The sequence below is a fragment of the Lepidochelys kempii genome, chromosome 5, assembly GCF_965140265.1.
Source record: "Lepidochelys kempii isolate rLepKem1 chromosome 5, rLepKem1.hap2, whole genome shotgun sequence".
Classification (NCBI taxonomy): Eukaryota; Metazoa; Chordata; order Testudines; family Cheloniidae; genus Lepidochelys; species Lepidochelys kempii.
This window is the reverse complement of record NC_133260.1, coordinates 98,825,358-98,969,536: the sequence shown is the minus strand read 5'-3', so window position 1 is coordinate 98,969,536 and position 144,179 is coordinate 98,825,358. Positions and strand designations below refer to the sequence as shown.

Below are 144,179 nucleotides of genomic sequence, written 5' to 3'. Positions count from 1 at the left end.
CCAGGGTCCCCCCTCGCTCTCCCCAGCTGCTCACGACACCCGGCTCCGGACTGCTCCAGCCCAGCCCCAGCTCCAGCTCCACTCTGCCTCAGCACGGCTGCTGCTCTGCCTCCAGCTCCCTGGGCTGCTTCTCTGGCCCCCCGGCTCTGGTTGCTGCAGCTCTACTCCCAGGACAGGTCTGCTCTGCAGGCTGCTTCTGTGACTCTGCTCCCAGCACTGACCTGCTTCCTGGGCTGCTTCTCTGGCCCCCTGAGGCTGGTTGCCACAGCTTGGCTCCCAGGACAGGTCCACTCTGCAGGCTGCCCCCGTGACTCTGCTCCCAGCACTGTCCTGCCCCGTGGGCTGCCCCTCTGGCCCTGGCCGCCACCGCTCTCCTCCCAGGGCAAGTCTGCTCTCTCTGGGCTGTGCCCCTAGCCTTGGGGCTGCCGCTCTGCTCCCAGCACAGGGTCTGCTCTCTCTGGGCTGCTTTTCTGGTCCCTCTGGATCTGGCACAGCTCTGCTCCCCAGCTTAGCTCGGGCCCCTGCTTTCTCCTTAGCTCGGCCCCACTGTGTCTGACCCAAGCAAATCCAGCTCACCCAGAGGATGGGACCCCCTGGTTTGCCTGCCTGCCCTGTCATTCAGGCTGACTTGGAGCATTGGCTTCTCCCCATTGTTCCTGGGGCTATCAGTCTCAGGGTCCTGATTCCCCATCGACCCTTCCCCTTTTAGTACTGGAGCTAGCCAACCAAAACACCCCCACTGAATGTTAGTAAGGGAGTAACAGTCCCCTTACAACTGGAACAATTTATCAAGGGCCATGATGGGTCATTGATAATTTTAAATCAAAATTGGTTGTTTTTCTAAAAGATCTGTCCTAGGAATTATTTTTGGAAAGTTCTATGGCCCTTGTTATTCAGGAAGCCAGACTAGATGATCCCTTCTGGCATCTATGAATAAAGTTGTCTAAGTAAGCATTCAACACTAGCAAAACTTGAGAACAGAAGCAAAGAGGATCAGTTGTAATTATTTTATGTGCTTACAAGATTTTTCCTCTTATTACTATGCAGAACACTTACCTGAAATACCAGTTAAAAAGGTAGTCAATTATATATGTATTTTAAAAACTTCTCTTTTGTTGCACAGGTCTTTTAAGTATTTTGCGAGTATTTGAACTTAAAGCAAAGAGAATCTGTGGTACAATAGGAGGTGTCAAATTCACTATGTATTTGTGCTAATTAAGTGGTCTAAATATCAAGATTATTGTCACTTATTTAACAGCTCATTTTTTGTGGGCTGTATTAATTTCACCTATTACGTTACTGTCTCACTACTTATGCCTCCTAGTAATGAAAATAAGAGAACAAACTGGCATGATGAAAGGGCAACTATGCCATAAAGATATTATCAGGATAGAGATCACCTGTGCCTCTTTTGAATGTGGGTTCCGATAATATGATTAAAGAACAGAGATGACTCACTGTGGCCCGGAGATGGATCATGCACTGACATACTCTACCAGTGAGCTACAGGTTGGCATTGGCATTGTAGCTAATGAAACAGTGGAAGTGCAGGGGTAGGAGAGAGAGAAGAAATAGATACCGGAAGGAAGATGTTGAATGCACAAATGTTCTGAATTACAAACCATGTGTGTAAGGGTCAGAAAAGGACAGAGGAGAGGGGAGGCGGAAGTTCCACTGAATATTTTAGTGAGGTTGGTGTAATTTAGAAACCTATTAATACTTACAGAAATGTGACACCCTTCTCTCCTTCCCTTATGCCTTCTATTTTCAATTTTTCCCTCAATTTTCCTGTTGTAAGGATCCCAGCAGCTTATTATTGGGTTAATTCTATTGCTGCCTCTGGAAGGACCAAGATGGCTAGCGTGGGGCCAAAGGTGTATAGGTAAGCAATCTGTCTAACACTGTCCCACTGAGGAAGGGCTGTTGTAACCAGCAGATCTGGTGCTGGGGAAAGGCCATCCAGTGGCTTGAACAGGGGCACAAGAGACACAAGGGGTTGCAGAAACCTTGCAGCTCAAACTAGGTGAGGCCTCTTTAGCTCTCAAAACAAGGAGAGGTTTATTGGAGGAGGAGGTTTTTTCTTTCTTAGCTTGCATGTCTTTAAAGGGACCCAGAACTTGTTGGGGACAGCAGGCAGCTGTGCTTGGCTTCCTTGGAGACATGAGATAATCAAAATTGAACATTCAAGTGAATAGGAAGGTTTGGGTTCACTTTTAACATCTACAAATGACATTGTTGAGTTCAGATTGCACACTGGCTCCCTGCTGGTGAATTCGAGCAACCTGAATTCAGCATAGTGAGAAATAGATTGAGAGAATTCCAGTGTACCCAGGTATTAGATTCCAGGAAAGCAAATTTTGGGGATGACAAAATCTAGTGAGTCAGATTTGAAGCAAGGGAGGATTAAAACCAACCTAAAGATAGGCTCCTAAATCCATACTTAGCCTTATACATAAGGAAACTGCAGCATCACTTCCTAAAATCAGGCCATTTTTATTCAGGAACATAACTTTAGGTACTCAGGTATGAATTTTTTGGGGGGTGTCTCCAGTGCCAGATTAGCCACTGGGCCCGTACCCAGGGGCCCCAGCGAACTTCAGGGCCCAAAGTCCTGTGCGGGAGGGGAAAGGCCCCACTCCCGGGCAGCAGTGCTGGGCGGGAGGGGCGGCACAGTGGTGGGGGAAGCTCCTGTGACCCCAGACCCCGCTTCCAGGCGGCAGTGCTGGGTGGGGTGGCAGCAGGGGAGGCACCCTGCACCCCCAATGGCCTTGTTGGCCATGGGGGCAAGGGTAAAGACCCCACTCCTCATGGCATTGCTGGGCAGGATGGGCACGGAAGCTGGGGAAGCCCCCAGTTACCCCCCCCCCATCCCAGCAGAAGCCGGGGGGCCACAGGGGAAGCCCCCAGCAGCCACCCCAACCCCATCCCCAGCAGAAGCGGCAGGCAACAGGGGAAACCCCCAAGGCCCCCCGACTCTGTCCCTGGCAGAAACTGGGGGCAGCATCGGAAGCCCCAGCATCAGGACCCCCACTGTGGCACCAGGACTGGAGAAGCTCTCGCTACCTGCTGCACAGCTCTCACTCTCCGCTGCGGCCACAGTCTGCAGCAGGGGGACAGAGCTTCTCCTGTCTTGGGCCACAGTGGGGTGGGGCATAATAAGGGGTACCCTGGGTAGAACAGGGGCAGGGCCCCAGGGAAGGGGCAGAAGGGGGTGGGGCTGTGGGTGGGGTTACATATGGAGAAGGCAGAAGGGGGCAGGGCCACAGGTGGAAGAGGTGGGGAGGGGGCACCCCACTTGCTCTGGCCCAGGGGCCAAGTAACCCTTAATTCGCCTCTGTATGTTTCTATGCAGTGTTAAGCAGGTTGTCTAATCAGGGGGTTGAAATATGGAGCCTCTTACTAGGTCAGCCACTAGAGGGCAATAGAATAATACTTGAGCAGATCTGATTCCATCCAGTAGGAGATATGTTACTCATGCACACCAGCCAGTGACCACAAGGGCAAAGTGAATATTAGTTTCTCTGGATGACTCCTATTATTAAACCAGTGGTTCACATATACACAAATTAGGGCTTGTCTACACAGGAAAGTTTTACCAGATATACCAGTATAATCGTTAAACCAATATAGTTATAGGAGTTTATATAAAACTCTCCTTATTCTGAAATAAGAGTGGTTTTTTTTCAGTTTAACAAACGCCTTCCCAAGCAACACAAAATAAACTGATAAAAAAAATGGAATAAAAGTGTCCACAAGAAAAATCCTATTGATATCACTAAGATTGGTTTAAGTTCACGCCTTAGCTCATACTAACATAACTTTCCATTTAGGCAAACTCTTAGTCCAAATATAATCAGTCAACAACACCTACTACAAAACTTCACCTATATTGCTCAGCAGAGTGCTTTGAACGTTCACACAGAGGGAAGCAACTCTTGCCATCTATAAACTGCAAAATATGTTTAATATTATATTAATTTTCTTAATTACATTACTATACTTGGGTCTCCTGTTGACACTGCTTATATTGATTAAAAGATTTCATCTTTGTTTAACAGTTCAGGCCAACTGCAGACCTGCTGTTAAGCACATGCAAATCCACTGATTCACAGGGGTCTGAATTTGGCCCTTAAAAAGTAACACAACATTCTTTAGTAGGAGCGGGCCCAAGACACAAAATTTGGATTTCAAACCCCACAGAATACAAGCATGTTCAGATCTGGAGTTATAGTTAAAGTCCATTGATAACTTGAGCACAAGGAGCCAAATTTTCAAAAGGTTTCCATAGCTACAGCTGCAATATTTATGGGTCATCTGTGCATGAGAAAAAACACAAATTCAGTATTCAGCCTTACATGTACCTAATTTACAAGTGTGACTATCCTTTCACACATAAAAGCAGGTTGTTATACTCCCAGCAAGAGAAATTAAGATGAGTCTTCCAAAATTTGCACCTGAATTTTCCTCATTTCTATTATTAAACGGTTAAGTTTTTCTCCAATACAGATACCATCTGCATATATTTTACTTGCTGAGAAAGATTCTGACAAACATCTATGTAACATTGGGATCAGTCACTACAAGATATCTAAATTGCTATGGTGTAAGCTGAATGTCCAAAGGCTAGTGTGAATATTATATGAAAAATTGAAATATTACATTGGCAAAGCATAGAAAATATGCTTTTTATATTAGTATCTATTACTTTAGGTAGCACCAAAATTGTGCTAGGTGCCAGATCATAAATTACATGTCCAATTTCATTTTGACAGGTTAATTTATGTATTGCCCTCATCAAGCAGAGCATTTCAGTTTTCGTAAGTGATCAAAAGTCAGTACAAACTGAAAGGTTTCATATTAAAGAGCCATATTTCCATCAATATTTTCACATTTTGGCATCAAACATTTTTCTTGAAGGAGTCTGGCATTTACCATAAGAGAACAACTTGCATTTCATTAGTTTGTTTTTGATAAGGCTGGTTTACAAATGTGTGAAATGCTAACTTCTTAAAAGAAAAATAATGATACATTATGCCAAAAGAGGACTCAAATTCAAGGAAGCTGGTATGAACACAGTTTTCTTTCTTAAAATACCTTAATTAGTGTAATATATAAGGAGAAGACAGAGCAGGGCATGCTGAGGACAGGGAATATTGACACCTTTTAGGAAAATACCTTTGTTTTTCAAGACATCATACCCCTGAGAGTTGAAAAAGCATCAGATACCTCAAATTTAGTCAAGACTAAGGCAATCAGCTGTCTGAGCTGGAGCATTTGGTTTGCTTTCTCTGGTACGGACTGGTAGCCACAGAACTGAACTAAGCCCACTGTTGTATTTATTTAGACAGAATATATGGGCCAAAGGTGTGAACATAATCCAGTCACTGTTCAACATTAAACAGTCATAAACAAGGTTTGGGGTTTGGTATATTTCAGCCTGGATAGTATCCTGGCAAACATAGCATTAAAAATCCTTTTAACATTTTATTAAAGATAAAGAAAAGAAGGAAAACAGTTAAAGCATTTGAAATGTAAAGTATTAAGTAAGGCTTTAACTTGAACAACATCCCTTGTTCTTTGGTTGGAGGGAGTTTTTAGAAGGGAAAAGAACCCTTGTTTGACAGTCTCTTAGATAGTATCTAGGATGGTAACTGTCCTCTTGGGAAAAAGAGAAAAAATTAAAGTGATGGGCTGGAGCTGTTGTTGCTGCGGTTGTTAAAGTCTGATCATGTTTCATCCCAGGTGGTGTTTGGGATTCAGCTGGAGCCAGTAGAGGTAGAGACGTCATTTGGGTCCCTCTCAATGTCCCAGTCTAGTCAGGACATCTTTCAGGATTTTGATGAAGCTCCAGGGTCCCAGGAGATGATGGGAGTGGGAATCATGATGATGAAGCTCCCTCCACTTTTTCTCCTCAAAGTTTCTTTCTTTAAAGCACCCACAAAGGCCTGGTGGGCAGAATAGCCCATTCCGTTGTTATTTTGTCCACCAGTTAGGCCTAGTTTCTGACACACCAGTTTTGTTTCACTGATTTCTAGTTTCACACTGATTCCATAGAGAAGGACTGGCCAAACTTTTTAGATTTGTCTTTCTTGTTCCGTCCATAGCCTGGCTCCCCAGTATCGGAGCTGGGGAATATTGGAGCCTGTGACCCAAGTTCCAGTTCAGGAGGAAATAGGTCAGCCACCCAGACTTGGCCATAATTACAGTCTATGCACAAGCAGTCCCAGCAAAAATGTCCAGGGTGCCCGGATGCAAAGCTTCCCTCACTGGGCAGATCCCCTTTTGGTCTTCTGCACCTCCTGCCGGATTCAGGGAGAGGCTCTTCATAGGGCCAGCTTCACTTTCTAGGTTTGGGTCCTGGCAGGGGCGAGCTCCCACTTATCTCCCTAGAACTGCAGCCCTGGACTTGTCCCTCTTATGTCCCTCTTCCTCACTCTCCCTTCTGTGGTCTGTGTCAGCTGGGGTGGGGTCAGGTCTCCGCTATTGGCCCAGTGGTGAGTAGATAATTCTTGGATAACATTACAACCATGGAGAGGGCTTCGGGATGGTGTTGCATCACCCACTCCTATCTTCCAGCCCTGAGGATTTGGATGAACTGCTTCAAGATTACTCATTCAGCTACCTGGGTTCCCATTTTCTCATCAGGCTGGAGCTACTGCCAACAAAGTCCTCTTAGACACATGTGCCCATGTTCTCCACCCCTTTGTAGCAGATTTCACTCAGAGGCCAGCAGGCCTAATAGGCAGGTGATGGCTTGACAGTCTTCCATGCCCAAAGACCTGGGATGGGCTTACCCAATGGTCAGTGAACCCAGCAGTCAAACTGCAATCCATTGTTCTCCAGACGGGTAGGGTGCGGGGGAGGAAGGTAGAAGGACCCAGACCCAAGGGAGAGAAGTGTGGAGTGACTGGATAACTGTTTTGTTCAAGTAGGCGGTTCAAGACCCAGAGCATGCAAAATCAAATTCAGAGGGCCAAATTATGGCCTCTCTTCCATGTCTTTCTAGCCCAGAGGCTCTAGAGGTAAGATCAGTTATGCAAATATTTCTTTTCTTGACCACCGTGAGTAGGACAGTTTATTTTCAGCTTATGTTCAAACTGTTCAAATATTTAATTTTCTCAGACAAGAACTACTGTAGGCCCCGCACCAATTTATGCTGGCATAAGTGGTGTTTTATCCCCTACCAGCCAGGGACTACCTACCTTTTCAGCCTCCAAGAGAGGAGAAGAGAACCACCACCTGGAAGCTTTCTTCCCTGGGCCTTGGGCAGTCAAAAGTGAAGATTTTCCTATCCGCACTAACACGGTTCCCCTGGTGCTCCCATGCTCACGTGTGCATGTTTGTGAAGTATGACTTGTAACTTTTGATAAAGTGCATATTTGGCTATTAATGTGTTTAGGTGGTATTTGTTTGGTTTTGGTTCCTCCGATGGGGTGACCATACTACGCTTCGGCATGACCACTAGTGGGCAACCCTACTTTTGTTTTACAGTAAGACACAACGATTGCTTAGCTAATCAATAACGCATTTTTGCATACCTAGGAAAGCAGATCCCACAGATTACTTTTGGGGTCTGACAATGTGATTAATGCAAAGACATGGGTCTTGCGCAGGTGACCAATTTGTACTTTGATAAGTTTAGATGGCATGGCCATATCTTGGTAGTTTACAAATGTTGATAACATTTTTGTTTTTTTAGATGCCAAAACAGAGGATCTAGGATCCTTCACATGAATGATACTGATTGCTACTTTGGTATTTACAACAAAATTTAGGTGGCGGCTCCCTACCACTAAAGATACCGTGGGTTTTTCACTTGCGTTTCTTCCTAAAGGGGTTGTGACGCTTTTTGGGGCCGACTGGCGTCATGCGTAGTAATTTATGGGATAGATAGGCGGGTAGTCTTTAGGTTTTTTTACGTTTAACATTTTAGGGGTAGCCGACCCTGCTTGAGAATAAGCCACCCAATTAGGAGGAACGCTTGAGTTTACAGAGGCCACTGGTTGGTTGAAAAGATTTGGATGTTGATTTTTCAACACCAACTTGTTTAGACATGTTTGGAGTTTTTGGATATTCTGGCATTGGGTCTCCAGGGTTTGCTGCACCGCCTTGACCATTGACATCCCTGAGAGGTTTTCCTTTTGACAAGGGGGTGGTGACCTAGAGCCTTGAGGATAAGAAGAGTTTTGCGCGGCACCAGCAAAAAAAAAGCAAAACAAACACGATTTTGAGGCCCCCTTTGGGGTTCAAATGCATACCCTTGTTGATTGTTTTGTGAATTGAAATTATTGGCCCAGCGCTGAGATTGAGGGGACCTGGGATTTGTTCAGTTTTGCCTTTGAGGTGCCCCAGTAGGACCCTTAATTTTTACTATAGGAGCACCCTGTGGCCTTTGTAAAGTTGCAACTGGGGCTTTACGTTGACCTGCTTTAGGGTTTTTCTGAATATGGCCCTTTGCCAGCAAATCCAGGGCCTCCTCCAGAGAGTTTTATTATGGATAAGCATGTTAACCATTTTTTTTAAATAGGGAAGAGAATTATTAAGCAACAAGCTAACATACTGTGTACCCTTTGTATTCTTTTTCATGTGACTGCGCCAGGCTGCACTTAACCGTAGATAAAATTGGTGGGGAGACTTTTATTTGGCTTTTGCTTTAAATTAGACAGGATAGCCATTTCAGCTTGTTCAGGATGCTGATTATGTTTAATCACTGTTTCTGAAAAAGACTTTTTGCCCTTTTTAAACTTTGGGGGCAAAGTGCTTTATAAGTCTTGATTTACTGTATGCTGTAAGATTTTAACCCAATTATTACTTGGCAAACCAAATATTTGTGCTGTTTTCTGAATCCGCTGTGCCTGTACTGCAACAGAATTTTTTAAAATTATTTTTTACTTGTTTAGCTACCAAATTTAGAGTTTTAATATTTGTAACCACTGCTATGGGACAGTTAGGAGTTACTGGAGAGTTTGGTTGACTTTTACTGGAATTAGTATTTGAAGTGTTTTTGGTTTTTTTTTTTAAACCTGGAGGCCTTTTTTTACCCGAGTTAGTACCTTTTTTATTAGAACTATTAGATATTTTTCTTGAGTGGAAGCTGGGAAATATATAGTTAGTGTAGCGTTTTGGATAACTTTTATGGAAGGTACTTTTATACCAGACTGACACTTTTACTGGTACATGTGGTGACGTTAACACATACCATGGAGTTGGAGTTTTCAGGTATTCCATGAACCTGGGTGGTGCCGGTGAGTGGCTTGGTTGCCAGGGCAAAAGACCGCCCCTTTAAGGGAATCCTAGAAAACCTTTTAAACTGGATGGTGCCACCACATTAGGTAGGGAATGACATTTTTAGGCTGCCTTTTTTTTTTTTTTATTTTGGTGATGATTGTATTACACACATTAGATACCTGAACTACTTTTGATACAGCACTCTTTATTTTTTGAGCAATTTGAACCTTTAAAGGTGCTTTTTGTGCTCTGCTAAGAGCTGAGACAGGTTTTTTTTAGAATTGCCTTTTTTGTGTGTGTGGGGGGGTAACATTTACTTGCTTTTTTAAACACTTTTTAAAGTGTTTGGTTTCTTAAATTTTTGGGGGGACGGGGGGTACTATGACTGGAGGACTTTTTTTTTTTTGCTGGCACACTGGCTTTTGTTACTTTATTGTTAACTTTTTTTTTTAAACTTACCAGGTTTTTTTTTTTTTTTGAGGTAGCAGCTTTAGAAGCCATTTTTGCACTAGCTAGTTTTTTTGCCTTTTTTTTGTTTTTGTTTTGTTACTGACCCCACGGGCCGATTGATTTTTCTTGGTTTCACTAACCCAATAGGGATAGGAACCACTGCTGACTTATTTGGGGGTGGGGTTTTTTTTGGCTTTTTGGCCATAATTTGTGGGGGCATTTTTTATTTACAATTTTTGTTTGGACCCCAGTGCTTATGGTTACCTGTGCTTTTGTGGTCTCTTCCATACACTTTACCTTATTCTTTTTGAGTGAATTCAACTGCCTTTTAACTTTTTGATTTAATAACTGACCACGCTTTAGCTTATAACATTTTAGTGACTTTAAACTGGCAGCTACTTGTTTTTGCCATTTATACACTTTTTTATGCAGCTTATGATTATGATGCTGACTTTGTTTTAACTTTTTTTTAAACTCTTTTCCTTTACAGAAAAGAGAAAATCACTTTTTAGAGGCAATATATAACTGCTCCTTTAACTTTTATTTTTACAACTTTTTGTGCCTTATTGAGCAGCTTTACTTTTGCATTTAACTTTTGTTCTAGAAGCCCACACGCTGTTAACAAACACTTCATTGCAATCCCTTTTATTTTCCTCTTTTTTTAATTTTAAATACCCGACTTACTAGACCCCACAGGTTACTATGCTCGGAGAGAACTTTTTTATCTTTTAATTGCTTCAGTCCTTCTCCATGTTTCCTAATGTATTTTTTGATAAACGTTTCTAAGGCTATATTGCAGGCAGCCTCTACAGGCTCTGCCGCCCTTCTTTTACTTATTTTTGCTTTTACACTGAATATACTTAACCACAAGGAGAGAAACTTAACACTATAACTTAACTCTAAATCTTAAGTTAATAAATTTAAAGGCGCCTTACAAAACTAATAATAGTAATAAAAAATATACTCCAGACCTGTTCAACAATACTTTAAACAAGTCCCAAAAGAAAGGAGGGGGTAGGATCCTTCTCTTCCCTCGATGGCCAATGTGTATTAGCAGAGCAAGAGGAAAAACCCTTGGCGGGACCTACTGAACGGGGGGGGGGGGAGCAAATACTGCTCAGAGACAGCTTAAGGGGGGCAATCCGGGGGAGCTGAGGGGACTACCAAGGGGGTAACTGGAACCGTACAAGTTTTGAGCTAACCACGTTAATTAACTTCACTGCCATCACAAGTGTGGGTTATTGGGCCCAATGCAATTGCCTAATTAATACTCAATACTAAAAAAACCAAACACCCCTTATTGCGCGTACACTACCATTACTCTTAATATTTGGCCACATAAAACAAAAAGACATAAAACAGTTAAACCATTTAACCCGCAAGCTGCAAGGAGGAAAAAAAAGGAAGTATTATAAGTTCTCTGGGATCGATACCCAGAATTTGTCTGTTACAAAGGAAACTGTTACCAGACAAGTTTAATTGCATTTCTTACTTTTATATTAATTTCAATAAAGATTGTATCAATTTGGTATTGTCCTCAGTGTAAGTGTTCTTGCCAAGCACCCCAAAAATCCTCTCCCGATATAGAGCTCTTTGAGTTCTTCAACTCTGTAGTCTAAATTGAATAAAACCCTATAAATCTTCTGGTCGAATGCAATCAGTGGCAAGCCATAACAACTAACCCATCAAATTCAGGTCAACAATTTTTTAATACCATGTTTTCATAATATAACTACCAGTCCCCTGCAGGGAAAAAGCAACCTGCCTATTGCAGACCAGCAGAACTGTTGCTGTAACAAACGTAAATCAGTAATTCAAAAGCAGGAAAATCCTTACTTTACAAACAGCTGTGTTACAAAATGCCTATGTCTTCCCCCAATCTGACATTAGGATTATTACACATTGCCATAATTTTCCAAATCCTGATTTTATTTAAATTGTAGGTATCCTCTGAGATCTTCACGCCATCAGGGCTTGCCTATATACTTTTAATTTATCAGAGATCAGTCTTAATGAAAAATATTCTTCAGCTGCTCTTGGCTTTAGACTGCATTTGAGTGAGTGTACAGTACAGTGTTGCCTATTATGGTAAACACATGCTCAGACTGCATACTAGTGGGTGTATAGAAGAAACATTTGTAACCAGCCACCTATGCTAGTGATGGCCATATACACTACTCTATTTGCCAGGCCAGTATGCCAGGGAGTTGATACTGGAGTTTGGGATCATTCTCATTAGAAAAGCTGGGAAAGCTTTGGTCTAAACATGGGTGTTAAAGGTCTGGTTTGTGGAACACTTGGTCCACCTTCTATAGGGGAAGGAGAGTGTATGGGTTGGATGGCCTCCACAGTAGAAGAAGGACCAATCACCTTGGAGACAGGCTGCCTAGAGTAGTCAAGAGAGGGTCAAACTAAAAGCAAAATGGAAGGGTAAAAAGAGGGAAGATATGAGCACTCTGCATAAAATCAAGATGTTGAGAACAAAATTAATCAAGGAACCAAAGGATTTGAAAAGAAGAAATTCTAGAATTGCCTCTATACCGATGTTAAGATCCTGGGTAACAAACGAGAGGAATTGGAATTGCTTATTTATTAGCGTAAACTCTATCTAATTGGTGTTACTGAAATTAGGTGGGATGATTTGCATGACTGGAATGTTAAAATCAATGGTTATATCCTACTTAGAAAAAAGAGGAGGGGAGTGACACTATGTTAAAAATGGCAATACCTTATTTCTGAGTCACTGATAATTGAGAAGAAAATGATCTTAAATGCTTATGGATCAATAACCTAACAGATAAAACACAAGATGGGGTATTAGTTGGTATATGCTCCAGACCACCAAATCACACTAGGGAACAGAATGACCAACTCCTTATGCACCTATATATAATAGGAAAAAGCTGCATAATCATGGGGTACTTCAATTTGAATAATATACGCTGAAGCCAATACTAAAGCATCCTTGTCATTTCTAAGCCTTCTAGATGACAATTTCCTAACTCCAAAAGTGTTGCAGTTAACACGGGGGATTTTTTTATTAGGCCTTGTACTAACAGATAGAGAGGAATCGATCACAGCACTAAAAATCAATGGTAGTTTAGGTACAAGTGGTTGTGACTTGATCATATGTATAATGTGCAAGCAGGATAAAGTCCAGACCATTAATGTATGTATTGCATTCTTTATTGGGGCCAGTTTCACAAAGCTGAAAACAATTACCAGCCATATTAGCTCTGAAGAAGAATTTAATCAGACAAATGTGAATGATAATTGGGAATCATTTAATAACACCTTACTAGATGTCCAAAAAGCCACTATCCCATAACTGAGAAAGAAAGCTGTCCTGGCTAATATACTTATCTGCTTTAGAGGAGAAGGAAAGGCAGCTATAAATAAATAATATATAATGAATGGAAGAAAGGGGGAGTTGATAGTAATGAATGTAAACCAGAAGTTAGTAACTGTAGAAAATTGATAAGGGAAGCAAAGGAGAACCAGGAGAAATCTATGGCCAGCTGAGTTACGGACAATAAGGAGTTTTTAAAGTATGTTAGGAACAAAAGGAATCCTGAAAATGGAATTACTAGATGAAACTGGTAGAATTACCAGTACTAATGCAGTAAAGGCAGAAACCTCCAATAAATATTTCTGTTATGTATTGTGACAGGGTCGGGCCAGATGGCTACAGGAGAGTAATAGAAGGCAGATATATTATCCCCAGGCTAAGTCCCTGGATAAGGTAACAGGGAAGGTTCCAGAACAATCAGGAACCTTCTGGAGACAATTAAGACAGGCTGATTAGAACACCCGCAGTCAATCAAGAAGCTGCTAGAATCAATTAAGGAAGGCTAATCAGGGCACCTGGGTTTTAAAAAGGAGCTCACTTCAGTTTGTGGTATGTGTGTGAGGAGGTGGGAGCAAGAGGCATTAGGAGCTGAGAGTGAGAATGTGGACTGTTGGAGGACTGAGGTGTACAAGCATTATCAGACACCAGGAGGAAGGTCCTATGGTGAGGATAAAGAAGATGTTGGGAAGAGGCCATGGGGAAGTAGCCCAGGGAGTTGTAGCTGTCACACAGCTGTTCCAGGAGGCACTCTAGACAGTGGCATTCCACAGGACCCTGGGCTGGAACCCAGAGTAGAGGGTGGGCCCGGGTTCCCCCTAAATCCTCACTACTCCTGATCAGATACAGGAGGAGTTGACCTGGACAGTGGGTTCAGAAAAATGGCCAAGCTGAGGGCTGCCGTGAAGCTCCAAGGCGAGCAAATCCGCCAATAAGTGCAAGACCCACCAAGGTAGAGCAGGAACTTTGTCACAGTATTTGGGAGGAAAAGACAGATGATCTAGACTGATTTTACTCCATTCCACTAGTATCTCTGGTGGATGTTAAATAGAAGCTACTCAAGTTAGACATCTTTAAATAAGCAGGTCCAACTTGCATGCAAGAGTTTTAAAAGAGCTGACTGAGTAGCTCACTGAAACATTAATGATTATTTTCAATAAGTCTTGGAGCACTGGGGAAGTTCCAGAAGACTGGAAGAAAGCTAATGTGCCAATTTTTAAAAATGGTGAACAGTATGACCGGGTAATTATAAGCCTGTCATCTTGACACCAATCCCGGTCAAGAAAATGGAGCAGCTGATACAGGACTCTTTATTAAATCAAGTTAAAGGAGGGTAATGCAATTAATGCAAATAAAGTTGGGTTTATGGAAAATAGATCCTGTCAAACTAACTTGATATTTTTTTATTATGAGATTACAAGTTTAGTTGATAAAAGGTAATTAGGGTGACCAGATAGCAAGTGTGAAAAATCAGGACAGGGGATGGGGGGTAATAAGAGCCCATATTAAAAAAAAAGCTCCAAATATCAGGACTGTCCCTATAAAAAGCAGGACATCTGATCACCCTAAAGGTAATAGTGTTGACATAATATACTTAGACTTCTGTAAGGTGTTTGACATGGTAGCACATGACATTTTGATTATAGTTTTTTAATGATATAAAACTAACATGGCACACATTCAATGGATTAAAAAACTGGCTAACTGATAAGTCTCAAAATGTAAATGAAAATGGGGAATCATCACTGACCAGGTGTTTCCAGTGGTGTCCCACAGGTATTGGTTCTTGGCCCTACGCTATTTAACGTTTTTATCAGTGACCTCAAAGAAAACATTAAATCATCACTGATAAAGTTTGCAAATGACACAAAACTTGGGGGACTGGTAAATAATGAAAAGGACAGGTCACTGATTTAGAGCACTCTGGAGTGCTTGGTAAACTGGGTGCAAGTAAACAAGATATGTTTTAATATGGCTAAATGTAAACATGTACATCTGGGAACAAAGAACATAATAGGCCATACTTACAGAATGGGGAAGAGCTCCTAATGAGATTCTGTGGCCAAAAGAACTAAGCAATCCTGAGATACATAAACAGGGGAATCTCAAGTAGGAATAGAGAGGTTATTTTAGTTCCATATTTGGCACTGCTGTGACCGCTGTTGAAATACTGTGTCCAGTTCAGGTACCCACAATTCAAGAAGGATATTGATACATTTAGAGGGTTCAGAGAAGAGCTTCAAGATGATTAGAGGATTAGCAAACATGCTTTATTGTGATAGACTCAAACAGCTCAATCTATTTAGCTTAACAAACAGAAGGTTAAGGGGTGACTGATGACAGTATATAATACCTACATGGAGAACAAATATTTAGTAAAGGGCTTTGTCAGTCTAGCAGGGAAAGGTAGAACATGATCCAATGCCTGGAAGTTGAAGCTAGACACACCTTATTTCCAGTCTGAGTTTACGTTTTTGACAGTGAGGGTAATTAACTGTTGAGGTAGTTTACCAAAGGTCATGGTGCATTCATCATAGATAATTTTTAAATCAAGATTGGATATCTTTCTAAAAGATCTACTCTAAGAATTATTTTGGGGAAATTCTGTGGCCTGTACTATACATGAGGTCAATCTAGATCAGTGTCTCTCAACCTTTCCAGACTACTATACTCCTTTCATAAGTTTGATTTGTCTTGTGTACCTCCAAGTTTCACCTCACTTAAAAACTACTTGCTTACAAAATCAGACATAAAAATACAAAATTGTCACAGCACACAGTTACTAAAAAATTGCTTACGTTCTCATTTTACCATATAATTATAAAATAAATCACTGGGAATATAAATTTTGCACTTACATTTCAGTGTGTAGTATATAGAGCAGTATAAACAAGTCATTGGCTGTATGAAATTTTAGTTCATACTGCCTCCACTTGTGCTTTTCATGTAGCTTGTTGTAAAACTAGGCAAATATCTAGATGAATTGATGTACCCCCTGGAAGACTTCTATGTACCCCCAGGGGTACACATACCCCTGGTTGAGGACCACTGATCTAGATGATCATAATGGTCCCTTCTGGCCTTGAAATCTATGAATCATGGCATCCCCCTAGCTTCAGGAAAGATTGCTACCAAATCATGATCCATCACTAATATATGGAGAGTTATTTTCTCCTCACATTCCTACAGATATTGACTTCAATCAATTCACAACACCCTGTATCTGCAAATGTTTGATAATGCCTTGGCATTATGAAAATAGGGATAGATCTTTCAACCAACACCATTTTCGTTAGATAAAGAAATGTGTGTATTGTCATCTAGTGAGTTCCTAATCACCAGTCTCAGTGTGTACACATAGCAACAGATGCTAAAAAAATCTGTTATGAAAAATACCACCGCTGAGCGGGCTAACCAGTAATCAGCAAAACTAAATCAGAGCTTCTGATAAAAGGAAGATGAAGGGAGACAAATCCATTGATTCACCATGATCAGATGTTATAGCAAGAAGTCACAACCAAGTGATTGTAAAATGTAAATCACAACTGCTTAGCTGTTTATGTTTATACCACTTTTATTATGCTTAGGCTGGCCATTCGGGTTCACAAAACTTGCAGTATTATTAAAGGCAGGAATACTGAACCCTTGAAATGTATACGGATTACCTTAAACCGTTTGCAGGTAGCTTTAATAGGATTAGTGGTTTAAAGGTATCAACATAATTGTTGGTGCTAATAGCATACATTGTATATATTTACTATTCAGCAATGGCAGTACAAGATTACAAAGGTGGACATGCGGTCTTTTAAGAAAAGGAGAATATTTACAGGCTGGAATTCAGGAGGGTTGAGGAGGGATGGCCAGAGTAAATGAGCTGCATATGGAGAAGACTGTGCAACCATGTCATCTTTGCAATTCCCTACCCACAGGTATTTCTCTCTCCTACAAACTCCCACAATACAACTCCTCGCTGAGGCCCAACCTGCCTCCAAAGAGACTCGTAGTGATGTAGCTCCTTCCCCAGCCCAAGGATGCTGAATCTGAGGGAAAATGTAAGTAGTGTTACGCTTCCAAACTCTGCCCACAAGCTGAGCACCCACCCACTCCAGACAGTACAACAAATCACAGGAGACTGTGCAGATGTTCACAATATAATCACAGAAAACCCTCTGGGTTCTATGGGCTCTTCAAGCTTAGCTGCCCTTCTTTGGGGTTCAGATAACCTAATAGGCTGTCCTGGGTTCCACTCAGCATCTGAGGGGTTTGGCTTGGTTCCCCACTCACTGGCGCTTGGATAACGACCAGGCTATAGCTGGGATCGTCTGGTTCAGCTCACTGTCAGGTGCAGAGGAGACTCAGATGCCCCACTGGGCTGTGCTCCTTCATGCTGGCTTTGTGATTAAAGCAATCAGATTGTGGGGGAAAAGAGGTAATTAGTGGCATTCTCCCAGCCTTAGCTCCCAACCCCATGTCCACACGCTCAGCTCACCCAGCCCAAGATGTTACAGCAGATTGTGCAGAACTTCAGAATACTAGCAGCCCTCTTTCCCTTCTCAAGTGCATTGATCAGCCATCAAATAGTTAACATTGGAGCTTAATGATGGTGATGTAAATGTTAGCATTGTTAACAAGTCAGTGAAACAAAGGGGGATAGTTTACCCTTCTCAAAATTATTCCTTCGGGCTGTGTCAAGGTTCCTCCCCCACTCTGAACTCTAGGGTACAGATGTGGGGACCTGCATGAAAAACCTCCTAAGCTTATCTTTACCAGCTTAGGTCAAAACTTCCCCAAGGTACAAAATATTCCACCCGTTGTCCTTGGACTGGCCGCTACCACCAAACTAATACTGGTTACTGGGGAAGAGCTGTTTGGACACGTCCTTTCCCCCAAAATACTTCCCAAAACCTTGCACCCCACTTCCTGGACAAGGTTTGGTAAAAAGCCTCACCAATTTGCCTAGGTGACTACAGACCCAGACCCTTGGATCTTAAGAACAAAGAACAATCCTCCCAACACTTGCACCCCCCCTTTCCTGGGAAATGTTGGATAAAAAGCCTCACCAATTTGCATAGGTGACCACAGACCCAAACCCTTGGATCTGAGAACAATGAAAAAGCATTCAGTTTTTTACAAGAAGACTTTTAATAAAAAATAGAAGTAAATAGAAATAAAGAAATCCCCCCTGTAAAATCAGGATGGTAGATATCTTACAGGGTAATTAGATTCAAAAACATAGAGAACCCCTCTAGGCAAAACCTTAAGTTACAAAAAAGATACACAGACAGAAATAGTTATTCTATTCAGCACAATTCTTTTCTCAGCCATTTAAAGAAATCATAATCTAACACATACCTAGCTAGATTACTTACTAAAAGTTCTAAGACTCCATTCCTGGTCTATCCCCGGTAAAGACCAGCATATAGACAGACACAGACCCTTTGTTTCTCTCCCTCCTCCCAGCTTTTGAAAGTATCTTGTCTCCTCATTGGTCATTTTGGTCAGGTGCCAGCAAGGTTACCTTTAGCTTCTTAACCCTTTACAGGTGAGAGGAGCTTTCCCCTGGCCAGGAGGGATTTCAAAGGGGTTTACCCTTCCCTTTATATTTATGACAGGCTGTTTGCAGAGTCAGGCAGATGTCAATTTGTAGGTTTTGTTTACAGCCATAAGGCTTATATTTAAAAATGAAAGCTTAAATTCTGGATCACAAAATAGCAGCCACAATAGAAGGATCCTGGCTTGCTGAACTGCCATAAGCCAATCCCACTGATTCCCTGTTAACCCTGCTCCTAATCCCAGGGAGGATCCATCCCTCACTTTCAGAATGTCCCAGATGCATCTTTTCATCCCACTCCCTTAGAAGAGTTTCCTATCTCCCCAGCTACCACTATGTATCCTAGAAAGAGTAAGACTTCCCCAGTCTCTGCTAGCATGCCTAACTTTACATCTGAAATGTCCCTCACTCAAAGGACATCACTTATTTTAGAGCCAAAGTTTTCTACATTCCACTCAAGCTTGATGCTTTCCTTCATTTACGTATTTATAACAAGAAACACCAGAAATACAGAGTAACGGATCTAGGTTTACAGGAAATGTTGTTATTTACAGTAAAGGAATGAAGTTTTAACTCAATTACATTTCAATGTATTAGCCATAAATGTTAAAAAAAAATCACAAATCATTTACAATATTTTTAATCCACAGGTACAAAACAATAACTCTTCCCCACAAAATTCTGTGTGTTCATGTCAAGAAAATAGTCCATGCTGATCATTTCACACTAGACTATGTACTTGAAAAAAATTAATTCTTTGCACTCAGATCTTTGTGTATGTAAACAAGGAAAAAATATTGAAAAGAGAAAAATGCCTTATCTGTATTGTAAGTGTGCAGTATAAGGTATTTTCATGAAGAGGGACTAAGATTAATAGGGCTGTGTCCACTTTCTTGGAAATTAGTGCTATCTGAATCCTGGAAATGGTCCATGAGCTGGCTTTTTAGCATGATGTGGCATGTTTGTTTGAATTTTTAAAAAATGGAAATAGCAGAGGTATGTTTAGAAACAAGGGATAGTCTGTAAACAGAGCTGCTGGTAACATACATATCAATCAAGCATATTTTTCCAATTAATTCAAAGGTTATGCACATGAAATACCAGTTCTGGAATATTCCATGAATATAATTCTGGGAGAGTTTGTGTGAGGAGGCAGGGCTGTGGGTGATAGCGTAAGTCAACCATTTAATAGTCCTATTAATTAAATGGATTTCCAGACAAAGATTTGTGGACAAAGCCCAGTTACCTTATGTGATCATGTGGAAATTCAAAACCTGAATTCAATTGTCCATCTAAATGACCCATTAATGACTCAGGGGTGTATTTTTTTCACACAACCTGTGGAACTCCTTGCCAGAGGATGTTGTGAAGGACAACACTATAACAGGATTAAAAATAGAACTAGACAAGTTCATGGAGGATAGGTCTATCAATGGCTATTAGCCAGGATGGGCAGGGATGGTGTCCCTAGCTTCTGTTTGTCAGAAGCTGGGAATGGGCGACAGGAAATGGATCACTTGATGATTACCTGTTCTGTTCATTCCCTCTGGGGCACCTGGCATTGGCCACTGTCAGAAGACAGGACACTAGGCCAGATGGATCTTTGATCTGACCCAGTATGGCCATTCATGTGTGTGTGTGTGAGAGAGAGATGTTGAACAATGCACCCTAAAATACATTTCAATCATTACAGTCATGAAGAGATCTTTGATTTTAACACTCGGGTCATTTTAACTACCAGAGGGGTCATCCTGAAAACAGCACCAGGCAAATGGAGTTGGTCAGTCAGACCTGTCACTCTCCACAAAGGAGCAAGTTTGGCAACATTTAATGGAATGTGAATGAAATTAAAGAACAAAACATTTTCCCCAATTTGTCATATATTGTCGCTGTTCACTTCAGCTGTCATTTCCCCCCATATCAAAAATGCAGAAAAAGTCAAAGAAATTTGACTGATCAAACTCTTCCTCAAGCTATGGGGCAAGCAATAAGAATAGCAATTAAATGGGAATCACTCTTAGGGTGCTTTGTGGCTCCTATTTTTAGATGGGTTTGTTTTTAAATCTGCTGTGAAGAAACATGTCTCTCATTAAAGAGATCCTGCTGATAGGCACTTCCAGAGCAATCTGTCCAGTCAGCAAGGAGGCTAGTGCTGCTGTTATGAACCTTTTGCTGTATACAGTACACAGTCATCATGGTGTCAGTTGTGGAATTGGGGATAGGATTTAGGATGCTTGGCTCCAAAAATACAAGCTTCTCCCACTTCAGCTAAAGGAAAACCTTTTGGTAGCATCATTAAAGCTGATCTCCAGGATCAGCCCTCGACACTTGCAGACCTTGTTCCCACCAGGATCCCCAACCCCGATGTAAGAGATCTTTCAGTGGAAGCAGGAATTAAACTGGGTGCAACCAATACTAAGCCAAAACGTTATGCAGAACAATGAAATGGGTCGTTTTCCTAAATTAAAATAATAAACCTAGAGAAAACTGCACTGCTACCTCTGTGGTACGCAGGGTTTGCTGGTCTGAGAGCGAAAGCACAAAGAGCTATTATGATCTAGCGCTGGGTGTCCAAGATTCTGCATCAGAAGTATAGCATGATGAATCCTATCAGGGAAAAGAGAAATGTTTTTGAAGACATTAAACTGGTTTTCTGAAAAGATCGGCAAAAAGCGGCAAAGCAAATGGAGAGAACTAGTAGATGTTAGCTAAGCTTTCCTAACTGGGGAGCTCCAAGCAACCACTGTATTATCTTGCCAAATCATGTGTGGTTCATGAGGAATAAAAATATCTCCTCTGGGGGGAAAATGGCAACTGAAAATTGTTGGATACAATACATTCTGATGGTGGAGACAATTCAAAGGATGGATGGCTGCTACTATTTTGTGCTTTCTTCTCTCTCTCATATATACACAGCTACACATACAAACATATGCACATTTTAAAAAAAAGAAGAATCTGTCCTACTGGTAGTATTTACTGAGAACCATAACACTTCACAAGGTGTTAAACAAGATCTCTCTTGTTTAGGTGTTCTCCTCCACCCCCATTTTATAAGTACTAGCTGTGTAATTAGTACATTATAAGTCTACGCAATAATGAAATGTATTTAGAAGGGACATTTTATCCCCCGAACACTAAAGAAGTCATTAATCTCCCACCAGGTTACTTATGTTACAATGTAGGAACTGTGTTACTACAGTATGGCTTGGCTTTGCACTGACAGAATTATTGGTATGTTTCCAATTATAGCAATTTACACCTTGTGACAATGAGCAATCTGCCTATATTAGAGTTCTGCCTACAAAAAAGTTCATATAGAACCACATTATTGCTTAATGTGCTCTTTCCTTGTATTCATTCAGAGCCCAAAACATTTTCATATTATTATGGTCTAAGTTTAAACTGGGTCTCTCAACTTTTGAGAAAGCTCTGGGCCTCATTTTCCTCTCATTCACATCTGTCTAAATTAGCAGTAAGCCCACTGAGATTCATAGAGTTACACTAGCATAAGTGAGAACAGAATCCAGCATTCTATCTTGGACACAAAGACGGAAACAACGGACCTTCTCTCCTTGCCAGTGGTAGTAAAGTAAGGAGACAGGTAGGCTCAGCCTAAGCAAGACTGCCCTTCCTCAGGTCTCTTTTCCAATGGGATGAGGAAGAAAAGCATTTGTTTCTCCCCTTTCATAGGTGTTAGACTAGGAGAGATTATCTGCTGCTCCTGCTTCATCTGATTAGAAAGAAACAAACCTCCACTACCCACCACTACTTCAGGGGGACTAGCAGAGAAGAATCAGGTTGTGAGTAGCCTGATTCCCCTTCTCCCTAGGGAAGATTAAGCCTGGGGAAGCCCCCAACCCACCTGTCAGTTTCTCTCATTCACTGATGGAAGGATGGAGATACAGTCCCTAATGCCTTACAAGGAAGGGAAGTATGCATGGGAGAAAATGAACCACAAGGAGTAGTGTATGAGAACAGGTTGGATAGGTCAGCACAGGTATCAGAAGCCTGGTATCAACCCTGCCTGACAGATGCCATATCAGTGTAATGACCCTCACCTTGAGGCTGTAGAGCCATTTCTGGTTCGTCCTAGTGTTAGCAGGTCAAATGGCCTCAAAGGCTCAGAATGATCATGCTGCACCATCTTCACACTGGTTTGCAATAGTGGTATCATTGCGTGACTATGTCCTGTCTCGATGACCCACAGTCACCCTCCAAACATACCATTTGGGTGTCTGGATTCTTGCACTGCTGTGGCTTGACATCTCTGCAAGACTCTGGCTGTCTAGTAGAGACCCTGTATTCAAAATGCAGACCTAAAGGCTGATATTGTAATGCCCGTATCCAAACGCTGACAGGTGAGGGGCATGGAAGAAAAGTCAGTTTCCCATCTAGGATTATAGAAAAGTAAGAGGAAAGGTAAGAGCCAAATGCTTTAGATAGTGTGAGTAAAGTAGTCAATTTGATTACAAAAGACAATGTTCTCTGCTCATGTTACACCTATGCAATTCCATTGATTTTACTGGAGATGCTTGTGTGTAATTTAAGATAGGGGTTAGCCACATTGTTTGTGAATGATCCCAAGAAGTTATTGAATAGCATGTTGTACTTTCATATACCAGTGTAAGTCCCTGAGGGGAGTGGGAGTTTGAGGGAGAGATGCGGGGGTTCTCCCTTTCTTTTATTAATTTAAGCAGTCACTATAAAGTATTTGCTATAAATGCTTCCATTGGACACTATGCAGTGGGAAAGTTAAGTTATCTCGGGGGAAAAAGTCCAAGCCTTTATTTAGCCAGCTTTCCTATATTAAAACATAAAGGCTTTTAAAATACAGATTAATTCTACAGAAGTGTCTTTTTCTCCTTCACATCACTTACCAGAGATCATGAGAATGATTTAACTGTATAGCAAGCACATAGAACTCTATGACTTAAGAACTAAAATGTTATGGACTTTCCCCTGGTCCCAAGTGGCCCAATTAAAACACTGAGGTGTAAGTAAAAAGAAAAGGAGTACTTGTGGCACCTTAGAGACTAACCAATTTATTAGAGCATAAGCTTTCGTGAGCTACAGCTCACTTCATCAAATGCATATCGTGGAAACTGCAGCAGACTTTATATATACACAGAGAATATGAAACAATACCTCCTCCCACCCCACTGTCCTGCTGTTGTAAGTAAGATCACAGTGCCCTCTGCTGAAATATGAAGCTGTGAACAAAAACACACATAACATTTCAAAATCACATCAGGCATGACATTACCATGGTTTTTGTTCAATGTGCAAACAATAAAAGTGGTCTTAAAAGGCTTTACAGTACCTGTGGCTTTCTCTTTACAGTAATGTTTTTGGGTACAACAATTTCATTTCTCATTCTACATGGAGGCTATATCCACATAGCATGATTTACAATGACAGTCTCAGAGAGCTAGTCTGACATTACTGATGCAGTAGCGAATGTGGGTGGCAATGCTTTGGCCAGTAAAAGATATAATCTCACCTACCTTGTCTGTCTTTTACGAAGGTGGAGGAAAGTAACTGCAAAGTAATAGTTGATTCTGATTAGCAAGTATTATATTAGATTATTAAAACCCTGATTATATTATTCTGCTGCAGGTGTGTGTGGAGGAGGTGAAATTAGCATTTCATCCTAACACTTAGAAAGAGGAAGGATTAATAATAAGTAGGCTTTTACTGATTGTTGGGTTGAATTTTTTTTAATGGGCTTGGGAAAAACCATGGACAACTAAAGATGGAAGTGGGGGAGTTGAGTCTGAAATAATGCACATCTAATTAGCTGTTGAAGGAAGAGCTATTGTTGACTAATGAGCTTTGGATATTTGACTAATCTGAAAGCACCTGTTCCCACATCTGAAAGCAATATGTGGGGGAAGTGGGAGAAAGGACTGCTGCCACCTATCTGGAAGCTTTTTGGTCTGATTAGCTCCTTTTTTCCTTCAATACCAGGACATATATAGTGGATTCAGGTTGGTCTCTATAATGCTGAAGAGGTATTATATAAGGGTTGATTGAAGACTAAGAAGCACTAGTATTAAGTTTAAACAGAACCTGGCACCAGCTATTTGGCAGTATAGTGTGGTGGTTGCACCAGCTGACCCCAAGCACCTGAGAAAAAGATTGAGCCATTCTCCATTCTGTTCTTTTCTATCTGGTGTTTAAGAACTTCCTAAATCTGTTCTGTAAAACAAGTAATCTTTTTATTAGATGTGCTCTTTAGTACTGACAGATGATGTCTGGTGCTTTGAAATGAGCATAGCTTTTTATTAAAACACGCTGATGAACCAGCAAAGACAGAGGAGCTGAATAGGGTTGCCAATTTTGGTTGGAAATATTCCTGGGGGTTTCATCACATGACAAAATTGTAATTAAAGATTAATCTTTAATTCCTGGAGACTCCAGGGCAATCCTGGAGGGTTGGCAACCGTGGAGCTGAATGGAGCCCCATTTCATCAGAAATCAGTTTGTCCCTATACAGCATGCATTTTCTCCATATTTGATGCAGCAGACAGCAGCTTTCAAAAGTTTCTTCAGTCTTTTTAATACCCAAGTAAATCAGAAGTAGAGTTTGTGCAAGCAGAGCTCTAAGAAATAACATGGTTGTGCTGATTAAAATGTGGCACCCTGTCCTACTTAGGAAGAGATGGCGGAGTCTGATATTTTATTAAATATCCAACACACAGGTTTTGTTTGAGGATGGACATCTGTTGGAGATTTTCAGTAGTGAACATCTGGAACTTAATTCTCTAGACTGAGTGGAGCTAGAGACATGGAAAATCTCATCTTTAGTCAAAGTCATTTGTGGTGCCTATTTTAATCCATTCCTCACTCCCCCAATACCCCCACCCAAGATATCCTTTCATTCGTATCCATGGCAACAGCGCTTTGCATTTCTTTACACTGAAGCTCTGCAAATGGTGTTAACTCAGTTCGACCAAAGGTTATTCTAATTCCCTCCCCCAGTTTCAATTTAGTGGCTCACATTAACCCAATAATTAAAGTGACCCCCCTTCTATTAAAGCAGTTCCCCCTTAATTAGTTAATATGATAAGTCTTTTTTGTCTGTCTCTCCCTCTCCTTGACAGCAATTCTGTTGAGACAACAGCCTCTGTTGGGCAGGCGCCAAGTGCTAAAATAACAAAAGATCCCCATAGTAGGCACTAGCCAGAGTCCCTTCCTATGGGATTGAGATTACTGTGGCTATAAACCTCTAAGGGGATTTACAGCTCCACACAAAATGGCTGTTATCAGCAAACACTGTAGCTTCCATCCGGTAGAATATGCCAGCAGTTCCTGCCAACACAAAAGTTGGCCAGGATTGGAATACCCTGCTGTATTATATAAACATAAGCATAAGTTCATGAGTCAGAAAGAAAGCACTACTTTCTTCCTTTTTGGCTGTGGAATCATTTTACTGTTCCGATTTTGGATTGTTTTGCTATGCTCTCTCTTCCAGTCATTCTGGTGATCTGTACAAATATATCTGCTTCCGTAAAAGCTTTTTTGATGTTGGTGCTCATTTATGTTTACTGTGTGGGTAAGGCCTTGAAATGCTCTGTGAGGTCTTTTCCCTCTTACACTTGAGCAATTCCGATAAAGGAAATGTTTATTCTAAATCTCCCTTGTATCTCTTTCATTCAGCACTTCCTGCAATATATAAACACCAGCCAACTGGTTGTACAAAGAATGTAAATTCTTTTAATATAATGGCAATGTTCTGCAGTCTTTATGTTCATTTTCCCTTTTAATAATTTCCTTAGTAAGAGAACTTCCTCCTTCCAGCTAACATCTCAACTTGAATAATTCCAACACATACACTGACCACAAACTGATTCAGCTGGCTGCATTTGTTCTTCCTTAAGCAGATGCCTTTTGATCCACATTGTGATGAGAACATGTATTAAATTGTTCTGTACTTGGGAAGAATATGTTGAAAGCAGCACTAAATTGCTTCACTGCAATAAATTATGCTTTGGCATAACAGAGGAAGGAAATCAGTAGCTGCTTGTCCTTGTTGTGTTTGCTCTACTGCTGCCATGTCCGAATACACTTTGTGCTCTGCCCTGTTTTACAGAAGAAATGTTTCCTGCATGAGAACCTATTCCTGTTTATGACATTTTTTATCTGAAAAAAAAACATTTTAACTTTCACCAATGTTCATAGGCATTCTTTCTATAACCATCATCCGTCATCAGAATCAGATCTGCTTCTCTTACTGTGTTCTCAGTATTCTGCAGTGGTTGCATCTTTCTTTAGGACTTCCTCCACTTCCCCGTCCCCACCCCCACCACCACCCATGAAAGGAAACCTCTGGAAGAACTTGAGCTGTCAGCTTGAAAGTGAATTGCCAAACTTTAAGACAACTATTTTAAGATCCTTAACAGAATAAATCACTGAAGACTTAAACACACTCAGTAGTTACATTTAATAACTAGCTTGGATTTTTAAAGAGCTAAGGGAGTTAGGCACTCAAAACCTATTGAAGCTCAGGTTTAAAACCATGTCTACCTCAAAAGTTGAACTTCTTTAGCTATAGCCTATAGTTAAAGCAATACAACTCCCCAACCCCTACTCCCCAGATATGGATAAGCATGCTTGTTCTGGTATAGCTTATTCCCTGTTAGAGGAAATAGCTACACATTTATACACACTTTCATCCAGTGTAACTGCATCCACACTAAGGGGTAGTGCTGGTATGCCCTTACCCAACATACTTTTATGGGTACAGAAACTGTGTGTAGCCCAGGCCTTAGGCTTTTTTGAAAACCTCACCCACTGCCTTTATTACATATAGTGAAGATAATCTGTAAATGAAGGGGCCTTACATACACAGCGTAAGAATGCAGTTCCCTTTTGCACCATGAGGTAGGTAAATAAAGCAAAAGTAACAGATTAAATAAAGCAGAATAAAATATTCTGTCCAGTTGCACACTGGACAATCACTTCTGTAAAGCTCATAAACAATAACCCACACCAAAAACATTGCCACCCACCCACTACGCATATAGGCTCTGAGCCTGCACACAGCTGCATGTGAGTAATTGCTAAGACTACTCATGTGCATAAGTGTTTGCCAGGGCTGATTATACCATGAGGCGAACTGAGGCAGCCACCTCAGGTACCAGACTGGTGGGGGGAGGCCACCACTAGGACCCAGAGTGTAGAAAATTGTGTCTGCTGCTGGTGCATGTGTATTCTCTCTGCTCTAGATGCACAGAGATGGTGGAGTGCTGTGCTGGAGGAAGGAGGCACAAGAGACATAACAGGCAGGTAGGAGAAAAGGTGAGAGGGAACAACAGAAAGCAGCAGGAGCTACAGGGAGAGAGGGGAGGAGGAGGAGCCTCTTATGTACCTCTAGCACCCCCAGGAGCCTGGACTGATTAACACCAGCTTCCCAGGGAGCTTCCTGTTTCCTGCTGCTTCCCTGAACCCACTTGAAGGGAACAGGCAGTCAACTGAAGAAGTAGGAGCCACTTAGGCCCTTAAGACGCTAATATCTTCCCTCACTCAGGCCCTGCTACCAGCTTGCTTATTTTTCCCTTTCAACTGAGTGTTGAGAGCCACTATAGCTGGCCCAGAACAGCAGTCATGAGTGAAAGAAGAAAACGCCCCTCTGGGGCAGCATTCAGAAAAAGAAAGAAAGCAAAGGAAGCTTTTCTATCTAAGCAGGAAGGAGCTCTCCTGAGATACATAAACACAAATGTTCAAGGTGAGCCTTCTGGCCCCAGTGAGGATGTGAGTGGTGAGGAGATGCCTGATCTTCCAGTTAGTCAGAGTGCAGGTGACCTGGCAGCTACTGCAGCATCCATCTCGCCATCTCAAATGGATGTAACCATGCACATTCCTGAAGAAAAGTGTAGATCAGAGAAGAGTCTGGTGGAGGTGCAAGAAGCCGCTGCTGCTGAGTTTAGTTTCTTAAGTCTAGACGATCCAGGACTGTGGACCCACTTGAGCAGTAGCCTGAGGGACTTCCTTGTACTGCATGGGCCACGGCAAGTGAAAAACTTCATGTTCCCCAAAGACAATGAAAATAGAAGTTTCGATCCAACACATTACAGGCGTGAAATCCCCAATGGTGAAAAAGTGGAGAGGCCATGGCTTATGTACTCAAAAAGCCAGAATGCTGCATACTGTTTTTGTTGCAAACTCTTCCAGTCTAATGTTCCAGCCACATTGGGTTCTAAAGGAACAAAGGACTGGAAAAATCTGACTAGAGATCTGGCATGCCATGAGAAGGCAGCAAATCACCAGAGAGCATTCCATAGGGGGAAAGAGCTTGAGATGAGACTAAGGTTAAAGGCCACCATAGATGATCAGCATCAAGAGAAGACTGCATCAGAGTCTCTTTGGCAAAATGTTCTGAAAAGGCTCATTGCCATTGTGAGAATGCTTGCTACTCAAAACCTAGCACTGCGTGGCACTTCAGATCAGCTGTATGTGCCAAACAATGGAAACTTCCTTAAAACTGTGGAGCTGATAGCTGAGTTTGATGCTGTACTCCGGGATCATCTAAGAAGAGTCACCACCCAAGAAATGTACACACACCACTACCTTGGAAAAACAATTCAAAAGGAGATCATACAGTTACTGGCAACAAAAGTCAAAGAGAAAATTGTGGCAGATCTGAAGTCAGCAAGATATTACTCTGTTATTCTGCACTGCACACCTGACATCAGCCATACGGAACAAATGGCTTCAATGGTGCGTTTTGTAACAACAGCAGAACCTAGTGAAAATGTCCCTGCCATGGTGACTGTCAGAGAGCATTTTCTAGAATTTATTGACATTCATGATACTACAGGAACTGGTATGACAAATGTGCTTCTTAAAAAGCTGGAAGATACAGGAATTGCAATAGCTGACATGAGAGGTCAGGGCTACGATAATGGTGCCAACATGAGAGGAAAGAACAGAGGAGTGTAGACATGGATCTGAGAGTTAAACGCTCGAGTTTTTTTTTTTGTCCAATGCAGTTCTCATTCATTGAACTTGATGGTCAGTGATGCAGCATCAGCTTCTAGTGAGGCTGCTGAATTTTTTAATGTAATTCAAAGCATCTATGTATTTTTCTCTGCATCAACTCATCAATGGCAAATTTTGAAGCAACATCTGGGAACATCCTCTCTGACACTGAAACCACTGAGTGCCACATGATGAGAAAGTCAAGTGGAGGCAATAAAGCCTGTCAGACACCAAATTGGGAAGATAGATGATGCCATAGTTGCCATTATGGAGAATAAAGCTATGACAGGAACTGTTTGTGGCAGAGCAGTGGCAGAGGGAAATGGAATCACCCGAAACATACATAACTTCAAATTTCTGTGTGGCTTAGTGTTGTGGCATGATATACTGTTTGAAATAAATGTTGTAAGCAAGAGACTCCAAGGTGTTGACCTTGATATATCTGGAGCAATGGAACAACTGGACAAAACAAAGTCATACCTATAGTCTTACCAGTCAGATGAGGGATTTCTGAAGAGTGCACAGAAGTTGGCAGAGGAACTTCACACTGAAGCTAATTTTCCCACCCATTCAAGAATACAAGAGTCACCGAAGAAGACGACATTTTGATTACGAGGCACGGGATAATCCCATAAGAGACCCCAAACAACAATTCAAAATCGAATTCTTTAACCAGGTGCTAGATTGTGCAACACAGTCAGTTGAAGGACATTTCATGCAGCTTAAGGAACACAGCAGTATATTTGGGATGTTGTATGATATTCCCAAACTCCTCAGTATACCTGAAAAAGACCTACACCAGCAATGCAGGGCACTAGAGACAGTGTTGACACACGATGACATGCGTGATATTGATGCGAGTGATTTAGGTGATGAACTGAAAGCCCTTTCAAGATGCATTCCAGAACAGCCTTTGGAATTGATCCTGCTGAAATGTATGTGCACAAATAAGATGACCACCCTCTTTCCAAATGCTTTTGTTGCTCTGAGCATACTTCTAACACTTCCTGTAACAGTTGCCAGTGGAGAACGCAGCTTCTCCAAGCTGAAGTAAAAAAACCAATCTACGCTCCACAATGACACAGGAGAGGCTGGTCGGCCTTGCAACCATCTCAATAGAGCATGAGCTGGCCCAGACTGTGGACCTTCAGCAGGAAGCATTTCAAATCTTTGCAACCAAGAAGGCACTGAAAAATCAAAGTGGTGTTTTCCAACAGATAAAAATGCCAGTGTTTACTATGCAGAGAAGAAAAGTTAACTTTCAAATGCCTGAACAGCAAATGTAAGTGTTACTTAAAATTTTTGAACAAGGCATTTTAAGTTGTTAGTTCTCCTTTATTGGGGTAGGTAGCAGAGCAGTACCACAAGAGGAGTAAAACAGGAAGAAGGCAGAATTGAGAGCTTTCAAAGTTTTGGCCCAAGCAAGGGGGCATGGGGAAGTCATTTGAGCTCCCCGCCTCAGGGGCCAAAATGTTGTAGGCCGGCCCTGGTGTTTGCAGAATATATATTTTCTCTCTCTACACACACACACACAAGACAGCCCTGATTAAAAATAAATTGCGATTAATCACACCATTAAAAAAATTAATTGTGGTTAATCGCACTGTTAAACAATAACAGAATACCATTTATTTAAATATTTTTGGATGTTTTCTACATTTTCAAATATATTGATTTCAATTACAATACAGAATACAAAGTATACAGTGCTCACTTTATATTTATTTTTGATTACAAGTATTTGCAATATAAAAAACAAAAAATAGTATTTTTCAATTCACCTAATACAAGTACTATAGTGCAATCTCTCTATCATGAAAGTTGAACTTAGAAAGGTAGAATTATGTACAGAAAATAACTGCATTAATAAATAAAACAATGTAAAACTTTAGAGCCTGCAAGTCCACTCAGTCCTACTTTTGTTCAGCCAATCACTCAGACAAGCAAGTTTGTTTACATTTGCAGGAGACAATGCTGCCCGCTTCTTGTTTACAATGTCACCTGAAAATGAGAACAAGCATTTGCATGGCACTGTTGCAGCCGACATCGCAAGATATTTACGTGCCAGAAGTGCTAAATATTCATATGTACCTTCATGCTTCAACCACCATTCCCATGGACATACGTCCATGCTGATGATGGGTTCTAATCAATAACAATCCAAAGCAGTGCGGACCGACGCATGTTCATTTTCATTATCTGAGTCAGATGCCACCAACAGAAGGTTGATTTTCTTTTTTGGTGGTTCGGTTCTGTAGTTTCCTCATTGGAGTGTTGCTCTTTTAAGACTTTTGAAAGCATGCTGCACACCTTGTCCCTCAGATTTTGGAAGGCACTTCAGATTCTTAAACCTTGGGTCGAGTGCTGTAGCTATATTTTGAAATCTCACATTGGTACCTTCTTTGTGTTTTGTCAAATCTGCAGTGAAAGTGTTCTTAAAATGAACATGTGCTGGGTCATCATCTGAGACTGCTATAACATGAAATATATGGCAGAATGCGGGTAAAAAAGAGCAGGGGACATAAAGCTCTCCTGCAAGGAGTTCCATCACAAATTTAATTAACGCATTATTCTTTTAACGAGCCTCATCAGCATGGAAGCATGTTCTCTGGAATGGTGGCCGAAGCATGAAGGGGCATATGAATGTTTAGCATATCTGGCACCTAAATACCTTGGAATGCCGGCTACAAGAGTGCCTTGTGAATGCCTGTTCTCACTTTCTGTTGACACTGTAAGTAAGAAGAGGGCAGCATTATCGCCTGTAAATGTAAACAAACTTGTTTGTATTAGCGATTGGCTGAACAAGAAGTAGGACTGAGTGGACTTGCAGGCTCTAAAGTTTTACATTGTTTTGTTTTTGAGTGCAGTTATGTAACAAAAAGAGTTCTACATTTGTAAGTTGCACTTTCACGACACAGAGATTGCACTACAGTACTTGTATGAGGTGAAAAGAAAAATACTATTTCTTTTGTTTATCTTTCACAGTGCAAATATTTGTAATCAAGAATAATATACACTTTGATTTCAGTTACAACACAGAATACAATATATATATAAAAATGTAGAAAAACATCCAAAATATTTAATAAATTTCAATTGGCATTCTATTAACAGTGTGATTAATCGTGATTAATTTTTAATTGCTATTAATTTGAGTTAATTGCATGAGTTAACTGCAATTAATCGACAGCCTTAATATTTATATATATATATATATATATATATATATATATATATATATATATATATTTTATATAAAAAACAAAACAAAACAAAAACACTTGAAGGTCCCAATCCTGCAGTGAGCTGTGTGAGTGCAGGGATCTCATTGTGGGAATGAGGCCTAACAACGTTTTTCCCAGTATGTGTGTATGTGATATTTGTGTGTGATATTTGTGTTGTCTCTTTAGACTGTAAGCTGCTGCACATGGAGCGGTTTCAGAGTAACAGCCATGTTAGTTTGTATTCGCAAAAAGAAAAGGAGTACTTGTGGCACCTTAGAGACTAACCAATTTATTTGAGCATAAGCTTTCGTGAGCTACAGCTCACTTCATTGGATGCATACTGTGGAAAGTACAGAAGATCTTTTTATACACACAAACTATGAAAAAATGGGTGTTTACATAAGCTATTACCAGCAGGAGAGTGGGGTTGGGGGAGAGAAAACCTTTTGTAGTGGTAAAGTGCTCACTCTCCTTACAATGTGTGTAATAATCAAGGTGGGCCATTTCCAGCGCAAATCCAGGGTTTAACAAGAACATCGGGGGGGGGGGAGGAAAAAACAAGGGGAAATAGGTTATCTTGCATAGTGACTTAGCCACTCCCAGTCTCTATTCAAGCCTAAGTTAATTGTATCCAATTTGCAAATGAATTCCAATTCAAAACAGTCTCTCGCTGGAGTCTGGTTTTGAAGTTTTTCTGTTGTAATATCGCAACTTTCATGTCTGCAATCACGTGACCAGAGAGATTGAAGTGTTCTCCGACTGGTTTATGAATGTTATAATTCTTGACATCTGATTTGTGTCCAGTTATTCTTTTACGTAGAGACTGTCCAGTTTGACCAATGTACATGGCAGAGGGGCATTGCTGGCACATGATGGCATATATCACATTGGTGGATGTGCAGGTGAACGAGCCTCTGATAGTGTGGCTGATGTGATTAGGCCCTGTGATGGTGTCCCCTAAATAGATATGTGGGTACAGTTGGCAACGGGCTTTGTTGCAAGGATAGGTTCCTGGGTTAGTGGTTCTGTTATGTGGTGTGTGGTTGCTGGTGAGTATTTGCTTCAGGTTGGGGGGCTGTCTGTAGGCAAGGACTGGCCTGTCTCCCAAGATTTGTGAGAGTGTTGGGTCATCCTTCAGGATAGGTTGTAGATCCTTAATAATGCGTTGGAGGGGTTTTAGTTGGGGGCTGAAGGTGAAGGCTAGTGGCGTTCTGTTATTTTCTTTGGTAGGCCTGTCCTGTAGTAGGTGACTTCTGGGAAATCTTCTGGCTCTATCAATCTGTTTCTTCACTTCCGCAGGTGGGTATTGTAGTTGTAAGAATGCTTGATAGAGATCTTGTAGGTGTTTGTCTCTGTCTGAGGGGTTGGAGCAAATGCGGTTGTATCGCAGAGCTTGGCTGTAGATAATGGATCATGTGGTGTGGTCAGGGTGAAAGCTGGAGGCATGTAGGTAGGAATAGCGGTCAGTAGGTTTCCAGTATAGGGTGGTGTTTATGTGACCATCGTTTATTAGCATTGTAGTGTCCAGGAAGTGGATCTCTTGTGTGGACTGGTCCAGGCTGAGGTTGATGGTGGGATGGAAATTGTTGAAATCATGGTGGAATTCCTCAAGGGCTTCTTTTCCATGGGTCCAGATGATGATGATGTCATCAATATAGCGCAAGTAGAGTAGGAGCATTAGGGGATGAGAGCTGAGGAAGCGTTGTTCTAAGCCATAAAAATGTTGGCATACTGTGGGGCCATGCGGGTACCCATAGCAGTGCCGCTGATTTGAAGGTATACATTGTCCCCAAATGTAAAATAGTTATGGGTAAGGACAAAGTCACAAAGTTCAGCCACCAGGTTAGCCGTGACATTATCAGGGATAGTGTTCTTGACGGCTTTTAGTCCATCTTTGTGTGGAATGTTGGTGTAGAGGGCTTCTACATCCATAGTGGCAGGATGGTGTTATCAGGAAGTTCACTGATGGATTGTAGTTTCCTCAGGAAGTCAGTGGTGTCTCGAAGGTAGCTGGGAGTGCCGGTAGCGTAGGGCCTGAGGAGGGAGTCTACATAGCCAGACAATCCTACTGTCAGGATGCCAATGCCTGGACCATGACCTCTTCTGTGTTCTGTAGAACATCCAGGACATTATTAACAACATTTATGTTGTAGTAGCCGTGCTTAACCAATATGCAATAATTATAAACAGCCATTATAAACAATTTCATTTTTTATTTTTATATTGCAGTCTCTTTTACCAAACGGATCTAAAGCTTGTCATAAACTTGCTGTCATTCTTTCCATATCACTCTAACTTTTTTCACATTTGTAAACACACTTTGTTGCAGTATCATTAGGAAACAAATGATGAAAAGTAAGGATGCAGCTATGGATTTCACTTTCTTTTTTAAATTTATCTTCAGTGTTTGTGGACATCTACTATAGTGTATGAAGGATATTTGACTCAGACTAAAATCTCAACACAACACAACCCAGAAGAGACTATTTGTTTACTGTAGTGGGGCGGCTGCCCCACTCCTGGAGAAAAGGAGTTAAAAGCCAGGGCCGCCCGGGGGAGGGGGGGCAAGTGGGGCAATTTGTCCCAGGCCCTGCGGACAGGGCGGGGGTAATTTCGGCGGCAATTCGGTAGCGGGTCTTTAAGTCCCTCTCTTCCTCGTCGGCAGCAGCTCAATCGTTCCGCTTCCGTCTTCTGCGGTAAGTCCTCCTGTCCTCTTCTTTCTTCAGCAGCACGACTTGGGTTGTTTTTTTTCTTCACCACCTTGGGGGGGCAAAACTAACACTTTTTTATGGAAGGGGCCCCCAAAATTGCTTTGCCCAAGGCCCCCTGAATCCTCTGGGTGGCACCGTTAAAAGCAGCCCTGGAGAGGGCTGCAGCAGGAAAAGGATAAGAGGGCTGTGGGCCAGAAGCTGAAGGAGTCTCAATCTAGCCTTAGAGTGGGAAGGGCTGGCTGCCTGGGAGCAAGGTACCTGAGGTAGAGCAGTGCTTGGGAAGGGCAAAGGGAGCTGGAGAGCTCCAGCCTGGTAAACCCCCAGGCTACAGGCCTTGGTCGAGGCCCAGAAAGGTACTGGGGCTGCAGAGGCAGCTGGTCCTACCTTTTGCCAATGATGAGTGGCCATTACAGACTGCAGTCTGCCCCAGTGAGCAGGGGCTAGATGATGACTGGCAGTAGCCGCTGAGGCAAGGTGGGGATAGAGGGTTGGGGGTTCCCCTGGGAGGGGAGACCCAGAGTGGGGGTACTGCTGGGGCAGAACCCAGAGAAAAAAGGCACCAGGGTCTGGGAGGGACACAGGGTCAGCAGCAGGTGAGACACCGGCCTGCAGAGGGCGCTCTGAAGGCTGGAAAGAGCTAATTCCAAGACAACCAGCAGGAGGCACCGCACTGGTGAGTCGTTGCATCGCTACACTTAACTATAAAGATCTGCATTCAGGGTTTTGCCTTTTCCCGCCAATAACAGACTGCATAACTGAAACCTAAAACAGATTTCCTAAAGTTATATAATGTCAATTATTCTTGCCTGGAACTCTAATTTCAGGATTTAGCAACTAAGCAGGGGAACTGTCATATAAAGAATAGTTCTGTAATTTTTAACTCTGCTTTGGGATATTTACAAAAGCTTTGCAGTTCACTTTTAATACTCTGGTCTCTTCTAAGCTTTAATTCTTCACCTAAACAGTATCTTAGAAGCATGCTAACAGTGTTTCCTTAATTTATTGGCCTTGTTTTAGAAATCAGTTTACATGCCACTTTTAACAACGTCATGCAGTCTGCTTAGGAAAATTAAAGCAAAACAAAAAAACAACCCTCAATTAAAGACTTTGGTCTGAAAGTAATGAAACTGGAGTAGCAGGTAGTAGAAAACTTGACAGAAAGCACCAGCATCACTTTTTTTGGGGTAAGTTTCACATCACTAATTCATATCATGCTAATTATAAAACTCTTGTACAACAAACACACAAGCCATTTAAGAATGGAAACCCAACCTTTAACCACAGTTTACAATGGGTCTGATGTTAAAGAAATAGCATTGTATACTGAATAGGCAGCAGAGACTTAGGTTTTCACAGTGGTTCTGTTCCATTTAATTCCCTCAATTTCGCTGGCTGGGTGACTCCAGCCTGGGGCCAAAGTCTAGGGTATGTTCACTTTCAATAGAAAGTTCTATGTATCTGTACAATGGGGAATACATAGCTACCACTGGACTCAATCTGTTATCCAGAAAGTAGTGTAATTGGAACAGAATTTCTGGGAGAAATCTCTTCAGGGTAATGGCTCCTTTAAGACAGACTGATGGAACTTTAAAGTGGGTTCTGTAGAAAAAGGAGTGGCGGGGGAGGGGGAGGGAGAGCAGCTGAAAAGGCATCACCATTCCAGCTTCCCACAATGATTTGGAAATATCGGTGACAGAGAAGAAAGATAGGCCATTCCTCAGGAAAAGCAAGGGAAGCAGGGCATTTGGAACACAAGAGATGGAGCTTCCTAGGGGAAACAGAAATACTTTCTGGAGCAGAGTTCTGGTATCTTCTCCTGGAGATGGAAGTATTTCCCATTTCCTCTGTTTCAACTGAAAGGAGGGGGACAAAGGAGAGACTTTTAGAGTTAAAAGAAAAAAAAATCAAGCAAATTACTTTTGAATGAGGAAAATAAATAAGTTTGTGTGTCAAACTGTTGAATCTTGTTCTTGGGGCAGGTAGTATCTTATGTTTCTCCACCACTTACCACAATGAGGAGCCACATCTTGACTGGAACGGTTAGATGCTACTGTAATACAAATGACAGTCTTATAATATTTCATGCTTTTGCTCATGTGTAAGAGAACAAAGGATCTGGGAAAAATGCATTACACCAGTGATACACTAGATTTAATCCCAGGACACACACTTGTAATACTTTTTTTTAATGGATTAATAAAACTAAGTATTAAAAAATGGACACACACATTGTATGCCAGTGGGTGATGCTAGGACTACCTATAGGATCACAAGTGCTTCACACATGGATGTTACAGGAGACTATGGCTACTTGTGGCCTTATCCACTTTTACTCAGACTATGTGCCACAAACATCATTTAAGCCATAGAGCACAGATGGAAGAGAGTTATTAGATCAGCACGCATACCCTGTAAATGTAGGACACCATCCCACAATTAAAAAAAAAACCCGAAAAGAAATTAAACTGACACCACTTAATCTTGTGAGATCATTACCAGAGGCTAAAATCCCAGCCTACCTAGAGTTGCCAATCCTCTGGGATTGTCCTGGAGTCTCCAGGCATTGAAGATTAATCTTAACTTAAAGATTGTCATGCGATGAAACCTCCAGGAATACGTCCAGTCAAATCTGGCAACCCTAACACTACCCTCTCACCCAAAACCCACGCACTGAAGTGACCCAGGCTGATGAAGACTAGAATACCATGTGAATCAGAGATAAAGGTTAAACTTGAAGTTCAACTGTGCCAAGGACTCCTCTGCTGAGTACATTATTTATGCACCTATCTTCTCTACCTACGCAGACAAAACCTATTAGTTACAGTAATGCATTATCTAGATGTTCTCCTTATTTTCATATTGCATTTTGGCCTGTCACATAAATGCTAGACATCTTTTACTACATTGTATTTGCTCTGTGGTTTAAGGTCACTCATTCAGAATTCCTCTTTAAAGCGTGTTACTACAGTCGGTTCCAGGGAGATCCAGTGGTCCTCGTTAGCAGGCACAAATAGGAGACAGAGTGTTAGACTCACAGGCTGAAGCTAAGCTGTGCCCCATATTTCAAGTTTAACAGAACAGGCCAAAATGCTGTGCTGTAAACCTTTTGTTCAAGAGTTAATCCGAGACAAGCATGGAGCAGACAGGCTTCTTTGAGATTTTTTGGCACATAATTTAAAATCCCCTCTGAGCTCGTCATACAACCTTGTCACTAATATACCAACCACATTATGGTAACAAAAAACTTCTCAAGAGTGTGTGCGTGCACGGGGGGGAACATACAATATTTAAAAATTCTTTTGCACTGTATTTGTGCTGATGGGTTTTGGGAAGGAAATGGCAGGGGGGGTAGGGTGCAAAAGAACGAGTCATTAAACAGGGTTGACCTCATCTGATGGAATGCCTTACGTCTCTACATCAGTGACTCTCAACCTTTCCAGACTACTGTATCGCTTTCAGGTGTCTGATTAGTCTTGCCATAAGAGCTCTGAACTTGTGTTTTAACAAAGGACGGTGTGTTACATGGCAGAAGAAGGTGGAGGTGGGCTAGGAGGATTCTGTCTGCAAGTCTGACACCATGAGGGGGTCACAAAGAAGAGTTCTGTCAGAGGCAAAATTTTGCCAACCTGTTAGATTCTTTTACATAACTTTGAAATGCCCAAGATAGCTAATGAAACCAGAGCTATTCTTTGACCCAAGAAGCTCTTACTGCCAACCGGCGAGGGTGCAACAGAGGGGACTACAGAGATCTCCTGGGTTTGTAGCACCCTTATCATTGCAAAATGCATGTGCAGATGTTGTGGAAGAAGTTTAGATTCACTGAAAATCATGTCCTTTAAAGTATGTATTGTAATGTTCACAATAGGTCCCCTCTCACCTGTCTGAACTGAATACTAATGAATGATTGTGAAAACTTCAGAGAGAAAATTAACAGGAAGAAATCTAACTGCAGATACATATCAAAGGTTTGCTCTAGTATACTTGCGGGGGACACAGAAGACACCTACTCATCTTTCACTTAGGAAGTAAACGGGCAGCGAATTTGCTTCATAAAGGAGTGGTCTCAGTCAGGCTTGGTTGAAAACACGGGAGAACTTTGGGAGAGAAACTTCAGACAGGAGGATAACATGTTAGTTTAGGCTCTAAAAAGCATGTTATGATTTAGTTTATTAGTAAGAATATTGGAAACAAATGTTACAATCACTTGAATCCCTGTTCTTTGAAAGAAAAAGAGGAAAAAACCCAAACCCTTACTCTTGTTTTTACTATATACAAGTGCTGTGTGTTAAGAAAAGTGCTGGTCCTGAGTATACAAGCTGGCATGTATGCTGCCGCTCTGAGAACAGCAGGCCTGGAAATCCCGAGAGTGTTCCGTGGATAAGGGACTGGACACTACAGGGAAGGTTCCAACGGTTCAAGAGTTGGCATGTCCTGTACAGAGAGCGAGGTCCGTGGAGGCCCGGAAACCATGGTTGTGTTGCCTGAGGCTGGTTGTTTCAGGGAAATTGACCCATAGCCGTCACAGACGAGACTCCCTCACACTGACAGTTGTTGAGGGTGAGGTGCCTCAGAACCCGGGCTACCACTGGGGAGCATCACATTTTAAGACAAGCAGCCAGGTCGGGGGATTAGGATACATATCCCCTTATCTGGAAGGCCCGTAGCAGGATTTTAGATTATAGGATCCATAATTAAAAGCATCACTTGAAACAAATACCTTGGACAAACTCCACAGTAAATTTTAACAGTCTGATTTGTCACTACCTTGCACCTTATATAACCATGCTGAATTGGTAAAGAATACTCCCAAGTCAGAATGGTACATCTGTGCACAGATATACTTTACTCCTACACAAGGTGAAAGGCCCTGTGATTTACAGAACAGGATTGAGTCAGGAAACTTTTGTTTCCAAGTGGCTTGTGCCCTGGCACAGTCACTTAGTATCTGGTTCCTCATTTTCTGCTCTCGTTCTCTCCTCTCCCCACTCCATAAATCTGGAAGCATACAGACCATATCTACCCTCACAAGTATATTGGGGCTTGAGAAATTAATGTCTTTAAAGTTTTTGAAAACCTTAGACCAAAGTAACTAAAGAAGTGTATTTAACATAGAAAGAGTATGAAGACAGCCCATCATTTATCGCCTGGAAGTTGTCAGATATAAAATGTATTTATACTCCTTGTCAAATGTTAGTAACATGGCTCCCTGGATTAAAAGGAACACACATTAGCACAGAGAAGTTTATTAGATCTAGAATGATTTATTGATAGCAGTTTGAGGTAGTATACTTTGTAATGTAACAACCAACCATAATTCAGCTTCTCTGCATTTTTCCCTTAAAGACACAAGACAGCCTTTGCATTTGTTTCAGGAAGAAAAAAATGTACAGATTGATATCTCCACAAAGATATTCATTTTAAACGCAAAATATGAAGTATATTTAAAAGGAGACTCTCATATATAACAATTGGAATCAATGGTACATTTAGAATTGTGGGTACAATGTAGTTCTACTCCTCCCCCACCATTATGAAACTGGTCTTTGGGCTCTCTGAGATACTGATATTTATGTTCAAAGACAAAGGGCACAACCTCCTAAAATCAGTACCTGCATGAGTTGCAATCCTTCAATGTGGCTTTCCCACAATTTGCAAAAGGATTGACTAGACTGAAAATGTAAAGGACGCAAACAAACCTAGTGTATAATCCAGAGGAGGTATCCATTTGTTTATATTAAGAAAGATTCAAACCTAAAGGTCAAGAAGTACCTGATTATAGCATGAATGAAAATAGCACTAAATATAAATCAAATATACAATTAGAGCAGCGCAAACCAAAGGTTAGAGCAGTGGATCTTTCTCACCAATTTCAAAGTACAGTAATACAAATTAAAAGTTTCACTTGCATGGCACAGGTCAAAAAGCATTTGCTCTGCACAAGTTGTTCTACTGTTTGAAAATTGAATTTTAAAGAGTTATTTTGTGTTTAAGCTATAGCTGGAATAACCAGACTAGGGGCTGGAGATTTTCAAGGGGGTGAGAAAAGCAGTCTTGTTATCCTAGGCTGTAGCTGCTTTTGTAGTAGCCCCCCTGGGCCCTGCAAATCAGCTGAAGAGAGAGAGGCTAGAGCAGAGGTGCGCAAACTATGGCCCACAGGCCACATCTAGCCCATGGGACCGTCCTCCCCAGCCCCTGAGCTGCCGGCAGGGGAGGTTAGCTCCCAGCCCCTCCCCTGCGCTCTGGGCAACGGGGCTGGTTACGGCTGGGCAACAGGGCTGCAAGACATGCTGCTCTCAGCAGCATGGTAAGGGGGCCAGGACAGGGGGGTTGGATAAGGGTCAGGGGGTCCCTGGGGGTAGTCAGGGGACAGGGAGCAGGGGGCGATTGGATGGGGCAGAGGCTCTGGGGGGGGGGCAGAGGGGTTAGATAGGGGATGGGGTCCCAGGGGTGATTAGGGGCAAGGGTCCTGGGAGGGGGCAGTCAGGGGACAAAGATCGGGGGGGGGGGATGGGTTGGATGGGTGGCATGGGTGGCAAGTGGGAGGGGGTGGATAGGGGGCAGGGGCCAGGCAGTTTGCGGAGGCACAGCCTTCCCTACCCCGGCCCTCCATAGAGTTTCACACCCCGATGTGGCCCTCGGGCCAAAAAGTTTGCCCACCCCTGAGTTAGAGGATCTACATAACTGCATCAGTCGGCTTTGTCCTCACTCCAGCCCTACAGCACCCCATATATCCCCCGCACTCCGAGGCACAGGTAGCCTCTGCAGAACATCACTTCATGACATGCATAAGGTACAGGCCCCTGCACAGGGTCCTGGAATCCGGTCCTCTTCTCCCCGTGTGCAGTTGAACTACAGAAATTCTGCTACAGTTAGGGCTCTTTGTACCCATGTGGGTAAGGGAACAGGACTTGCTCTTTAATATCTGGAAAAGTGGGTATGGACCATAACTAGGCTTGGCAGGATTTGATTCAAAAGAGTCAGTAAACATCGATTTCACCTGACACAGAAATAAAGAAAAAAATATCCAGCTGGCAAGCACAACCTCCCATGCACCTTCAGGAATCCGGTATCACTGGCCCCACAGGGAGCCCTCTCCAGCCCCTCCGTCATGGCCCTGCTCACTCATTGATCAGCTGGGAGTGTGGAGACTGTCTCCAGGCAGGAGCATTCAACAGCAGGGTGTCATCCCCTGCAGCAGATGGCTCACCCTCCTCCTCGTGGGGCTGGCCAGGGGTCTCTGCTCTGCCCAAACAGGACTGGAGCCTCCCCCGCACCTTGTAACCACAAGGATCCAGTATCCCAAGCCCTGCAGCTGCAAGGGAGCCCCCTGAGAAAATGGAAATTTAAAATGCATAGAAAACAGGAGAAAAGGTTAAAAATTAAAAATAGAGGCTAACTGTTGAATTTACAACAAAACTGATTTCTGCTGAGCCTACCCATAACTCGCCTGATTGTTAAATGTGATCTCAGGAATGCGTAAAACAAACAGGAAAAAGGAAATGCAAAGACGGATTAAAATAACCAATTCAAACTGCTTAAGAGACAGATATTTTAATTAATTTATTTTTTTTAAAACCCTAAGCCATCCAATAATTGCTACCAAAACTTCTCCAGGCTGATCCTTATGAGCATCCTCAAATTCTCAGGCTACAAAAGTACAAAACAAAAAGAAACTGTTTACAGTAAATACAAACATCAGAAAACAAATCTCTGAAAAACCTGTCTATACAAATAGTAATAAATTCTTTAACATTTTGTACAACTAGAAGGTGCACAGACTGGCATTCGAACAGTCAGCGTAGGCATATGTCTTTATCAAAACAGTAAAATGGTTTACTTGGGATAAAAGTATAGTTTAAAATGCCATAAATTAAATAAGTTAGTTCACATTTTCTTCCAGCACTTAGTACTTAGTCTCTAGTGTGCTCTTGAAGCTTGCTTTAAAAGTTCCAAGTCTTTCCGTTTGCTAGAGCTCACTCTGGTGCAGCCATACTCTTCCATTTGTAAAGGTATAAACTTTTCTATCTGACCTAGGCCCTGCCCAGCAGGACTGGTAAACAGCTTAGCCCAGGAAGGTTTAAAATTTCCTCTGAAACCAAGAAAGGCTATGCTCCCTGCAATGAAACAATTCAGAGTAAAAGAATCAGAAGTTAGACAGGAAAGAGACATCTTTTACATACAATTTACATGCAAATGGACATTACAACAAGATGACACAGGAGAAAATAATTCCCCTCCCTCCACCTCATAATAGTAAATGCAGCCATCCTCACATGCAGCCAAACACTATGGTTTTAAAAGACATCACACCACCACTTTTGAAAGTTTTGAATCCTTAATTAGTAGTTTTCCACTAACTTCTTTATTATAAAATAGTTTGACATCATCTTAACTGGAAACAACTCATGCAACACCTCAAGAATCTGGACTCGTCAAAGGGAATTTTAAAATAGAAACTGTGTGAGAAAATTAAACAAACCTTTGTTTTGAAGATGAGCTGGTTTGGCTGTTCCCAGGGACATTAAGGCTTCTGAAATATTAAGGTTTCTTATATCACCTCTTGTGCTTAGCAAAACTATTGACCTGCACCAGAAAGACAGTAGTAAGATGAAGAAACTAAATATTTATCATCACGGATATTTACACACTTTACAAATTAGCTTGCTTATTAGCTCACTGTATTTGGGGCAACACTATATACTAGAGCTGACTAATAGAGAGCTGACCAAAAATGGATGGGGAAAAAAAAAAATTTTTTTTGGTTGAAGTGTCCTGTTTTAGAAAATGAAACTTTTTGAAACATTGTGACTTTTAATTAAAACTTTTATTGAAATGTTATCGCTGGTTAAAAAAGTTTGTCTAAGGAAAACTTGGTAAAAGAAAATTGATAATGCTTTCAAGAAAGAGTAAAAAATTCTGCAAAAATGTAAAATGGAGCACTTTTGAAACCTTTAAAATGAAGATTGCAATTTCTATTTTGTGAATTTAGCTTTTCATTTTTCAACCAGCTTTAGTATAGGCACCTTATTAAAGCTGTTTTAGTGACATTTTTATTACTGTCAATGTATGAACAGAAATAAATAAATCTTCAACTTATTACCATTAAAGCACTTTTGTCAAAATTCTCATGGCACAATTGTCCTCCACAAACCAAGGCTTATTCTTCCTACCACAGTAAGCTAAAAAACGTGATTATGTAATGTTTTGTTAAAATGAATCCTTTGAAAAGGAAAACATATTTTTGGGATTTAATCCAAATGTTTAAAGTTTACCTGGTCCATTTTCTCAAATGTAGCTAAACTGTCCCTTTAAAATGTTTGTGTGCTTCTACTTACTCCCTCAATTTAAAAATGTTCTCATAGCAATGTTAAAAGTGAGCTAGAATTGTCAGCCCACAAATACTGTTCTCTAGCAAGGGTTTGACTATCACGATAAAGCACTCCAGTGTATTTTGTACTCCAGTTCAAGTCTATATTTCATGATACGTATTGTAAATAAAAGGATAGGTTTACAATAGCATATACCTTTGCGGAATTCCAGTTTTTAAATATTCGTCTATGCTTTTAATGTTTGCTTGATGAAAAAGCTTTTTTTCTGTCACAGTGCCAACACAGGCATCAACTACTAGGGTAAATACACCCATATCTTTGAAGGGAGACTTATTTCCATTGACCTGAAGTGAGAAAAGACATCATAAATCATTGCCTGCTTTTGCTGGCGATTTGCAAGTACAATAATATTCTTCTGCACCTGTCAGTTGGCCACATTTATCATAATTTGATTTATACACACATTAGTGTCCTTTTTGACAACCAATAATTTATCAGAGATTCTCCATTCTTCCTCTTCCCAAAAAGACCCGGCTGATGGGACTTCTTTATTCCTCAGGGAGCCTTGAGAATCACCTAGCTTTTCCTCACTTCACTGTAATCACTCTCAAGGACATGAATCCTATCTCAGCCACCACCATTCTTGACAAGAAATGGAGGTAGCTCACTTGTCCTGAGACAGTGCCATTCAGAGACCCAACCACTCACTCTGTGCACAAAAGCAGAGCATGTAGCCTCCACAGTTGATTAATTTGTGCTATATTTAACAAAGCATCTTACTGAATATTGTTATTAAAAATAAGCCACATAAAATCCCTTACAAGCTTGCATTTATGATGTTACAAACACATGCTGTTATAGCCCGCACTTCTCTGCCTAAATAATTCAGAGTTTTACTATTTCAAACACACAATGTATGCATTACTCTATAGGACAAATATAAATTAAAATTTCACCCTGGGGGTACTGAGAATGCCTGCAAGCCCTCACCTCCAGCATCACATACAATTCTCTCTTGGTTCCCAAGTGGAAAAATGGCAACAGACCAAGTGTTAAACAACATTACATCATCACATTTATCACCACTGAGTTGGAGTGTAAACAAAAAATAATGACTCCTCTCTTCTAATCACAGTTTTGAAGGGCTTTAACAGAACAAAATGTTGAAGGACTGGTACTATTTGGTAATAGTTTGTTAGTATAAGAAAGTTATTTCACGGATTTGGATTTAACATAGTACTGAGTACCCACTAGTTCTCATTGGCTTCAGCAGAAGGATGCTCAGCTCAAAAGTGGTGCTCAGTGACACAGAACTGCACCAATGTGCAACTCCCATAATTCAAACTGCTAAGGAAAAAGCAGTTAAAAGAGGCCATAAAAATACTTACAGAGATAAAAGATGGAAGACTACTTTGTAATTCTACTTTGCTCATTGACTGAATCTGCACAAGGAGGTAGGTTTTGTGAGGATCACTGGTAAATGCCATCTAGATGTAAAAAATAAAATTTTAACATGTTTACACTTCCCCCCTTTCCCAGAAACTCTGAACAGCAAGTCTTATTTTAAACACTAGATAGCATACTGATAATCAACAATTATTCTGATAGACACTCTAGACTGCCAACTGGAAAAACCAAGATTAATAAATCAACACTGTCAAAATGCATGGATGCTTTTAGACTGAATGCTCTTCAGGGAAGGGGAACTATATATCCATAAAGTGCCTAACAGATTTTGGGTGCTATTGTAATATAAATGTATTAGTATGGATGAAAACCAGGACATTAATGTATTCAAGTCTGAGCAATGGCACTTTGTTCTTACAGCATCTTTTCATGTCTTGCCCTAGGCTTGTGCTGGGCATCAGTTTCTGAGCCACTTCTGCTTTTTTTTTGGTAACATAGAAGTATGAAGTAACGTATATGTTGGAAAAAAGGATCAAGACAGCACTGAAGATACCAAACAGGTGCCTGTAGCCCTAATCTTGTAATCTTTATGCTAGCGATATTCCCACTGATAGCAACAGAAGTTTTTCCTGAGTAAAAATTGCAGCATTTAGACTCTCATTAATAGTTAGCATTTTGGGTATGATGGTACTGTCTGGGGAAGAAATTGCACGACAACAAACTGGAAACTGAAAAAATGAAGAAGTGATGAATAAAGTAGATTCCACAAAATATCACCATAAAGCAGACTGTTAACTGTAAAAAAATCACATTCACAGAGAGAACAAAACCTGGCTCACTGCAGTGAGATGAGAAGGGTGACAAAAAGATCTAAGTGGCAGAAAAGAAATGGTAAAAAAAAAGTCATGAACTTATTTTTCATGTTCTGTTTTTGTCATGGGGGACAGAGAATGGAGTTATGGAACATGAAAGGAGTATGAACATTTTATTGAACTGGAAAGAAAATACACTTTCCCTGCCAAATAGAAGTAAAGAAAAAGATGAGGAAAATCCAGTTACTGCAAAAGGGGAAAAAGTACATTATAAGTAGAGAAACCAAGCCTTCTCTATGAAAGAATAGAAAGGAAAAATCTTGAAAACATGTTACTGGAATAATGGACAGTTAAGCAGCAACATAATGGGTTAGATCCTCAACAATGGCCAAATTGCACCTGGTGCAAATTAAAGGATGGGAGGGACAGCTACTAATGACCCCCCAAAGGGCTGAAACCACAGGCAGTGTTTCAGCCATGCCCCTTTTCCTCTTGCTACGCCCCATTTCCCCGCTACTTCACAGAGGAAGCCTTTCTGTGGTACTGAAACCAAATAGAAGATCAGCTCCTCTGAAGTAAACAAGGATTGGGAAAGCGCTAGGAGATCAGGCTGTAACTCACGCCATCTTAATTCTCTCCAGAGTCTCATCTGTTTTTATCATTAGAAAGACCTGACCCCTCAAATAGGTTTGTGTGAAACTGGAGCAAGGCCTGATGATTTAAGCCATGGTTTATGCCCCTCTCTTTCTCCATCTGAGGAAGCAGTCACGGATTCACTGTTTGTTTTGCAGAGTTCCTGGGCTAGAGAGACCAGCTTTGAATTAGGCAAGGGACATTACAACAAACAACAACGAAAACTGAGGACCCTCTAGGGGTACAGGAGGCATACAATTAGCTCTTTTTGGTACTGGTGGTGAGGACAGAGAGATGTGTTCTTGAAGCTTTAAGTTAAGCAGTAGAGGCATTGCCAAAAGCCTTGAAAGAGGCCCTTCCTCCCCCCCAAGACATAAGATGAGAAATCGACTGTTAGAGGTATGTGAAACAGCAATGTGCCACGGTCACCTGGCACCAGAGCCTCAAAGGAGGAGAATTATATGCCGGCAGAATTACAAAGGAGGCAGAATTAAGACTAGTAAGGAGTCTCCAAAAGTGATGTGGTTTTGGAGAAGGAGAACAATGCCCCATTTGGTAGATCAGAATGTTGCTGTTTTTCCTTCTTCCCTGAAACGGGGACATGAGAAGATTTGAAAGCTTGATTCCTCAAAGTTGATCTGTGCTGACTAGAGCACTGAGGGAATTTTTGGTGCTGACAGCAGCTTGAAAGCTATTTTGATGGGGGCTGCAGTGCCAGACAGCGTCAGATGAGAGGCACAGGACAGCAAACGTGTGCCTTGGGGAGGTCGTTCTTAGGCTCGACACCAGAGCTGGGGTGACAGGGCGTCTCACGTTTCTTTACAAAAGACCTCAGCAAAGAAGAGGACCTGGAAATTCCTGATGGATGATCTGGCTGAAGGCTCAAACAAGCCAGGTGCCACTGCAGTTGTAAGTGCCTGTCATTCCTCATCTGAGGAGTGAAGGCATGGTAAATTTTGTATTGGAACCCATGAGCTTCTCCCAGCAATATGAGGCATCAAGCATGTATGTCTCTCTCTGGAAAGATGGCTGAAGAGGATGCATGCCTTTTGAGTCCTCTGCAGGATCCGGGTATGACACAGCAGTGGAGATAACACAAGGCAAGTAGCCCCAACTACTCTAAGTAACTATAAGAAGATAACGCTACCTAGCTCACAGACACAAGAGGCAGTTCCATTTAGCTCTCTCTGTGGAAGTGAAGGAAATGAAAGGGGTGTGTGTGTGTGTTCTCATAAAGATAGAACTAATTAAGTCATCTTAGCATGAGAGCACTCCCACACTCCCCAGCAGGAATGGCTTTGTTATTTACAGTTCCATAGCCTCACGCTAGAGACACCAAAACCCCTAACTGAAAATGCACAGAGGCCTTGAAGTACATGCATATTCAAGTTGAAAAACATTGCAAAGGGGCTGTTTCCCTTTGATTTTAAAAAAATGTTATTGGATCATTTTTACAAACCTTAGTTTTTGTAAAAGCTTTTTTTTTTTTTTTAACAATTTAAAAATTTTGAATAAATTTGAAAGGAACTGACTTGCCCTTTATATAGTAAACAATATACACAATAGAAGAACTTTATTCCAGGTTATAATCTGCTTCTGAAGTGTTCTCACTCCTTCATGAAAACCATATTTAAGGCAATTATGTGGAAGTTAATATCTATTGGTAATTTACATACACATTTATGAATTTTTTTACCTGAGTTGTGCCACAATTTTTACACTGTACAGTAGTTCTGGCTGGCATTGGCTGTAGAACAGTTGGTGCTTGGTAATACTTTGGATAAGCTTTTGTCATGCAGTTACTGATCTGTTTTGATTGAACAGTGGCCTGAATCTTGACCCTTTCACATCCCTGAGCTGAACAATAACTGTGACCATCCCTATTATATTTGGCTTGAAGATATAAAAACAGCAATCTAAACACAAAACAAAACAAGAGATTAGAAAACTAGTTGATAAAAATACAGAAAGTTACATAATCAAAATTTTGTCAAATGTACTGATTAGTGAACACAGGAGACCTCAGACTGCAAGCTTTTCAGGGACAGGGGAATGGTCATGTGTTTTTATTTTTTAAATCTCCACAAATTTACAGTACTTTGTAAAATGTTCTGTAATAAGTACAACAATAGGGAAGTCTTAAGTGATATATATTAGAACTCTCTAACTGTTAGAGAAAAGTCATGACAGGATTTGTTTGATCAGAGAAAGAAGAAATCTAGCCAGCATAAACCACCCCCCATCTCCCACCAGTAACTGTCACACCATACATCTTAATAAATGTTCACTAAACTTGCTATTTGGCAATTAACATATCAGACATTACTCAAACAAAAACAGTGCTCTTATTGTACAAAATACAAAAATATATGAGTGTAATTAGAAAACAAAGATCTTTATTGCTCTGAGTGTGCATAAAGCCCAACAAAAACATCCTGACTGGAAGACTCTTATACTGATAAGCTCTACCAGCTTTTCTATAGTTGCTTGTCACTGTAGTTTCTAGATGAAAAAGAAAATCTAAATGATATCAAAGACTACATACATCTGTTTATCTACATGATTATCCCAAACTAGTTAATAAAAACTCTCCAAAAATCTTATACTAATATTCTGATTATAATAAAAATAGGGAACAAAAACAAATTAAAAAACCACAATATTAAAAAAATGTGTACATAGTTTTTTTCTAAGGAAGCTTTATTATGGTCTTCAGTGGTAACATTCAAAGTGCTTAAGTGAATTACGAGCCTAAGTCCCATTTTCAAAAGTGACATGCTTAAGTAACTTTTGAAAATTTTACTCCATAGTTTAAGAAAATTCCTGTTGGTCCAGGAGGAATCAGGCCTATTTTCTTACACTCTGTTTAAGAGGTGAAGGGCAAACATTTACAGTTGAGCCATACTAAATTAACAAAGCAGTTACTGGCCAAAAAGGTACCTCTCTGTGGTATTTGAGATACCACAGTTTTCCCCATACTTAGAATAGGAAATAACTGTGGTAGCTGTGGTATACATTTTCAAGAGCTGATTGGATGGCCACGACATTTATAATTACAAGTTATGTAGATTCCTCTTCCAAACATCCATGGCGACATGCTTAGTGTTTCTCCATAAGATTTCCCTTCTTAAGCAGCCATCAGAGCCAATTCTTAACACTACCGAACTTGCAATTTTACTATTAAATAACGTATCCCTTTATTATCAATCTATATAAAATTACCCAGTGCTGTTATCAAAATAAAACTTCTTCTCTGATCGATTTTTCTGCAGCTCCATCATCGAAGTTACTGATGTATAGTCCTCCACACTATAGAAAGCAGATGTCTGCCTTTGAAAGACATCAAATGTTACTTGAAAAGTTGTGCTTGATGGATAACAGAGTCCAACCCGAATCCAGTCATTCCTGGAAATATAGTGAAACAAAAGTGTTATAATTCATTCATTTGAGCAAGTTTCTTGTTTTTGTGGTAGTGGACACAAATAGAGTGGCAGAGAGAATATTTTCATTTCATTTTATTCAACAATTTCAGTTCAATCACTAATCATTCAAAGTTAAGACACCATTTGGGAGCTGAAAAATGCAGAAAAGCTGTTTTTCTCCTCCAATCTATGAATAAAAGCTGTATGTGAGAGGAGGAGGTCCACTAGTTCTAAAATCTTGAAGGACATTGGGACCAGAAACTAACTACAGATAATACCTCCTTTGTTTAATAAATCAGTTAGTTTTAAATGCAAACCGTGTTTTGATAAAAACTTTTTTTTTCTTATGTAGCCAGCACATTCTAGGTACTTTTAGTTAATAAAAAAATTAAAATGTTTTTGTGCATTTTTAACTGAATTTCAATTTCCATCCAAATGGAGCTTGACATGAATCTCAAGTGGGGGAAAAAACAAAAATCAGTCATCCAGTTGAAAGTTAAGCATGACTGCTTAAATATAGAGTATCCTCCTGCTTAGCAAAAAGCAGGATCAAATTCAGTGTAAAGGTATATTTAGTTGCAAATCATCATGTTTTAATGATTATCAACCAATGCAAATCAACTTTTTTGGAGGGGGGAGGGGGAAGTAACTAAAAAGTACAAATGCAAACCATCAATAAAATCTATTTCCTACTTGCTGATTTAAATCAGGATAAAAATTTCAATGATTTAAGTCACTGATTTAAATCAATCCACCCTGTTTGGATACAAATTTTAAATTTTCCAGTTTGACATACTGCATCTTACTCACAAGGCCAGTGATAGGTTAAACCATTTGCAGTTCTACTCTGCACAGCTTCATGCAGTAATAAAGCAATAGGGCTTTCCTTTAAATGCTTCTTTACAGCGTTTTCTGAATAGCTCTACACAGCTTTTGGTCTAGGTCTCCAGTACACATTTTGATTTTAATATTTGCTATTTCAGATAAATCAAGTTCCAGTCTTACTCATGGTTGTAATTTTGAATGTATAACTATTTTTGCAATATAGTATTCCAATGGTGTCTTTTGAATCAAAGGCAAAAATGAAAGGAAAGGGAACATACCTGTTAAAATTAATGAGATAGAGAAAAGTGGTTTGGGGAGCTTGTCCATTCCAATGGATCGTATAGCCCTTCTGAAGCATCATTACAGGCTGGTACTGTTGAAAGGCAGCTCGCTGGTTAATACCTCGGAGTGCCATGGTGCTGGATGGGTATTCATCTCGTACTATGGTCATAGTAAGGTTCTGTGGGTTCCTTGTCTGGATGTATAACTTTAATTTAAAAATTTAAAAAAAAAAAAAAGAAGGCCTTAGACAGAAGAGGAGGAGAGATTTGAAGTAATCTGACAATTTTTGATCAGTTTCACTAGAAACAATACATGAGGGAAAATACAGATAAACAGTGTAAACAGAACCACTACAACATTAGATGTCATGCCTAGAGGCCCCAGTGAGCCTGGCACTGTGCACACGGTTAAAGATAGCCGCTGTCCTGTAGAGTTTACAACCTAAATAGTCAAGGCCAACAATAATTTTCCCCACTTTACAGATCAGAAACAGAGGGATTCAGTAACTTACTTAAGGTCACACAAAGTCTGTGATCGGCTAGGAACTGATCCCAGCAGAGGGGTTTGTATTTAGAAAACTATATTTCACATTTTTAATAATATTGTGAGAAACAGAACCACAAGTGTAAGAAAGCCCCCACACTTAAATGTTTTTGCCAACAGGACTGTGTTATGCAGATGATGGCAAGTCAACTCACTGCATAAAGATTTGCTTTATTACATTTGCTATCATAATCCTCCCTTCCCCCAACAAGTTGTTCAGAACCATCTAGAAGGCAAAGTAAGTGTAAAATCAATTTTTAAAAACCTAAAGAGGAAGGGCATTTCATGGCTTTGATAAATTTTTCTTCAAGTCTTGTGAATATATATAAAATATAGAATACACAAAAACTGTAACAGTTCCAACCTGTGCATAGGTCCCACTGCAGACCACACCATTCCACTGTGTAACATTAATGCATTTTGGATGTCGGATCAGGAAATTATCCATTCTGCCAACGTAAGTGTCCTTATATTCAGTCACAGAACCATCTACATCATGGAATATTGAGTTCTTGTCACCATCCAGCTCACTGTCTTCAAACCAGGGACCAGGTTTACCAAAGAAGACTTTCAGAGAAACCTGATCATAAAAGGGAAGTGAAACATTCCAATTAAGTCTCTCTTATAAAGCCACCAATTTCAGTTGTGCTACTGCATGTATACAGTTAGTAACACACAGAAACATTTCCATGTATGTAAAGAGCATCAGGAATCTGACAAGGTTTATGAGCTGAATAATTTCTCTAACAAGGACAACATAGTCTTGCAAAACAGAATTTCGTTATTTTGTAGTAGTCACGGTTTTCAATTAACACACAAAGCCCCGTTCAGACTTCTGCTAAATATTTCAGCATTTTGTGTTAATATTTATAACTGCAAATTCATTATTTCAGCTGCCTCAGGTCTTAAAGAATCTGGTCTCATTATCATCATTACACGTCCACAATCACTTGTTTTTGAGGTCAAAGCAAGCATTAAAAACCCAAACCAAAACCCCATTTTTGGTCTATTCCCTGTCTCCACAGCTGAGCTCAGTTTGGGAGGCACTGACTGGTCTTTTAGTTTCATGCCTCACTATACAGTTCTGTCAGCAACTGCACAGCCTAATAGGGGTGATTCTTCACTTCACTATGAATTCTATATTAGAATTCCATGATTTAAGTAACTCTTGTAACCAGAGTAAGCAAGCAAAAATAAAAAAGAAAAGTTAGTTTCCAAACTAAGAGAATACATATTTGTAAATGTAATTGGCTATAGAGAACAGATTACTCTAAACTAATGATGTGCAAATTTAAAAAAAAGTCTGGAAGCTCTGTTCTGAACAGCAGTTTGGACTGGAAACTCTTTGGGCTAGAAACTGCAAACGAACAGGCACTTGTTATTTCCTGTACTTCCTGGTAAGCCAGAAATAGTACAAGAACAGCACTTCTCATGAGATTTTAGTACAATCATTTCTGGCTCAAATCAGGAAGTTCAAAGGCATGTGACAATGGAGGAAAGTACGGTTTTCAACCCTCAAAAGTCCAATTCAGTCTTATTTGTAAGCAAAGGCAGGAGGAGCTGGATGACATTTTATCCAAACCGATCCATCTCAACGCTATCATGGGACAGACACATGCATATGTCCCCTAGAAGTTGCTTAATCTCACCTCCCAGCCTCTTCACTGTTTCTGGAGCCTTCTACAGCAGCCCAAACGGTCCTTAAATGTGTCAGACTCCCCTTCTCCAAACTACAACTCCCTTGCTCAGCAGACATTACTTGGGGGAAGTCAGTTTGGGCACATCAGCCTGAAGAAAAGCAGGTACTTGCAGGGAGGCAGCAAAAAGGCAACCCAGGCCCAGAGGTGGCAGACAGCACAGAAATATGGCAGGTGTAGGCAATATCGGGAGTACACATGGGACTCCCATTTGTTTGAAGAAATAGGAGGACATCACCAAAATTCTTTCAAAATAAATCTTCTGCATGAGACACTGAATTCATCCCTTCCTACTTCATGAAGTCTCCCCTTTCCACCTCATTCACTGAAAATGAATTTTTCCATAAACTTACATTTGTATCAAATTTAATGAGAGAAATGTTGTTTTTAGGTGTCAACTGCCAAGGGTTTTTCAATAGGAATCCAATTGCACTGGTGTATCTATCAGCAGTCGGCACAAAGTTTTTGAATGTGCATTTGGTAAGATGAATGGGTCCATCATAAATCTGAAAACCTCTGATTGGAAATGTCCTGTTAAAAACAGAGTATGTTTAATACACACACACTCATACATACATGACCTGTTAGAAGTCTTGGTTCAGGGTCCCTGAGGGGCAATGCTTCCCTTCATTTAAAAGCATTAAGAATGCAGTGCTAAGACAATGGTTTGTAGAGTGGAACACTAAAGACAAATGAAGTCTTCCTTCCACTATTAACTTACAGGTAAGTTCCTACACCTCAAATTTTAGAATCAGAAAAGGGAGCCAAGCTGCCTGCAGCTCACCCAACTCCTCCCCTTTGCCTCTCCCTCCTAGGATGCTTTGGGACCCTTACAGCAGAAGTACCCAACTGGGACTCCCATGTGCTTGGGCAGGCAGGAAGCCTCAGGCTTCCAGACCATCTTAAACTTCTCTCTGTCAGATGGCCCACCAGCACAGAGCTGCCATGAGCTGAATCTGCCCCACACCTTCTCCCTTCTTATGTGAGGCATGGGGTGATAGCTGGCAGCAGGTGAATCAGTTTCCCGAAGGCAAGCCATTGGGGAGGTGGAGCTTGTCTGACACAGGGAGGGGAGCGGGACTGGCTATGCATAATAGTCCCAAACCAGCCACTCAAAATCCCCTAGCCACAGACTTTCTAGTCTCCACCAGTCCCAATTATTTCAAACCCCATTGGACTTGCTAGTATTGTAAGACCTAAAAGTTACTGCAATTCATGAAATTATGTATGGAAACATGAAGTTAAAGATGCAATTCACCATACCAATTAGTTTCTTGAAGGCACAGAAATCAACTGTTAATATGTGCGGCTTTCAACTAATTATTATGGATTTAGTATGAGAATAAATTTTATTTTCTCATCACTATTGTTTCATTACAAAGTTGCACAATTTTTTAGATTACCAACATTTTAATTTTTATTGCTTATCAATGAATGAAGATTTGACAGCAAGAACACACATGAAAGAGTGAAATAGCCCACGCCACATATACTCAATTAAAAAAAGGTGCATAACCTTCCATTTGAGATCTTTCACCTCTGACAAATTTGACATTAAAAAAGGAAAAAAAGAGAGAAAGGAAAAAATGTAACGTTCATGCCAAAATACTTTTACCCCAATCAAAAGTATTTTCCAAAATAATAGATGAGAGAAATTATCAGAATCACTATTAGTAAAGGACTTTTCTTTTTCTACCCCATTGCGGTTTGCAGGCAAATGATATTGGAATTGAAAGTTTCTGCACAGTAAATCATTTTTCTGTTTTGTACTGATGTTCAAACTATTGATGATTTATTTTGGGCTAGGTAGAAAGAAACTTGTGCAGTACGGTTTGTGACGGCTGGCAATTTCCTTTACAAACTGTACTGAAGTAAGTTTAATACCTTAAAAAACCACTAACCCAGAAGCAGAAGGTGGTACACACGGTCATCAAGTCCCCAAACCATGCAGACCCCCTTGTTGCCATGTTTTATCTTGGAGTATTTTTTAAATTCTGTGCTATGTAATACTAGTTCTAAATGTATAGTGCTACTTTCAAATCAGACAGAAAGTAACTTTTGTAAAAAGCAACTTTGTTTTACCCACTGAAACACACTTACCGATTTCTAGGCAAAGTGCGGTTTTTATTGTCTATTCCTCCGGTTCCTGAGTATTTGTTTTGGCCGCCCTGAAAGCCATAATTCCTGCTCTCACCAACAAACAAAGATTCTGATACTTCCTGGCTGGAGCCTTCATCTTTTGGGAAGCTTCCATCACTATCAAAATGAAGTCTGAGATTACGGATATGATAGTACAGCAAACAGGAAAGTTATATTGCTCTGAAATACAAAGACATACTACATTTTCTAACTATTGTTTACCTTTATCTAATCAAAGCAGGCTAAGCCTTTTGTTTAGAAGTGTATTACAATATACAATTTAATCCCTGCTTTTCAAAAACCCCAGCCTTAAAAAAAAATTACTATCAATTGACTTAATGCACATTCAGTTGATTTTAAGTATTATATTTTCTTGTTCCCCTTGTCCTCCAGTCCCCTCTTTAAAACGTGTATATTCAGCATTAGGAACATTTTAATTATACGAGGTGAAAAGCTAGGATGTTGTACGCTTTCCTAGAGTTCTGGTCATGTCATCTAATTATCTAGTATCACGACTTGATGTATCAGAGCTCCAGCAGAAGCACACTCAGGGTCAAAATTGATGAGACATTCCCGTTATATAAACCCTCTTGGCCTTCTTGTCATCATTTTCACATTTCTAATATTTTTACATTTGGGTTTCTAAATAGCCCCAGTATCACATCTACTACTAATTTTTGTCAGTATATGTCAAATAATAAAGCTAGGAAGACTGAACATAGTGATGAAATCCAGTACAAAAATACTTACCTGGCAAAAGTTAAACCTATTCCATTGTCGGCAAACCTACAAGAGAAAATTATTTTTGAACAAAGCAAATTTCAAACCACGTACAATACAATACTTTAATGTTCATTAAACGTGTATTTTTCTTTTAGCTTCTCAAAGCGTCAGAGCACAGATTCACTTCAAACTGAATCGAATCTTGATCTGTGTATGAAATGAAATTTACAAAAAAAATCACCATAGCTATTATACTTAAGAGATTTCTGGTGTTTTAAAATCAGTATAACTGTTTCTATATAGTTTTGTTAAGTGGTAATATGATAGCTTCAGAGAAACCTCAAATATACTAAAAAAGTCAAAATTTTTAAAAGTACTTTATATGGTCTCAGTTAATTTTTGGACTTAACTTTTCTCTATCATGTAATTTTAAATCTTTGTTTGCTTCCCATTTAAATGAAATTCCCATGTAATCTTGCATGGACTTAGTTTCAGCCCATTAGTGGAATGAGACAGTCAAACAGCTTCAGTGGTTTAGCTCTGACATTCTCTCTCATAACCCTACTTTAATCTAGGCTTTTCCAGACTTTACAACTCTCACTTCTACTAGCTTTTATACTGCAGTCCAGGAGAATGTCTTTTTATAGCAGGTAGAGGTTTGCTCTTGGATACCTACCCAGAGTTCTGAATGATGATGTCCCCTCCTCTGACCCAAGACCCATGATCATTGTTTTTAAAAGCGATTAGTCTGTCAATCAGAGCAGCAACTCGGGGCTTCTCAGGATCAGCATCTTGATGAGGTCGAAACCTTAGAAAGAGATGAAAAAAACAACACGCCTGAAAAGAAGGTATCTGATTTATGCTCTGTGCATATATACACTGTTGTGGTATATACCAAGATATAAACACTTGCACTCACTGGACAGGCAAAATCAGCTCCTGCAACATGCTTGAGACAAAAAGGCCCATGCTGAAAAATAACAGAGACTAGAACCCTAATTTCACGGAGCGTGTCCCCACATTTCTCCATTCCCACAGCAGTGTCTTCAGAGATCTGACCATCCTACTCTTGGGAAGAAGCAATAAAAAGAGACAAAGCATTAAGCTTCTCTTCCCTTCCCAGAAGGGCTAGGATATCTCCCACTATGGATTCCCATCCTACTCTTCCTGGGCTGCACCTTCCTGTTCCCCGATTCCTTTGTCCCACAACTTGAGTCTCACCCCCTTCTTCTCTCTTGCCTTCCCTGGTGTCTTTCTTCCCTCCCCTTCTCCTTAAAGCATTAATCTGAGGGTATGGAGAGAGAGGAGGAAGATTGACCCTGCCATTGAGAGGGCATGTGGGACTGCAGTTGCACTAGACAGAAGGCTGGAGGGATGGGTGCTGAATGCTCCTAGACCTCTCAAGTACACCTATATTTTGTGGAGTGCTCTTCATTTAGGACCCATGTTTCTCCACTCCTCAATATCTGCTGCCCAGCTGGTTCCACATAGTGGCAGCTACAGTCTATTTTTGACCCAGTTTAGCAGTGTACTACAAACACAAAAGCAACAGGGAGGATGGAAGAAATAGCCTGGGTACAGGCTGGGGTGCTGCCAGTTGGGGAGCCCATGAGAGCCTAGGGGGCTTAAGGCATATTCAGTTCCCCTGTTTTAAGCTAACTGGGAAAGTGGAAAATAATTCATACCCACTCTGTATTTTTATTGATATGAACACAAAAGTAACTAGACAGAATCAAAAGGTACAGGTACATTTATCGAAGGGGGAAACCCACAAAGTAACTGCTATGAAACTTGCCCAATCCTACACATTAGGGAGCTCTCTGCACCACATTTATGGTTTAGTAAGTTGAAAGACACTATTCCTTCCTCTCAGCCAGTCCTCTCTACTCTGCCCCCAGAAGCATCAGTAGCAGAGAAGGGGCAGAGACAAGGACTGGAGAAGGAAGCAGTTCACAGCTGGCCTACTTCTGCCCACTCAGTGATCCAGAGTGGCATGGAACCTTTTTTAAAAAAGAAATTTTTCTGACAGCAGATTGACTTCTGCTGGGACAAGAACATCTGGGCCTGAATTTAAGAACTATGGATGGCTGAACAGTCTGATACAATCATGTCACTGTACACCAGTTCAGGCAACAATGAAATGTATGAAGATTAACTAAAAGAAAGACTTTTCTGCAGTTTCATCTGGGAAAAAACTGTTGTAGTAAATTACATAAAGTAACTTTACAATAAGTTAATTTCAATCTTAGTGAGGGAGAAGTCCAACTTTAAAGTAAAAATGGACTATTTTAAATTCTTCTTCGGGTAATACTATCGAATAATCATATGTATGCAGTCTCTCAGATTCTTTTAAGGACAGATTGTGCAATCTTAACTAAAGACAGTGGTTAAGACAAGGTTACATTTCTCTGATCAGAGAGACAATGGATTTCACAAGATATAGTTACTGAAACTATTTTCAGTTAACTCAGACAAGCTCAAGGTTTCTGTCTACAGGATGGATGATGCATGATCTCACAGATATTATTTGCTCAAGGTGCCATGATCATCCTCTACCAGGAAACCGAAGTTTTATTAAATACTAATATGGACTCCCTCCCTGCACAAAGGTATGTTTTTCCTCAGTGAATTGCAGAGAGAGAGAGAGAGAGAGAGAGAGAGAGAGAGAGAGAGAGAGAGAAATGTAAAGAATCTTACTTTATTTCCTTGGATGCTCATGCTCTGTTTTAGCCCTCTAAAATGTTTTATGAAATACTTTCAGTTTTTCAATGCTCTTCTTTGTTCCCTGTGAGACTACAGTATATTTTCGTAAGATGTCATGTACTACTTTGTCTCAAATCCCAAGCTATGGTTACTTTGTTGGTAATTCACACTGGTCTTATCTGCCTTCCATCATAATTTCTGAACCGGAAGTTCATTTCCAAAGCATGAAGTACAGTATGTTCTCAGAGTCTTGCCTTTTCCTCTCTACGTCCACACCTATCATTCAACTGTCCCCTTCCTAAACAGAGGTCAGTTCAAATACACAGATATAGTCCTCTTACCCAATGACATTTTCCAGCTCAGGAAAAATTAAGACTTTGAAGGTTATTTATTTTACTAAATTCTACAGCAGGGTATGGGTAGATGTAACTATTCAGTTTCTCCTCACTAATTTTATTTGAAGTGCAAGAAAAAAATAGTCAGCCAGCCTGTAAGAAGGAACCTCTCCACTATTCTTCCACTGAGCAAGATAGATTAGGAATCCTGGAGAGAATTTGGAATGTGTCTATGTATACTGAATCAATTAATACCCTGCAATAGATTCTCTCAAGTTGCACCGTTGAGCTACATATTCAATAAGTTGCTGGAAGACTTAGTGAGAGATTTTCAAAGGTGACCAACTCCCACTGACTTGCAATTTGAGTTGTACTTTTAAAAGTCTCTCTCACTAGGTCCTTTAGACCAGTGGCTCTCAACCTTTTCAGACTACAGAACCAGGAGTCTGATTTGTCTTGAATACCCTCAAGTCACACCTCACTTAAAATCTACTTGCTTACAAAATCAGACACAAAAAAACAAATAAAAAAAAAGTGACACAGCATACTATTACTGAAAAATTGCTTCTTCTCTCATTTTTACCATATAACTAAAAATAAAAGAAATTGCAATATAAATATTGTACTTACATTTGAGTGTATAGTATATAGACCAGTATAAACAAATCATTGTCCGAATGAAATTTTAGTTTGTACGGACTTTGCTAGTGCTTTTTCTGTAGCCTGTTGTAAAACTAGGCAATATCTAGATGAGTTGATGTACTCCCTGGAAGACCTCTGCATACCCCTGACAGAGAATCACTGCTTTAGACTGAAACACAAGCTAGGGAGTCTAGCATTCAACGGCCTTTAATAGGTTTTCAACTTTGCACATCAGATAGGAAAACATTTTTCAGAGCCTGTTGAAAATAATGGCTTACTATGGTTGAGAGAGTCAGCTCAGGATGAGGGTGCATAAGGAGCAGCAAGCTCCCAGAACAAGGCATGCTCTGCTGATTCAAAAACTGGTGGGTGGGTTGGTGTGGGTGTGTGATCATATAAATAAAACAACAGAAATCTGACAACTATCATGTTTTACAGATAACGGCAAATAATTTTTTTAAAAACACTTTCTAATATTAGGTTATGAATATTTTGAAAGGAGCGGATTCAATTCTGAGAACTTAGTTATTTTAATGTTAATATTGATTCAACAGTATTGAAAGAACAGATTTTACCTCGCATTGTTGTCCAGACAAAGATATTCCCTTGGATCCTCAGCACTAGCATTGGTGGTTTTTACACCTTTATCAATAAATAAGCCAGCCTGAAACAAGCGAGGAAAGAAACAAATAATTGTACCTGACCCAGCCCCAGATAGCTTTACAAAATTATCTTTCGCAATAAATCTGAAATTGAGTTCACAAAACAGTGAGTCACTGTGTGTATAATGTTGGGTTTGTTTGTTTTTTAAATGTACTCTCTTTTAGTTCTCCATTTCCCTTAGCTAACATACTCTTCCTAAGGAAGCAGAAAAGCAGATAGCACTAAGTATTATTTGAGATATTTCCCCAGGCTATCACAGGACTGAAATGTTCATGGAAATACTATAGTTTAGAATTCATTAAAAACATTTGAAATCTGTTATTTTCAAAATGTAATTAACTTTTCTACTGCACAGTCACCTCATAAAAACTTGAAGTCTTGGCTTAGAATATTCCCTACCATCAACCACATTTTAGTTTAAATAGGAATGTGTGATTTGGTTTAAGCACCTCCATTATAATATACTTCTGATTTGAATACAAATTTGTCCAACTCTCAATAACTGCCATCAATTTTCAGACAGAGCTGTTTTTAATTTACAGCCCCCATAAAGTTGTGCATTCATGCTGTGATACTGTCACTGCTATTTGGAACAGGAAAGATTATTATAACCGAAAAAGTAGTAAAAGCCAGTTTCCAAAATCCCAAATTATATGGTATGTAAAATTTACTCTTTAGGACCTGACTTTCAGAGAACTCCTATTATGTCACCTTTAAGCTAATATAGATGGGTAAAGAAATACCTAGATGGTTTTATAAAATCAAGACGTAAATCGCCATACAAAAGCAGCTACCATGAAATTATAATGCTTTTTACTGAAGGGCTTTAAGAGCTCACTGTGAATTTATAAGGGAGAGTATCTTATTTTGTCAACTGAAGTTTACTAATTTAAATAAATTTGAATCACTTTCAATGGCTCAAAAGTCCCTTGCATGTACCCACTGGTACACTAGATCTGAACTGACGCCAAACTAACATATAAAATGGCTTATGGGCTTCTCAAGTCAAATACTGGGAGACTATAAAGAAGCACTTGAAGTTCGTGTGTTAATGATCCAACGGGAACAGGTCACTGACAGTTTATGAACTACAACTTTCAGTTTATAGCCACCCTGGTCTGTGCTATACCTTGATTGTCAACCACCATTGCACTTCAAAGCGCCAAATGATAGCCTTAAAACACTGAGCAGTCTCTCATATTTCAATGTTGAGAACTAAACATTTCTGTAAGCATGTTATACAAAAATTATGGATTTTTGTTTTCAACAAAATTCGACAACTCCCCACCTTTTAAAAAAGAGAATATTAAACACCAAAAACTACTTTGAGGATGAGCATTGCGCGGGACTGCACAAGTACCTGATTATACTATGTGCTACAATACTAGACAACAAATTTTAAGAGCAGCAAGCTTTCAGTCACCTCTCTTTGCCATTATGATTTTTTTGTTTAATCATGAAGGTCTTAATATTGAATTATTATTATATTATTAAAGCCCAGGTATCAAGCTATTACTACACTACCTTGAAATTAGAATGAACTCTGTTGTTATAGAAGATGCCTAATGGTGTAAGCTCTGCTTTGGTTTCAGGGTATAAACCGTGAGAATCTCCTGTTGAAATCTTGTGGAACAAATACCATATTCCAGCATCCTGCAAAGAAGAGAGTGAGAACATGTTTTAAAAAAGTGACAATGACCTGTGTAGCACCAGCAGGTTTAAATCATCATTACTGCTATATTGACTTCTCCAACAAATCAAATGCATTTTAAAAATAATTTACATGTCTCCAACAACCATAAAATGAAAACACAACCCATATCCTTTCACAATGAATTCCACATTAGATCTTGTCTAGAAAAAAAAAAAGACGGTTTGCAGTAGAACTAAAAATTTGAAGAGGTTGTATGCATGATTACAAGGTTACGCAGAAAAAGGAAATTTTTAGCCACAAAGATTTCCTAATTTTGAACATTTCAAGTCTGAACTCCCAGTCACTAGGAAAAATTGTAACCTTTTGCATTTCAATGACACATTACATTTTGGTGTACTCAATCATATTTTGTTCAACTAGCTAGCAAAATTATTTTATTGTAGAATATACAAAAATATTTTTCCACTTATTTGTCTTTAAGAATTGCTCATCACTATTCCCATATCAAGATTTAATGATACAGCCAAAACACTCACAAGAGCTTTCAAAAAAAATTGAGAAGTCTGGCTAGTTCAGAGCTCGGAGCCAATAATATGCAGCAATTATTTCACACACCTATGTCACTCTCCATTTTCTCTCAATTCCCCAAATAACTGCTCTTAAAAAGGTGACATTTACCAGTAACCCTCCATCCCGTACATTACCCTGCATGAGAGGTGGCAAGGACACAGCAGTTGAGTAGGAGCCTCCGCAGTCCTGGTACACCACGGGAGAGTTCCTGTGCTAATATGGTGTGGCTATAAGATCTGAGCTGTTGAGCATTCACTATGTGAGGGTTTTTCTTAAGAGAAATAGGGATGGTCTAGCCCAAAAGGCTTGAATAGTGGCTATAGAGCTGCTGTGCTGTACCCTACAGTTTGCCATTGGGGGAGAAGAGAATAGTTTTAAGTCACCAAAACCCTGCTCGCGTTCTATATCTGGTCATAGAAGGGTCTCATCATTCTAGGATGTGTGTTCTGCTTGTCATTTTAGGTATCAGTGTTGAGAAACAACAGACTAACCGCAGAGCCAAGACAATTAACACATCTTAGTCCACTGTAAGAAAAATACAATACAGCTATTTTGGATTCCACTAAATATGACCAAATTTTAAGTCCTGAACAGTAGCCATACAGTACGCTAACAATATAAACTACAGAAAATATTGAAGCCTTAATATTAGCATGGATGTATTCAGAAGATCCCTTATTCACAAATGATTCACTATACACACAGTCATAAATATAAGGATTAAGAATTCAGAAAAAGGAGAATTATCTTCTGTTCTCTTCAGAACAAAGATGTTCAGTATCTTTCAAATGCCCATTTAGAAAGACAGCTTGCATGTAAAATGCCATTGTACTTCTAAACATAAAAAGACATATCTACATGTGAAACTTTGAAATGCCTACCTTTTTAATAGTGTATGCCTTAGTTATCTGAAATATGAATATAGTGTGTGTCAAAGAATGTCTATGTGCCTCACCTGTGAGCCTGCTGCTGCATTATTGATAAGATGATTGTTGGGATGAGCAATCCAGAATGTTGAAACAGCCCTGCAATATATTATTCAGAAACGATAAATAATTCAGAAGCTATAACTGGTAAAATCCCTACAGAAAACTTTGCATTCAGATCTAGCAAATTAGCGAGTGCTAATTTGACATACAAAGCAAGTCTGTCATGAGATTCAAGTAAGAAATCATGAAGAAAGTCATATTTTCCTAAAGAAAACTGTCTGTTTCTTTCACAAGTCCTCCTGCAAGCTCTTGTGGTTAAAATACTACATGCAATGATAAACCATTTTGATAGTAAGTGGTGTAATCGTATTTGACTTTTATAGAAGAAATCTGATACCTTAATTCATAAATTAAGCATTAAAATGGGGGTTTCATAGCATCTGGTGCCTTTGCATAAAAATAAGGAAATAGCCTGAAGAGAGGTCTGCTGAATCAGGTACCATATCAAGTAGTTACTGTATTTCAACACAGTTGTTCATATTTTCTATTTGTGTTGTTCAGATTGTTAATGCTTTTTTCTAAATGCCAATGTTGTATTCCAGCTGTCCACCTTTGGTAGCCTACATAAAAAAAAAAATCTTGCCTATTTGTAGAGCAACAAGAGATTTTCAAAAATTTAATTATGGCAACTAATTCGATTTTCTTTTCTTAGCCAGATACTCACATGCAGTCTGTGGCTGGCACTGGAACATAATTTCCATACACTTTATCCTTAATGGCCATACACATGGTGCTATTCCTGTCTGTGGGAAGAAGAGTGCCTGGTCTGGTGACTAGTCCAAGGTTGTGGAACAGAATATTCCTCTGTTCAATGCCATCCTCTATGAAGAAACAGTGGCCTAGTGTGTCATAACCAATGGTGTCCTTTATCTGCAGAAATACAAGTTCATTATGTCATTAGCAATGTCAAATAAATCTCAAAAAGAAAAGGAGTACTTGTGGCACAGACTAACACGGCTGTTACTCTGAAATAAATCTCAATGAATGCTAAGTGCCATTTAGTTTTACTATCTTGGCATAACTGCAAAATGACATTTCAATATCAGCCATAATGGCCAAGTTAAATGTCAAGTTTTATTTATTTATTTGTTCAGAGACTTTTTCTGAAGATGTTGGCTAACTGCAAGGCTCTAAATATTCAATTAGAAAGATCAAGAGTGGTCACAAAAGTCATTGTTTACACATGGTAATTATGTATTAATATTTTAGTCATGTTCTGCACATTTAAACTGAAAAATGGAATAAAGTATTTTCACACCGACTGTGCTTTGTAACATTTACTTTCAAACAATTTGAAATGGCACCTACCAACAAGCCATTAGTTGCATGAATTGTCACACATCTGGAGAAACAATGATGAATGGAAAGGCCTTCCAGATAAGTCCTGAAGCTATAACCTCCTTTCTCATCCACATCCCCACAGCGGTGGAAATGAACAGGGTAACTTCCTATCAGTTGCTGTCCCATTTGCCTCAATTCCACATGGGAGAGATGAACAGATGTGAAATTCTTCAAAATCTGGAGTGTGTAACAAGAATATCTAACTGAATAATCAATTACCCTTTTAAATTGGTAAAAGTTTAAATTTAAAGCCATCGTGAACGGATTTCCTCCAGGCACGGACAAGTACAGCGGAATATTACAAGAACCAGTCTGGAGAATCTTCAGGTTTTGCTTTCTATCCAGATCTATAAATCAGTGACCTTCATAAACAAGAGACATGCACATAAGCTAAATGTGCAGGTTACCAAAACTAAAAGTTTCATCAGGAATTTTATTGCTACAGCAAGTCAGTTTTAAATGGCTCTTACTGGAATTCTCACAAATTAAACAAACATTCTATAAAGACAGCCAAATGGTATTCAAACAAGAAAGAATTTTTCTCCTTATATACACAAAAGTTATATTGATTTAACTAAATTGGTTTAGAAATTTGATTTAATTAAACATGTGCAATCGTATGGACACTCAAACTGGTTAACTAATTTAAGCATCTACACAAGGGGATTGCACAGTTTAGAAACGGAATTAATTTGGTGCAACTTTCTTGTGCACACAAGGCCTCACAGAGACAATAAAATCCAGTTACTAATCTGATCCTTAAAAATGAATCTTCTGTGATTACTATAAGCAACGGGCAAAACCTGAACTCTTACTATAAGGGACTTAGCAAAACCAAAAGACTTCTAGACCTGTATTTTATTATAACATTCCTTGAAGCAAATACTCTAGTTTAAATTTCCAGTAGGCTTTTGTTATAACTGCACTTTCGATTACTCAGATTCCCAAACAATTCTCCATTTGAATAAAACCCTCAATAATCATTCCCTTTAACACCACAAGTAAGGACTGTAAAAGGTGTGAGAATCCTTTCAGCATCAAAATGACACACTAAACTAAAACAAAATCCAGCTATACCAGCTCACGTGTGGCCAACCCTCACAAAAGGAAGTCACTATGTAAGGCTTTGTGTACAGCACCGGCACTTTTGTCAGTAAAACTTTTGTTGGTTAGGGGTGTGAAAAAATACACACCCTTGACTGCCATAAGTTTCACCGACAAAAGCATCGGCGTGGACAGTGCTATGTCAGCGGGAGATACTCTTTTGCCAACATAGCTACTGCCACTCATTGGGGGTGGGAGAGCACTCTCCTGTCAGCATAGAGCTGCTACGCAGGAGACCTTACAGCAGCTCAGCTACAGTGGTACAGCTGTGCCACGGTAAGATCTGTAGTGTAGACATAGCTTGAGCCTGCAGTTTTAGATACAAGAGGTGGGTTGCTCTTTTGCTACATGACGATGGGCAATTCCCTCAGAACTATGGATTTTCACATTAAATTGCATAATTGGCTAGTACACAGCTAAGTATTGTACATCAAAGTTGTTAAGGTTATGGAATTGCACAAAACAATGGGGCAACTGCAAATATTTCTTCTTCCTTCAGTCTTAAAAAAGCAAACTAAACGCAAAAGTTTAGTTATGTGAAGTTAAGTTTGCAAATCTGACAAATCAAGAACTAAGCTGAACTAAGTTCTCATTGTAATATTAACTTACCCACATTGCACATTTGAGGGCTTGTGAATTAGACTGTCAAATATAAATACCTTAACACACAATTACATGTTGTAGGCAAGTTAAAGAAGCAGTGTTTGACCATTTCAACTTTTTAGCTGCTGAGCTTAGATTTACCACCTCGTCTCTCTAATAGCTTTATTGAAGAAACAAGGTTTTGAGCCACAGAGAGGCATTTAGGACCAGTGTAATGCTGAGGGCTGACAGAAATTGGCCTTGCTGCATTTGCTCCCAATTAACACCAGCTGAGGATCTGGCCCTTAAATGTTTAAACACACGCAGTAATGAAACATTAAAGCTACAAATTAAGGCCTGATTCAGATGTACAGTACAACACTTATACCGCTCTTTCCATGAAAAGGGGTCTTATCAGCCTGTAGTTTCTACCAAAAAGAAAAGGAGTACTTGTGGCACCTTAGTAGCTCACGAAAGCTTATGCTCAAATAAATTGGTTAGTCTCTAAGGTGCCACAAGTACTCCTTTTCTTTTTGCGAATACAGACTAACACGGCTGTTACTCTGAAACCTGTAGTTTCTACTGGGTCCAGACATTTTAACTAATTGTAATAGCCTATTTTACCCAAATTTAGTACAAAATGGACAAAAGCTGAAAAATGCTCAGTGGTAGATGTTTATAAACAAATGCTAATGTAAATTAAGCAACATCTGCCCAACTATTCAGAACAGACTCACAAGAACAATTTAACAACTCTGTTCCATCTTCATGCATCTGAGGGGCCCACTCAGTTTGAGTTATTGCAGCAGTCAAAGACGGGCTTTGTAATGCTCACAACTTGTCAACATCTTTCTCCACTGCATTATCTTAGTCACAATAGGAAACTTAAAACCCAATTTATTCCCCTCCCACAAAACAAAGGCTGCAGTACAAGAGAGACTGTAGATTTTTCCCACCATTATTTCCAGCATTATGAAACTAAAATCTATACCCAACACTTAAAAAAGGAGACTAAGCCTGTGACAAAAAACAGTGAAAGCAAAGCAATTTGCATTTAAAAGGATGAAGCCTCAAACATTTCTAACATCCACTGGGAACCACCATAACACTTCAAATCACTCCTTGCATCTATTCCCACTGGAATAAATATGGCAAGTTTTATCTTTAACCGAGCTTCCCAAACTATGGGACTCAACCTGAAATGGGGTTGAGGTGATCCCTAGTGTGGGGAGGACACCATTCTGTTCTGCACTGTGTGACCTCACATGTATGGTGTGTGTGAGGTCACGGTGCATGGAGGACACCATTTTGCTGTGCAGAAGAGCCATTTTGCTCTCACATGCAGTGTATGCCAAGTCATGCTGTGCAGTGGAGATTATTTTGTTCTTCAAACTGGCGTCCTCCATGCTGTCTGGGGTCCTGGGAGGAAATTAATTAAAATGTGGTCATACCAGCAAAACTTTTGGGAACGGCTGCTTTAACCATTAGTTTCTGTACTACTGCTTTCCATCTCAGCCTTAATCTTCCTTTAACATATAGCCATGCAAGATATAAGAAGTGGTAACACTAATGATCCTTCTATATCCCTTTATTTTAATAAGTGAGACTCTTGGTTTTGGGTGCTCAACAGGAGATGCCATAAAAGGGCCCAAATTTTCAGATGGTATGTGCTCAGCACTTTCTGAAAATCAAGCTCCATTACAGTGACTCAGGTTGGGTACCCAAAATCAGTTGCTTTTGAAGATCTTGCCCTTTGTATACCAAATCATCAGTAAGTTGAACAATACACAATATAAACATAAGCAACAGGCTTCTAACAACATTATACACATTAACATTTCCTTGTCCTTGATTCTTCAGTCTAATTCTTGGCAAATTAATTCCAGTTTTAGGAAAGCTGAGAAGAAATATGGATAGACAGAACCGCTCAGTGAGAATTTAGTGAATATCAGGTTAGAAGATATTGAAACAAACTCGCCCCCCCAAATTTAGAATTAATACTTTTGCTCAGAAGCCATCCTCAATCTAAGGAAGCTACTTAAAAAGTTTTTCAAACCTTGATGTGTCCACCAAATGTATCATAATTGAAGTATTGACACTGATTGCCAGCATAGCAGGACTTTTCTGTCTCTCCCTTGATTAGGATATTCCTAGTGAGAACTCCAACCTCTGCCCTCATGTCCACTCCATCAATGACATCTCCCATATGAAGGAACTGGGGATTTTCTGTTCAAAAAGTCAGTTCAAGAAAAGAAAAATAGGGTAGATGACCAACTTAGCTTACATAACATTCTCACTTAAGCAACTAGAAGGTTGGGTAGGCAACATCGTATTCTAAAACCTCTTGGAATACTGGATACCTGAATCCCAATGTTCTGATTGGTTAACAAACACTTCTCATCGGAGATGAAGAGTCCACTAGAGCAGACAAAATACACATCACTGGCAGGTGATAAACATCAAGCAACAAATATTTGTTGCCATGGGGTTCTGTACAGAAGGAAACACTCTCTCCACAAGGCAGAGGGCTGCTGAATAGGAGACTGGGCACTAGGAACAGCACCAGTTTTCCTATAGCCAGGTTTTTAGATTGTAGTCAATTTAATGATTCATAAGCACCCAACAGTGCACTGAGAGGACTATTAGGGACTAGTACCCTCCCCATAAGGGAAAGGAGGGGGGTCCTGAAGAGAAAGAGTGTTGAAGCTCTCCCATGAGACTGAAAGGAGGGTGGCAGTAACCTTCCTTTAATCAGGAAATAGAAGTGGACAAATGGAAAAGATTAAGGATGTTTACATTATTAAAAACACCAAAAAACAGTAGGATTTCAAAGGAGAGGTTGCTTAAAAAAAACACAATTGGCTAATCTTTCCCACACAGAATAATCAGAAAACCTGGAAGTGTGTGATAACTGATAAGTAAATTCAAACACCTTTTCAAGATCTATGGCCTAGATCCCGCAAAGACATGTGTACATGCTTAGTCTTGCTTGCTGTGGGTAGTCCCACTGACTGCAATGGGACTCCTCACAGTGTATAAAGCAAGCCTACTTGTAGAACAGTGCAGGAGCAGTGCCTAATTCAGTAAAACTTTAAACAGTCATTAAAAAAAAAAACTACTGAATGACAATTCCCAGACTCATTGCTTCATTTTTTTTTTAAACTAATTTGGCTCCTTCCTAAATGGGAGAAACATTGCCATAACAGTTAAAAATCCTAATTAAAAAGGCCTTTAAAAAAAAAAACAACAACAACAAAAAAAACCAAGAACAAAAACTTTCATTTATTTTGGCCCTCACACACAAATTCTTCTGAAATATTAACCTTCATTCATCTATATAATGTGAAGTATTATCCCAGTAAGCCTTAAACTATAAATGGGCACTTCTTTTGTTTTTCCATTTATCTCTCTATTGATAGGCAACTTCTTCCCTTAATACAAAGCTGACATCTCTGTCACAGCTGGCTCTGACTGCTAAAGAAAGAGTCCAGCTGAAAAGTTTCAATAGGAGTACCTCTCATACTATGCCTGATGTTATGTAAAACTGACCAGAACTGGTATATTTTCCTTGAAGCTGGCAATCTTTGCTCATTCTCTTCCCCACCCCTCAAAAAAGAATGATGGAGAGGAGGAAGGAAAGAAAACCGAGGCATTCTTCAAAAAATACTTTCCCCTAACTTCTGTATCCTACAAGTGTTACATGGGCTATCAAAATTTAAGAAAGGGGAATACTAAAATCTTCCTTGTGGTGGCAAACTCAACTACCAAATTGCTTCATTTTTGCACGTTTGTACAAGATACAAATACCAGTGAGAAGAGAAATAGTGAGAAGAGGCCGATTCAAGGCATACTGTAACCATACTTCCCCTCCCCTCCTAACCCCCGCCCAACCAAACTGAGGAGAGAATTTGGCTTGACAAGTTTGCATGACAAAACAAAACAAAAACATGCCTTGGGGCATAATAAAATTTCCCTTTACTGTCTGCTTTACTTGGTTTCAAACTACTGTACTATGAGAAAAAAGCACTTAAGTTAATGCTGAAAAGTAGTAAGATCAGCAAATTCACCTCTCTTATGAAAGTGCTAACTATTTACAAAAAAATTTAAAGCTCCAAATTACTCTTCCTTTCAGAAGGTGTGCACATTGTACTTGACTTCCTAGTATAAGCCCTGTAAAAATGTTACTGACAAGCTCTAGAAGAGCAACTCTAGAGTGAATCATACATGGACTAAAAGGAACGTTTTCCAAGGTGAAGGATTTATAAATATTAAGTTTAGAAGGTGACTGAAATACAACATGATTTAATATAGTTATTTACTGACTGTATCCCAAATTTTGGAGTTACAGAATAGCTTCAAAGTGGAAAAAAGGGGAGGGGGGGGAAGATAGTCAAGGAATACATTTTGGATGACGTGAAAAACACATGGTGATTCAGTAAGGCGAGGAGATACAAAAATTCTGTCCCAGATGGCAAGACAATACACTTTTCCCACCAACACTGGGAAGACATTTTCAGAACAAGAAAGGATATTGGATCCAGAACAAATAGGAAGACAGACCTGTTTAGGAGGGGCACAATTTGGTTGTACTTCTTCCATACATGAGAGCAAGTGAGGAGCAGCATTCCACAGATGCTGGAGACTAGGACTCGGAGGCTAGAGAATTAAGTTCTTATAGTCAAGATGAGAAGATATGATTGCAACAGTACATGTTTCACCAGAGGCACTGAGGCAGTAAGAAAAAGAGTTGCGGTCAAAGGACAAAGAGGTAAGTTCAGGAAGTAAGGATGATATTACGATTACATGCAGTGGGAACAAAAAAGAGTTCTGAGTCTGAAAGAGAAAAAAACAGGGGAGATAAGAGTTGTGTGTGAAGGTGCTCATATTGTTCAAGGCGAAGTCATAAATCTGAGAGGCCAACAGGACAGACAGAGGTATCCCTAGAAGGTGTCAAATTATATGGTGAGTTGATCAATGTTAAAAGTGATTGCTAAGGGTAAAGCCATGAGATGAAGGGGATGAAAGCTCAAGATTGGAGACTTGCAGGCCCCTCTACAGAGGAAAAGTTTTGGCTTGAAGGAGGAGCAAAGAGGTATAAGAAAACCAGAGACACCCATACAGCTAAGGATGCAGTCTCAGAGAATGGAGTGGGCTGCAGAGGCAATGGGGGGAGGGCAACATTCCCCTGCCCCAATTTTTGCCAGAGTTTGCTGGCCCTGCTTGGTCACATTTTGCAGCCGGGCCCCAGCTTTGCATGGCAACAGCTATAGCTGGCAAACAGGGAGCTGTACTTTTGCTGTGGGGAGAAGCAGCAGCAAACAGCTGGGAACTGCAGGGAAGGGCTGCTGAGAGTAAGAGAGAGGGACAGGTAGGCAGGGGCGTGATACAAGCTGTTGGAACGGCCCTTTAAATTGTGCCCCCCCCCCCACTATCAGCAGGCACCAGTCATCTCTGCACTGCGGTGAAGTCAAACAGAAGAGGGTCATAGGCAGCAAAAAATGAAATGGTCAACTACATGTAGGCAAGACACTTCTGTGTTTTGCCCAGAACAAAGATAGTTTGCAACCAGTCAGAGATATGACAGTCATTTGCATAAACAAACATTTTGCTGAAAGAAAAAAGAAAAAAAAAAGATTTACAAAGAGAAAATCAGGGTCAAAGGAAGGGTTTTTGTTTGTTTTTTAAAGACAGTAAGGATATATCACGGCACATTTAAAAGAGCTAATAAAGGCATTAGAAGCAAAGGAATTGAAAAAAAATCACAATTCAGGGAGTGAAGGTGGGGAGATCGAACCAAATGAGAAAGAAGGAAGGTGAGAAGTTATTTTTAGGACCAGATTGTTTCTGAAGTGTCCACTGAGAAAAGTAAAGCGAAGGAATGAAAAAGGAAAAGAGGCAAAAGGCAGTGTTTGTGGGTGTGAAGTTAACATGGTCATAGATCAGGACAACTGTATACTAAAAGAATGAAATCCATTCCTTGCATATAGCTGGAGAAAGTCTGGGAGGGGAGGGAAAGATGGATGAGAGGGCTGAGCCTGTCACTCGCAAGAGTTTACCGTTCCCAGTATAAGAGGTCATTTCCCTAATTTGTACATATTACACAGTCACATTGTACGTACCTTACATTTTCATCAGTCTCCTACCTTTGACTTTGACCTGATATCTGCTACACTCTGGACAGGGAAGGAGAGTGAATTCCTCTGCTTGGTACATTGAATAGTCGGTGCTTGCAACTACGATCTGGTCTTCAGGCTCCCACTTACTAACATCTTCCAACAGATCTAGTATCACTCCATCTATAGCCTCTACCTGGAAACCTGAACGTGGGACACCTAAAAAGGAAAAATGATGCATCCAGCAATATATAAAGCTATAACTTCAAATGTCATCTACTTTACAAATACTTAGTTATAATAAGGAACTCTGATATTTAACTAACATTTTCCAAAATGTAAGAAACTTTCTAGTATGGTACTGCCCTGAAAAGGGAGCATGTAAAATAGCATCAAGGGCTTCATGTTTGGTGAGTCTGATTCAGATGCAATGATCTCATTTTACCAGTAGAAATGGAAAGTTTTTGTGCCTTTCAGCCTATGTATACAACCTGGGATTGGAGAACAAAGCTGTGTACTTTCCTTATGCACCACCACAAGAAAGAAAGACTTGGCAAGCCAAGTGACACTTGTGCAACTACACGCCCTTCACTGGGTTTCCACAGATGCAGCGACAAATTAATTCTGTTGATACATGTGCAGGAATAGCAGGGCCAGCTCCAGCTTTTTTGCCGCACCAAGAGATGAAGGAAAAACAAAAACAAAACCCAAGCCTGGTTGAGCTGTCGCCAAAGTGCCACCGAAGAGGAAGAGAGGGACTGCAGGGCCAGCTGCCGAATTGCAGCCAAAGACCCGGACGTGCAGCCCCGATGACGGATGGTGTGCCGCCCCTTTCTATTGGCCGCTGCAGGCACCTGCTTCCTTCGCTGGTGCCTGGAGCCAGCCCTGAGGAAAGAATACAGCTCTATCTCACTTAGCAGTACAGAGCCAGGATGGCTAACAAATAAAAAAGCCAAACATACTTGTCACTCAAGTGGGTAGATACAACTCAGTATACATATTCAACAGATGGTGCCATTTTTCCATAGTCACTTTTCAGAGAGATTTTTTTGAAAAATTAAGAACCAACATTTTGGTCATTATGAAAGCAAACTGTTAATTCCCTTCTCACACCTTGCCCATCACCCACAAGAGTCTAATCTCAAAACGAATAGAAGATACGCAGTAGTCCTCTCAGTGAGGGAAAACTTCATAAAAAAAACTAATTTTTATATGTAGATCTTCTTAGACTGAAAAAATGTGAAACTCCTTCACTTTAAAAGTGATAAGTGAATTCAGTTGTTCCCAATCATATGATGGTAGAAACTAAATTTCTAGAAGCTGCCAGGAAAGTGAACTGCCTGGCAGAGAGGTGGTGTTTAAAAGAAGTAAGCAGCACTCTGAAAGAGAGTGTGGTGAAGTGGGAGTTTAGTGACCCCCAAAATATGACATGACAAGGAGAGTCTGGAATTCTGTAACTTCTTGGGACAATTTAAGAGAAACTATTCTTAGGAAATTAACAGTTGCATATATTTACAGAACTGGAGTAGGGAGGATCCCAGAGGAATGCAAACTCAGACAATAACTGGGATTTCAAGAAGATCACAGAACATTCAAAATACAAGGGATGAACAAAGAACAAAATCTTATTGGGAGATAAACCTTTCACAGCATACATCCTGGATAATCAGCTGAAGAACAGCATCGTAACACTAACATGACCAGTTAGGGTATCTCTGACCTTGAAAAACAACTAATCCCCCAACCATATCTATGTCATAAGTCTGGTAGACCATATCTGCATGGGTATCTCTTCGGTCTGATAATTAGTCCAAGAATATTATACATAGTCTTATACATATCCTTTTTAAAGACCAAAGACCAAACTGCAAACAGAAGAATGTGATTGTACTGAGCCACTGATTAAGAGGAGAGTTTTGTTAATCTGAAATTCCATCACAGCTCCAGTATGGAGACTTAGCACTGAAAGTGGCAGTGTAGACACAGCCTAAAAACTTGTCGCTCAGGGGATGTCTTTTCATACCCCTGAACGACTAAAGGCTTAGCTCTGAAAAGCGCCACTACAGACAATGCTTTATTGCCGGGAGTCTACCACCCCCTCATTCCAGGTGGTTATTTTTTATTGCGAGAGAGCTCTCCCCCAGTGATAAAGTGTGATCACACTGTCCATTTCACAGTGCTGCTGCAGGCGCGATGTAACATGGGCAATTTCGACATATCCAGAGATATTCCTTGGCTTTTTGGTGAACACAAAGGCCTTTACTACCCATGACAAAGATGCTAAATCAAGGCAGAGCCATATATTTAATGGGGATCCTACAATGCCCTCACAAAGTACAAGGGGACTTGGGGATATTTATAGGTCACAGGCCTTGGTGCAGATTTTCCTGATCAAAACTAGGCTGCAAGCAGTCACCAGACTCAGTGGCCTGCATCTATTTTTGTTTTTTTAAAAGAAATAATGATAAGATTGAGCTTTAGCATCATAAAAGATGAAAATGAACTCCTAGTACGGATAACATTTATTGCCAAGGAATTTGACCTCAGAAGCAATTTCCTTTTTCTAATCAGGACCAAGGCCATGGAGCTAAGAATAAGAAAAGCAGTTAAGGATTCAACACCACCAGTAATATTCTTGTGTGTTCAGATACTGCTTACTACCAGACCAACAGGCTGTCAGAAGTATGCATGTCAGCATAATCCAACTAATCAGAGACGCTTTTGTGAAAAATAAAAAGTCAGCCATGCTTAAGAGTTCTCCAAACATCACAAGCAACAGCAATTAACATAATATTCTAACAGGACTAAAGATAAGAAACCCAAAAGGCAAACATGGAAAAAGATATACAAAACCCACAAGCCTGTCAGATCTCCAGCCTGCAGTAGGTGATTTTATATTTTAGTATTTCTCCAGCACACTTGTATAACTAAGTTTTTAAATTTAAGTATTAAGGCAGGGGTGGCCAACCTGCACCTGAGAAGGAGCCAGAATTTACCAATGTATATTGCCAAAGAGCCACAGTAATACATCAGCAGCCCCTCATGAGCTCCCTGCCCTCCCTCCCAGCACCTCCCACCACCGGCAGCCCCACCGATCAGCACCTCCCAATCATTTGTTTCGTGGCATGCAGGAGGCTGGGGGGGGGGGAGGATTGAGGGGATGGCCAGCTCAGGGGAGGGGGCGGGAAGGGGTGGAGTGGGGGCAGGGCCTGTGGCAGAGCCAGGGGTTGAGCAGTGAGCACCCCCCGGCACATTGGAAAGTTGGCACCTGTAGCTCCAGCCCCGGAATCAGTGTCTATACAAGGAGCCACATATTAACTTCTGGTCATATTAACACAGGGTGGCCAGCCCTGCATTAAGGATACAGTTCCCTGGTTCCCCTGGATGCTGTGTTGGATGCCCACAGCACTGCAGCAGATAAGGAGATTTACATTTTAAAGTTTTCATTTTTGATACCTTCCCCTCTATTTGGATTTCATCCAAAAGTTAGGCAACATTAAAGGTAAACAGACAAAAACCCCACTGCAGTAATTAGGAAGTTAACTTGCATTAATAAACTGTTCTAGAAAATGATCCATGCAAATTGTTTTTTGAAACATTTTGCCTATGAAGATTTTAGGGGAAAACAACACAACACAAACTTTCCTACCTTCATTCCATTCACTGAAAGTTCTCACAGCAAACTTCTGACCATCAACTGTGAAAAATTCTCTTTGAGCAAGAGCTTTTCCCCCAGTGCTATGATTTTCATAGTCTCTCACAGACTCATTATAGGAGGAATTTCCACCACCTATAACACCGACTAAAGCCCAGGCTTGCCTGCAAAAAATGAAGTAAATGTTTAAACACAAAATCCTCTTAAATTAAATCCTTTGCAAATAGACACCGTATACAACATTTATTCTTTTGCCTCTTTTCCAAAACTCCCTAAAATAGAATTCCAAAATGCAGTAGAAGAATGGGAACTCCTCATGCAAGAGATAATTGTTGAAAATATTTGGTTGTTCTCATAAGCAGGCTGGAAAATGCTCACCACTCATTTTCCACCCTCCTCCCCTTCTCTCTCTCTCTAAAAAAAAAAAAAAAAAAAAAAAAAAAAAGATTCCAGACTTCAGGAAATATTGTTAATACTTTGTCCAGTGACCAAAGTATTTTACAAACCACAAGATCATGTGACAAGTGTTATTTTGTGCATAAAACAAAGTACAGAGAGATTCAGACCTTGTTTACACTAAAGAAGACTTGCTAAAATGTTTCCAACTATGGTAGTGCTAAGGGTAGAGTAGGTACTGACAAACCTGCTCTAACCAGCCTGGAGACCTGACTATAGTGCCAAATCCACTGTTGGAACTGAACTTTCCGTAGTAACAGTGGGAAGTTTTTAGCTAAATGTATGTGTGTATATATTTTTACATACATACATACATACACACACACACACACACACACACACACACACACACACACAGAGTACATACACTTTGTACTGCTATAGACACCCCCTGAATGACTTGCCTAAGACCCCATAGTGAGTCAGACAGGAGACTTGAAACAGAAGCCCAGACTTCCATCCTCTACTTCATTCACCACTTTCACTACATATCTTCTCATATAACATGCTTTCCTTCATCGTTAACCCCTGCCTATCTTCATGTGTTCTGCCCTTTAAATCAGAGCTGGGTTTTGACTTAATTTATAAGCACAGCATCTTGAGATTCCTCTTTCTTACTACACCCCTATGTACTCCAATCACACAGCCACCTGAATCAAACTTTCCAGTAATTTTCTTAAAGAGCATTGCAAGGTATTGAAATTGGATTAGGTTGTACAAAGCAAACCTATTCAAATATATAAATAACATTTTTAGTAAACATTCACTGTTCCATACTATGTTTATTACTTGCATAGTCAGCACTCTCAATCATCGGTTTGAGACAAAAATCCTATTGTAGCTCTGAGACTCAAATCAAGCATGGTCATATCACTAAGTGTACAACCCTTATTCCTAGGACTACTGATTAGGTGATTAAATCTAAATCTGATAAAAAATAAATATCCTATTATACCGAATAGAATCTGTGCCACCCAGTCAGCTTGCTGGATGGCCAGTCATTCACCAATTAAAGGCAGAACTTAAAACCTTCAGCCAAGACACTAGTTTATTCATAAGCATATAAAACAAAGTCTAAACAGGTATTTCGACAGGTTAAATTCCATAACTGCTGTATTCTAGTCTAATCACAATGATAATCGGGGGGAGGGGGAAAAAAGGGGGAGGAATAGCTCTGCGGTTTGAGCATTGGCCTGCTAAACCCAGGGTTGTGAGTTCAATCCTTGAGGGGGCCATTTAGGGATCTGGGGCAAAAACTGGGGATTGATCCTGCTTTGAGCAGGGGGTTGGACTAGATGACCTCCTGAGGTCCCTTCCAACCCTGATATTCTATGATTCTATGCAAGAATGTTACACTGAACATGTCTTTCTATAGCCTCACTATCCATGAAGTCAAAATAAGCATTTGACAGAAAGAACATTCAAAAAAAGATACTGTCAGACTGAAGATCTCTTATTTTGGGTAGGAGGGAAGTCATCTTACCTTTGCATTTTTATTTTATTTTATTTTTTTAAACGGACATGAGACGTGAGTGACTATTACTTGTGAGTCACTGTCTCTGTCTTCTGCTGCTGGGACAATGGGAAACAGAATTCTGTTAAGAAGAAGGGAGTCTCAGCCTACCAGTGAAAGCAGCCAGGAATCAAGAAGGGGAGGAATGGGGAAAAAAAACCTCCTGCTCCCTCCCGACAGGAGGTAGGGAATTTCTCAATTTCAGATGAACAAATGCCGATACAAATGAGAAGGTACAACCCTACCAACTCCCGTACACCCACCCCAGGAGGTCACGGGGTAGTTCTGGGGACCTTGAATCCGAGGTGTCCCCCTCCAATCACTTCATGCTCACAGGAAGAGATTTAGGATCCAATGTGGCTGTCTACACAAGGGCACATCAGAACCAACCTTTGACTGAGTCTTTACTGTATCCAGGGGACCAGTGCATATTATGGTATGCTCTACTGCCCCCATATTTGCTGTTCCTATAAAAACTTCTGAGGCTAGAATCCAGACTTAGGAAAGCCTAAGTCCCAGGTGACTAGATCCTTCTCTGATGGCTCAGAGGACTCTTTCTTGCAGGAAAGCCCTTTAAAAGGCACTCAAGTCACAAGGATATTTCTAGGACAATAAACATGAAATGGTATTTTGTCAAGGCAAAAAGCTGGAACCCTGACATTTTTCCTGTACTGCTGAAGCAGAGGGAGCAGAATAGCCTAAGTCTGAATATGGGGAGGTGATGGTGTGAGGGGGCACGAAGACACAAAACCAAAGACATACTATTGACTTATTATTAGAATATTATAGTTATAATATTTATCTAACAAATCCCAATGTAAGCTGAAGATTGGGTTCCACTCAAGCTAGCGGAAAAAGAGGAACTAAGACACAGTTGGCGACTGAGATTTTATATCCTTGGCTTTCAAATGCACACTCACTTAATAGGCTACAACACACTTTCAAATGGGTTCTACCACCAGGTGGGAGGGAATGGGCTTCTGATCTGTTGCGGCCACATTATGAAGGGGAAGTTGAGATGCCTCGCAGATGCAGTGTCAGAATATTGGTTTCTTATTAATTGCCAGAGAAAAGTGCTGACAACAGAAGAATGCAGCAGCTGTCTGTATCACTTTTTACTCTCTCTTTTCTGTGGGGCTGGGAGGAAGTTAAGTTGGTTTGGTCTGGTCTGATTAGGGCCCCTTTTCTGCATGTGGTTTCTAATCGGTCACTTCTTACCCCAGAGGTGTCAGTAACATGCATCAGATGTCAACACCTGCTTTTGATTTGTATACTTAAAAGAAAGACAAGTTCTGAAAATAAACACTAGTCATACAATTATATTAGAAGTTATGAAGATTGGTGCACTAGAGTAAGTGTTAAAATCCACTATATATACACAGCTATCAGTGTTATAATAAGCACTTACAGGCCTTTACACTGTTAAATAATGTACTAATTAATCCTCTTCAATACTTCTGTAAGGGATTATCCATAAATAAGACATTTATTCGCATACCGTACCAGTGCGAAGAGCTTTGGCGGACAGACCTTGGACGAACAGTGTTAGATTGTGAAAAAAATAGCATACTTTCTTAAGGTTTCACAAATTCCTGTTCACAAGATATATTCTACATCTAGAGGCACTAAGTGGATTTGAAGTGAAAACAAAATTATTTACCTGTAACTCAATCCTTTGACAAGCTTACTTCCCAGAAGATTTTGAATAGTCAATCTGGTTTCGTCCAGGAGATTTTTAGCAGCTGAATCTCCCACGGCAATAGCAACAATGCGGCCAATATCCTGACCTTTTAAAAAATCCTGAAGTCTCCTGCTTTCATTTTGATATTCATGGGTATCAAACTTATCAACAACCAAAACTTGTGCTGTGTCCTGGTCAATCACTCTCACATTTAGCCCCCGGGAAAAATTCCTTTCAAAAGCATAAGAACCAGAGGCCAGCCCTGAGGAATACATAGACTTTGACAGCAAAGTCCATGATAACTTATGAGTCCCATGCAATTCCAGTGTTCCATCAGAGCCAACACCAATAAACTTTTTGCCAAATGTTGGCACATCATCACCTTCATCAGATTTGCCATACAAGATTATAGTTGCTTTGGATTTATAGCGACAGTTCTGTGCTCCAATATGAAGCGCTCCACCATCCTTTATCAGGATAAACCGAGTTCTCAAAGTGATATTTCTGGATCCATCTTTATCATCACCGAAGACAAGCAATCCTATAGGAAATAATTTCAATATTAAGCTATGTTTTAAAGAAACAGATTTTGCTTAAAAAAAAAGTGCAAGCCAAACATTGCAATAAAAAAACCTAAATGTTAGGGGAAGTTAAATAATTTTGGTTTCTAAATGGATTGAGGAAAGGAAAATGGGTTTTACAGGCAGTCATACGTTAAAATCCATCTGGAACAGAACTGTAACTTCTAGTATATCAACATTTTGAAAAACTGGCTTATAGTTTCATTAAATATGATAATTGCTAATCTGTTCTGCCAAGTTGTTTTCTCAACATCTGAACAAAACAATGCATCAATACTGATTCCGCCAATCAGATAGAAAGTTACTGTCCAAGTCCTGCTTTACAAGGCTCCTAGAGTCTCTTGCAGGTGTCCCACTGAAGAGCCGGGGGCATTTGTTCATCAGTTTATATATTTGAGACTTGACACAAAAGCAGGAAGCGCAGTAAAAGCTGAGGAGCTAGTGATTGATAAAGCTGCAATACCACTGGACCAATAATGACTTGAACATCAAGACAACCAGACAGATATGGGACATGGAATGATCTAACAAAATTGTTTAAATTTAGACAGACCTACCAATGCCTACAGTATGATAGGAAAGAAAGAAGAATTAACTAATTCCCAAGAATTAGAATCATCACTCCATTTTTCTTGACTTCAAAGATATATGGGAGTCCTGGGTCCCATTTTGCGATCTACTCATAAATCATTCAACCCTATACAGGCACATTGCCTGCTGTGGGCAGCTTGCATGTAGTGTATGTGTGACAATCAGGGTCCAGACATCCCAAGGGGAGAAGAGAAGATTTAAACCCCAGCAATGAGCAGTTAAACCAACTGACTGCATACTATATTATTGTACTATAAAAAACACATCAGGTAAGGTCTTTTATGAAAGCTTGTAATGTATATAGGCTATGGTTATGAATTTACATATTTGTGTATTTAGAAAACTGTGCTCAGTCTGTGGGTCACATGGGGAGGGGCATCTCCCAAGCCAGCTGTTTATACAAAACCAGCCTCAAGAAACTACCCCATTGTCCAGCCCAGGAAAAGACAATGATGGACCATTAGAGTTAACGGATAGACGCAGAGAATTTGAAACTGAAAAGAACATCCTGGCTCCCCACACTGACTAACCATGAGTCACCACCATGCGGCAGGGTGGGGTTTGAGGGAGATTAAAGAAGCCTTTTAAAAGCAGGCTTGGAACTGAGGTTTTTTTATCCATAACTTGGGGGACAGGCTCAAGGTGAGTAGCTTTTGGGGGTGGGAGAGAATTGCTTTAAGGCAACAGGTAACTCTTATTAGAAAAGGGATTTTATCTTTGATATGAACGTGCAAAAGCCTGAGGTTGTCTTTTTATGTTGATTTTCCATGTGACTTGTATATGTTTGCCTTCCCTTAATAATTCATCTTTAAATCTGTGTTTATTTAAAGACTTTTTATTTAGGTTTTATCCCAGGCAGGTTGCTGCTGTGCAAACTGTGTGGAGTGCATACACCTGGGGAAGCAGGGGACTGTTTCAAGCCTTCAAAATTTACAAGGCAGACAGTGACAGAACTTCTTACTGATCTGTCTGGTCCCCAAAACATCACAACATATTACTCTTAACAAACCAAGATGCTACAGAGCCTAAGCATGTTACCAGTAGAGATGCAAAAGTGATGAGTAAGTTGTATGTAGTTTTGTGCAAAAATATTAGTCATTTAATGCTGGACGATTTCACAACTCCGATTTTATTTTCTTCAAAGTGGTCATTTTCATATTGAAACTGAACATTTTCAATGCAAAAGTATTTGTTGGAATGATGTTCAATTCTGAACTTTCCTTAAAAAAAAGCCATCAGAGTGAAAGAGACCCATTTTTTTAAAGTACAATTGCTAATTTCCAAAGTTTTTCACTAAATATTTCAAATGAAACGCAAATTGAAGTTCTCATATTTCATTGCAGGGTTTCTGCACACATTACTAATGCAGAAGAGCAAGTGTTTTGGCAACACCTGAATGGGGAAAGGGAAGTATATGTTTGTTTGTATACGCCAACTTCCCTCCTCACCAGCCTTCCCTCTTCAACCAACACTGTCACATTCACCGACACCTGTCTAATGTGCTTTGAGCATAAATCAGAAATGTGTTAAAAAATGGGACATAACAGTTGATTGAAGCGCATGGCTTGTCTTGCCGTTACACACCTCCATCCTGTATGACTACAGAATGCACCGTAGCATCCAAATTCAGACGAAACAAATCTCCCTTTTTGATGATAACTCTCTTTCCAGTATCTTGTCCAGGATTCCAATTCTGAAGACGAGGGTTCTGATCTGGACAATTCTCTGAAATAACCAATTCAATTAAAAACACCACAAACACATAAAGACAAGACATTGCCATATAAAGTAAAAAAAACTAGAAGTCAGTGGTTCTCCTCCCTCTACAGCAACATGAAGGTTTCATTCATTAGGAACATGTTTCTTTTTCAAATTAGATGGAATGGGATCAGAAATAATGGATTATCTTGTTTCTTTCTGCTGTTTTCCTAATTGTACCATAGAAGATACTGCAGTTAGTTGCATCAGGGTTCAAACTTATGTAGCAAAAACAGTGACAGGGTATGTGAAGGCTGACTAGCTTTAGTAGAAGGAATGTATTCTTGCTCTTAAACTGAGCCACTTAGCGCAATAAGAACATTACAAGATGCTCCTGCCGAAAGGGCACCAATCATTTAGATACCAAGGAGACCCGTATGCGGTCAGCTGAAGTTACAGAAACATAGAATTCTCTTCTCTCAACAATTGGGTTAAGATTGTTAAAATAGCTGCCTACTGCAGTGGTAGAGACCTGCCTTCTCATAGTATGGAGGAGGGGAGACAGAGATTGGAGAGACTCTCTGAAGCATCTGGAAAAGGAGAAGGAGAAATTGGGGGTAGGGGAGGTGAACACAACAGATGCCAAGACTAACAGGCCAGCACCCAGTGTTAGAACAATGGTTGGATGGTTTCATGTCAATGGAATTCATCCATTTAGCCTTCTCATTTCTCCTTCAGAGACTATCTTACATCAAAAGGCAATTTAGTTTCAGAAAATAAACGGGCATGTAAGACTAGACAATTGTAAACAGCCCTATCTAAGGAAGTGGGATTGCCACCCTGTAATGAAATAGATACTATTCATCTCATCTTTAATGTAATCATTAGCATTTCTGATATATATATTTTGTAACTTATTTAACACCATACTCTCACTTCAATCTTTTTCTACGCTGTGAATTCATATCAATCTTTTTCACAGGAGCCAAGATTTGACTTAGAAAAGGAAGATTAAGACAACTAAATATGTAAATACATGGCCAGAAGAAACCTAAGGGATAATATAAAATCTACAAGAAAACAAAAAGGAAGGAAATATCAGGGCAGGAGAGAATTGTTTAGGGTGGTCCAAAGTGGTGATGATATAAAACTCAACAAATGAATTTAAGCTAAATAGCAGGAAGCATTTCCTTAATAGTAGTATCTGCTAGACTGTTGATTAATCTCCAAAGGAAATGGAAGCCCCATTATTTCAGAATTAGACTGTACAAAGCTGTAGGGAAACATATTGCCAGGGACACCAAAGGGAAATTTACTAAGATGATCTAATGAGACAGTAAATTTACTATAAGTTCTATGAAAAGATCTATAAAGTGCAGTGCTAAGGACTGTAACTTCAGTGCAGAGATAGGAAGGAGAGGGATAAGAGAGCAATTCTAAAATTGACTGTTTTAGGATCTCTGATAAATTAAATGCTGACAAAGGAGATATGAACATCACAGGCACAAATTAAGTTCCTCTAACATAAATATGTTTTTGAAACACAGATTGTGCATCTGTTCTCTGATGATTGCTATGAAGAAAATTAAGACTTTTTTCACAGTTGGAAGTGCATTGAAAATCTTCCTTGATATTTCAGGACCAGAATGAAGCAGCCAGCATTTAATACTAATACAATATATCACCCTCCAAAATGATCAGTTGTGTTTTACACAGATACACTTTTCAGTATATATTCCTGTTTTCAATTATTTGCAACTTTGGCAAAGATAACTTTGCCAAACTAATGGTTCAGGCTGAACATTTTCCAGGCTGGGTGGCTGCTTGATTTTAAGTTTCAGCAAAGCAGTGCAACTGTTTCTGAAAACAAGTTTAGGGAAAAAAAATATGCTATTTTCCAAATGTTTAAAAAAAAAAAAAACACCTTAACTCTTTAACTGAGAAGCTTTGGAGCAATAACTTGAAATTTGGCAGGGGACTGAATAGGTAGAGGTGTCACCACTGTGGTCACATAGGAACCTTTTGTTGTCCCTACAAAAAATCCTCAAATTTAGGGGTATAAACCTCTGGAAAAGTCACCACTTTCATGTGCTCGGTAGAGGCTCGCAAGAGTCTGGCAGCTAAATTCTCTGAAGATTCTGTCTACCCTCAGCATGATCTAGCCCAGGGCTGCAAGTGCCAAGCAGAATTTCTCTACATTTGCTCCTCATTGAAGCCAAGGGTCACTTGTAGCATGCGACAATGGTACCAAGAGCAGGGAGATTGTCTATCCTTGTGCTCTCAATGGTCTCCCTTGCTGGCACCCAAACAGACTGACTAGAACATAGGGTGAGAGGAGCAAGGAGGAGGGCAGAAGCAGAGAGGGACAAGCTGGGAGGACAGGACAGAAAGGGACAAGCTCATGGAGGGGCATGCTAGAGGGAAAGGGTCTAACTACTACAGCACAATGCCCTCACCCCAAAAACTTGGAATTCAGCCCAGGGTTCCCGAGTCTCACTGTTTCTCTACTATTAAATAGCTGTGAAAACTATTGGCAAAGTGGGTGCCTCATCCCACCTCTAATATTCACAGAGGGTACCAGCCTACTACTGCTACCAGTTACTCCACTGGCTCAAGTGGTAGACACAAGTCTTCACTGTGGATATAAAGATTCCAATCCTGCTGAAAAACTATGAGGGGGAAGAAGGGATGCAGAGTTCAGCATGGTTACACATGACAGAATGTTTGGATTTTTTTTAATTAAAGGGGCATAAGTGGAATTCTCCTTTACAGAGATACTTGGAAAATTCCAATCAATGTGTCATTTATTTTAAGACACACCAGAATAAATTTTAGGCAGGCGGAATGTAACTAGCTGTATTGAAAATGGCCTGAATTCCAGGATTAATACTTCTGCTCTTGTAAAGAGAGCAATGAGATCTCCAATAATGCAAGTAGATCTCATCAAAGTAGACTGGACCTCAAGGAACCCAGTGCTCACTACCATATTAATGAAGTGATTAAGGTATAACTCAGAGAATAGTGCCACCTACAGAATCATCAACACCTCTTCCTGCAACACCTTGTGTTTCCTTGGAAGTCTGCCAAGTACTGATAAGGCACAACTCTACTGCGGGTGCAAAATTCAACTAGTTCAAAAGTCTGATGAAGGAATGACTGCAGATCAAATAAATGTCATCTTGAAACAATCTGCATATGGACACAAAAGCACACTAACTCTTTCATAATTTTACAGATTAAGACAAGAAGGGATCATTATGATAATCTAATCTGAGCTCCTGCATAACCCGACCCAAAGAAATTTACCTGGTAAACTCTGCAACAAATCCATTGCTTTTTAGAGCCTCCATTTTAAAAGTCTCCCAATCTAGATTTTAAAAAAGACTTCTCAAGTCACCTCCTCCTAACCTTCTTTTGGATAAAACTAACTAGACTGAGCCTCTTAAATTATTCACTGTAAAGCAGATTGTCCTAGAATTTGAATAATTCTTGCAGCCCCTTTTGAACCCTTTACAATATCTTTTTTTGAAGGATTGACACCAGAACAGAATTACAATGGGAATACCATCTCCCAACTCTTATTGAATATTCCCCTATTGACACATCCAAGGATCCCACAGCACTGCACTGGGAGCTCATATTCAGTTGACTATCTCTAAGTTCTTCTCACTTTCCATGAGACAGTCCCACACCCTGTAAGAGGGGTTGACTTTTGTTGTTCTCACGTGTGGCCTTGCTGTGATGCGGACAGACTGGTCAACTGGCGTATGACCCATAACTTCACAGGAGGTACTGAAATGATAAACAGATTCCCTGGCCATTCCCTGCAGGTAGTTATCAAAGCCATGTTAAATAGACTAGAAACGTTAATATGTTTACTTAGTATTGTTAGAGACTTAAAAGGGTAGATGCTAATTATATTTGTCTATGTTTACCTATATCTTGTTAGAAGTTTAACAATGTGATCTAATTAGCTTGTAGATGCTAAAATTCTGTTCCTGTCTCATAATGCTTCATTACTGCATTCTATTGATTCGGAGATCAAAAGGGGATATCATCATTTAGATGGGACATATTCTGTAATATTATTGTCCTCATTTCTCTTTGAAACTTGTAAATTGCGCATAGTAAACTACTTTTGAACTGCCTGAATGGTTAATTGCCTTATGCTAATGGTTACCTGTGTATGCATAAGAAACAGAGATTAGCTTCAAAGCAACAGTATACATTACCTATTCTTCATCCAAGGAAGGCATTGTTCTGATTGATGGCTGGCTGCAACTAAGAAAGCTTTGGGCCTAAAACTTTTTAATCTCCCATCTGTTTAAACTTTGACAGGGAAAGTCTAAGCCCAGAAGACTGAGATCGCCAGGTCTACTCTGGATTAACTCTGGAATTCTCATGGAAGAATTTGAACAAACTCAAATTGTTTGAGTGCCTATTGGACTATAACCTTTTAAAATGGATTCCAGAAGGACTTTTACAAGTCAGCAGCCTCACTATCTCTGCTATGAAACTGACCTGAGAACTTTACTTATATGTGCATGTATATTGATCTTTTAACCATAGCAACTCTCCTCTTTCTTTTGATTAATAAATCTTAGGTTTAGTTAATAAGGATTGGCTGTAAGTGTGTATTTGGGTGAGATCTGAAATATTCATTGACCTAGTGGGCAACATGTCCGGTCCCTGGGGATTGGTAGAACTTTAAGTATGGTGAATAAGATTTTAGTAATCACTTGCTATATTAGACTTGGCTGTCTGGATGGGATTGCTTAAAGGAGGCTGTAGTTTGGTTTCTTGGTAACCAGTGTGGTAATACAGAAGCGGTTTAGTTACTGGCTTGGTGAAATCTAATTATAGAATAAACCACCAGTGTGGGGGATTGTCTGCCCTATTCCTTGCAGTTAACCAAGAGTGTGGCATTCTCAGTGTGGCCCCTCCAGGCACCATGGTCACACTTGCATTTGGCTGTTTTAAAGCATGTGTTGTTCAAATGAGTCCAGGTTACCACCGAGTGATCAAGGTCACACTATATAACTGACCTGACCTGTCATTTACCACCCCAATTTTTATTTTCTTCTATATCACTGGAGAAAGATATTGAATAGTACTGGGTGAAGAACTGATCTCTGTGGAACCCCATTAGAAATACGACCACTGGATGGAGGTTACAATTACTTTTTAAAATCAGTCATCAGTTTTTAATCTAATCAATATGCACTACATTGATTTTGTACAGTGCTAATTTTTTTAAATCAGAATGTCTTGCAGTAAAGTCAAATGCCTTTCAAAAGTCCAAATACATTAAATTGTGTTGGTATAGGTAACTCGTAATCAACTGTTTTGACATTTTCCAAACAAACAAACAAACAAACATTAATTATGCTACCATCATTTAATTCTTTACTAACTGCATCCCCTATTAGCCGTTCCAAGATTTTGCATGAGATTGATACCACGTTTAACTATAGGACAGTTAACCAGGCCATCCTGTTTATCCTTTTTAAAATACTGGTGTATTAGCTTTTTTCCGTTCCTCTGGAACTTTAACATATTTTGGAATACTGGTAAAAACCCAACATCAATGGTTCAAAGAGCTCATTCATCAATTCTTTTAAAACTCTTGAGTGTAGGTCATCTGGTACTGAGATTTAAAAAGGTTTAATTTTATTATGTGCTGTTTAACATCCTCCCTAGTTACGGTTGGAATAGAAAAATATCGCTGACCTATGAATTCATCATCCAGCCTCTCCCCAAATACAGAACAGAAATATTTGAACATTTCTGTCTCTTCTGCATCATTGCTGACAATTTTATCATCCCTATCTAGTAACGGATCTATAGCACCACTAAGATTTCTTTTGTTCCCAGTTATTTAAATCTCCTTCTTATTGTCCTTCGCCCTAGTGGCCATATAGTTTTCATGGATACCCTTAGCTCCTCTTATAAATTGCCTTATAAATTAGACCAGTTAACATCACCGCTATCAACTTCCCCTTTTTTACCCATGTGTTATATTATTTTTAACAAAATATATTTTTAGATAGATAAATATAAACATCAAATATATATTTATTTTTAACATTAATACTGATGATTGTTAAACTATATTCATAGCTTGTGTAAATGAATTCTTATTACAACAACTTACCATCTGGTGCATATTTTGAAGATATTCCCAAGATAATTGCCAGTGCAATAAAAAATGAAAAGCTAGAAATACCAAAGCAAATGAGAGTATTTTTGTGTCTTTTCTTTCTGCTTGCTTCTGCTTGACGGCGCTGCTCCTCTGGCGAGAGGGCAAATGTTGCATGGCCTTCTTGTCCTGCAGATGTAAATTTGGCTGAAGTCTGGCTCTTTGGACATGGGGATGGACGAAGAGGAACAATTCTCCCTGGAACATAGCCAGAAGATCGATGACTGCTCCCATTCTGAGGCTGAAGGAAAACAGGGGAATTCCCCCTGTGATCAATGGCTTGCATGTTATAAGATCACTGAAGGTGGGAAAAAAAATAAATGAATGATTATGAAAAACAATCAGTTTAGGTCACGTGTGTTACGTGACTATATGCATCTCTCTCTGCTCTCGCTATTTATACTGTACCAATATCGTAGTAGCCAGAATTTGCCATAACATAACAGTTCAAAACATTTGTGCATAAATGAAATAAAACCTTATTAACAAAAAATTTGCTATAGGGAATCTAACCACTGACAATCTCTCAGCATTTCAGCACAGTAATTGCTGATCCCCTCTAAATTTTTAATTAAGTGTTTTTGTGTATAATTTTGTGATTAAGAAGTGACTGGTTAAACTGTAAGACAGTATGTCAGCACAAACCCCACAATAGTTATGCAGAGAATGCCTACATGTATTTCCACAGTATGCAGAAACTGAATCAACTCTTCATTGTTCTCCCTTCAAAAAGTGAAGCATGAAATTCCCCTTCACTTCATATTTTAAGCACCAAAAAGGCCCCTTTTCATTTAGCATGTACAAATTTCAGGCATAGCATATTTACACCCATCCCCCCTTCCTTAGATGCAGTTATGTTAACATGTATAATCAGGACAAGCATAGATGTTCTGCATGCAGTAATTTTGACTTACAACACAACTTTGTTGTTAGGAAAGGTGTGTCTGGAATGGCTTTATAAGCAGATCACCTGCATCCTGTTCAGCAAGGTCTCATGATACTTCTCTTTGCCAAGCTGCATGGGTTGTGACACAAAGTCTGGGATCTACATGACCTCTCTAGACCCTGGCACTTATCACCCAACACAGAGAAGGATTTTTGTTCCAGTTGCTAGCAACCTCTCTCCGAGGGAGCTAGTGACAAAGACCCATTAAAAATATGGTTCCCAGACCCGCATCATTCTTGCCAGTTGTTCAGAACTGACAAATCTTAATTTATGGTTTGCTTTAAAAGATACATAATGTGCACTATATTTCAATTTTTGTCTAATATTTACTGCAAGCAGCGTTCTGAAAGTCAGCATGTATCCCATTAAAATTTCCAGTAGTGGGATATTTGAGAAAGCTGAGTAAATTGAATATATGTGAAGCTTGATCTACTAAAGACTATAGATCCTGTTAAATAACACGTGCTGATGAATGATAGAAATAAGAGCCTACCAATAACGAGACAAAAGACCCTTTATTCTCCTCTACTAACAAAGGAATCCTACAGTATATATTCTAAAATGCCAGGCACATTGATGAAGGAGAGAAATTACAATGGTAATCTTATTCTGAGAAATAGCAGGGAATTTTGTGTCTCGCATGCTGCAAAATCTGATACTCCACTGTTCCAGGGTGAGAACCAGCCTGTTCAGTAACAGCCTGGATTACCCTTTTATAGGAGACAATGCATCTCCTATACACATAATGAAAGCTAAAAGCATTGAAACACTAGCTAGAGAAGGAACAGCAGAGGACAGCGCACAAATTGGCCCAAATCCTCTAGAGACTATCCCAAAGTTCCTTGCACCTGCTCCTTGTGGCAAATGGACTTTTCAACATTCATCCCTTTATTTTTTCATAGCTGTTTCCCAAACTCATTTACTTAATCCCCACTCCCAGATTTACTGTCCAATGTTTCATGAGCATTTGAAGAATGGCTCTCTTACCATATGTGCATTTTAAACTAAACTCAACTACTAGACTTCTAAATAAAATACTGATTCAGATTTTACTTAAGAAAAATCAACATGTAGCCTTAAAGTCAAATTACTTTGAAGCCTCAGCCTTCTTTACAAAAGACAGCACCTATTGCAAACTGGACCAAACAAAGATATCCTCTAGTACAGTAAAAAGAAAAGGAGTACTTGTGGCACCTTAGAGACTAACCAATTTATTTGAGCATGAGCTTTCGTGAGCTACAGCTCAAATAAATTGGTTAGTCTCTAAGGTGCCACAAGTACTCCTTTTCTTTTTGCAAATACAGACTAACACGGCTGTTACTCTGAAACCTCTAGTACAGTGGTTTTCAATTTTTTTTTTTCTGGCAACCCAGTTGAAGAAAATTGTTGATGCTGGAAGCTGGAGTGGACACAATTTTCTCAGGTGGTGGATCCAAAACTAAACCACATCTTCAAGCAGCAGATAGAGAAAGTGATTCATGAGTTCCTGGCTACGCAAAAGAAAGAGGAAAAACTGTGCCAGCTCTTCCACCAGAGCCCGAGATCAGGATCCTCCTGCTCCACCCCAAGATGCCTTGTAAGCGTGTTCCTGGTACTAAAAACAGCTGCAGTTGCAAAATACAAGTTTGGGGCAGAGGGTTTGGGGTGCGGGGGTGAGGTTGGGAACAAGGGGTTCAGAGTGTGGGAGGGGACTCTGGGTTGGGGTGTGGGATAGAGTCAGGGCTCTGGGCTGGGGTTCAGGACTGGAGATTGGGGCGTGGGTTTACCTTGGGCGGCTTCCTGTCAGCAGCGCAGCAGGCATGCTAAGGCAGGCTTCGTGGCACTGCGGACCGCGCCAGCAGCAGGTCTGGCTCCTAGGCCGAGGGCGGGGAGAGAAATGTGGGGGAGAGAGAGGGCTGGGCCCACGGGGCATCGCGCACTGCCCCCACCCCGAGCACCCAGTCTGCACTCCCCATAGTGCGGAGCAGGTGCTCAGGGAAAAGGCAGCGCATGGAGCCGCGCCCCCCCAACCTAGGAGCCGGACCTGCTACTGGCAGCTTCCGGGGTGCAGCGCAGTGTCAGAACAGGTAGGGGCTAGCCTGTCTTAGCCGGGCAGCACTGCCAACGGGACTTTTAACAGCCGGTTGGCAGTACTGACCAGAGCTGCCATGACCCAGTACCTTACATTCCACAACCCAGTACTGGGTTTTGACCCGCAGTCTGAAAAACAAACAGTGTTCTAGTACAATAATTCTGACCAACCAGATGTGTGACATTTTAGAGCAGACTCATAACCCAAAGACATGAACCTGATCTGAGAATTTTCAGATATAAGAGTAACACTTAACTCTAAGATAAAATGCCTGAATTTAACACTCAAATCACAAGTTTCAGATAGTGCAGGCAAAACCAAACATCCACCAGTTAATACTTTTTATTGTTTAACAGTATAAACCAAACCCAGAGGAGGTATTCAAAGTTTATTTTATCTTTATGAAAGAATCCTACTTCAGTTTGATCTGATAAATGTTCTCTAAATAGTGCCATTTCACAAAGGAGACCATTTAATAAGTTTAATAAAAGTTTTTCCTCTATTTTGAACAAGAAATGTAAGGCTCTCTGGCACACAGTCTCAAGACAACCTACAGTAATTGTTTGAAAATAATTCATTTCAAACGTTTAGGAAATGTTGCAGGAAGTCAATGCTGCAATTCAAGCATATTCCATCATATCATAAAACTGATTTTAATACTTGCTTGGGACTGTCATTTTGCTATTTGTAGAAGTTTCCATTTAAGGGCAAGTGTTGTTCTTCCAGGGACACGTGGGAAAGAGATGCCACAGAACCACCAAACCCCTCTCAACTCTCCCTCCAGAAAAATCAAAATTAAATTCAAAAGACTACCATGAATGAGAGGTCCTGTACAATCAACAAGTTTACAGTGCAGCTCTGCTCATTCCTCTCTGCCATATAACAATTATTTAAATTTCCTTCTTCCTTTTGTCATTTTAAATTCTATGGCAGAAAGAATTGTTTTTATTTTTCAATTTTAATCCTTTACACTAACGATTTTATGTTAGTGACTTTTTGTTTTAAAGTGAAACATCACATTTGAAATTGTTGGTTTTATTGTTCATTTGTACTTTATGGATGATTTTAGACAGTAACATACCCACCCATCTACACTGCAATTAGACACCTGCAGCTGGCCTGGGCCAGCTGACTCAAGGTCACAGGGCTCAGGCTACGGGGCTGGTTCACTGTGGTGTAGACATACCAAATCGGGCTGCAGCCAGAGCTCTAGGACTCTCCCACCTAACAGGGTCATTGATCCCAGGCTCCAGCATAAGCCTGGACATCTACACCGCAATTAAACAGCCCTGCAGCCCGAGCCCCTGCGTGCCTGGGCCAGCTGCAGGTGTCTAATTGCAGAGTAGACATGCCAATAAATACTAAGGCCCTGTGCACAATATAGTTGTGCAAATGACTGCATTTACATGTTTTGGCTGAGGTACAGCCTAAGTCTTTCTGAACTGTATGAAGTGGACATTTTCCTGCCAGCTCCTGTTCAACTCAGCTTGTCCCCTTACCATTTTTGATTCACTCTCCACATCAAGCATGTTTCACCCACAGTAGGAATTCACTGTTTCCCCTTCTACAGACTGTCTCACCACAATTACAATGGAAGAAAGCAGAAGAAGAGGGAGATCCTTTGCAATTCAAGGCAGCAATGACAGTGGCCAGAGCAGCAAGAGCTATAAACACTGGTTTCATGGGGAGCTAGGGGCGGTTTGAAAGAAACACTGGCTGGCATCTCGGCCTCCTGAACTACACAGAAGGAGGAGCTTTTTATGGGGAGTTTCATGCTTTAGCCATCTATCCTTGATGGTGTACCTCCTAAAACAAAGAGTCTTTGCTACAATTCCAATTAATCAGATTCACTGGTTATCTATTTTTACTTTGCGGTTATTTTTGGAATGATTCCAGTACAAGTGAAAGTTATCTAATGATTTTGTGGTGAATTAACATAGCTGTCACGAAGTTGTTCAGAATTCACTGCAAATCTGCCATGTAATTTAGGTGTCCTATGTTACACAGTACAGAGGACCTTTCATGTAAGAATGCTCAAAATTATATTCCTCTCCCCCACAACAGAAAGCTTTGCATTTTTTTATCCATTATATATTAAATGGCTTTATTCAGAGCAACATTTAAGCACATGCTTAAATACCACTCAAGGGGTGAAGCAGTATGTGCTTAACAGGTCATTAACTTTAAACACATGCTTAAGAGCTGTTCAAAATAGGAATGTTTTCCTAAATTGAAACCTAAAGCACCAGAAATTGGTGTTACTACTCTGACAACCAGAAAAAGGAATTACCTCTACTTCACAGGGGAAAGATTAACATATTTTAAAGGTTTCAGAGTAGAAGCCATGTTAGTCTGTATTCGCAAAAAGAAAAGGAGTACTTGTGGCACCTTAGAGACTAACCAATTTATTTGAGCATAAGCTATCGTGCATAAGCTATCGTGAGCTGTAGCTCACGAAAGCTTATGCTCAAATAAATTGGTTAGTCTCTAAGGTGCCACAAGTACTCCTTTTCTTTTTGCATATTTGAAAGGTGTTTTGTTTTTTAAAGTCGCTACTGCAATAACCAGAACTACAAACAGGATCTCTGGGAAATCAAAGTTTTACCTTCAAACATGGGTGTGCCTAAAAAGAAAAGGCCTATTTTCAGGAGTGCTGAAGACACACAACTGCGGTTGGCGTCCGTAGAAGTTGTAGATGCTCAACACATTAGAAGCTCATGCCACACTTATTTAGATGATCAAGTATGGATTTAGAGACTAATTTTAGGCACCTAACATTTTATTAGCACCCTTTTAAAAAAGAATTTAAAGAATCCATTCTGGGAACATGGTCTGATGCTAGCCAAGATGAGGAGCCAAGTCCTCTTCTGGCCTTGAATGATTATCCTGGGTAAATACTTACAAACCTTCAGAGTCACTATTCTAGAGCCCTCCGAGCATCCAATCCTGAGAGACTATTTAAAAAAAGCAAAACAAGTTTACTTCCGAACTCCATCATAACGTAATGCTTCTTTAACACACAATATTTTAAGGATTTCTTGTTTGCGCAGGTCATTTAAAAAAAAAAAAAAGATGCTAACACTGTGGCTCTTGGCTATAAAACTACAGTTCCTGTTCATGAACTTCTCTCACACAGTGTAATCTCAAACTGAACAGAACTCAGAAAGAACAGAGACCTCAAAGAGGGCATCTCTTTCATGTGACATAATATTTGCATTGGTCACTACAAAAACTTTCTTAGCACATAGCCAGACTATTGTTTGGTATGGAGCAATGAGATTAAAAGGTAGAGATGGAAATCCAGACTGTAAGAGAGGTGGAGGGGGATGAACAAAAGGATGCAAAATGGCTCACAATTAGCACAAAGTCTGATATGTTAAACAGAAAGCATGGGTGATTTTCTGAAATTCTGACATGTACAAATTTACCTGCCTGGAACCTAGTTATCAGCTATCACAGGAATTTTATCCCACAAAAGACAAAAACAAAACATTAGTCTTCAACAACGTCTCAAAATGTATCAAGGCTCCAATTCAGCAAATCACTTAAGAATATGCTTAACTTTAAGCATGTGAGGAATCCCAATGAAGTCAAGTTAAGCACATCTAAGTGCAAGGACATTTCCTTCTCAGGCATACATTTTCCTCCACCAATTTTTAATTTTTAAAATGTTTATATACTGTAATGATAGACTGTTTACTAAGAACCTATCCTTACTTATCCACATGTATAAAAGCAAGGAAAATAAATCAAATGCTGCAGGTGCATAAAGAAACACACAAATAGTATGGAATGCAGAATAAAAAATATTTTTAATAAATGAGAGAAACCCCGATGGGCTACATAATGCGTAAAGTTACTGTGAATATTTGATGTCACACGTTTACTGAACACAATTTAAGGTGGTTTATTTTCCCCCAGATGGTGGTATTAGAAAGTCAGATGAAATGGAAAGCAGAGTGTAATCAGTAAGCTGTAGAGAGTCTCAGACAAGGCAGAACAGAATGTTTAATATGTGAGCCAGGAGAAAAATAAAAGCTGGGTTTCTGCATCTTGTAAACCCAGACTTTTTGAAGGCTCAAAAATCTCAGACTTTTTGAAATGTCTCCGTGAAGGGATGAGACAATGGCATTCAGAGGAAGGATCACGTTTATTAGCTCTGGTCTACATTACACACAGCTCAACTTAAGTTTTTAGTGTAGACATGACCTTAGGAAACTTTTGGGAAAGGAAGAGCCTATACAGGAGGGATGGGCTCCACCAAAACAGAACCAGATTGCTGGCATGCAAAATTTAAAAACGTCCTAGAAGAGTTTATAAATCAAGGGCTGGGGGAAAGCTGACAGGTGTGGTGACACATCATGTAGGGGATGATTTATTAAAGGGGATACGCTAGATCCTAGCAAAGAGGAGAGGATAGAAGATAACATACAGGTAGGAACAGAAAAGAAACAGCCATTGAAAGAGTCCCATTCAATTACACCACATGAAGGCAGAAAAATAAATATTGACAAATTTTATAAGTGCTTGTATACAAACACTAGACAGCTAAATACTAAGATGGGTGAACATGAGTGTCTCGTATTAAAAAAGGATATGGATATAACAGGTGTCACTTGATGGAATGATAATCCATGGGACACAGGGATACTAGTATTCTTACTTAAATTTAGGTATAGTAGTACATACCTAAATGTAAGCAAGTAAATAGTCCCATTGAAGTCAACAGGATAATTTATGTGCTTAAAGTTAAGTATGTGTGCAGGAGTTTAGCTGGATCACAGCATTAGAAACCCTCTGGTGGAAGATACTACAGAAGAGCAAAGTAGTATAGAATACTGAACTTCTCTTAACAGCTAATCAAAAATGAGGATCATGAGAAATTGTATTTATAACTGGCTGAAGTCTTCAAAAGAACAAAACTCCAGGAGTGCAGGTATCCAAGGTAGCCAGACAACCCAGAACATATTAACGGTTTCAAAAATATGTTTCAAAAGTAGTGACAACACTCTTTAAGAAGAGAAGACATGATTCTGGCACTTTTTGGGTGACTATAATATATTCAAAGTGAGAGGGAGATCAGACCACCTATCCTGTGTATATGGCTTACATAAAAGTTTGAGTTATAAGGCTTCTCTCATATGTACAATATGCAAGAGAGAACAGTAAAATACTGTGGATGGATCCAGCACAGTGTCAAACTCATTCAGAAGAAAGGACCAGAGCCCATGTTCAATTATGGTCCAGGAACTGGGATATAAAAAAGGATGTCATACTCCCCTCAAACCATGACAGCGCTTCCCCTGATGTCAGGTGGAGGTTTATGAAGAGATCAACGGGAGAATACAGCTTTTATGTAGTAACCAAACTTTTATTATTTATTCAGTGTCATTCATCGATAGAACCCACTTCTGTTTTATTTCTTCCCTCTCCATCGCTCCCTGTTCTCCGTCTCTCTTGTTTTCCTCTCTGTCTTTTCAGGCAGCCATTCCAAACCCACACCTTTCAAGGGCTTCACTCCCACTCCCTTTCCCAGTCTATCTGCTAATACAGTCAGCAATTAAATAGTTAAAATTGGCATTTAAGTGTCATCACTGGGCTTTAGAGTTGTCACTCTAGTGAGATTAATAAAAACAAGGGAGTTAGCCTGAATCATTGATTCAGGCTGTCTGCAGACTCGGGCAGATGTCACTGCAGCATTTACACTTTGTTTGCTTTGGCAGGTTCTCTCTGAAGCCATGAGGACTAGAATTTATTTTTAAAGTGCTTAGGTCCCAAATAATCTGAAGCCGTCACGTAAATACATAATGTGCAGTGTCCTGAAAATTATGTACAATGGAGTCACTAAAAATGGGGATATAATCTTTTTTCTTCTATTTTATCTTTTTGTAACATTCTCTAGGAGTGAGAGAGACAAGAAAAGTGTTCTGTAAAAAATAATCACACATAGAAAGGAAAGGAAAAGGAAAGTATTCAATAGCTGAAATAAACATTTTAAAAACAAAACAAAAATTTTGAATCTACTGTTAAGTTTTCATTCTGCTAAAATGGCAGCTGAAAGTAACAACATAATATTTTGCATTATCTTGGCACATTCAATTTGAGGAACTCAAAGCACTTGCACACATTAGTCAAGTAAGTCTCACAATATCCTGTGAGGCATGGTATCTAGTTTTTTTCCATATGACTGTAGTACACTTTTTTCTAGTTTATCATGTGTGTCCAAGTTAGAGGGGACTGCTAGTCTGCCCCTTTGTCAGCTTGCCTTGCAATAGTGACCAGAAAAGTTTATTTAAATTCCGAAGTAAGTTATCTTGAACATCCTCCTAACATTGCTGCATTCATAACATTTCTTGCCCAAACACACACATTTTCTTTAAGCCACCCTTTTCATTTCCCTTCCAAATATTACTGTTAGCAAGAAGATATTTAAATGAATCCTTGTCTATAACAGATGATTATTGAATCAACCTAGTTTCCTTGCTGAGAAGAGACTCTTTCCAAAGCAATCTGCTTTTTTTTTTAATAGTATTAGATACTACTATATTAGATACTACTTCCTCAAGTTACATTTGGGAGGAATTACTGGTAACACAGCATTTTTCTTATCCCAGATACTGTATGGAATTAGTAAGTGTGGTGCTCTGTTGAGGTACGGAGAAACAACTTCCAGATTAGGAAATGGGAGTTGTAGGTAAGGAGTTTCAGGATGTATGCTTGCACATGGACATGGCAATATTTCCAGCACACAGAAGAAGCTCTGATTCCCAGCTGGGAACAAGCATTATCAAAGTAATGCCATTTGGACTCCCTACAACCTCAAGTTTTAATCACATATATTACAGTAGCAGCCCTCAGAGTCTCAGCAATACACCATCTATCCATCTGAACTGGCTCATCTGGGGAAAGTCTTCTCAGGACATCACTAATAGCTCAAACTAGTTCTCAAACTCTTCCACTCTCTGGAACTGAAAAACAGGTGTGTTAAATCGTACCCACTCCAAATTAATTGGTGGAGCTCATAAGAGCAGTCCTAGACTCCAGCCAAGGCCTTCCTTCCACAAGATAGATCCCAAACAATTTTAAGCTTCATTTCAGATATCAAAGAAATACACACAACATTGCAAAAGCTTGCCTAAAACTACAACACCATGTGGACTCGGGCACATAAGTAATACCTCTTGACTTCACCTGTAAGGCTGGCTGAGGTTAGTGTACTAGTCAGACATAACATGGATATTCAGCTCATGATTTCTATTGTTCTAGTCTCCCTAAACAGGGGGATAAATCCAGACAGTCTGCAAATGAGTCCCCCTTCCACACTCTTGTTCCCTGCCTTCCCCCCTCATTCCTAGTGACTGATATTTCCATACACAGAAATGGGGAGCTCATCACTAGCGACGGCTGTGGACCTCTCAAGTAGCTAGGCTCCATGTAAACATACAGGAGCTTGGGGCAATTTGCCTGGTTGGCCAGACTTTCTGTCCGATGCCACCCTCCAGATCCCAAAAGACAATACCACTGCAACACGCAAAGTGGAGCTCCATCACCACCTTGTGCCAAGAAGCAATCAGGTTCTGGAACTGGTGTGTTCAACAGAGCATAATTCCCACAGTCCTTCACTTAAACAGGCATAAGTAACGACCTGGCACACCACCTCAGTAGAAAGTACTCAGAGCATCCCAAGTGGTCTCTGGAGGATTATCCCTTGTGGACTAATATATGCTGGCTATCATATAAATCATAGAATCATAGACCTTGAGAGGTCATCTAGTACAGTCCCCTGCACTCAAGGCAGGGCCAAGTATTGTCTAGACCATCCCTGACAGGTGTTTGTCTAACCTGCTCTTAAAAGTCTCCAATGATGGAGATTCCACAACCTTCCTAGGAAATTTATTCCAGTGATTAACCACCCTGACAGGAAGTTTTTCCTGATTTCCAACCTAAACTTCCCTTGCTGCAAGTTAAGCCCATTGCTTCTTGTACTATCCTCAGAGTTTAAAAAGAACAATTTTTCTCCCTCCCCCTTTTACATACTTGAAAATTGTTATGTCCCCCCCTCAGTCTTCTCTTTTCCAGGCTAAACAAACCTAATTTTTCCAATTTTCCCCTCAGAGGTCATGTTTTCTAGATCTTTAATCATTTTTGTTGTTCTTCTCTGGACTCACTCCAATTTGTCCACATCCTTCCTGAAGTGTGGCATTCAGAACTGGACACAATACTCCAGTTGAGGCCTAATCAGTGCAAAGTAGAGCAGAAGAGTTACTTCTCATGTCTTACTTACAACAATCTCTCAAAATAAATTGACCCCTGGAATTGTCCCTGTGTGCTACAAATAAGAGATCCTGAATGGCATTGTTCTCTGTAGATACTAACAAAAGTCTCTCTTTACAATCTTACAACACTCCTCCTAATATATCCCAGAATGATGTTCACTTTTTTTGCAACAGCATTACACTGTTGACTCATGTTTAGCTTGTGGTCCACTATGACCCCCAGATCCCTTTCTGTGGTAGTCCTTCCTAGGCAATCAGACCCAGAACTTAAATATATATCATATTAATAGTATGCATTATTCGCACCATATATTAGTATGCATTAAGTACCAACAACATTAAGCACAAATATTATAACAGTGATATGGCCTAAAAAGGCCTATACCATAACCCTGTTCACTTATGCTAAGTAAGTATTTGGCACAAGCAGATAGGAAACCTGTCAAAATGAAGATACATTCATTCTATGTCTTAGTACAAACTTCACGGATCACTAGCTTCACGGAACGCTAGTATCTAAAACAAAGGTAAGGAAGGAACAGAACAACAAGTTAGGGAACTGGAGCAAACTGCTGGGCTGGATTTTAGTGATGTGTGAAGACATGTGTAACTTGTAAAATCATAAATAATACCAGCTGAAACATGTAATTTGGGGAGTACACGTTCTGCATAAAGTCTATGCAACATCGCTGCATGGGATCGCTGTTCGGAGACAGGTATCATATAGAACCTTTTCTCTGTACCATATTAAGAAACCTGACTATATTGATTATTTGGTCTACGGTATATTTCATAATGAAATAATGAACCAAAGTCTGGTTGAGCAAATGACTATACAATTTATCAACCTGTTGTTCAGCAACATTGCAAACAAGTGCCCCCTTTTCTGTTCCAAAGAAGGAAGAGGTCCCAGCTATCAGACACTTTTCTTCTCTCCTGGTCAAAAGACATATTATCCACTTTCCCTCTGGTTCCTGTGATTCTCAGAGTCACCACAGAGATCACACATGATGCAGCCAGAGTTTTCCTCATTGCTCTCTCTTGGGCAAGACAATTACGGTTCACAGAGCTGCTACACCTAGTGCAAGACCTCCACATGCAGGACATTCAAGAGTGGGACTTTGTTCAGAACCAAGGTCAGATTCTTCACCCCCTCCCAAAGTCCCTGAACTTCATAGCATACATGTCAGCTGGCTGAGCCACACAAACAGCATTTGTTCTGCAGAGGTACAAGACATCTCAGCTAAAACAGAAAACCATCCAGCAGAGTCCTTTCAAGAGGAAGTGGAAACAATTCTGCATATGGCCCTCCCAGGAAGGTGTGACTCTTTCAAAAAGATCCTGTTTGTAAAATCCTATGTTCTCCAACTAAAAGCAAACAAGACTCAACATCACTTCAGTCAGAGTCCTAGCTGCAAACTTCATCTGTCACCCTCTAATCCAGCCTTTTATCACCTCATAGTGACCAAGTGCTTTAAAGTCCTGAGCCATGCCTTTCCACCAAACAGAGAACCACCTTCACCCTGGCACCAAACTATTGTCTTAACAATTCTTTGTCTTTTATTCTTATAAAACCCCCATTTGAGCTATGAATGACTATTCACTTTACCATCTCTCCATAAAGATTCCTTTCCTAGTGGCCATCATCTAAGCTAGGAGGGTGAGCAAGATTCAAACCTTGATTTGAATCAAGGTTCAGATCCACAGTATACAGGATTCCATAAGGATAAAAAGATGTTGAGGTCTCACTGCAAATTCTTATCTAAAGAGGTTTCCAAATTTCACATGAATCAGTCAGTCAGTCACTCACTCACTTCTTTGCTAAACTCCATTCAAACCATTGGGAAGCTAGATTATACACATTAAATGTAAAGAGAGACCTTTGTTAGTATCTACAGAGAACAATGCCATTCAGGATCTCTCTTATTTGTAGCACACAGGGACAATCCCAGGGGTCAATTTATTTTGAGAGATTGTACATAAGAATGGCCATACTGGGTCAGGCCAATTATACAAGAATTAGGCAGCATACCCTTACTTATTACAAAACATTAGGGCCTTTCCCCTCCCACAGGTATCAGGGTTCATTCTACTAAATCTAAAGTGGCTTACGTGTTACCCCAGATTTGAGGGGTGAGTGTACCCCAGATTTTGATTGAGCCCACTGCAATCATATTATGTGCATTCAGTCATCATGAATTAATAAAAAATGGACCACCACCTACGTAAGGGTTAATTTGAACAAGCAAAGTTTCCGGAGGCAAGGTCAAATACATTTACAGGCTTGTAGTCTCTACTAATCAGAATGGGAGGAGAGTAGAGAAAAAGTCAACAACTGAGAGAAAAGCAAATCAGTGAACGAGAACCTTTGAGTTTGGGCACCTTTGATATAGAAGTTTATTATGACTAAGATTGTTAGGAATGTTTGTTGATAAATAATGTACTGATGTTAGGAGACATGACGACCTAGTAGGGGTCATTATGATGTGTGTTTTGTAAAAGCTAGCTGTAGAAGGATTAGAGTGTACTTTGGAGCAGTCTTCTGAAGCTATCCTGAGAGGGTTTTTTCCTAACACCTTATTCCCTGGCAGGGAAGCAACCGGCCATTGCTGAACTGCTGCAATTTACTCAATACCGTTCCAGATTTTACGTAAATATTTGGGATGTTCTAAACCTATTGTTGTATGTCCGTGTGTACTTAAATCTAACAAACTGTAATTTTAGATAAGAGCATGCTTACTTGTATTAATCTTTCATCAGCTGAAGCTCTGTGTTCCCATTGATTTATTCCTGACACTGCCTGGAGTGAAACAGTAAAGTTACCACTGCTATGGGTTCTGAAAACTCTGGGTAACATATGCTGCTTACCTTAGGAATGTTTCTCTTCAAGAGATTCGCTGAGTGGCTACCTGGAGCTTTATCCACTATCAAAATATTACTTGTGGGACCTGGCATCCAGGTTTGCAAGAATGTTTCTGCATTTTATTTAGCCAGGACTCTTAAGACTTTCCTCCTATCTGGTCTGGGAATTGCTTACTAGTCACCATGAATGGGACACAGACACACAATAATTGAAGAAAAACAAGGCCCTTACCTTACAGTAAAAAGAAAAGGAGTACTTGTGGCACCTTAGCGACTAACCAATTTATTTGAGCATAAGCTTTCGTGAGCTACATCCGATGAAGTGAGCTGTAGCTCACGAAAGCTTATGCTCAAATAAATTGGTTAGTCGCTAAGGTGCCACAAGTACTCCTTTTCTTTTTGCGAATACAGACTAACACGGCTGTTACTCTGAAACTTACCTTACAGTAGTGTTTCTGAACCTGGTGAACCCCTTTGGACTAAAAAAAAAAATAGCGACCTTCCCTTACTAAGACTCGAAAAAATTGCAACCCCCTATCTTAAATATCATTAAGTTATGACTAGTACTCATGGCTGGTATTGGCAAGCAGGGCAATTGCCCAGGGCCCCATGACACAGGGGCCTCACAAAGCTAAGTTATATGCTTCAGCCCCAGGCAATGGGGCTCAGGCTTCAGCTACGGGCAACGAGGGGCTGAAGCATGTAACTAAGCTTCCCGGGGTTCCCTGTGGTGTGTGGCCCCTGGCAGTTGCCCTGCTTATCACCCCATAATGCCAGCCCTAACTTGCAACCCCCCACCCCCACCCTGTCCCACAATGCCCTTGGGGGTCATGAGCCCTCATTTTAGAAGCACTGCTAACTGGTAGTTCTTTGAGATGCATGCCAATCCTATGACTCACTCCCTTTCCCCACTACTTCAGAGTCCTCCTATATAAGTAGGATTCTAGATTAGCAAGCAAACAGAGTGGCAATTGAAGGTGCACTCCTTCTTTAGTCCCTCTGGTAAGGGGGCATGAAGACACGCAGGGCACACATGCCCCCAACACTGTTGGCCAAAAGATTTCAGACTTGTGGATTTCCATAAGTGGGACCTCCAAGGACTAAGCATTTCAAAGAACTAGACACGGCAAGATAAGGGCCTTGTTTTTTCCTTGTTGCTGTACAGTCCTAATTCTAATGAGCAACAGGTCATCCTACACCAGTAAATTCAGATGTGTCATTGCAAGTCTATTTATAGCATGCACCAAAGTAACTTTCTTGACTGAAGTTTCTTCAAAAGGAAGGCTATCATTGTCTAGCAGATCAAAGATCTACTCTTTCCTCAGCATAGCATTATACTTTTTTTTGTTTAGGTTACGTTACTTCCCAGCCTTCTGTTACCTTTTTCCCTTCAGGCGCACATAAAACTGTCTCAACTTTAAAGTGTGCGTAATATTGCAGGGTAATATCCTCACACACATCAAGACAATCTGCAAGGTATTTAAATATGAAAAATATTGTGTAGCCAGTTTTTCAGATACCCTAAAAAATATGCTTTAATTCCAAGGATTTAGCTGTACAACTCCTATTATACTTTCATGGACATCCCTGTGCGCGTAAATTATCCCGTGGGGACAACATTTTAAACTTGATCATATAGTATACTCTACACTCAACAAAAGTTAATTAAGATGACGTAAAGACTGCAGGCATGGTGATTTCATAAATATTATCTTCCAAGAAAATTACAGTTAACAAACTTTATTAGAAACACAGAATTAAGGCTACATCTAAACAAGGTACCCAATCTGTGGATGTATTGAAAATGTGCCCCATAACTATTACAATTTGTTTTTTTACATACATGTCTCAAATGCTACTTTGTTAGTTGAACATACTTTGTTCTTTTCATGCCAGTGCTCTAAAAGCACAATCTACACATGAGAGTTCTATGAACGAAGACATGGTAGCTCTTTCTAGCAACATTTGGATAACTGGCTGCAACAGAGTAACCACAGAACCTTTTTCTTGTGAGGCGCTAAGCACCCTCACCGTCTTGCATGACCAGGCCTTTAATGAAGAGTGGGGAAACTTCATCTCAGCAGACTGATTGTTCTGACACCTTAAGATGACAATATATTTACCAACATTAACTGTTTCACTGATGATCATTGTAGCAGGAACAGCTAATGTGTTTCTCCCACAATCCAGAACGGCCTACCATGTTTAAAATCCCAGCTGGTGGTTAGCCATTGTCAAAATCTACCACATATTAGAAACAAACTAGAAAAATAAACAAGGCCTTCTCTGCCTATTTTTCATTTTTGTATTTAATTCAATAGCCTCCATTCTGTTCTTACCATATCGACTAGTAAAGTATCACAAACCCAATATAACACCAAATACAAGCTAACAAGTCAATCTCACTAATTCACATAACCACTGCAAATTACTGAATTTTGCAAATTCCATACAAATGAACAACACACTTTGTTTGGGGATTTTTTTGTTTGGGGTTGTTGTTGTTGATCATAGTTCAACTTCAAGCATTTATGACAATGCAGTAGAGGTTTCTAAATTTTAATTCATGGACCACTGGCAGTCCAGAGCAGTTGGTGGTGGTCTGTGGAAAGCTGGCTGGTAACATGGTGCAGGTGCCACTCTTTTTTTCCAATTGATAAGTTTCATTAAAAGAAGCTAAAACTATATTACATATTTTCCGAATATTACTTTTATGTAAGCGATTGCTGTAGATACCATATGAACTTTATATGATCATGAATGGGAGAGAATATTGTCCATATGTTGCAAATGGGAGGGGAAGTAGCCCATGAGATTAAGATACAGTCCACACTATCAAAAAATAAGTTTGAGAACCCCGATTTAAAATACCTGCAAAGGTTAGATTATTTTTACAATGCAAGACCCTGCTACAGCATCTATTACCTGCTGAGAGGTGAGAACCCCCTGTCAAATTTGTTGTGAATTATTAAAGAGATTCTAATGCATTCAGTAGTTTTGTTAGAACAAGAATGCACTTAAAAACAAGAAAGTTACAATAAATCATTATCCGTCTGGTTTAAACAAAGAAAAAAAACCTGTGGAATTCAAAGTTAAGGCAGCTAATTCATCCTGAACTCACTGTATTTGTGTACTGCTGCAGGTGTTGAGGTCAGTTCTCACCATGTGCTGGGAAATTATGCATGCAATAACCTTCAGTGGAAGAATTTACTTGAGGGTATGAAAGATTACACTCTGTTCAGGAAAAAGAAAAGGAGTACTTGTGGCACCTTAGAGACTAACCAATTTATTAGAGCATAAGCTTTCGTGAGCTACAGCTCACTTCATCGGATGCATATCGTGGAAACTGCAGCAGGCTTTATATATACACAGAGAATATGAAACAATACCTCCTCCCACCCCACTCTGAACTCTGTTCAGGGACTCCATCCATTCCTAGGATACAGTGGACATGACATCTAACTAGAATTTAAAGTTGTGAATTTCCTAGCTCTCTCCCTATCTCCCAATTTAAGTCAGACCCTTATGTTTAATATAAGCTTTTTCAAAAGCATATTTAAATAGGTAACATGTTACATCAAAAAGAAAAGGAGTACTAGTGGCACCTTAGAGATTAACCAATTTATCTCTAAGGTGCCACTAGTACTCCTTTTCTTTTTGCAAATACAGACTAACACGGCTGCTACTCTGAAACATGTTACATCAAATGATAACATTTTTATTTTCTTTCAGGGAAGTCTACAATACCAGTTGCTATTACTACTCTAACTGACACACAACAGCATCAAACCTAAAACAATATTTAAGTGTATGTGAATTTTTAGAGACTTCCCAACTTAGATTAAAACACAAGACATTAGCTTTCCATTTGCTTATTAAAACTGGAATAAAGGAAAGATAGGGTTTAGTTTAGCAAAGATAAGCATGACCAGCCAAGAGGTAAAAAAAAAAAAAATATTACCTCACCCACCTTTTCTCTCTAATATCCTGGGACCAACAGGGCTACAACAGCTCTGCAAACAATTGTTTTGTGCTGCAGATGAAACTCTGATTTGTTCATTTAAACTGTATCTGGGTTTGAGAAAATCGGTGGAAAAGAAAATAGGGACCGGCGGGTGGTGAGCAAGGGGAAAGGAAGCAGGGAGTGAACAGTGTGCGGTGCAGAGCGGAATGGGGTACACAGGCTCAGCGGTGGGCTAAGCGGCAGGCGGTGCTGGGGAAGAGGGCAGCAGGGTTGGGGTAAGGAATCCAGGGCACAGAGGGAAGCCAACAGCGGGTGAGGAGTACAGCGCTTGGGGGGACAGGGCGAAGCCAGCAGGGGGCGAGTAGCCGGAGCCAGGGGGCGGAAGTCAGCAGGGGAAGAGCTGCACGGAGCTTGGGGAGCAGTGGAGGGAGGGGGAGCCCACAGGCGGAGAGCGGCACAGAGCAGGGGGCGCTCGGGGGGCGGCGGCGGGGCCGGCTGCACTCACCTCGGCGGCGCGCTCAGGACGCTACCGGTCAGGGCGGCATGGTGTCCCGGCTCCCCGCCCCGGCTGCTGCTTTTACGCAACTGGCAGCGGCTCCTGCCGTGGGGCCTGGAGGGGAAACAGCCCGCCCCGCCCCCGTCCCCGAAATGACGCGGCGCTGCCCGGCCGCCCCTTCCCCGCCCAACCCGGCAGCACCCCCGCTGCCAGCCCCTTCCCCGGCGCCGAGGGGCTGGGCTGGAGGAGGAGCGCCGGGGCCTGGGCTGGGCTGCCCTGCCCGGCGAGGAAGGCCGGAGGCGGCGCGAGGGACAAGTCCAGCCCTCCGGAGCTGGGCGCCCCGGCTCTGAGCCCCCGCGGGGCGTGTTCGGCCTGCGGGTTCGGGGCCCGGCCGGCGGCAGCGCGTCACGCCCGTACCAGGCGAGCAGCCCAGCGGGACCTCGCCTCGCCCAACCCCGGGGGGGCAGCCGCTGCGTCCAGCACCCCTGCAGCTCTGGTGTCTCCCCAGGGCAGCTCCCGCGTCTGTGCGCCCCCTTGTATTGCCCCAGCGATTCCTCTCCCTTTCCAGCATCGGCCCCACCCCTCGTGCTGCCCAGCTTCCCCTCTTTCCTTACTCTGTTCTTCCCCCCGCACATTCCCGTGAGCCACTTCTGCCTCCCTCCCTCTCTCCCCCAGGCATGCCCCATATTACCCTGCCCCCTCTTCCTCGTTCCCTACACCCCATCCATGTTCTCCCATCCAGTCCCCTTGTATTACGCTCATTCTCAACCCTGCACCTCCCGAAGCTCTTCAGCCTCCCTCCTGCTTCCCCCTTCTCATCGGTTCCTGGTGAGCTCGCCGCGCCACTAATCCGCCCCCTTCTGCCCTTAGGGTATCGCGGTGTCCGTCGCACTGCAGACCAGGAGAGCATCTTCACAACGGGGATAATTGCAAGTCTGAAGCCAACAGCAGATGCGAGCGTACGGGAAGTTTTCAATAACGCTTCCTTGGGGGGTTAGAGGTGGTTGGTGTTCTGGAGCTCTCAGCAAGAGCTTCTCTCATTCACTGGCTGGGACTGGGAAATGATCTTGTCACCAATTAAAACAGGAGCTGAATCCCCACAGAGCCTGTCCGTCCCCCCACCATGCAGGTAGCAAATATGCAAATTCTGCACCTACTCCCATCGCTTCCCTCCCTCCAGTGCTCATCCTGCTTTTCGTCTTACCACGTGAGCAGGGACTTGTCCTTCCCCGTGGAGATGTGGGCAGTATATAGCTCATTTTGTGGATTACTAGAATTCAAATAATCACTTCATGTTATGTTGTGGAGGAAGTTGGGGAACATTCTGCAACACACACACAAACGACTCACAGTAAGGGAGAGGACGCAGAGAGAAGTACGACCTTGCACTGCTTGTCATGCTATAGAGAGCTACACCCCTTCTCAAACAGGAGACTATTAAGGAAAACTATGAACTGAAGACAAATGGAGTTCCACACAGCTTGAGTTCTAACTAACTCTTTGTTTACCAGAACCAAAACCATGTCTGAAACGCTGTACAGCAGAGGAGACACCTAGTGGCTAAATAGCATCCTGCAAGTAAACATTACAGTTTAAAGCAATAGGTAGCTCCAGTTACTTAAACTTGAGCCCCTCCACTGATTTAGTCTCACTCCAGTGAGAGCTGAAAAACTGCACTCAAGCTACACAGAGCGATTTGATTAGCAGCACAAAGTGATTGGACTAGCATCTGATATATTATGCTAACTGCAGCTATAGTCTGTAGCTGCATACCTATGATATTACTAAATCTAGTATCTGCAGCTCTCAACAAGCTTCAACTCATACCCCCATGGGCCAGCTAGCTAGAGTTTAATGTACCACTTAACTCACCCAATTGCACATGAATGGGAGTCAGGTTAGAGGTAATACTCAATTTATACCTTGAGCTAACACTATAGCCAAGACAAGCTGTTAGATATGTGAATAAGGCAGCATTTCCCCCCTTCCTTCTTCACTCTAGTTAATTATACTAGTCTAATTATTCCAAATTATATTGGGCCCAATTTTTAAAAAAGTCAAATTCATAATTACATGTGCAAATATGTTCATAAATCCATCATAATTATGAAAAATGCAAATGCATAAGGGCATTTGCACTTGCAAGTAATCTGTCATGTCTCAGCTGAAGGAATTGTAAGGTCTTTTATTTTTGTTTGTTTTACACAATGGGAGCATCTTAGACTTATACTATGATAAACCAAAGCAAGCATGAAAATCAAGGATGTTTCTATATACAAAGTGCTGCATTTTAAAAAATAAAGTATAACATTGGGCATCTAATGTATACATGCAGTTACTTTGTTTGCCTATGTGATGCAGGTTTTGGGCATTCAGATTTCCACTTAGTCCGACTATTTTTATGTACAAACTGCCTGAATTATTTATTCAATCAGAATAGTTGTATGAGCATATTAGGCTCATAACTGCATGCACTTTTTTGCATATGCAATTTCATGCCTGACCTTTTGAAAATCAGGACCTTTTACATCAATAAACTTTCAGTGATCCTGCGTTCTTTGGTCTCCTGTAAACAATGATACATCTGAAATATTCCCACTGAGCTTTCACTGTAAAAAGTAAGGTTTCAGAGTAGCAGTTGTGTTAGTCTGTATTCACAAAAAGAAAAGGACTTGTGGCACCTTAGAGACTAACAAATTTATTTGAGCATAAGCTTCCGTGAGCTACAGCTCACTTCAGTGCATCCGATGAAGTGAGCTGTAGCTCACGAAAGCTTATGCTCAAATAAATTTGTTAGTCTCTAAGGTGCCACAAGTACTCCTTTTCTTTTTGTAAAAAGTAAGATCATGCAATTTAATATCAGTACTCCCTGAATGCTATTAAATATTTAGGACTTAAGTTTTTCCTCTCCTTTGAGAAATTACACTCACTTAATGCAGTTTTTACAAAATCAATAAAAAGGAACTTGGCCAGATGGATACGCTTCCTGCTTTCGGTGAGCAGAAGGACGTACCTCTTAAAATGTGTTGTCCTCACAATGCTTATTTCTCTTTAATACATAGCATTTCCCATCCATCCCTAAAGCAAAGTTTCCAGTAATGCAAAGAACAGTTTACTTTTATATACAGATATATGGCAAATTAAGAGATCCAGAATTCAGTTAAAATATGTACCTGGTCCTGCAAAGTGTTCCAATTTCAATGGGACTACAAGTGGCAAGAGAGCCACTTGGGGTCATAAGCAGCGGGGAGGGTGAAATCTAAAAAAAATTACTGAATGTTTTCCAAAATTTACTGAATAGGAGCAGGGTCGGAGGGAGGCGATTGAGACACCCTGTGGAGTAGAAGGGGAGGGTTTGGAGGCTGGATTTGGGTGAGTCAAGGCAGGCAGAGGATGGGCCTTACCAAGTCTCATCCCGATTCCTGAGCCACAAAGTTGAATTGCTGGGCAGGGCTGGTACTTTTCTGCACCATCCCCTTTGCTCCACGCTAGCACCACTTGACAGCCGGGCTGGACCCTTCGCTCGGTCAAACGTCTGGGACAGCCAGCCTCACCCCGTGCTGCCTCCGGCATTACTAGGAGACGGCAGTGGAATTCAGACTCCTGGAGCGGGGGGAGGCTTGCACAGACTGCACAGTTAAAAAAAAATGTCTGGCACCATTCCCCAGGCCACCAATTTCCCCCTCTCCAGAGCCAGCACCACCACAGCCAGCTCCTCAGCATCCTCCCTGACAGATTGTGGGAAGCCCCTAAGAGGCAGCGCCACCCCACACCAGCTGGCAGCAGTAGCAAGCCGAGTTCTTCTGCTGCCAATCTCTGTGGGCAGGGGCAGAAGACCCACGAGCTTGGCACCAAGCTGTCTTTAAGGCCACAGCAGCACTACCAGCTGGTGGACAAAATTTTATCAAATGTGTCAGGAGTGGTGGATTTCACGTCTATCCGCCCCCTCTTCTGGTGCTCCTGCCTGTGGGAGTATGGATATGTGCATGGGTAACTCTTTGCAGGCCCTATAGCCCTTAACCTGCAAACACGGACATATCTGTTTAAAGTTATGCATGCTGTGTGTCAATGTTTGCAGGATAAGGGCCTATGTTTGTCAGAAGGAAGGGATGAAATGGGAATTGGTATTTTCCACTGCATGCATCCGATGAAGTGAGCTGTAGCTCACGAAAGCTTATGCTCAAATAAATTTGTTAGACTGTAAGGTGCCACAAGTACTTTTCTTTTTGCGAATACAGACTAACACAGCTGCTACTCTGAAACCTGTCAAAATAAACAATAATAATAACAAAAAGTAATATTTGTGAAGCCTCACAATTCACGATTAAAACTAATTTTAAATAATAAGGATTAGGATGAGATTTTCACTGAAGGTCCAGATTATGTCCCACATCTGCATGTGTGGGTTTCTTGCATCTTCCTGTGAAGCATTTGGTGCTGATCACTGTCCGAGACTAGTATTGCCATATTGGCTCAAACCATGGCCCATCGAATCCAATAGCCTAAATTCTTATACCTGTGATTTTGTGATGCTTTCCTCAGGGAACCCAAAACCGTAAATCACTGTGTTGCCTCCCTGCCTCAGCAAAAAAGATCTTTGCTGGAGCTTAAACTGTGACAATTCCCTACCACACACTCTGTCTGCCTCACCACCAAACTCCTTGAGACTCGACAGTCTAAACTTTGCCTTGCAGGTAACGTTCAATGCATCCAGTTCCAAATTACCTAGAGGCATCTCTGAAATGTCCAGTCCCTCTCATTGGACACTCTCAGAAAATAACCAAGTCCACTGCCACACCAGCCTGTTGGCTCAACTGAGGATGCACACCCCACTTTAATATAACAGCACTGAGATGATTTGCAGTATAACTAAGCATAAATTTATTAATAAAGAACATGAATTTAAGCGATTCTAAGCAAGAAAAGAGTCAGGAATGATTACAAGTAAAACAAAATAACACACTTTCAGTAACTAAAGCTTTTTCACTTCTATCAAGCTGTCTGCATCTCCAGGCCTTCAGGTAGGAAGATCCACTGTTCACAGAATCAAAGAATCCTAATTCCCTTTGTCCACTAAGTGATGGATAACTAAGGGTTTCTCTCCTCTTCTTATAGTCCAGTAAACCTTTGAAATGTATTCTTTTGGAGTATATCTCCAGATAAAGCTTTTCTCCTGTGCTGCTTGTGCTCCAGGAAGTTGATACCATGCTGTGTTCCAATCCTTGCCCTTCTCTCAATTTGCTTTTCCTGTTGACTCAGATATAAATATAACTTCCACTGTCTCTGGCATCACCTTGCTTAATTTACACTGGAGACAAAGGGAAACAGACAAAACAGCATTCCTTTGTCTAGGACAAATTGTTTATCAGCTCTGCTTGGATTGCTTGGTCCAAACAAACATATTTCTAGTACACCTACATAACTTTTTACAGGCTAACCCTATGTAACACACAAAAATATTAATTATCTGAGTGTCACCAGTTTTCCTTCAATACGTTACAAGATACTTTTTGGATAACAATTATGACAACAGTTGTGTTATGTATAGTGGAGTTTGCCATGGTGTCAAGACTATCTAATAAGAATAACAGATAAGCAATCATAGTGCAAAAGGAGGAATTTGTCAGGTCTGATAACAGTTCTAGTTACGGATAATGAGCCCTTTGCCAGTGGTCATTGACTGGCTTATAAGGTCATGGTAATATATATACACACACACTATTGTTATTAACTGTTCTGCAATACACAGTTAGTTTTGGTTGATCATCAGACCCAGTCTAATATTATGCCCTGGCTATTAATCAAAAATAAAATGTTGGAAGCCAAATAAACTAGCAAATGTTGAAAACAAACCATCTCAAAGCCCTCTCTTTCACAAGAAACCCAAGTTTAAAATTTTAATATTCTTTTAAAATTATGTTAGAAGTCACATCAAACTTGACAGTGTGGAGGATTGCTTTCTGAAAATGCGTATGACTTCTTTTCTGGAACTGTTCTGAACTGGAAGTTCACAGATCATCATGCCAAAGAGATACCGTAACATTTAAAAGAAACATTGCTAAAGACATATTTGAAAAGAGGATATGGATGTGTTTTGAACAGTGCCTCAGACAATAAAACACGAGTGTCAAAAGAGCCTTCTTTAAGTCCTTCCAAACTAGATAAAGTCCAAACAAACCAAACTTAAATAAGTTCCTTATTAAAATTGCAACCCCTTCTCTTTAAGATCTCATCTAGACCTTTGTGATTCAGGAAATCATAACATTTGTAGGTTGTGGTTGAGAGAACTAGCACATTGTCGTCCCTATTTACAACTTTTTGGCTCACCCCCATCCTCTTTGTGGTAGGTAACAGCTACTGCATATAGTAGGTGTGTTTTAAAGTTATTACAAACATGTATGTTAATTATGACTCAGGCGCTCATTTTTTTAATTTCACTTTAGCATTTACTCTCTTCCATGCAATCTGTTACTCGTTATTTGATGTTCGTTTTGGTATAAAGGCACTAAGAGTGAAATCCTGGTCCTACTGAAGTCAATAGTAAAACTTCCTGCTGACTTCAATGGGGCCAGGATTTCGTACAGTTTCTCTACCCTTTTTGGATTTCTTTGACTACAAAGTAAATTGAGTCTTGTGGTCTATTTTGTTTTTAGCAACTGGATGAAAAAATATTGTATTAAAAAAAATACTTTTCTGTATGTCTGCAAAGTTCTTTTGGATAAATTGTATTTGTACAGTATTTTTATTTTTTTTATTTATAGACTGGGGTCCTCACAGACAATACAGAGTATATGTGATAGACTGTCATAAATTATGTGGCCATTTTTAAAAATGCCAGTAAACACTTTATACTATATAATACCTTCTCATGCTTTGCTTATACCAGATAGTTTACAGAAAAGAGATTTTAAAAACTATTTAAATAGCGCTTACATTATTTTTCATGTCCCTATACCTGTTAAGTCTAGTTGCCTTAGTTACAGATTTTACAGTGATTCTTTTAAAAGAGTTTGGTCTTTTTAAATATATTTGTATAAAAGGTATCATTCATAGTACAAGTCATTACAAGGGTCCTGCACTTAGGACGGAAGAACTCAATGCACAGCTACAGACTAGGGACCGAATGGCTAGGCAGCAGTTCTGCGGAAAAGGACCTAGGGGTGACAGTGGACGAGAAGCTGGATATGAGTCAGCAGTGTGCCCTTGTTGCCAAGAAGGCCAACGGCATTTTGGGATGTATAAGTAGGGACATAGCGAGCAGATCGAGGGACGTGATTGTCCCCCTCTATTCGACATTGGTGAGGCCTCATCTGGAGTACTGTGTCCAGTTTTGGGCCCCACACTACAAGAAGGATGTGGATAAATTGGAAAGAAGTCCAGCAAAGGGCAACAAAAATTATTAGGGGTCTGGAACACATGACTTATGAGGAGAGGCTGAGGGAACTGGAATTGTTTAGTCTGCGGAAGAGAAGAATGAGGGGGGATTTGATAGCTGCTTTCAACTACCTGAGAGGTGGTTCCAGAGAGGATGGTTCTAGACTATTCTCAGTGGTGGAAGAGGACAGGACAAGGAGTAATGGTCTCAAGTTGCAGTGGGGGAGGTTTAGGTTGGATATTAGGAAAAACTGTTTCACTAGGAGGGTGGTGAAACACTGGAATGTGTTGCCTAGGGAGGTGGTGGAATCTCCTTCCTTAGAAGTTTTTAAGGTCAGGCTTGACAAAGCCCTGGCTGGGATGATTTAATTGGGGATGGGTCCTGCTTTTGAGCAGGGGGTTGGACTAGATGACCTCCTGAGGTCCCTTCCAACCCTGATATTCTATGATTCATTTGTTAAGATGAAAGACAAGTGCTCACTTAAGATATAATGTAAAAAAAAACCCAAAGAACATAACATAATCAGACATCAAAGGTCAAATTCCTCCTTGACATTTTGAATGCATTTTGAATTTGAACTTTAAAAACTGCTGTCTTCTTAGAAGAGGGAGTAATGGAATATTATTAGACTTTTAGACATCCAGAAATAAGAAAAAGGAAATGGTACATTTTACCTCCTGTACTTTGCAATCATCTTTGGTGACATAGGCTAAAATTTCCAAAAGCCCTGAAATGACCTAGGAACCTAAGGCCTATTTTCAAAACACATATTAACCTAAAATCATGACACACGCTTGTGCACACTTAAGTGCTTTGTTAACTTGGGGTCTAAAATAATATCAGTTTTTCTTACTGATGAACTATAATAGCTGAAATAAATTGCTGAGCTGTACAGAGATTTACTCTTGGCCAAAAAATGTCAAAACTGTTGGAGGTAGGTTGTATTAGAATACTGGACTGAGACAGAGTATGAAATGCATTCCACTTTATCCTTGGATTACATTTTTATTTTAGGGCCCTTTAGATTAGTGCCAATTTTTAGTCAGAATTTAGCATTGACTAGTTTCAGCATAATGACTTGTACTTTATTAGCTATCTTCTATGATATTACATGTTTAAATCTTACAAATATAAGTCAGCGGCTGTGGAAGTCCCAGGGAACATATTTTATTTCAGAAACACCATGTGGCAGTCTTGCAGAAATGACTTTTTCTTCGGACTTTCCAGTTTGCAGGAAATTACAAAAAAAATTGGTTTCATTCTGAATCACAATGTAACCAAATTTCAAAATTTCCCCAAAACTAAAAATCCCAAGTTTTGGCCATCTCCACTCAGGTGATGTGGATTCAATTCTTGGTTCTCCTGCAGACTTTATGTGTGACTTTGGGCAAAACACTTACAGTGGATTTTCAAGAGCATTTAGAAGTCAATGGTAATTTTACTGTTGATTTCTGTGGTAGTAGAGCTAAGCAAATGCTAAGTATTTTTGTAAACACCAGTGTCTCTGTGCCTCAGTTCCTCATTTTCGCACCCTTTGTGTTTCTTGTCTATTTACAATGTAATCTCTTCTGCGCAAGGACTGCTATGTATCTATGTCTTACTATGTGTTTGTATGGCATAATGGCACTCCGGTCTTGATGGACCCTCTAGGTACTATTATAATGCAAATGAAGAAATAATAACGATAGTAGTAGTAGTCATGAAGGGCTTAATTATGCCTTAGTGCTGGGTCAGCTGGGAAACTGGGTGGTGGAATTACAGCCACATGGATCCATAGAGGTGGTGCAGTCAGCAGATGTAAGGGTCAAGGCTGCAGTACCTGCCATGGAGTTACTCCCCCTTCATTTGGACAGACTTCTCCAACAGAGAGCTCAAGTACTCAGGCTGAGTGCTGAGTCCAGGTTTTACCATTAAGATTGAGCAAATTCACTAAATTAAGGACTTGGAGAGAGACATGGTATAAGAACACAGACAGACAGATCCTTAATAGAACAAAACCCTACATCCTCTTTACACATCTTCAGTCCCCAACTCTTATCCATCACAATTGCACATATGGCTTATGAGCCAACAGGAGTCTCCAACTAGTTATCAAATTGTACTAGTGATCACAGAACGATCAATTCACCTTGTCTAGCAAAGTGAGTCTTTCATATATTGCAATATCGAACAGATCATTGATCCAAGTGTCCATCCAAAGGGATGCAAAGTATTAGCTTCTTAGCGGTCACTGATCAAGAAATTATTTTCCTGACTTTGAAGTATGTAATTTTGCAAACTTAATGCTCTCACCATTTTTTGGTATGGCATGTGTTTAAACTGTATAGTCAATTGCTAGACCACATTTTGGTTTTTGGTTTTTTTTTTAAATGAAGTATACCAAGAGACCAAATAACCAATATCAGTCAGGCTTATTATTGTGTTACAGGGAAAAGGTTCTGTATGATACCAGTTTCAAAGAGCATCAATGTTACATTCACCTTACATGGAAGGTATGCCCTGCAAAGTTACATCCCTAAAACCATCTTTTTATAACCTACTTATTTACCAGTAAAAGATACAATATACTTCACCTGAAACTGAACTCAATCCACTTTTTACCTTGTTTGTTTCTGGTACCATGGTATACCCCTTTATCTTTTGTTCTGAACCAGGCATTCCAGGTCATGATGTAGCCTTATCTTTGTTCTGAGCACATGCATTCCAGGTACTAAGAGGCATGAAGACACCTCCTAGGCCTGTACTAGAATAAATAGGTTTGTGAGGGTAACTCCCTTTCTGTTGCTATGAAGAAACTATTATATATCCTGATACTGACAGTTTTCCTATCTACTTAAGCCAAAACTTCGTCCAGCTAATGCAAGTTGTCATGGAATACTTAGCATAAGTGAACAGGATTACAATAAAGGTACAGGCCAATTTGGCCTATATAACTGATATTAATACTTCATATGTATACTTAAATGCTTGGAATATATATGGCAGGAAGTATTATCAGCATAATATATACGTATGCTAGCCAGCATATATTAGTCAACACATGTATAATATTAAGTTATGTATGTTTTGTGGTTACAACAGTTGTGAATAGGATATGTGAAATGAGAGCAAATATTCTGTCTGACAGTCTACCTTACAGGTGCACATGGTTATTAAGATGGTACTTGTGGAGCACTTATTCTCAACAATTTGTCTAAAATCTCTTAAGCAGAGCTAATGATCTCCAATAACTTTATCTCCAAATTAGAGGCCTATGACCTGGGTTTCTTTTGGAACAAACCATTACCAAGTCCTTAAGTCAGGTGCAAAGAAACAAAAACAGTTTTTTGTTTTTGTTTTTTTTATTATTAATTATTATTATTAGGCTGTCATCCCCTTCAGGCAGAGCCTCTGCAAGAAGGCTGCTAAGGGAATACAGAAGATACATGGGGAGGGGATGGAGATGAGCAAGGAGCCAAGAGGAACTGGAGAGGTGTCAGAGGACCAAAAGGACATAGATGGAAAGCAGGAGATGGAGAGGAGACAGGAGGGCTTGGTATAGTCAAATGTAGGGAAATATTTCCCTGCAAGTTATTTTTCACTTTACATTCGTCTACCAAGGGGCAACTTCATTATAGGCACAAAATATGGCAGATGCATAGTGTGATATCATTTAGAGTTGTCTGGGTAAAACTAACATAATTGTGGATCTTAGTATTGAATGAGGACACAGCTCTAGTACCTTTATTGACTGTTTAACTACCCTCATGTGAACAAAAATGGGTACGCTCTTCCCACCAGTCTGTGATCCATTTCCACGCACTATTAAAAATGTAAAGCCTATTTACATGTCCTACTTAATTATATGCAAGTGTGTTGTGGAGACTACTGCTGAATGAAAACTTAAAAAATATTTTAATATTTGTTCCAATAAAAATTACATTTGTTTTGTTATGTTTACCCCCTTATGTGTTAGCTTTCTGCAAATATTGTAGCGAATAAATTTACTAGCAAGAATATTTGTTGAAGCAGTAAATTTGAAGTCAATATTAAAAATATGCATTGAAAATGAATTTTGAATGAGTGTGAGGATTTGCACCAGAAACTCGAATCGAAAGGTTATGCTTGTCTAGTCAGGGAACAGAAACAACAACATGTAATTATATGTATCCAATCAAGACCAATCAAGGCTATGTCTACACTACAGACCTTACAGCGGCACAGCTGTACCGCTGCAGCAGCACCGCTGTAAGGTTTCCTGTGTAGCTGCTCTATGCCAATGGGAGAGAGCTCTTTCGCCAGCCTAATTAAGTCACCCCCAATGAGCGATGGTAGCTATGTCAGTAGCAGAGCGTCTCCCCCTGACATAGCACTGTGGACTCCGGGGCTTTTGTTGATGAAACTGACATCAGTCAGGGGGCTGTGTTTTTCACATGGTATAGACATAGCCCAGGATAGCTTGAGTTTTGAATATGAAATATAGTATTCACAATGAAATGCTCAGCAACAATTTACAGCCCTTTGAAGCATTTGTCTAAATTATTTGGTAAATAATGAATTCAAGAAAATTACAAACTGCTTGTATGAATTTCACAAACTAAAAAGGAGGTTAAAATTTTCAGATACATTATTTGCTAAACATTATTTACCTGGCTTTAGTTCAAATGATCTAGAATCTATGGTACAGTTTGTGTTTTACATTATGGATTTAATATCATTACTTAAAATATGTTTTCCTGTTTAAAATCCTTACTTATAAACATTTCATCTAATAAGTCTGTGTTCCTTAACTTTCACTTTTATTTGATCTTAATAGATATTGGTTTTGCCATATATTCCACGGAGTATACAGTACAACTAGAACTGAGCCTAAGAGCTACATGTTTCTGACCTCAATCCAAACCAGCAGTTATATACAAAAGCAGACAGATTTGTTACAACATTGTGTCCTTTTTGTCTTAATTATGTGGAGACAGATTAATTCTTTCACACACACACACAAAAAGCATTATTGCTGTTTTTGTTTGTTTTCTTATAAAACTGCCTTTTTTATAAAGTTAAGTTAGCAACTATAAATTTGATAGGAGTACAGTGTAAATATTTTTAGAAATGAAAATGTTTTAAAACGTATATTATAAAACATTAACAAACAACTCTGGAAAAAGCAGAAAGATGTCATTATTCTTCTTGATTGCTGGCAAACAAGAACGGCTGCCAAAAATGCTTAGAATCTGGATTTAGCTTGTAACTCACTTTCTCTGAGAAAAAAACTTTGTCTGTAGTAGTGTTTTGTGTATCCTTGAAAATGTAGCAAGTAAATTGCAACAACCTCAAGACACTAGAGCATTTCAAGGGGAAGTACTTTAATGGACTATTACAACCAAGTCTAAAATAAAATGTACCAAAAATCAATATGAGTGAAAGAACCATCATGCAAGATGACTTGTTAACACAAAGCATTTTACAGTTGTTTTGTCTTTCAGTTGCCATACGCCTATAGATTTTGAGGTGCTAGTTCTCCAAATATTTCTATATTACCTGTATAACAGGAAATTTTCTGAAATAAACTAGAATGTAATCAAATTAATTATATTACATATTGTAGAATAAAACTTCTTTACGGCTTACCTTGTTTATTGTCACTGCAGGAGTACCCAAAGCAATCATAAAAATGCATACAACTGACAAGATTTTCTTTCCGTTAATTTACAGTGTTCTGTCAACATAGATGGCCAACAAATAGCAAACTGAACCCTTTTCCTTTTGGGAGAAGAATGAATATAAAGAGTAATCACTGTTACAGGAAGAGCATTATCTGTAACATGCTCTGCTCAGGATATCATCCTGCCCTCTTGTTTTCTGACCTAAAAAACAGGAATTAAAGTGTCTCATACAAAAGACTGTTGTAAGCTAATGATTACAAATGAGAAGACTTTACCACTTGAGATTATAGGTTTTTGCTCAAAATATTCAAGCTTGTCTGTCTAAAATGAGACACATCTTTAGGCAGCTAAATAGAAATGGCCCGATTCTCAGAGAGACTGAGCGTGCACAACTTTAATTGGCTTCAAGTTAAGGAATAGGTGCTCAGCACCCCTGAAAATCATGCCACTTATTTCAGTGCCCAAACATGGATTTAACTTTAGGCATCCAAGTTTAAATATTTGGACCTCTGACTCTATTCTCTGATTTTAACTTGTGTCAGTTATTTGTATTCAGTCCACAGCAGCTGATTAAAAAAAAGAGAGAGAGACTAAAGAAACAGCTTTGCACGTACAGGTGGACAGCCACTTGTTCCCCTGAGTTTATTTCAAAATCATTAAGAAAGAGATATTAAAGATTAAAGCTGCCCACTGAACTGATGAGCACAACATATCTGCCAACTCAAAGGAATTTATATTTGTCATAAATCCATAGACTTAGACTTTGGGGAACCTGAGAACTACATTAAGACTCAGATCTGACCAGAGCTTCCTGCAGGATTCTTAGTGTGTTTTTATCTTTTGCTGCCATGCCTACAAACATTCAACCTGAACAGGAAAGCTGAAATGGCTATGATGCAAACTAGCTCATAGCTCTCTAGAGAACTTCACTGACGACAATCCGTTGAGACATGCACCTATTCTTCAAATGCTTCATACAAAGAAACAATAAAACCATGACCACTTCAGAATGCACAAACCCTTTGACCGAAACATATCATCAGTTCCCTATTGCCCTTCTGAAACATTAGCATTTAATTCTCATAGGATGAATAATACCCCCCCCCCAATTAAAATACAGGAAAAGTACCTAATAAAAATGTTGGGGACATGACAAAAGCTTGAGACACTCTGCAGTCTGTAATGGAAATTTGATTTCCTTCCAGGATACACTCAGAAGGCTGATCTCCAGCAGGGTGAGAAGTTGTGGGGTTAATGGGTTTATTTTGCTTATTTTTCTTCAGATTCTATCTCTACTCATTAATCGCTTCTCTTTACTTTGTTACTTTATTCCACTTCCCTCCCCCTTTCTACTGTTTTATTGCTGCAGAAGTACATTTATTGAGCAAGCCAGATGTACATATTGGACTGATACCAATATTTTATAGTTAAATCCTACCTCCACAACACTTCGTGGGCTTAGCAGTGTGCAGCAGAAAACAGGCTGCAACCAGCAACAGACTAAACTTCATTGTTAATACAACTAAAGCTCAAAATAGCAAAACATCTCCAAGGCAACGGTCTCTAAATTAAAAGTTCAGGCTAAGCACACAGATATTATAACAACATATATTCACCAAAGCAATTTTCTTCATTTTAATACTACACAGCACTCAGACTTTATGGAAATGAGAGATCTGATAGTAACTCATGCCTGGCTAGGAAAAAAAAATATTACAATTGAGATCTACAAAAAATACAACAAACCTATTAGAGATTCTGGGGAAATGCCCAGACACTGAACAGAAAGACCTCACAAGGTTCATGCATCACTTAGACCCTGCTGGAGGGCGTAGTTCCGCCAACACTTACTGCTAAGCTCAGTGTTTACTACCACAAGTATTACTTACTTCCATTTCAGGCACATCGACAGTACACATGGTGAAATTCTGTACAGAGATCGCATAATGCCTAGTCACCTCTTAAGTATTCAGAATGGAGTTCCAGTGTAGTTAGACTTTGTTCTTCTTTGTAGGGGTGAATTTCATTAATAGATTAGATGGTTTTGGAGTGGAATTTTTTAGGTCAAACCTCCCCTTCCAGGTCTTCTTATGTGGAAAAGAGTATTTGACACACAATATCTATTCAATTAGCCAGGACATTTGACAATTTTATTTTTCTCATCTCATTTAGCCAGTGTTAGTGGTTTTTAATCAGTACCATCATCCTGTTTTGACATTAGCTGCTTTCGCTGATGTTAGTTTCAGTGCTACAGAAAAACAACAATGAATTCAAATTATTTAGCACCTTGACTTTTGTGGGCTGCATAAGCATACTTAAAAAGATATGAGAGCTCATGTGCAAGAATCTCTTCTGTGAAAGAAAAGGAAACAAAACTAAAAAAAAAAAAACCCAACACACTTCTATTTGAATTATTTTTAAACTGATTTGGATCGAAATGCCACCGAGAATGACTTTCTCTGAAAGAGATGGGAGAGTTTCCCACTTTGCTTATTTATTTGACAAAAGTTTCTGTCCAGTCAGTGTCATGCTTGGTCTGGCTTTCACAATCAAACAGAGGAAAGAAGAAATATTATCAGGAATGAGTGATTGTGAAACCATAAACTGGCAGGGGGAACACAAGGGCAGGTACAATACCTAAAAATACTCATAATTCTTTTAAAACAAAAACCAGTTTTGATTTCAGGTTGTTGACGTCCTTCTACACATGAGGAAATGCATGCAAATGTGCTATTTACTCATTTCTAATGTGTATCAAAAACCAACAAAAACCCCCTTATATGATTAATGCTTCCCTCTCACTGTTGGACATTATAGCAGGTCTAGTTGTGCTCAGGAGTTGTTGGCATAGAGAATGAGGAACTCAAGCTTCCTTCTTCAAATTTAAAGTAATCTCCTCTCTGACCCAAAACGGGGAGGAAAAAGAGGAAAGGCATTCTTATCTAGCTCCAAATGCCTCTGAGTCCCATCGTTAGATGCTTTAATCTTTCCTTGCATGAAGGACATGGTGAATTAAAACCCTGGCCCCATTGAAGTCAAAGGAAGTTTAGTCACTGACTTTGATGGGTTCAGGATTTCACCTGAAGATTTTATCCTCAGCTTGGTTGTAGGATTTCCAGCCTATCTTAAACTGATCATCTAGGACTTTAAAAACCAACACCAATTATGTGAATTACACCTGAAAATGAACAGGAAGCCAGTACAGAGACACAAGCACAAGTGTTACCTGCTCATATTGATTAGGAGGCAGGTAGCTGCTTTCTGCGTTAGCTGGGTTTCTGGGTGGTCTTCAGTGGTAGGCCAAAGTAAAACAGATTAAAGTAGCAGTAGATTAAAACCTGGAGGTAACAAGGGCCTGGATAGCCATTACAAGGGCCACAACTGGAAGTGACTCTCTGGCAAGGTGTAAATGATCAAAAGAAATTCAGAAGCAACAATGGATATGACAGTACCCTGAGGCTGCTCTAACCATATTGGTGAAAGGTGGGTATATGCCCTCAATAGCTCAGGAAGGCAGTCTCCAATCCACTCCTCCAAATGCATTAAAGATAGAAGGGATAGGAGAAGCCTTCTAACTTGCTCTTTATTCTACCTACCCTCTTTTCAGGGACAGCATATTATTCAAGTTGCACCAGTGTTTTTCTCTCAATTACCTTACAAAATTCCAAAGGAAATCAAATGTATCAATAGCAGAGTCACATAGTGAATGTGCATGTATGTAGAAGCATTTCTGTATTAAAAACAAACCTCATGTTTTTTGAGTCCTCAGACAGATTTTTAATAATGGTGGTGTTGGTCTTGAGCCCATCCACTCTCCCTTGCTGAAAAGACTCCTATAAAAATCAGCAGGGAAGCAGAGAACCCTTTATAATGCTTTTTAAAGCTACACTTTAAATAAAATTCCAGACATACTTGTTAAAGGCTGCTCTATCAAAGTTTGATTTTTTTTAAAATCAATAGCATCCCTGTACAAGAGAGAGCTCTGTATAAGCTCAAAAGAGTGCCTGTCTCACCAACAGAAGTTGGTCCAATCAAGATATTACCTCACCCACCTTGTGTCTCTAATATCCTGGGACCAACATGGCTACAATAACACTGCATACAGCATCCCTTTAACTCACAACATATCATGTCTATGTCATGCAAACTGTTTTATAAAACAAAGAAATATAGACATTAAAATATTGCTTAATGGGTCTGGATCGCTTGGAGAGAAGGCCACCTGTTCAACTAGTGTACCATTGATAGGAATGATCAACTAGTTCATTAGTGTTTAAAGTGGGTTGCAAACAAACTACCAAGTTTTATTAGCACTAGAGAGGACTTGTCATCAGTTGGCTGTTTGCTTACCTGTAAAAATGAGTGGTTTTCTCAGGTCTACTAAGGAACAATTACCATCACAATTGGCACCCTGTTTCACAGTCTCGGCAGGAAAGGTCAAGGACTGAGTCTTTCTCCAGGTCACAGTTCTCTCTTCAGGTTCTAACGTCACACTTCTCATTGTGGTGTCTGAGGGCTTGAAGCAAATTGAGAGAATATGGGGAATTCACACAGTTATTGCTTTTGTGCTGTGTCCATTCTGTGGAGAAAAAGAAAGAAAGAAAACTAAAGTTAGCAAAAATGAATGAAATGTTCAGCAAGTACCTATTCAAACCACAAGTGTATGTATTCCCAGCACACTTAATACCATTTTCTATATTTTTCTGATTGCCTAGACAAATGTAACCACACATATCAATTTATCATGTGCAAAAGAGACATTCATATTACATACAAAGGTCAGTCTCACAGCAGATTTTTTTAATTGAACTAAAAACTGAATATACACTAGCACTGTGCATTTACAAGATTGCATGTCTGAACAATCTATTCATGTCTGAACAATCTATTCATTCCTAGTAATACAGGTATGTGTCAGCAGAGGGCATAGGCTCATTTAGAAAGATTTAGCAGCAAGCTAACCTTAAAAAATACCTTTAAATAATCTCCCTGTTATGGCTGCATTTGATTTTGTTTTGTTTTGTTTTTAATATTTGGTGTTCCACTTTGCTTGCAAAGTCTGCATTTCATGGTTTATTATAGCAAGGGAATTTGATATTAGTCAAAGTAACTTACTCAAGTAGAGTTTTTAATGTGTCAGCTTAAGGGTGAGTTCTGTGACTCAAATCTATACACACGCACAACTTCCATTATAATTATCGGGACTTTAGCATGCATAGTCATGACAGAACAGTCCCCTTACTAAGGTTAACTTTTTTTTTTTTTAAGATATCCCTAATCTAGAAATATATTCTTTGTTACCCACTGTGACTGCACTTTAAAGTTTTAAATGTGCCATGTTGAAGGCATAGCACAAAGAATATACTGAACTCAGCAGGGCAACTCACATGAGTAAAGTTATGCATGTCTTGCACAAATGTGGGCCAAGTCAGAAAAAGGACTATTGAAACAGCACTTTCTTATTAACGATGATTCCTTAACACGCCAAAGGTACACAGCTAGATTTGCAGATTCCAGGTTTTGCTGACTGAGCTGGATGTTAGAAGAAAAGACAAAAGAGAGAATAAGTTTTGAGCGTATGATGTCATTTTTATAGACATTTTTCTCAATACCGCCCCACTTTAAGTAGAAACTTTCCAATGCCAAAGACTCCATAGATATAAATAGCAGTATCTGATATGGCAGAATACCTGTTATGCAACAATTCAGTAGTCATCGATAAAATGAAACCAATTGTGCATGAGAGTAACACTTGAATGAAATGGAGAAATACAAATGAGAAATTGCAAGTGCAGTGGATATAGAGGAGTGTTTTTAAGTGCAATAGCCATTTTAGGCAGCCTTGAGTCTTGGGGTGGTCAGCAATCCCATCTCTGTGCTGTGCTCAGCATTAGCAGCATGTTTTTTATATACAACACAAGTGAAATCAATTTCAGGAACATTTGTATCATGAAAAAAAAAGTGAAACTGGTGTCCAAATCGGTGCCATTCAAAAATCAACATACTATTTACTATGCTGTATTATTTGTGCAGTATTTCTGTAAATTATTCCCACTGTTCAAAGTTCCACAGGAAGCAAAAGAGCAAATATGCTGCTCATTGCAGTGGAGCTTTGTTACAATAGGCCTGATTTCAGATGCGCTAAGCACCTACAGCTCCCATTGGGTTCAACAAGAGCCGTGATGCTCTGCACTTCTGAAAATCAGGCCCCCTATGACTTGGTCTTCCAAATTGCTAAGACCAAGACAGAGATAATTTACAGGATTTCAATTTGTCCAGACCGAATTACAGTAACTCCTCACTTAACGGTGTAGTCATGCTCCTGAAAAATGCGACTTTAAGAGGAACTATGTTAAGCTAATCCAATTTCCCCATAAGAATTAATGTAAATACAGGAGGGTTAGGTTCCAGGGAAATTTTTTTCACTAGACAAAAAACTATATTATATATATATATATATATATATTATATATAATATATACACACACACACACACACACACAGAGTATAAGTTTTAAACAAACAATGTAACACTGTACACAGCAATGATGATTGTGAAGCTTGGTTGAGGTGGTGAAGTCAGAGGGTGGGATATTTCCCAGGGGATGCCTTACTACTGAATGATGAACTAGCACTGGCTGAGCCCTCAAGGGTTAACACATTGCTGTTAATGTAGCGTCACACTCTACAAGGCAGCACAAATGGAGGAAGGGGAGACAGTATGGCAGACAGACACAGAGACACACACCCTATGTGAGAGAGACACGCATTGTGCTTTTAAGTACTCTGATCCCACTCTGAGTACATTGCCCTTTTAAATATATCAGGAAGTTGAGAGAGCAGCTGCAGCCAGCAAGCTCCCTCCATCCTGAGCCCTGTCCTGTCTGCCCCCTGCTCTATGGATGGGGTAGGCAGGGGGCAGGAGCAGGGGGCAGGAGAACACCCTGACATTAGCCCCCCCGCCCCCCCACACACAGAGCAAGCAGGAGGCTCTCGGAGCAGCTCCAAGGCAGAGGGCAGGAACAGCACGTGGCAGTGGCGGGAGAGACAGCTGAACTGCTGGCAATTGATAGCTTGCTGGGCGGCTGCCACACAGGGAACTTAAGGTAGCAGGGAGCTGATAGGGGGGCTGCCGGTCCACCCTGGTTCCAAGCCCCCACCATCTGGCTGCAACAGGCTGCTCTTCCTGCAAGCGGTGGACAAAGCAGCCAGCTGCCAAACGACATTATAAGGGAGCACTGCACAACTTTAAAAGAGCATGTTCCCTAATTGATCAGCAATGTAACACCGAAACAACGTTAACCGGGACGACTTTAAATGAGGAGTTCCTGTACCACGCATTTCTTTTTTCTGTTTCACCTCATATATTAGGCCTTACTTATGCAAAGGGCTGAGAACCCTCAGCTTCCACAGTCAATGAGAGTTGAGACCGCTCTGGACCTTGCGGGAGAAGCCCTAAGTCAGATTACAGGATATGTCAACAATTGCTTTGAGAAGGTCTGTGGAGAACTCATTACATAGCTCTGGAAATCTACTTATATTCTGTCCATAGTACAATGCTTGAATTGGAAAATAAACGTAGTGGTGCTTCTTCCCTCAGGGACATGATACGTCAGAAGTCCCATTACTCACCTTTATTCCTTCTTTCAGAATCACTTTTCTCCCCAGGGAAAAGTAACAAAATGTGGAAACTAGAATAAATTGAAGGGGAGGTAAACTTGTGTCTATTCTCTTGTTGTTTCTCTTTCGCTTTCCCTTTCTTCTTGTCATGCAGTCTGGAGTGATTCACCGTGTGAATGGTAACCTTAGGGCAGACTGTCAAAAAGCAGGGCAAATGTCCCAAAACAGTGTGTTCTATAATTATATTTCACCAACGCATTAACAAACGTGAACTCTTGAAGCACGATGACAGTCTTATTATGGAGTCTCAGACAATCGCCTTGGGCATTCCAGGCTATCTTGCCACAAAGGCAAACTGGACTGAGTGATAGCTGGTTGCCACACACCAAAGATCACAAAAGATTCAGGTTACTTCCAGTCCCAAAGGACCAGTCAACTAACCCCAGGTCAATTTTACCTCAGATCTCACACCAAAGACCATGTTTGTATCCAAGCCTATAGTAAACCAATAAAGGATTTATTAACTAGGAAAAAGAAATGAGAGTGTTATTTGCAGGTTAAAGCAGTCAAACATATATACATAAATAAGTTACAGCCTCTGGTTCCAAAAGGTGACAGAGTTGTAGTAATCTGTCAGCATTGAATGTCTTTCAGGGCAAACTCAGGTTGACTCTTGGCATTTCTGCTTTTGCTTCCTACCTTCAGCCCTGTGACAATCCAGAAAACAAAGAGATGAAAAATGTTCATGTCAGCAATCTTTATTTCCTTCTTCCAGCATCCATGCTGATGGGATGAGCCTTCTTGCACGTAGCACCTTCCTGGGTCTGAGAGGGCCACTAACCCAGTCTTTGTATTATGATGTTCCACAATGGCCCATTTAGTTTCGATAATGCTTCTTAGTGGGCAGGAGAACCACTTCTCCTGCCTGGGTTCACAAGTTCAGAGCAGGAATTTTTACTGTTTTAAGCAAAACTTACATACTACCTTATAGGCATGGGATACAGACATTACAAGAAGAAAAGGAGTACTTGTGGCACCTTAGAGACTAACAAATTTATTTGAGCGTAAGTTCCACTCCATATGGCTAAATTAGTGCCTTGCATAATGACAGGTTTCAGAGTAGCAGTCGTGTTAGTCTCTAAGGTGCCACAAGTACTCCTTTTCTTTTTGCGATACAGACTAACACGGCTGCTACTCTGAAAACAGACATTACAAGTAAGATTAAGAACATAAGGACAGCCAAACTGGGTCAGACCAGAGGTCCATCTAGCCCAGTATCCTGTCTTCTGACAGCAGCCAATGCCAGGTGCCCCAGAGGAAATGAACAAAACAGGTAATTATCAAGTGATCCATCCCCTGTCGCCCATTCCCAGTTTCTGGCAAACAGAGGCTAGGGACACCATCCCTTCCCATCCTGGCTAATAGCCATTGATGGACCTATCCTCCATGAATTTATCTAGTTCTTTTTGAACTCTGTTATAATCTTGGCCTTCACAACATCTTCTGGCAAGGAGTTCCACAGGTTGACTATGCGTTGTGTGACAAAATACTTCCTTTTGTTTGTTTTAAACCTGCTGCCTATTAATTTCATTTGGTGGCTGCTAGTTCTTGTGTTATGAGAAGGAGTAAATAACACTTCCTTATTTACTTTCTCCACACCAGTTATGATTTTATAGACCTCTATCGTATCCCCACTTAGTTGTCTCTTTTCCAAGGTGCAAAAGTCCCAGTCTTATTAATCTCTCCTCATACAAAAGCCATTCCAAACCCCTAATTATTTTGTTGCCCCTTTTCTGAATATAAGATTAATGCATGCAGCAATTTACAAGCATTTTATAGAGTTTAAACACTAAACACATTTTTAGAAATCTAACATCTATATTGAACAATACTAACATGCAGGTGAGCTTGACTGGTTTCCAGCTATGAATTTGTTAGTGCTCAGCTGACACCTACAACCTTGGCAAGAGCTGGCACTTGGTCTACCAAAACCACATGTTCATCTCCCACTTCAATTCTGTTTTTTCTTTTCAATCTTTCTGCCTATTGCTTTCTCATCTCACCCTCTAACTGATTAACCTGAGAGCATTGTCATGGCAGGAAACACTGTAATAAGCAATCACTCTGATAGCATGGAGACAGGTTTCAGAGTGGTAGCTATGTTAGTCTGTATCAGCAAAAAAACCCACAAAAACAAAAACACCCCTAGGAGTACTTGTGGCACCTTAGAGACTAACAAATTTATTTGGGCAAATAAAGCTTATGCCCAAATAAATTTGTTAGTCTGATAGCATGGACTTATGAGGAGAGGCTGAGGGAACTGGGATTGTTGCGGAAGAGAAGAATGAGGGGGGATTTGATAGCTGCTTTCAACTACCTGAAAGGGTAGTTCCAAAGAGGATGGATCTAGACTGTTCTCAGTGGTAGCAGATGATAGAACAAGGAGTAATGGTCTCAAGTTGCAGTGCGGGAGGTTTAGGTTGGATATTAGGAAAAACTTTTTCACTAGGAAGGTGGTGAAACACTGGAATGCGTTACCTAGGGAGGTGGTGGAATCTCCTTCCAAAGAAGTTTTTAAGGTCAAGCTTGACAAAGCCCTGGCTGGGATGATTTACTTGGGGATTGGTCCTACTTTGAGCAGGGGGTTGGACTAGATGACCTCCTGAGGTCCCTTCCAACCCTGATATTCTATGATTCTACAACTTCATGATCACAAGGGATTACTTTCTGAGTTCAAGACTATTTATTTATGCTGCTTGACCACTGATGTGCTTTTTGCAAAATAATCACCCTGGGCTTGACTACACACAAGTTGTATCACTTCCATGTATTGGCATAGTTTAAATGGTACAACCTCCCCCACCCCAAGACATACATACACTCCTACTTAGATGCAGTTTCACCAATATAAAGTGTGACAAAGTTCCTGCTCTTCCTTGGTGGGTCTTGCGTTTATTGGCGGATTTGCTCGCCTTGGAGCTTTACGGCAGCCCTCAGCTTGGCCATTTTTCTGAATTCACAGTCCAGGTCGACTCCTCCTGTGTCTGACCAGGAGTTGGGAAGATTTGGAGGGGACCCGGGCCCGCCCTCTACTCCGGGTTCCAGCCCAGGGCCCTGTGGACTGCAGCTGTCTAGAGTGCCTCCTGGAACAGCTGTGCGACAGCTACAACTCCCTGGGCTACTTCCCCATGGCCTCCTCCCAACCCCTTCTTTATCCTCACCATAGGACCTTCCTCCTGGTGTCTGATAATGCTTCTACTCCTCAGTCCTACAACAGTCCACGTTCTCACTCTCAGGTCCTAGTGCCTCTTGCTTCGAGCACCTCACACACACACTACAAACTGAAGTGAGCTCCTTTTTAAAACCCAGGTGCCCTGATTAGCCTGCCTTAATTGATTCTAGCAGCTTCTTGATTGGCTGCAGGTGTTCTAATCAGCCTGTCTTAATTGTCTCCAGAAGGTTCCTGATTGTTCTGGAACCTTCTCTGTTACCTTACCTGTTGGATCATATTAAAGAAGTTCTGTATTAAAATCACAAATGAATTTGATTCCCCATAGTTTAAATTCCAGGGTATTACTAATTAAGAGGTCTCTTGGGTTTTGGTACTGTTTCTCTCCCCCTATGTGTGAAACTTGCAAGCTGCTAATTGCGTTAGTACATTCTAAGACAGAGTCTGTTCTCAAAGCAATTCACACACAGAGAGACTCAAAGCAATACTCTGTAACAACCGAAACAGCACCCAGAGACTCCCCGCCCTTTTGTTGTATTAACAATTGTGATTAAAATAGAGATAGAGGATGTATGTGGATGGATGCTTGGTGTGGATAATAACTAAATGATCAGGGAGGTGCCGGCCTAAGAATCCAGTGTCCATCGGCTGAAGAAGGCATCAAGTGGAAATAATCAGAGGACCGCCCGGAGGGCAGACTGGAATCCACCCAACAGCCTCAAGAATGGGAGAACCAAAGAACAAGATAACATCTGGCAGCACGGAGCTGTCAAAGGAATGTGCTATCTGCTGATTGATTCAGTAACAGCATGATGAAGCAATTCCCATAGACTGGCATAGGAAGAAATTCCTATAAAAATGGACTCTAGAAAGTGAGAACTTTGGGGTCTGATTCTGCAAACCAACTTCCAGGAGCATATCGATGAGCATCTGACAAGGCCCTGCTCCCTCCTCATGTCCAGGCTACCTGGCCAGTGGCTTGGCATGAGCAACTCTAAGGCTGGTAACTATGATAACAACCTTGCAGAACCTGTGTGTGTGTGTATGAATGAATGTGTGAATAAATATGAGATTGAATGGAATGCTATAGCTATAACTAACTGCTTACTATGATTCTTTCTGTATTCTGTACCAATAAATGTGGTATTTTGCCTTTTTCCCTTTTAATAAGATCCTGCTGGTTTTTAATTTATTGGTATAACATACCCAGGGAAAAGGGACCTACTTAGCCTGGGGCTAATATATCTGCCTTCTATTATTCTCCTATAGCCATCTGGCCCGACCCTGTCACAAAAGGTGCTTAGACCAGTGTAGCTGAAAATCACCAACTTTACACTATTCTCAAGAAATTCAAGGAAATGTGAAATTAAACAGTGATGGATCAATACTTTTGCTGATATATTTTAATGAACAGCGGTCAAATTCTATAGCCTACTTTACATATTTGTGGTCTTTTCTCTTTATCAAATTAGCTGATGCTTAATAAAGACCGTTCTTAAGAATAACCCTGATCCTACAAAACTGAGCTGCACATATGGACCGTTGAGCCTGCACAAAGCCCCAGTACATTTCAGTGTGACCCAGCTGTGTGGATCAGCTATGGCCTACCTCGTGCTGGCACAGGAAGAAGCCTGTGAACCATCAGACATGGAAAAGTATTAATACAAATAGGGCTGGTTAAATTGTTCATTGTAAATAAAGGACCAGATTTTCAGTTGGTGTAAAGCAGTGTAGCTTCACAGCCTTCAACAGAGCTATGCTGATTTACACCAAGTGAGCTTTTGGTCCAAAATATCAGCCATACTTAAATCATGTAGTATCGTTTGGGCTTCATGGGTGGGTGACACTTTTTAAAAAGGAGAACAACAAATTTTCATTTGGAAATATCTATATTCTTATAGTGCCTGAAGTCCTCAGTCAGAATAGGGGCTCCATTGCATTAGGGGTTGTACATACACAAACGAGAGACAACCCTGCTCAGAGGGCTGGTGATTAATGAATAAGAAATAATGAAAAAATGAGTCATAATACTTTGTTCACGCATGAATAGCCTTGTGCATATGTGGGCATTTATTTGAAGAACAGCCGTTCTCCATATATACATGCAAATAAACCTGTCTGTGCACATTTTTTGCAAAAAGCAAATAATGGTCACAATCATAGTCAATCTAAAGGAGCATTTGTAATTCAAATAGATATTTGTGAACATTGTTTCACATAAAAAGAGCTCCTTCACCTTACCAGATGAAAAATTAGTCTGGAAAGATGGGTACTATGCCTGGAATGCTCCTGTGTTGCAGATATAATCATTTGTGTGACCTCTGGTGTTCTTCTTCTGGAGGTGAGCAGATTTGCACATTCATGGTTGCCTACTCTCTTGATTTTATTGCGAACCTCATGGTATTTGGTATTTTACTTGAAGCCCCGATTACTGATAACAAAAGATCATCAAAATCTCAGTTTTCATAACACTAAGGGCTGAAATTTGGAATTAGCATTGGGAAAAGGAGCTAGCATGACAGTCCACTCAATTAAGCTGTAATATTTGTGCATAAGTTTTTGTTAACATATTCTCTTGTAATATCTGCATTTTCACCTTGGATTGTTTTTCTAAAATCATACAGACTGCTTCTTGCACCCTTAACTGGATTACATAATTGATTATCATAATCTTTCAAGTGGTAGTGGTCCCTAATTCAAACTTGTGCTTGGCAGTAAATATTTCACAGTGCAAACAGAGCTGGTAAGAGTTGATAATGAAGCACATAGCTCCATCTGTACACTAGAGACCCCATACTGTATTATAAAGCAATAGCCTAAATGTTAGTAGGGGAATAGTGGAATAATCTGTGTTTAGTACCAGCTCACACTGTTGGTTTTACTAAGGAACAAGTTTATCTGGGTGCCAGAAGAAGGACTTTTATTACTCTCTTTTTGAAGAGTGCTTATAGCACCTTTAATTCACATCTGGACACTGACCCTACATGGCTGGGAATGCCATTGCTCAGACAAACAATAGCATCTTTGTCACTCTGTTAACATGAAAAAAAATAGATCATTCTAGGAAACCGTTTAAGACTTTTGACTGCCACGGTTTTGTCCCTACACTGAACAGATCACAATGCAGTTTAAATAGTTCTTGAAAACTTACCAGTCATTAACCTGCTAAACCAGAAGAGGGGTAAAGCGGTCCTAATGGAAACTTTCAAAATAAGGGTTGTTTAATAAATGATTTTCTAGCATGACCTTTTGTAGTTTAGAAAAGACTTAACAGCACAGTGTGCTTCTCATTCAGTACTGCATTGCACTCTCAACATTTATTATTGTCTCAAATCCTGATGTTAGGTCCAGATCCGCAAAGGTATTTAGGCTTCTAAATTCCACTGAAATCAATGGAAGTTAGGAACCTAAATACCTCTGTGGATCTGGGCCTTTGTGACTACATAACCTTCTGCCTCAGGTTGTATGTCTTTCAGCATCTTGCACTTTAAAGAACATTTAGATTGTAAACTTGTTAGGGCAGGGCCCTTGTCATATCTATGGTCTCAGTGATTTTTACACCCATTGCTTGCTGCTTGGAAAAAGTCAAACCTTGTGGCCTAGCCTAGTATATGCAGGGGGAAAACGTTTTAATTAGGGCTTTTGATTAATGGCAGTTAACTCATGCGATTAACTCAAAAAAATTAATCGCGATTAATTGCAGTTATACAATAGAATACTAATTGAACTTTATTAAATATTTTGGATGTTTTTCTACATTTTAAAGTACACTGATTTCTGTTACAGCACAGAATACAAAGTGTACAGTGCTCAATTTATATTATTAATTTTGATTATCATTTTTACAGTGCAAATATTTGTAATCAAAAGAAATAGTATTTTTCAAGTCACCTCACACAAGTACTGTAGTGCAATCTCTTTATTGTGAAAGTGTAACTTTCAAATGTAGATTTTTGTTATATAATTGCACTCAAAAACAAAACAATGTAAAACTTTAGAGCCTACAAGTCCACTCAGTCCTACTTCTTGTTCAGCCAATAGCTAAGATAAACAAGTTTGTTTACATTTACAGGAGATACTGCTGCCTGCTCCTTATTTACAATATCACCTGAAAGTGAGAAGAGGCGTTCACATGGCACTTTTGTAGCCAGTGTTGCAAGGTATTTACGTTCCAGATATGCTAAACATTCGTATGTCTCTTCATGCTTCAGCCACCATTCCAGAGGACATGCTTCCATGCTGATGATGCTTGTTAAATAATAATGCATTAATTACATTTGTGACTGAACTCCTTGAAGGAAAATTGTATGTTTCCTGTTCTGTTTTACCCACATTCTGCCATATATTTCATGTTATAGCAGTCTCGGATGATGACCCAGTACACGTTTGTTTTAAGAACGCTTTCACAGCAGATTTGACAAAACGCAAACAAAATACCAATGTGAGATTTCTAAAAATAGCTACAGCACTCAACTCAAGGTTTAAGAATCTGAAGTGCCGTCCAAAATCTGAGAGGGACGAGGTTTGGAGCATGCTTTCAGAAGTCTTAAAAGAGCAACACTCAGATGTGGAAACTACAGAACCCAAACCACCAAAAAAAGAAAATCAACCGTCTGCAGGTAGCATCTGACTCAGATGATGAAAATGAATGTGTGTTGGTCAGTTCCGCTTTGGATTGTTATTGAGCAGAACCTGTCATCAGAACCTGTCATCAATGTGGTGGTTGAAGCATGAAGGGACATATGAATCTTTAGCACATCTGGCACGTAAATGTCTTGTGACACCAGCTACAACAGTGCCATGCAAACGCCTGTTCTCCATTTCAGGTGACATTGTAAACAAGAAGCCAGGAGCATTGTCTCCTGCAAATTGTAACCAAACTTGTTTGCCTGAGCGACTGGCTGAAGTAGGACTGGGTGGACATGTAGGCTTCAAAGTTATACATTGTTTTATTTCTGAATGCAGATTTTTTGTACATAATTCTACAATTGTAAATTCCACTTTCACAATAAAGAGACTGCACTACAGTACGTGTATTAGGTGAACTGAAAAATATTATTTGGTTTTGTTTTTTACAGTGCAAATATTTGTAATAAAAAAATATAAACTGAACACAGTACACTTTGTATTCTGTGTTGTAACTGAAATCAATATATTTGAAAAGGTAGAAAACATCAAAAATATTTAAATAAATGGTATTCTATTGATTAATCATGTGATTCATTTGATTAATCCCACAATTTTTTAAAAATCGTTTGACAGCCCTAGTTTTAATATATGTTGCTTGTAACTCCTAAATAGCTTAATGTGTGCATGTTGAGGTGGGGGTTTGGTAACAGGGATGTGAAGCAAAACTTGATTTTGGTTTCTGCAGCTCTCTGAAATGACAAAACTTTTTGTTTCAACTAGTTATTTTGTAAAATTGTCACCCTGAATGTAGATAAACTGTTTACCAAGTTCGGAGCCTGTCAAATGGTGGTAATCATGGTACTGATGGACCGGGAAGTGGTAATGGCAACTTAGTCAGCAACTTACACATAAAAGTAATATTTGGAAGGTATTTATTTTTTTAATGGTCTTTTGGCTATTTTGCAGCTTGAAACAAAGAAAGGGATCACCGTGTGACCAGCCAGCTCTCCACAGACTATGATCAAGTTTTTACTACAGTTGGGAATACTCCTTTACAGCATAAGTCACACACATTTATGCTAATAGACTTTGTGAGCTTTGTTAAAAATCTATTTAACATATGAAAATCACTGCCCCAAGATATCACTGCAGTAAAGAGCATTGCAAAAAGGATTAGCATACATTAGACACACACACACACACACACACGGAAAATAGCATCTGGATTTTTAAAAAATGGAGGATATAAACACTATGCTCTATAAACCAACCATCAGTTGACAGGGGAGAAGAAATTTCCTGCTATGTGTAAGGTTATTTCCTAACTGCCACTATATGATTTTGTATATCTTTCTCAGAAGCATCTAGTACTTAACATTTTCAGGCAGGGTACTAGACTAGGTGGATAAGTTATCTGATCTAGCATGCCCATTTCTAAGTTCCAGTGGTTTAAATCTTCACACTTTCCACTCCAAGCATAAGGCATACTTCTCTGACCATCTTTTTACTAACATAAATATACCTGTTGCTAGGTGTGTATTAAAAAGTCTCTACCAAAACAATAGACACCAACACACACATTTCTCCCCCAGGGAGCTAAACAACAAACACTACATGACAGATGTGTAGTCATGTTGCTTAATAAACTACTGGAAGGTGCTCAGGTTCCACAATAAGGAGCACTATATAAGAACCATTATGGGCTAGAACATCTGACACACAAGATAGGAGCCTGCTGGAGGATCCCTCTTTGTATCTATGTTTCTACTCTTTCTTTTTAAGAGAGGCTTAGGAGGGATCGAAGGAGCACTTCTAGCTTTCAAAGGATTTAGCAACTCAGCTCACCGGAAAGAGAAGCAAGACCTCCAAATCCACAGTTACATTTCCATGTAAAGCACATTGCAATAGTCTAATTTCAAAGGTGACAAACTACAAGAATAATGAGTCCTAGAGTCCATATTAAACGTCACAATCTTGCCAAGTTCAGATAGAATAAAGCACTCTTGGTCACAGCTGCTACATTGTCCTTTATTAGCATCATAGGTCCTTCCAGACCTCATCAGACACAGCAACAACTGACATCTTAATTCAGATGTTTTACTTAAGTACTTCATCTTGATGAAGAATAATTTATCCAAAAGTAGGGATGGCAACCTAAATGCTTTTCCTGACTAGAAGTCAACCTGCTTGTCTTACAATGGTGGCACCTCAGAAAAAACTAAATTAGTTATTAAAAATGTTAATGCTTATTGCTTACACTTAAGAAGCTAAAGACTGCCATTTGCACAGCTTTAAAGAATAAACAAGACAGAAAATTTTGAACAAATGTGCTCTTCATGCATGTGCATCTGAAAAAAATGCCTACTTTGACTATTCACAGGAAGCTATAATTGACCATCAGCATGAAGGGAAATTTATTCTTCACAAAATAGTTTCCATGGGGTAAAGTCATAACTACTAATGACTAAAGAAATAACAGACATGTAAAAAAAATTTGGGAAATGGACTTTTTAATATACTTGTGCAAAGTCTGATCAAATGAACTGCAATTTATTTTCCTCAAAAGTAGTTCTACGCTTCTCTATCCCTGTATCTGTTCATCCAAAAATCCTTACAAAAATGTAATAATTTACTTCATATAGTAAGTGAAAAATGGTTACTTACTCTACTGTAATAGTGGTTCTTCAAGATGTCATAGTCAGTGTGGATCCCACAGTAGGTGCATATGCATCTTGTGTGCAAGATGAAATTTTTTTTTTAAATGGCAATATCTATTGGGCATGTACCCTGCCACCTTTGCTCTCTAGAGGAGTGACCTCAACCCTCCCTCGCAATTTAATGCCATGGTAGCTCAAAACTCTGAAAAGTTGGGATGGAACAGAAGTCATAGGATCCACACCACCAACTTCTCAAAGAACCACAGTTAGTTACTGTAGTGTAAGTAACTGTTGTTCTTCAACTATGTTACTGTTGCTCTCACTGTAGGTGACTGGCAAGCAGTATCCCCTCAAAATGGTGTGCATGACAAATTTCAGTCAAACAGCCATAGTAGAATTGCTCTCCTGAATTTGGCATCTCACTCGACTGCAAAGTTGAAGTCATAGTATTTGAGAAAGGTCAGTGGCTTACTCCATCCCACAGCCTTGCAGATCTCAGATACTGGCAAATTTCTGAAAGCAGGCAGATGTCACCTGAACTCTGAGGGAGTGAGCCTTGATGTTCAGTAGGAGATGTACATTCTCCAACTGCTAACAGAAAAAGATGCAATCTATTTTGATATTCTTTTAGATGAGATGGCCTTATCTTTAGAATCTATAGATTTAGAGCTATAGCCAGAAATAGATGGGCCAACAGTCTGAACTGTTGTTCCTGTCCATGTAATAAAACAGAATTCTAGACACATCTAGTGTATGCAGTTACTTTTCTCCTGGTGTTGAGTGTGATTTCAGAAAGAAGACAAGCTGGTTGATTGGTGACAATGAAGTTCTGAGACCACCATGGTGATGAACTGTAGATGAGGTTTCAGCACTACTTTGCCCCTATCAAATGCTGTACGGGGAGGGTCACTCATTCTTCCAGCCAAAGTGATAGCTCCTACAACAGTCTTCAGACTGGAGAGGTGCAAGCAGCGTTCCGAGAGGCTCCAAAGGAGGCTTCTTAAGTCTCAAGAGAACAATATTGGAGAACCCAGGCAGAAGTGGGCTCTCTACTGGTGTGCAAGTGTGTAGTAGCCCTTTAAGAAACTTTGATACTGTGGAATGAAAAAAACTGAGCATATTTGCACAGGTGGGTGCTAAGCTGAGATCACTGCGAGACGGGTTCTAATAAAGCTAAATCCCCTCCCCCCCAAAAAATCCTGTTTGAGGTGCAGTAAATAGTCAAAGATCTTTGGCATTGAGGCCTGGATCATATCCAGGCCTTTTTGGGCTGCCCATATCAAGAACCTCCTCTACTTGGAAGAATGTTTTTCTGTGAAATGTTTTCCTTTGTATCAGGATTTCCTGGACATGTAGGGAGCAGTGCCTGTTTATGGTGCTTAGGCACACAACAGCCACGATGTCAGGTGCAATGATTTTGGGCTTGGATTGAGCATCTGGTTGTGATGCTAAGTGATCAAACCCAGGAAATCTGAGAGCTGGATCAGAGACTGAATGGACCATCTGTAGTAGATATCAACCAAAACTGCCTTGGCCAGTATGAAACCCCCAGAATGATCACAGCTTTGTCTCTTCTGATCTTGGAAATCACTATGGGGATCAGTGGAATTGGTGGAAAGGTATACAGCAAGCCTGTGTTTCATTGCAGGACAAAGGCATCCATAACACAGTTGGACTCTGGCCAACTCTTAAACAAAAGTGACATTTTTTAATTCTTCCAAGAAAACCTGCATTACATAATTTTGGAGGACAGATTGGCTTGTAATGGCATTCTATCTGATGACTCCAAGCTCCAGGACATTAGTACACAATCCCATGTAGTGTCACATACCTGCATGCTGACATGTGCCCTAACACTCTGAGCCTTGGTCTACACTAGGAGTGGAGGTCAAATTTAGCAGCGTTAAATTGATTTAACCCTGCACCCGTCCACACAACGAAGCCCTTTTTTTCGACTTAAAGGGCTCTTAAAAATGATTTCCTTACTCCACCCCTGACAAGGGGATTAGTGCTGAAATCGGACTTGCCGGGTCGAATTTGGGGTACTGTGGACACAATTAGACGGTATTGGCCTCCGGGAGCTATCCCAGAGTGCTCCATTGTGACCACTCTGGACAGCACTCTCAACTCAGATGCACTGGCCAGGTATATAGGAAAAGGCCCACGAACTTTTGAATTTCAATTTCCTGTTTGGCCAGCGTGGCAAGCTGCAGGTGAGTGCAGAGCTATCAACAGAGGTGACCATGATGGAGTCCCAGAACCACAAAAGAGCTCCAGCATGGACCAAACGGGAGGTACAGGATCTGATCACTGTATGGGGAGAGGAATCCATGCTATCAGAACTACGTTGCAGTTTTTGAAATGCCAAAACATTTGTCAAAATCTTCCAGGGCATGAAGGACAGAGGAGATAACAGGGACCCGAAGCAGTGCTGAGTGAAACTTAAGGAGCTGAGGCAAGCCTACCAGAAAACTAGAGAGGCAAACGGCCACTCTGGGTCAGAGCCCAAAACATGCCGCTTCTATGATGAGCTGCATGCCATTTTAGGGAGTTCAGCCACCACTACCCCAGCCATGTTGTTTGACTCCTTCAATGGAGATGGAGGCAACATGGAAGCAGGTTTTGGGGATGAGGAAGATGATGATGATGAGGTTGTAGATAGCTCACAGCAAGCAAGCAGAGAAACCGATTTTCCCGACAGCCAGGAACCATTTCTCACCGTGGACCTGGAGCCAGTACCCCCCAAACCCACCCAAGGCTGCCTCCCGGACCCGCCAGGTGGAAAAGGGACTTCTGGTGAGTGTACCTTTTAAAATAGTATACATGGTTTAAAAGCAAGCATGTTTAACGATTAATTTGCCCTGGCATTCGCAGCTCTCCTGGATGTACTCCCAAAGCCTTTGCAAAAGGTTTTTGGGGAGGGCAGCCTTATTCCATCCACCATGGTAGGACACTTTACCACTCCAGGCCAGTAGCACGTACTCGGGAATCATTATAGAACAAAGCATTGCAGTGTATGTTTGCTGGCATTCAAACAACATCCGTTCTTTATCTCTCTGTGTTATCCTCAGGAGAGTGATATCATTCATGGCCACCTGGTTGAAATAGGGTGCTTTTCTTAAGGGGACATTCAGAGGGGCCCGTTCCTGCTGGGCTGTTTGCCTGTAGCTGAACAGAAATGTTCCCCACTGTTAACCATGGGGAGGGATGAGGGGCTAGCCACGCGCTGGGGGGAGGCAAAATGTGACCTTGGAATGAAAGCACATGTGCTATGTATGTAAAGGATGTTAGCAGCAAGGTTTACCGTGAAAGAGTATACCCATTGTTCTATAAAATGTGTCTTTTTAAATACCACTGTCCCTTTTTTTTTCTCCACCAACTGCATATGTTTCAAGGATCACAGGATCTTCTCCTTCTCAGAGGCTAGCAAAGATTAGAAGGTGAAAAAAACGCACCTGCGATGAAATATTCTCTGAGCTCATGCTGTCCTCCCGCACTGACAGAGCAATACATGGAGGCAGACAATGGCAGAGTGCAGGAAAGCACAAAATGACTGGGAGGAGAGGCGGCGGGCTGAAGAGAGGGCTGAAGCTGAAAGGTGGCGGCAGTGTGGTGAGAGGAGGCAGGATTCAATGCTGAGACTGCTGGAGGATCAAACTAATATGCTCCAGCGTATGGTTGAGCTGCAAGAAAGGCAGCTGGAGCACAGACCGCCGCTACAGCTCCTGTGTAACCAACCACCCACCTCCCCAAGTTCCACAGCCTTATCACCCAGACGCCCAAGAATGCGAGGGGGGGGCCTCTGGCCACCCAGCCACTCCACCCCAGAGGATTGCCCAAGCAACAGAAGGCTGGTATTCAATAAGTTTTAAACTTTTAAAGCGCTGTGTGGCCTTGTCCTTCCCTCCTCCCCCACCCATCCCGGGCTACCTTGGTAGTTATCCCCCTATTTTTGTGATGAATTCATAAAGAATGCATGAATGTGAAGCAACAATGACTTTATTGCCTCTGCAAGCGGTGATCAAAGAGAGGAGGGA

The 144,179-nt window shown here is 40.3% G+C and overlaps 1 protein-coding gene across 5 annotated transcripts; it reads right to left on the bottom strand.

Annotated features, from left to right (window-relative positions):
• Positions 1-43,028: 43,028 nt before the first annotated feature.
• Positions 43,029-122,133, bottom strand: CEMIP2 (cell migration inducing hyaluronidase 2). Of its 5 annotated transcripts, XM_073345151.1 has the most exons (25): positions 109,000-109,161; positions 107,652-107,764; positions 90,331-90,673; positions 84,063-84,203; positions 81,286-81,847; positions 77,651-77,820; positions 74,032-74,220; positions 69,945-70,114; positions 66,170-66,379; positions 65,526-65,731; positions 64,828-64,897; positions 63,173-63,301; positions 61,561-61,649; positions 57,982-58,113; positions 57,333-57,368; positions 56,544-56,699; positions 54,797-54,974; positions 53,111-53,326; positions 52,200-52,408; positions 50,897-51,079; positions 49,371-49,590; positions 46,211-46,309; positions 45,018-45,166; positions 43,973-44,076; positions 43,029-43,607 (listed from the first exon to the last, which is right to left on the bottom strand). In XM_073345151.1, exons 3-25 carry the CDS (start codon positions 90,659-90,661, stop codon positions 43,411-43,413), a joined length of 4,146 nt encoding a protein of 1,381 aa, XP_073201252.1. In that variant the 5' UTR covers positions 90,662-90,673; positions 107,652-107,764; positions 109,000-109,161; the 3' UTR covers positions 43,029-43,410. The 5 variants fall into 5 exon arrangements, with proteins under 5 accessions (XP_073201252.1, XP_073201254.1, XP_073201251.1 ...); XM_073345153.1 differs by lacking the exons at positions 107,652-107,764; positions 109,000-109,161 and adding an exon at positions 121,973-122,133; XM_073345150.1 differs by lacking the exon at positions 107,652-107,764.
• Between the last annotated feature and the right edge of the window lie 22,046 nt (positions 122,134-144,179).

Bases quoted from the DNA above. Each gene is read 5' to 3' on its own strand.
- CEMIP2 (XM_073345153.1), bottom strand. From the start codon at position 90,661: ATGCAAGCCATTGATCACAGGGGGAATTCCCCTGTTTTCCTTCAGCCT. The intron at 56,700-57,332 runs GTAAGTATTTTT...TCATTTTGATAG, and splicing joins ATAGGTTTAACTTTTGCCAG to TGATGGAAGCTTCCCAAAAG. The intron at 52,409-53,110 runs GTTGGAACTGTT...TTTAAATTAAAG, and splicing joins GCAGTGGGACCTATGCACAG to TTATACATCCAGACAAGGAA.